Source organism: Pinus tabuliformis, chromosome X (genome assembly GCF_031772625.1).
Source record: "Pinus tabuliformis cultivar Carrire ecotype Pingquan chromosome X, CPIR1, whole genome shotgun sequence".
NCBI classification, from domain to species: Eukaryota; Viridiplantae; Streptophyta; class Pinopsida; order Pinales; family Pinaceae; genus Pinus; species Pinus tabuliformis.
In genome coordinates this window covers 1640357182-1640501360 of record NC_142308.1, presented here as the reverse complement: position 1 = coordinate 1640501360, position 144179 = coordinate 1640357182, and positions in this window count along the sequence as shown.

Below are 144179 nucleotides of genomic sequence, written 5' to 3'. Positions count from 1 at the left end.
GTTGAAAAGGATAATAATCTCTGTTATGATGGAAAAGAACAGCCACGCGATTCAATCTCAACTTGTGCAATAAAACAATTCCATAAAATATTCTAACAACACACTATAAAAACATGAAACTGTAAAATAATGCAATTCAAAAGAATAGGAAATAAATCAAACCATCACACAACAACAATTGTAAAGACATGATACACAGCAGTAGCGTACTCCACCAGAGGCTGGGCCCTTAGCTTCCAGCGGATGCTGCTGGGCTACTTCAGATGAAAAGAATGAACAACAACTCCCAAATCAGGTATTAATCATTAAATGGTAAAATCATTACAACAGCAGCAGCTTTGAGACTTACAGCCTGAAATAATCCTTTCTTCCTCCTATCCTATCATGAATTCTTAATTCTAAATCTCTAATTCTAAATCCTCAATTCCATCATTTTTCCATCATTCGAATCCCCCAAATCCCCATCTCTGATCTCCATTTTGATTTAAATAAAGAGAGATCAGAGAGCAGTTACAATAAAGATAAGTACAACATGATTTCTATTACAAAATTGGTTTGCTTCTAACCAATTGATCAACAAGGAGAAATATTTCCATCCAGCTTTCAACAAGAGCAAGACGAATTTGGCTTTGCAGCTAAGATTTGGAGGACGGCCGCAACAACAAATTTGAGAAAATCGTGCTCAAAGAACCATGTGTTTCTCTTAGTATGAGCCGAATTTGGGCAAACCATTCCTTAATAAGGTTAATTGGGTCCGTTATGGACAAAACCCATGTTCCGGATTTTCCAGATTCTGCTTCATTTGCTCAGAATCTCAACTGGAAAACCGTCACTTATTATTCCAGCGAATTTCCGAGTTGGCACTTTTAATGATCAAATCTTTAATCTGGAAATTATCTTGGAGGCTAAAAATGGTGAATAATGTTACAACTGATTTATTAAAACTATCATTGATAAAATCATGCATAATCATCAATTTATTAGAAATAAAGGAGAATAAATAATATTCATTCATAGAAGCATAAATCATCATAAAATGGATTTATATAATAAATTATAATAAATGACATGATGAAGAATAATAGAAATGGGTGGAATAAGTGTTCAAAAGTGATAATAATAATGGCATATTAACGGCCCAACATACCCCCACACTCAATATGTTGCATGTCCTCATGCAACGAAAACTGAATATATTGCATGTCCTCATTCAACCCAAAGACAAAAACCCATGTGTTAACCAAGCAATAAAAGATATGTTCATCTCAGCTCATGAAATGGATAGAACAAATGAATTCTTCCTTAATTAATGAATATTCACTTTTAGTAATCTTGATGAAGGCATAACAATTTTTACATTGACATTCAACTATATGTATATATGAAGTTGCAACAAAATATGATATAAGTAACAACAAACTTCATTAACCATTTTCTCAAAAACTACAAACCAGTTTTTGTTGAAATTTGGCAAGTAAATTTATAATATATGAATTCCTTTATGATCCAAAAAATCAGACTGTTTTGATGCACAGATCATGAGATATAAATAAAATGGCTGTAGGTGAGAGTGCATGATTTCCGAAATTCTATGAACAAATTTATCTTGAAGTTGTCTGGGTTTTGATTAATGATACGTCTGTGTTTTCCAAAAATCACAAGAATTGAGTTCATAGCTTTAAAAATATTATGGAAATCAATTTCTACACTGAAATTGTATGCCTTAAATGAAAAAGAAAATAGAAAACATCCATCATGCGTAGCAATTCAAACATCCATCATGCGTAGCAATTCCTCCCCCTCTTTGAAAAATTAGCATGCCCTCATGCGATGCTAGAAAACAAATAGAGGTGGTTTCTACTATATGTTGAAGTCTATGCTTGATGTAAAACAACATGGAATAAGGGAAGTGTTGAGAATGAATAAGAATAGCAATGGATGATAAAGAATATGAATGACATGGTCATAAGAAAGAAATGAATGAAAGCAACACTCCCCCAAACTGAAAGATAATATGCCGCTGAAAAAGGGGAAGTGGTAAAGATGTGGAATGAAGGATGATAAATAATGCTCAAAATGGATTTCATTAAATTCTCCTAAATTCATAATAAATCAGTAAATTATGTTATTTTACCTCAAGTTTTACCTCCAAAAAGAAAAATGTGGAATGACATATATGTACTGGCATTTGTTGAAACTTATCTAGACAGAGTTGGCACTAAAAGTGATGCAAAAGGTGGGATCCAGATAAGCACATCATGTCTGAAGAATTGTTCACGTTCACGAGTTGCTCGAGCCTCTTCTGTTAGTTGCAATAGTGTGGTCATGCTGCGAATAGAGTTTCCCCCCATACTTGTTGTTCTCCTGTAAACAAATCACTATTTTGCATAAAATGTTCTTGAATCCATAGTGTTAGCTTTGAATAAATAGATAAGATGCATGCAAAACTTTCCGGGAGAAAAACTTTTGTATACATGCAATATTAATATTTTGTCAAATCAACAAGTTATGGCAGAGTGCAGTAATCATATCGCATGCAATCCCATAATGCATACATTCCCCCCCCCCCCTCCAATTGGAAAATGAATTCCATGACCATAAAGCGTATGAGAGGGGTTATGTTGACGGCAAGGCACAGGAATGAACAATATATCAGTAAATGAAGCAGAGTACACTTATCAATGATAGGACAGTGAGAGTTATGGTTATAATGAGAGCAGAGTATGTAAAGATAGTTATGAATAAGATATAGGACAGTTAGGATTGATGATAAGTTATGAAAAAGATAAAAAGAACAACAATATGCCAAAAAGATGCTTTACTGATAGTATGCTAGCTGAAAATGATGTGATTGATCATAAAACAATTTCTCATGCATAAAGGTTCAAAGTAGGGAAAAAAATTAAGGAAATAACTTCTCTCATAAAAAGAAAAAATAAGAAAAGGGTATTATAGTAATAATTGACGATAAGATATAACTTCAATACCATAAGCAGAGCCTCTGCTGCCAGCAGGCGTCCATAGCCTCGGCAGGGTTGCTTTTTAACCTATATGAGCCAGAATCCTCAATTTATAACTAGAGAGTTTCAGTGCTGTTCTTACAGAAGAGACCAGTGTGGTAACCAGATAACCACACTGCCATTCACTGGGATGTAGCAGAAGTGATCAGGCCGGCTCATGATGAGACCTCCTGTTCCAAGGATAATCTGGCTATCCAGTGGATCATAACCTTGGTGTGGTGGCCATAATGGGAATGTCACTTTGTTACAGCCTTATGAACATGGTAGGCTGGCTCGTAATGAGACCCCCTATCCTCCATCTGCGAACAAAATTTTGTTGTTATTACACATTTTTATGATAAAAAGAGGGAGGCTCAGTACTCCTTAAGAGTAGGGATGGTGGAAGAAGTTGAACATGTCAATAGAAAAAAAAATATACCCATAATCTTATTTATTACAGACAGAGAAGATTATAACCAAGAAGGGTGGAACCAGCATGGTATTAAGATGATCAATCATATCATGTATAGCAGAAGGCAATGCAGTAAAGTAGTATATAAATAATTGTGTCCCTTTTGAAAATAAACTATCATCAAGGAGTTGTCCTGTTAAAGATCATAACATGAATGATATTAACTTGCTTCAAAAGAATCTATAATTCTTGTCTTCATAAAAATAGTGTACTTCATGCCATGAAAGGGAATCAATAAAATGTGGTTGAGATGGACTAAGAATAATTCCACAAGAGGAAGGAGGGGTTGCTCTTGAAAATACTCCCAAAGTGTTGCTCTTTTGAAGGAACAACAAAAACACTCAAAAACTGGTGTTCCGTGTAGGGAACAGCAAAGGAAATGCACACAAAAAAAGCAAAAATACACACAAAAAAAAGTGTGAAAATGCGAATGTCGTTCCTTTGGAAAAAGGAACAGCAAAAACTAAAAGTGTCATTCCTTTAGAAAAGGAACAACAAAAATGCAAGTCTCGTTCCTTTGGAAAAGGAACAGCAAAAATCAAAAGTGTCGTTCCTTTGGAAAATGAACAGCAAAAACGCAAGTGTCGTTCCTTTGGAAAAGGAACAGAAAAAATGAAAAGTGTCGTTCCTTTGGAAAAGGAACAACAAAAACGAAAAGTGTCGTTCCTTTGGAAAAGGAGCAACAAAAACGCAAGTGTCATTCCTTTGGAAAAGGAACAACAAAAATGAAAAGTGTCGTTCCTTTGTAAAATGAACATAAAAAACGCAAGTGCCGTTCCTTTGGAAAATGAACAACAAAAATGAAAAGTGTCGTTCCTTTGGAAAATGAACAACAAATATGCAAGTGCCGTTCCTTTGGAAAAGGAACAGCAAAAATGAAAAGTGTCGTTCCTTTGGAAAACGGAACAGCAAAAACGCAAGTGCCGTTCTTTTAGAAAAGGAACAGCAAAAATGAAAAGTGCAGAAGTGTTGTTCCATTCGAAAAGGAACAGCAAAAACTAAAAGTGCAGAAGTGTTGTTCCATTCAGAAAGGAACAACAAAACATGAAAGTGCAGAAGTGCTGTTCCATTCAGAAAGGAACAGCAAAATGGACAATCATAAAATGCAAACATGCAAAAAAACAAAGTAGTTGTTCATGGCATTAATGCTGAGGATGAGTTACACTTTGAATGAAGCAATACTCGAAACACAAAATATAAGAGAAATTAGAAAAGAAGCAACATTTTATTTAAAAACAATATGTAAATTAAGTTACAACAACTATGATATTATGTAAAAAAAAATGATGTTTTTGAAAAATGTTTTGGCAGCAGTGACAAGATATGAATCTTCAAATCGAAATCAATTCTTCATTTCTTCTATTATGAATTCGTTGGGCAATGACTTGGATGAAATTCCTTTGTTTCATTAATTTTTTTTCAAAAATCACTCGTCCATAAATTGACCTTCTTTATTTTCCCAAGACCTGCAAAAAACGAGTGTCTACCTACAATAAAACATCAAATCATGGAGAAAGAGAGGTGATCAGGCTCCTCTAATCCAAGAATTATGCAAAAAATTAACAATTAGTTACTATATATAACAAATCCACAGAGAAAATAACAAAGTAAAATTTATGTGTCACCTGCGGGAGAGCAGTGGTCGACCATACTAACCAGCGGTATTTGAATCACAACTTCTTTGTTTTTCATCCAAATTGAGTGATTCCAAAGCAAAATGAGAGCTAATTCAAAGGCGTATCTCCAATAGAAACAGATTTTAAAAATTCAATGATATGATATGTCAATTTTAGTTAGAACAACCTCCATAACAAAGTCATTTTCGATTACCCAACTCAGACCAACAGTTAATGTTTTAAGCATAGGTTTTTCGTTTGATGTCAGATTCAAATGATTTAAATTGGAAATTAAATTATATTCATTTATGTATCTCCAATAGAAACATGTTTTGAAGAAAAGAATAATTGATAGGTCAAATACTGTAAGGAACAGCCGGAAAGACATAGTTTTAAGGGTGCTGATTTACGATAGACAGTCAGTATTTTGATCATAACTTCCCCATACGATATCAAAAATGAGTGATTCCAATTGCATTGAAAACTATATTCATATTGGAATCTACGATAGTAACATGTTTTAAAAATTCAAACATTTAGGCCTCCAAAAACTGACTGTCCCAACTCTGTTCCTAAGCTGCCCACTAGACACCCTGTCAATGTTTTGTTTCTAACTTTTTCGTTTCAAATCCAAATTGAGTGATTCAAATTGGGTTAGAAAGTAGACATCAAGGGCTACTTAGGATGGAAACAAGTTTTAAAAATATTCACTTTTAGTCCCTCAAAACATGACTGTCCCGACTGTTTTTCTAGAAATCTCATCAAGCCCGCAAGCCAAAAAAATGATATTCAACCATTTTTTCATATTGATGATAAAGATGAATATAAGTGTTGGTAGGATTTTTATTTCTATTATAAATCATCTACATACACAAATGAATTGAAACATTTATCATCGATGTTGATTTCAATAGCGTGTTGCAACAAAAGAAACAACTAGTTTTACCAAAAAAAACAAAATGCATTTATTTATTCCCTTATTTATTTTATTTTCTACACTAACCTATTTTGATTTGAAAAATGAATATGAGTATGTATAGGAGTACTTCCAATGGAACCATTTTCGAAATAGGGCTTCATGTATGCACATACCCAAATTTGAAAAATGCATGTTAATGGATATTAGGGTATGAGAAGCCAACTTCCCTTCAAAAAATGGTATCAAAAATTGTTGAAGCATAGAGTGATGTTGCAAGCAAATGATGGAGTGAAGCCAATGTTCAATGTATCCGTTACTTTCTTGATTTCTCATATCCATAAGATCATGAAGTTCTTGAGCTTTTAAAATAACTTGTTGATACATACTATAAGAAACCTCATTTTCTTCCATAGCTTCTACAATTTTTGAATTTGAAACATTTTGAATCTCATTATAAGTTTTCTCTAATGGCGCATTTGAGATAGAATGGGTGGGAAGGGTGGGTAAGTTTGGCAGTTCAACATTGTAAGCATGTTGTACTGGTTTATTATGGTGAGGGTGTGGAATTAGTTGAGCAGGAAAATGTGTAAGGAATGGAGCATTGTGATGATGTGGTTGATTGGGTTGAGTGGATGAATTTGGTATGCAAGCAGGATGTTGTGGAAGAGCTGGTGAAAAATATGGAGAATATGTTTGTGCTACAAGATGAGTGAAAGTATTCATGCCATCATAAGATGAACCATGCCCAACTTGTAAACAAGATTGGTGGTTATATTGAAATTGACATGGCTGCCCTAACACATTAGTATTCCATAATGGATTATGCAAGTAAGAGAATGAAGAGGAAGTGTTTTGAACCATACCTGTAGGCCATGATTTCCATGGTTTTGACTTTGTTGCATCTTCCTCATCTCTTTGATATGCTACTTCCATCCTAGATAAGGAAGAACAACTATCTATGGACTGCTCCTTTCGGTCATGAGTGGAAAACACTTCATCAAATTCTTGATTTTTCTGAACCTGCAAAGCATCCAATTTTGAACTTAGAGAGATAATAAAATCAACATTAAAATTTTCAAATAAAGTATTGATTTCAACTCTTATGTCTCCTATTCTTGTAGCAGATTTGAAAAAGAAAGAACAAACATCTCTAGAATTCTTACCAGCCTTGGAGATTCCTCTTGAATACCTTATGCACAATTCACAAACATCATCATATGATAATTGAAAAGCTTCACCTTTTCCTATCACATTTAAGAGTTTTAAAAATTCATCTTTGATTCCTTTAAGAAGGAGTGTTTTTAAGATATCTTTTTCCAAATGCTTATGCTTTGATTTTTGAAGGTTATAATGAAATCGATCTACATAATCCTCCAAACTTTCATCTTCCCCTTGTATCATACAGAAAATATCTTCATTGGATTTGCAATAGTCTTGGTACTTCTTCAAGAATATGTTCTTCATGTCCTCCCATGTTTAGATGCAATTCCCACTTAGGCTCATGAACTATCGGAGAGCTGCTCCTTTTAGAGTAAGAGGAAACACTTTCAATCTTTGATCATTAGTACAATAATCATATCCTCTACAAAGTATTTCGAACTCAAATAAGAATGTATCTGGATCTTCATTTGTCAAGCCATGAAAATTTGGTAGAGACAATGGGGGAATTATGTGCATTTGTGTCACTCCTCCTAGATCTTTGATAGGAAATTCAGAAGTAAAAATGTGATCCATTTCTTACCATAATAGAAGATGTTCTTCATGTGTTTCTTCGAGGCCCCTTCTTCAAATGTTCCTGTCAATCGGTTAGTGAAATGGGTGGTGCTTACATCACCACTTGAGAGAAATCATGAGATTTGTTTTTCAAAATTTCTATTTTTTTCTTTTAATTCATTCACACAAAAATTCAAACATCTATTTCTACCCTAGGTTCTTTGACAGTCCTGCTGGAAAGCGGGCAGGGGAGCAGGGCTTTTACATGCTCCGTACGTAGGTTCTTACCTTCTGTTTTTAATACCCTATTCTCTCCTAACAGGCACTCATCAGATGCACACTACTCTTTAAAAATGGCTACACTCTCCTCGACAACGGTGCCAAAATGTGGCGCGATAAAAAGATGTCTTTTGAACTCCTAATTACCTTCACATTAATTATCAACCCAGGGATGACTTTTTATTTCAAGAGTGTACTCAGTCTGAGGCGGCTATTTACTCAAGAGTAATGTTTTGTAGTATAGTGCTTAAAATCCAAAAGTAAATGAAAGCTGGAAATAAAATCTACTTACAACAAAGCACTTTAAGACTTAAATCATGCATTCAGAAAAATAAGCAATGCATCAGTCAAGGGTCCAGTAGCAATAACTCATCCCTTTGGAAACTGATGTAACCAAAAGTAATCAAGGAATAGGTCATCAATCTTGGGACTAGATAGCAAATGCCAATGCCCACTACAATTTCAGATCGTTCTTCAGACCAAAGCAAAGATACTGCAAATAACAGGAAATGGAACGGCAGATAAGAAATGGAACAACAATTAAGAAATGGAATAGCAAGAAACTGAAATGTTTTTAAACTAAATCATTCACTCAAACAACCCTCAATTGAGGATATAGTAGCAATAAATCATTCCTCTAGAGATTGATGCAATTGAAATCAAACCAGAACAAGACAATCAATCTGGGAATGAGGAAGCAATAACCAATGTTCTCTACAGTTGACAGTCCTGCTTTAAAGCAATCAAAAGGAAATCGAAATTGAACTAAAGCTGCCATTGAAAGTAAATTAGGAAAACTCTTTAAAAGCAAACTCTTGTAATTAATCAACCAAACTGAACAGTGAAGTAAATGGATAGCAAACTTATAGTTAAAGGAATTAAACAATGAATCATATTTAATAAATCTGAACAACAAACTCTGATTAGTGGAATCGAATAACCAACAATCTGAAATGAATAGCGAAGCTTTACATTTGAAATGAACATCATAACAATATAAGTTGAAAAGGATAATAATCTCTGTTATGATGGAAAAGAATAGCCACGCGATTCAATCTCAACTTGTGCAATAAAACAATTCCATAAAATATTCTAACAACACACTATCAAAACATGAAACTGTAAAATAATGCAATTCCAAAAAATAGGAAATAAATCAAACCATCACACAACAACAATTGTAAAGATATGATACGCAGCAGTAGCATACTCCACCAGAGGCTGGGCCCTTAGCTACCAGCGGATGCTGCTGGGGTACTTCAGATGAAAAGAATGAACAACAACTCCCAAATCAGGTATTAATCATTAAATGGTAAAATCATTACAACATCAGCAGCTTTGAGACTTACAGCCTGAAACAATCCTTTCTTCCTCCTATCCTATCATGAATTCTTAATTCTAAATCTCTAATTCTAAATTCTCAATTCCATCCTTTTTCCATCATTCAAATCCCCCAAATCCCCATCTCTGATCTCTGTTCTGATTTAAATAAAGAGAGATCAGAGAGCAGTTACAATAAAGATAAGTACAACATGATTTCTATTACAAAATTGGTTTGCTTCTAACCAATTGATCAACAAGAAGATATATTTCCATCCAGCTTTCAACAAGAGCAAGACGAATTTGGCTTTGCAACTGAGATTTGGAGGACGGTCGCAACAACAAATATGAGAAAATCGTACTCAAAAAACCCTGCGTTTCTCTCAGTACAAGACGAATTTGGGCAAACCGTTTTTTGACAAAGTTAATTGGGTCCGTTCTAGACAAAACCCATGTTCCGGATTTTCCAGATTCTGCTTCATTTGCTCAGAATCGCAACTGCAAAACCGTCACTTCTTATTCCAGCGAATTTCCGAGTTGGCACTTTTAATGATCAAATCTTCAATCTGGAAATTATCTTGGAGGCTAAAAATGGTGAATAATGTTACAACTGATTTATTAAAACTATCATTGATAAAATCATGCATAATCATCAATTTATTAGAAATAAAGGAGAATAAATAATATTCATTCATAGAAGCATAAATCATCATAAAATGGATTTATATAATAAATTATAATAAATGACATGATGAAGAATAATAGAAATGGGTGGAATAAGTGTTCAAAAGTGATGATAATAATGGCATATTAACGACCCAACAACTTTGTGTAGACCCTCTCTACATGTCCGTCTCTATAAAGGGTGGTGTGATTTCAAGCGAGGTATTGAGTTGAAAAGAAGGGAAAAGTGAGAACAGAGTCTGCCTGTGTTATATATATATATATACGGTCTCTCCATTTGCTCTTTGCACTGAAAAACTCTCTTTCTTCTCCATGGTATTCTCTTGTGTAAAGAGATAATGCAACTCTAGAAAATTAATCCTGTAAAAAAAGTGAATTTGCATTGGGTAGTCTACTTATCTTGTGAAAGGGAAAAAACATTGTCCTGTGTACTCTCTGTTTTTTTAAGATATTGTTTCCCTCAAATAGACCAAAAAGTAAATTAAGTTTAAGAATAGAGTTTGGAAGGAAGGAAAGTTGCAATTTGTTTTTGTTAAAAAGAAAGAAAATCTTAGCTATTCCTCCGTTTTTGGGTTTGAAACTTGCTGCCTTCCTCCTCACCTGAGAATTTCTAATAATCGTTGAACATCATGACAGGGGGTTTTATGAGGAAGGAGCCTCTGAATTCAACTAAGCTTCATGAACATCCAGATGTGGTAGCCCTCTTTACCAGGGCAAATTGGATGCCCTTCTTTGAAAAATTTCATGGGTATTATGAAAAAGTCACAGAGGAATTTTTATTGTCTTTAAAACCTCACTCAAAAACCCATGCCACTATCAGTTTTAGGGGTCTAACCATAGAACTTACACCCGAGTTCATCAGCAGGATTACAAGTCTCCCACTTGGACTCCCCTGGAGAAAGGAAGAAAAACCACTGGGCCAAGTTGCCAAGAAGACCTTTTTCCAGCCTAATGAATATCTTGTGGAGGACAAGAATGGAATTAGGAGGAAAGGTGTACCTTATCCATGGGGTGAGGTCAGTTATTCGGTCATGAAATACATCTCCTATGAAGGAATATACAACATAGTCTATGGGTACCATTTTAGACTGTTACATGAACTAAGATATGGCATGGACCTTCCTGCATCCAGAAAACTCAGTATTCCATATTTTCTCCTCCAATCCTTGATAGAATCTAGCACCAAATTGAAGGCAGGGGTTCTAGACCAATTGGCTCACCATGGGCTAATTAAATTGCTGGTGGAGGATGCCCTCCACACTTACACAATCCCCATAGCCTGGGAGATTTTCAGGAACATGACTAAAGAGGATGATATAAAAACTCTCACTAATGACCTTAGTCCATCTGGAAGTGAAGAGGAGGAACAAAAAGGGGAAGCTGAGAAGGAAATCCATGAAGAAGAAAAGAACACTCAATTGGAAGAAGAGGAACCCCACACAGAAGAAGAAGGAAACCAGATAGGAGAGGAGAAACATGACACCACCAAAGATGAGCCTAAAGCAGAGAAGAAGAAAGAATCAAAAGCAGAAAAGGGTAAAACCATAGCAGAGAAAAAGAAGAGGCCAAGAACTGAAAAGAAGAATCCTAAGACAGGTCAGAAAAAGGTTGCCATAGGAAAGGCAGAAACTAAGCAAGTAGAGGAGAAAAAAAAATCAAAGACAGCAGAAACAAAACTAGCAGAAACAGGAAAAACAATAGATGAAGAAGAAGAAGCAAAGCAAGAAGAAGTGTCTCCTGAGACACTAGCAAGAGAGGTAGCAATTATTCTTGCCGCACTTAGCAATCTAGCCAAGCCCAAAGGAAGAAGGAAGAGATAACCATCTATGTACTTCAAGGCTCGAAAGAGCACCAGAATAAAGATGGGGAAGCCTCAGCCACCTTCAAAGGAGCCCCTCATCATTGAGGATGTCCCTACTGCAACAAGGGAGGAATCTCCATCTAAGACCCCCATCACTTATGAAAGAGGAAGTCCTAAGACCTTTACTTGGAAAGAAAGGATCAAACTTATGGACTCTAAAATATTCCTACAGGAGGCGTAGACCTCTCTACAGGAGACATTGGCAAAGCTCCAAGAGACTGAAAAACTTGAAAAGAAGGCAAAAGAATAGACCAATGAGGAAGAAAAGCCAAAAGAGATACCAGAGCCTGGACCTGAGCCTAACTTAGGCTCTTACTACAACCTTCTTGAAGGGGGGAAAATCATCCCACAAAATTTTGCAGTCCCTCTTTTCTTCGAGCTAGAAAAGAAAAGAGTCAGGACCCATACATGGATGCAGATTGCAAAATCAAAAGGGGTGGAAGGCATTGGGCACATGGAAAACAAATTGAGGGAAATGGGAAAATAATTGAGCATGGTCAGGCATACAGAAAGCATTAGAAGAGCTCAATGGAGGCAGAAAATGAAATGTTGAAGAAGCAGCTGCAAGAAAGGGAACCTCAAGGAGGAAATGAGTTGTCAATCTTAAAAAGACAACAATAGGAAGAGGAACCCCAAGCAGACAGTGAGACATTAATAAGACAACAATAGGAAAGGGAATCCCAGGTAGAAAATGAGGTGTTGATCTTGAGAAGGAAACTACAGGAAAAGGAAGCCCAATTAGCTTGCATGACCAGCTGAGCTATGGAGGCATTACAGTGCAGGTAGCTAGCCAAATCATATGTAGTGTACCTCAAGGATTAGTGGCTCCAATTTCAGATCAAGACACTGGCCCAGAGGGGCACAATACATTTTCAGGATTATAGCCAATTCATGAATCTATGTGATCACAATTCAGCTGAGGACAAAATGAAGCTGGCAGAGTTTTACTTGCACAACATGGCACTTACTGATATGAACTTATGGGATCCAAATTTTGCATTGGGAGACTTACAGCTGATGGCTATGGCATATTGGATGAGCCATGAAGAGAAAAGGGCAGCACAAATCCAGAAAATGATGGCAAAAGAGCTTAATGAACCCCTGATGGTTAGAGTAGAACCAGCAGAACCCATGGCTCTCATCTATGCCCACCAACACCTTGCAGCTAATCCTCAAGTTGTCCCAAACTATGTTGATAAGCAGGCCCAGGCTATTGCTCATTTCGAGGACATGGAGAGATTATTTGGAGATGACTACATTCATGCCTGCATGAGAAGGTGGAACACATTGCCACACAGCCTATGGATCAGGGAGTATCACTCCCCAAACAGGATGAGGGAAGCCATGAGGAGAGTGCCACTGTATAAGCACTCTATGCAAAGTTTGAAGGCCAATTGGATTGGCCTCAAATTCAGTCCTCCACTGCTGTTAGGACTGCTAGAAGGAGTAAAAGAGGAGGAAGAACAGAAACAGTGGGAAGAGGTGGATAGGAAGGCAGGATTCCATGATAAAGAGGAAGATATCACATCAGAAGCATGGGATGTCAAGGAATCTGTCAAAGCCATCAAGGATGAAGAGTTAGACTAGTTGCTCAGAGGATGAGCAACCCATTCAGTAGGGGGGTGACGACGATCCCTAGAAATTGATAATTATATGGGCTCATTTTTCCTCTTAATTCAACTTAATCCACCATTCTCATTAGTTTATTGCATTTTTTTTAATATATTTATGCTAATAGACTGAATTGGGCTAGTCATTTTGCCATGTAGTCTAATGTGTGCTTTATGCAGATTTTTTGGTCAATTTTGGACAAAGTCAAGGGATCTATGAGAAAATGGCAGCAAATACTTGAGGGAAACAAGGAAGAGGATTTGTAGGGGGGTGTCTCCTTCATTTATTACCCCTTTTCTCGAATCCTCCATCAACAACTTAGAGCACAAAGGTCCACATTCCAAGGGGCAGCTGAGCAAGTAAAGAAGCACTGTTGTTTATCTCCATTTCTAGGAAGCCGAGATCCTTGATTTTAGGAGGACTGTTGGAGGACTCCATTTTTATAAATAAAGGAGCTTAGAGACTGAGTATTTTAGCCAGTTATTAGTGAAATTTTCACACTTTTGTGCATCTCTTGTGCAGCTCATTTTCGAGCTTCCTTTTTTAGGACAATTTATGTAATGTGACTTTTATTTTTGATAATGGAGATGAAATAGTTTTTGAGCCAGCATTGATCTCTTTCAGAGGGCTGAAGCTCTTGGGTTAGGGCCCAACCCAAGCTACCTAGCACCTCTTTCTTTTTACTTATATGATTTTGCTTCAGTTCATGAGTTAATTTCTTTTACATAAATTCATTTTACTTTGTTAGATTAGGTTGCTTTTGATGGTTTGCATAGCTGATTTTGTTTCAGTTGCTCAAGTAGGTTAATGCAGTGATAGAATAAGATTCAAAAAGGCCAACAGCGGGCCCTAATCTCATTTCTCCCTTCCTGGGACTATGATTTAAGGTCAAGGCACTTCTGCTGCCACCAAAAACACAGTTTTGCTCTTCCATGCAACTACTAGTGTGATAACTTGAATTGGAAAGATTGATATATTGGTTCAGATTCAGTTGCCTAGATCATTTCCTATTCTTTTACCATAGATATCTCTACATGTTTTTTTGTTCAAGGTTATTTTTCAGCGTTTTCTGTTTGTAGATCAAAAATTAGGTCAACCTAGAGAAATTTCAGTTTTTTTAGTCCTTTCTTTGATCAGTTTTCATAAGTAGATGTGCAGATCTCTTGCAGGACACCTAAGCTCACCATACATCCATAAAGTAGCCAGCACTAGCTCACTTCTCATATATTTCCCAAGTCATTCACGAAATTCATCAATCTGCACTAATTTCTGCGTTTTTCTCCATAAGCTTCTCTCTTGCCATTTGAACAAATCCAACCATCATGTTCCCTCTTGACCTTCCTTGACAAGCTCCAGACACCTCAAAACCTTCCTCTATCCTTTAGTTACCCTTTCCCACCATTTTTCTACCTTCAAAAATCCAAAAATAGCTCTCAGCCTCCTCTTATAGATCCTCCTGTAGAATTTCCTGTGAGTTATTTTTCGAAGTTCAATCACTATAAAAGTCTTCAGAAGGGTACTAGGGGCTACTTAGGACCTCTCCACACCTTCCTCCACCTCTGCAAAAGCCAACTCCACCTTCCTTCCCCATCAGACCTCTGCACAATCAAAACCAGATAAATCACAAGCATAATAATTTCACATAAAAGCACTCAAAAGAACAAAAAGATGTTTTCTTCTCATTTATTTTCAGAAGTAGCTTGAATAAATGAAATTTACCTTGTCAGTAGTCAATGGCACTCATTTCATCAGTTTTCATCTCTTTTCCTGCAAAAGTAGGGTTAGTGGGTAAATTAGGGTTTTCCAGGGTTTGTGTTACATTTCAATTCTCCTTCTCTTTCTGCAAGTAGAATAGCCTCTTTAGAGTTATCTTTCTTTCATCACAGTTAAAAGCTTCTTCTAAGAAATCATAGAAGTTGGCTTAAGCTCCTAGTGATCTTTCACCAGTTGACCAAGTGATAGCCTACAGTAAGAGCTAGTACTTATGCATACAACACTATCGCTTCCAAGTTTGTTACGAACTACCGGGTTGATAAAAGTAAAGTAGGAAGCCCCAGGAGTTGCAGCGTTATTGTTGCAATACTGGTGCTCACCACTTGATGGTCCTATTTTGTGGACCCCAGAGCTAGTATGAAGGTTGGAAGCAAAAAAGGATAAGATCATGCATGTCGTTGATCATTGGCTCGATCGCATTATAGGAGGATTTGTTACTGAGTTTGTGGTTGACACCTCAGTCAACTATAGACAGGCATAGCGACAGTTTTTCAAAGGACCATGAGGTAAGTACGTAAAATATCTAAATACTTGGATTAAAATGTTGTTGTGCAAAAAGTAGGTTATGCAGCTACCTTGATGCTCAGGTCTACACGAAGTGGAATAATTTGCAGAAACAAAGGAAATAACGGTCTAGAGCATAGCCCCTTGATTTCACCTCCACGAGGAGATGAAGAAGGGATCATGAAGGTCTCTCTGTGAAGTTCTATTCAGTTGATAAGACAAGGATTTCCGCGAATTCCACCTCTGCCCACACCACCACTGGCTTCACCTCCATCACCTCCAACTTCACCCGTATCATCTCTACCACCACCGCGATTCAGTATGGAAAACACAGTGAAGTTGCCTTTGTTCAAAGGCATGGAAAATGAGGACCTAAACCAATTTTGGTTCATTATGAGGGTTGTATGGGAAGCTGAAGGTGTTACAGATGATAACATAAAGAAGACAACATTGGTTAGTGCTCTACAAGACCTTGCACTAACCTGCTATATTAAGTACTCCAGCGATAACCCGAATGCTAGAGTAGCGGACATCCAAGCAACACTGAATAGGGAATTTAGCAGGCCTAAATCTAAAGCGCAGTCGATTATGGGATTCAAAGAGATCATGATGCTACTAGGTGAGACACCTTGGGAACTAGATCAGAGGCTGAAATTTACGATCTGCGAAGCCAACATGAATTTGATAGATGGACAACATCGTGAGTGGTTTGTAGCCTCGCTACTACCACATTTAAGGAGTGCGTTATTGCAGCTGAAGATAACAACTCAGGCAGAGGCCTTGGAGATTTCCATGAGACTACATGAAACCCTGACGCAGGATCCTAGTCTAGGGGTTTAGCAGATCCACACGCAACTGAAGAATCTGTGCCTTGAGATGCAAAGCTTGAAGCAGGATAAGAAGGTTCGGCTAGAGGTAGGCGAAGAAGTATGGTGTGTGAAATGCAAGGGCCAGGGTCATGAAAAAGACCACTGCCCGATCTTTACAAATTACCTTGCAAGGGGAGGGTCGATGCCTTTAAGGCTGGAAGCTTAGGCAGGACCTAGTGCGGCGCCTGCTTTATGGTGTGCTATCTGTCAAATAGCTGGAAAACGTGCCATGGATAATTGCCACTTGTTACATAAGTATAAGCAAACTCTGCAACAGTTGTTCTTCAACTTTTGTAGGTCAGTGGGGCATGACGAGCGTACTTGTAGGAGCTATGAATTGATGATGGATAGAATTCCTGCCTACAAAGTTCAGGCTGAAACGTGGCCACTTGAAAAAAATGTAGGGATGGCATGGATATGATTTAAGGGGCGTGGATAAGGCTGAGGTAGAGGAGGACCTGGTAGAGGTCAAGGATAGTTGATTTGCTACAATTGCGGAGGACTGAGACACTATGCTCGCGATTGCACTAATCCAACGCACCCGTCATGTAAGTATTGCATGTTGTTTGATCATGAGATAGAATATTGTCCTATAATGATAGCTAGGATATGTGACAAAGGGGCGCTACCACCTCCCCCAACTCAGAACCTGCAGATGATGAGGTCTGAGCTGCATGAGGAAGATTTGAATGTAAATATAGTGCTCCGAGGTGGAATCACAACGGGATATGACAAGGGAAAACAATTGGAAGACAGTACATGGGTTCACAAAGCCCTGGCCAAAGAGGTCGAGTTTGATTTGGAGCGCACTCCGGAAACCTTCATGGAAGATAAGAAGAGGTTTGTTGAGGCCTCCACTTCAGGAATCAAAGATAAACTAGAGCCAGAGATGGACCCCTCCATGCTGACAACTTTCCTCGAAACTTGTATGAAGTTACTACGCAACAGTAAGGCTATGAAAGGGTTACAAGAACTTATCAATAGATGTGTTGGGACCACGCCAGGTGAACCATGCGTAGTCCGCAAGATCGGAAAGCATAAGACAAGGACGAGATGTGAAATGAGACTCACCGTGTAGATCAGAGAATACAAAATGGATCAAGTCATTATGGATTTGGGATCATATGTGAATGTTCTACCGAAATAGACATGGGATCAAATGGGAAGACCTGCGCTACAATGGTCTCCGATTCAGTTGAGGATGGTGAACTAGCAGAAAATCATACCCATGGGGTGGTTGTAGGGAGTAACCGTGGATATTGGGGGAGCGAGCGCGCTGGCATATTTTGAAGTAATAGAGATTATTGATGACAACAATCCCTACCCCGTGCTCTTGGGAATTGACTCGGCTATAGATATAAACAGCGTAATCAATCTGAAGAAGCGAAAAATGATCTTTGAAAGGCTGTCACTACGCATAATAATACCCCTGGATCCTGTTGAAGGATCACGCTATACGGAGCCTGTCCGCGACTATGAGAGTGATGATGATCTGGACTGCATCCATAAGATAACAACGCGAGACCAAGACTGGGTGAATCCCACTATGGATGGGTAGATTACATGGGAGAGCGAGAATTCCTACGCTTCGGATTCTGATGAAGAAATAGAACGATGGTAGAATTGGTTACATGAAGTAACTACGTTGAATTGCAATATGATGACCCGGTCGTTGTGTTGTGTGTCGGTGGAAGAAAGGAATCTTCCTAGTTATGATGGTTTAAATGACGTAGATACCTTCTTGGATGCATTTGAAAGAGAGGTGCCAAAAAAGAAATGCTTCCAGGCCTTGGATTGGGTACTGCGCGCTATGGCCGCAAGATGGTGGGGTACGCACAAAGGAAGCTTTGATTATTAGCATGAATGTAGGAGAATGATGCGAGCATGATTTGGGAAGCCTAAGATGCAACTAACAGACAAGTATTATGGGCAGGATGATCCGCGCCTGCATCTGGCCAGGTGGACGTAGGCCTATGGAGAAAAGCCCCTACCTAAGTAGATGCACATGTACTCCATGTTGAAGTACCTGGTCAATAAGCCTGTGTTGGGGGGAGAATTTGCAGATGGCTTTTATTGTTCCAGGAATACAATTTTGAAATTGTTGTGAAGCTTGGATGGTTGAACATGGGACCAAAACACCTATCACGCATTGAGACAAGGGAGGAACCTACTAATTTGGAGGAAGGATTATCTGACGTGCAACTTTTTGCTGTGCATGTCGCGGATTGAAATTTTGAGGGTATAATACACTTCCTAACAACTAGAATTGCGCTGGAAGGATACTCTATCCAGTGAAATAAGGAATTAGTGGTGCGCGCGATAGATTTGTCTGACATTGCTAGCCATCTATACAAGATGGGAAATAATGAAATACTGCAAAGGTATGTACTTGAGTTTGAACGAAGTAACATCCTCATGGACGCTCATGGGGTCACCGCAGGGGGACATTATGCAGGGAGAGCAACCACGCAAAAGATTCTACACGTAGGGTTGTGGTGGCCAACCCTTCATCAAGATTCAAAAGCATATTGCAAGGCGTGCGGTGTATGTCAAAGAACAGGTAGGCCATCACGAAGGGATGAAATGACTTTGAATCCATAAATGACGTTGTAGCCTTTTGAAAAGTGGGAAATATATTTTGTAGGACCTATTCAGCCACAAGGAAAGACAAGCACGAGGTACATTATCACTACGACAGAGTGCTTGACTCATTGGGCAGAAGCACAGTCAGTGAAGGATTGCACAGGCATGATAGCCATGAAGTTTCTATTTGAACATGTACTGACGCGATTTGGATGTCCAAAGATATTGATGAGCGATCGTGGTACACACTTCCTGAATGAGATGATCAGTGCACTAACAGAGGATTTCAGGTGTATCATCAAAAGAGCACACCTTATCACCCATAGGCCAACAAGACAGTGGAAGCATTCAACAAAGTTCTTGAAAACGCGCTGACCAAGGCATGCAATGTGCAACGAAGTGATTGGGAGATAGGAATACCTGCAATGTTATGGGCTTATCGAACGACATGCAAAAAGCTGACGAGACAAACACTGTTTAGGCTTGTCTATGGAGTGGAAGCCATAATGCTTATGGAATACATTGTTCCTAGTATGTGCATAACAACGTTCACAGGCATGACAAATCACGGAGCCCTGGAAGAGAGGCTCGCATAGTTGGATGAGCTGGAAGAAGAGAGATTTTTGGCTAGATTTCACCAGCAAGTCCAAAAGCTGCGTGAAAAGGCATGGCACGATCAACATATTAAGTTGTGCACCTTTAAGGTGAATGAATTAGGATACACTGGCTAGGACCATATGTTATTAAGGAGATTACCGACAGAGGCGCGGTACAGCTGGTTAAGTTAAATGGAGAACCTTTCACGGGAAAAGTGAATGGGAGTCATTTGAAGCCATATACAGGTGGCCCTACCATCTGAATATCTGACAGAAGCACAGTATTAGCGCTCTAGGTAGCTGAAAGGAGGCACGGGACTATAAACTACACTGCCTGGGAGCTGCGCGATTTCAGGACTACGCGAAGTAGTGAAGTGACACAGAGTTTGCGACAGTGCAAAGACAGCTGCGCTTGCATGCAGGTCTGTTGGAAAGTGATTGTTAAAGTCACTATAGATGGTTTGATGGTTGGTTTGAGGCCAAATGGAGTGGGGGGTAGGCATTTAAGGTGAACTTTATGGATTATATTCTTGAAAATTTGCGGTCAATCTAGCATTAATGGGTTGAATGTAGGGGAACGGTCGAATTCAAATTCCAAAGGCCCTATAAATTACAAGTGGCTATCTAGTGAAAATGTTAGGCCCCTATACTACTAGTGTAACCCCTTATTGTTATTAGTATAACCCACTTATTATATTGATGTACCCATGTAGTGCCCATATTGTTACTATTGTGCCCAATAGAAGCCCACTATTGTTAGTATTGTGCCCTTACATTATTATTGTTATGTCGGCTCTGATTATGTTATAACCCCTTAGACTCCTATATATAGAAAGGAGGTCTTTTCATTTGTATCATCCAAGAATTGTTCATTTATGTAATGTAAAGGAGGTTTCCCCCTCGAAGAGGCTGAATTCTAAGGCGTTGATCTATCTTTTCTATATTTTCTTGAGCTGGTTTCATAACATTTGGTATCAGAGCTTTGGATTCTAGGGTTTCGCTGCTCCAAACAGGTCATCGTGGAATTTTCACTATAACTTTTTCTCTGTGACGTTTCAGAAGTCGCAAAAAAACCCCATTTGAGAAGAAATCACGCTGAACCTTGGGTTCGAATTTCAGAGCTTTTCGCGCGATATTGGCAGAGATATAATCTGAGGAAGTTGGTCTTTTTGCAGACTCCTGAATTACATTCAAAACAGGTGAGCTGGGGAAAATCGTCATAACTTTCTCTCTGGGGATCGGATTGAAATTTCATAAGAAGGTACAGAAAGAGGACGGGTTGTAGTTTCTTTTATATCTTTTTCAGAACCAAAGATCGAAAATTGTACATGTGGAACTTCATACAAGTTAGCTCTTCTGGAAAGGTCTATAATTAGGTCATCTTGGTAGATTATGCATAACTCTTTCTTGGATAATCCAATTTGGATCAGACTGGTGGCATTGGAAAGAGGACACAGAGAGCTACTACAGGTCACAAATTTAGAACTAGATGTTTGGAAAGGACAGAGTTACGGTCGTTTCAAGGTTGCGCTCCTAAAATCAAGAAAAAACAAGATGAGGAAGTTTGATGGCAAGGATCCGGTAAATTGGATACTTCAGATGGAGCAATATTTTGATCTACATGGTGTACAACTGTTACAAAAGGTATGTATTGCATCTTCATATTTAGAACCAGATCAATTTTTATGGTATGAAGGGCTTTGTTCTCGTAAAAAACTTGTTACGTGGTCAATTTTCACAGAGGAAATGATAGCACATTATGAGGATACAAAGAGCAACACCACAACAATTGGAAAGAGTAAAAGGGCTTTGTGACATAATGGAAAGCCAAATTATGGAAACCAGGAAGCATACCCCTCACAACTATAAAGATGGAAGTGTTGTTTCTCCCAGCCTTCCACAACCTACAAGGGTTACACCACAACAATTGGAAGAAAAAAGAGAAAAAGGGCTTTGTTACAATTGTGATAGCAAATGCACTAAAGGTCATAGGTGTGCTGAGAAGAAATTATTTTACATAGAATATGAAGAGGAGGAAGAAAAGGATTAAGAAACATCAAAAGAAGAAGATATACGCCAGGACACCACCCCAGAGAAAGAAGAAATGAATCAGACCATATCTTGTAAAGCATTGGCAAGAATTACCACTCCTCTAGCTCTCAAGAGAGAAGGACATATCAAGAAGAAAAAGGTGCAAGAAGTGAAAGATCACATCGAGAAAGAAGAAATGAATCCAACCATATCTTGTAATTCAATGGACAAAATTACCACTCCTCAAACTATCAAGATAGAAGGACACATCAAGAAGAAAAATGTTCAAGAAGTGAAAGATCACATCGAGCATCAAGAAATGAATCCGACCATATCTTGTAAAGGACTGGAAGAAATTACCACTCCTCAAAAGATAGAAGGACATATCAAGAAGAAAAAGGTTCAAGCAAAGAAAGATCACATCAAGCATCAACAAGAAGTTCTCCAACTTTTAAAGGATAACGCCACTTCGATGCAAAATCAAACGAAACAACAGGTAGATCAACATCATAGTGAAAAATGTTTTGATGTAGGTGATTGGGTATTTTTACTGCTACATCTCAAGCAAGCTATTTATGAGAAGGAAATGTTGGCAATACTACATGCACTTAAAAAATGGCAACCTTACCAAATGGGAAGACTCTTCAAGGATGAGGATGTGGAAGCATTGTTTTGTGCTATTTATATTATCCAACGAGAATGGATAAACGAAGCAAGGGATGAATGGAAGAAGGACGAAGAAGTATGGCCACTTATTCAAAAGTTGCAAAAGATCCCAATTCAAGTAATATTGCTAGAAATTGAAGAGGAAGGAAAAATCATATTGGAACCTAGAACAGTCACAGAAACAAGAACCCGACAGCTACGAAATCGATCAATTTTAGAGTATCTCATCAAGTGGAAGAACTTACCCGCTGAATATTCCACATGGGAGGGCAAGAATTTTATACAGAAGCATCAAGAACTACTCAAGCGTTGAGGACAACGCTTTTTGAAGGAGAGGGGCATGTTAGGACCTTATACTACTAGTGTAACCCCTTATTATTATTAGTATAACCCACTTATTATATTGATGTACCCATGTAGTTCCCATATTGTTACTATTGTGCCCCATAGAAGCCCACTATTGTTAGTATTGTGCCCTTACATTATTATTGTTATGTCGGCTCTGATTATGTTATAACCCCTTAGACTCCTATATATAGAAAGGAGGTCTTTTCATTTGTATCATCCAAGAATTGTTCATTTATGTAATGTAAAGGAGGTTGCCCCCTCGAAGAGGCTGAATTATAAGGCGTTGATCTATCTTTTCTATCTTTTCTTGAGCTGGTTTCATAACAAAAAAACACTTGGAAATTTGAGAACTGATTTGTTGCGGGCTCAAGTATTCATGAACCGAGACTTATTCGAGACTCTGAAAGAAAATTCGTTGTTTGAGCAACTACCAGAGACACTGAAAGAACTATGGAATAGCGTTATGTCAGCACCCGAAGAAGCCATGGGCACAAGAGTAGTGACAACCGAGGAAGCCACACAGGAAATTGCGGAAGTAGAAGCCCTAGAGAGCGTCAGAGAAATCGTAGAGGTCCCTAAATCACCCCGAACATGAAGACCTAAGAAGGATAAGCAGGCCATGACGCCGGTATGCGTCTCGCCCAGAAATCCACTGAGGACCAAGCTCACCTTGTAGGAAAAGGGGAAGACCATTAATTTGGAGGCTGACAAGGAGGAATCTGAAGAAATCCTAGTGGAGGAGGAGGATGTAGAGATGGATGTTGAAACCTAGGGTGCAGACCATATCACCAGGCTGCCGGAATATGTTCCTCTGTGCAAGGGTAAAGCCAAGGTGCCGAAGGACATAGATGAGAGCAAGAGCTCTCTACAAACTCCGCTGCTTCTAGAGAATATCATTTTTGAGGGATCACACTTGGGGCCAGTTCTTGTGTTGAAGTTTGAATATTGGGACCTCGCAGACCACGAGAAGTTCTCGCATTTAGCAACTGCGAAGCTAATGTGCCAGAGGATGGATGTGATGGATGGAACGATTGAATTGGAGTTGCACACATGGCTCAGAGGTGTAGAGAAATCTAGGTTGCTAAACCTGCTATGTGTGTCGCATTACCACCGTGCCCCAGTGACCATCTTCGTCATCTGGTAGCTGCTCTACTTGGTGGATGATGGGTGCTTGTGGCTAGAGGAACCCATCCCCATCACAGAATCTAATTCACCGAATTACATGGCTGCCTTACTCAAGGGAGGATCCAGCCAAAATTTCAGAGGGAAAAGGTGGCGAGTTAGCCCTCGCGGAAGAAATGAAGAAGAAGTTCAAGCTGGAAAATAAAAAATGAGGATATGCCATCTCCAGCATTAACAACCATGCAGTCAAGGTCGCGACACAAATATTAGTAGGGAAGGTGATGCGGAAGTGTCACACGAATGAGGTGCCCGTGCCAGCAGTTTCACTAGTGGCCCAATGCGTAGAAGGAGTCCAGTTCAACTGGGTGAACTATCTATGTGGCACGTTCCTTGTGAACTATCACGAGGCACAGGAGCAGGGAAAAATGTTTCACTATGCGTGGCTCCTGTTGTCAATATTACTGGTGGCATGGGAGCTGCCTGGAGATAGTCAATTCCATTCGGTCATGCCAGACCTTCTAGAGGCAGTGAAGTACACTTCATTGTGGGCGACCAAGGATGCACAATGTATGAGAGAAAGTAAGATTTTATGGCTGCTAATGGAGATGAATATCTAGATGGGGATCAATTGCAAATCGCAATTATCGCCCACAATCTATGCTAGTTTAAAGAGCTTTGTAGAGTTCAAAGCAGATTTCCACCATGTCTTCATAAGGGCATGGAAGAACCCTACAAAGATGTGACATGATTTACCATACCTGGCGACTGGCGATGTGATATTCGCAGTCCTTGAGTCTTGGACATAGGAGTGGCGCCCTCCAGCTGGCTCCGTGGTGGAAATAGACAAGTCCACTGTGCAGCGCAAGAAGGAAGAGACAAAGCTTCGAATGGCACAATTGGTGAAAGGTGCAGAAAAGAGGAAGCTTTAGCTAAGGCCCAGGTAGCACGTGATGTTGCGAAGCTGGCTCAACAACAGAAAACAAGAGAAGAAGAGTGCGAAGGACATTAGTCACCTTCACCTGAACCAGAAACAGACGGAGAACAATGTGGCGCGGACCCACAGACCGCGAGAGTAGATAGTGCCATGAAAGAAAACAAAGACATCAAAGACTTCTTTCGACCCACTTGTTAGCGCTTGAAATTTCACCTCAGGCTGAGAAAGGTAAACCTCAAGGCAACATCAAACCACTTAGCCTCGTAGCTAGCCCTACGGGGCTGGAGAGGGCTCTCTTCGGTCTATCTCGGTGAAATCTTCAATGGATGAGATGACCAATAGGGTAACACTGATTTTAGGCTAGTAAACTGATAAAAAAGGTTGATTTGGGGTTTTTAGGGTTTTTGGTGGCAAATTGAGGGGATGGCAATTTTGGGTGCGGGGATTGGACACAGTTTCTGCAGGGGGTTCTTTGGGGCGAGGTAGGAGACAATATTGATGCCTTTGATTGAGGTGGATGGTCAGGAATGACAGGTGAGGAGCTAAGGAGAGCAAACAATAACTTTGAATTCTCCTTAAACAGTAGAAAACATTGAAATTAAACAAACTTAAAAGCAGAGCATGACAGTCATGAATTCTTACTTTAACACTTCGTTTGCTTAATGTGCAGAAGGAAAAGAAAGGAAATGATTCACATAACACACTTACAGGTACATAGAGAAACACACCATCAATACATGTAACCACAAGAATCCCAAAAAAGACTGCAAAACCCTGGTCTTCCTTAGCCAAAAATTGCAGAGATACAGTGAATAATACAATGATAGCTTCTCCCTCAAGAGTCCAACCATGAAAATGAGCAAGAAAGTACATAATATAGATCATCTAACCTCTTTCCCTGCCTCCATGGGTCGAGCTCACTATCATAGGAGCTGTTTCAACCACTTCTAAACTAAGCACTACAAACTAGGCAGTCAAAACAACTTGCCTCTATAAGCTAGGAAACCAATTCATTCATTTAATTTTCACCTATTTCATGAATGAATCTTCTAGAAGAGATACATGAGTGTAAAAGTGTCATAAAAGTACATTAATTACATCAAAGAGGATAATAATCCACCCCAAAAAGTCAAACAGGGTCAAACTGCGTTTTTCTGAGCTGTACACTGAAATTTGGAGAAATTTGCCTGACGGGTCGCGTGCCTCTGCCTGACGGGTCGTGCGCCTTTAGGACCACTTTTGGGGCACTTCCAGGTGTCCAAATTGAGCAAGAGTAGGCTTGTTGGAAAGGTCTATGACTCTACTTTCCAACCCAACTGGAATTTCTGACTTTGGTGGTCATTTGCCCCTCCAAAGTTGCAATCTCCCAAGACTTCTTTCTGTGTCTCAAAAATGTGGCAGAAAGTCATTTTTTGCTTGTTTTTTGACTTTCTGGAGGCCCAAAACTTCATAAAATCTCTTGGCCATGGATGAGCATATGTAGATTCTCATGAAAAAACTGGAAATGCTGAGTTTTTGAAAAATGGAGTTGCCAGGATGAAGGGTCGCGCGGGGGGTGAGACCCGTTAATGGAGAAAACCTGTAAATTGCCTGATAAAACCAAGATGTGGAGGGGATCGGGCCTTTTTCTCCTTTTTTGTGCTTTGACCAACCGCCTTGGATCTGGCGATTGCAATTTTGACATTTCTCTAAAACCATGACACCTGTGCAAAAAGTGAAGGAGGTTTTTCTTCTTTGGCATGTTATGGACAAACACCTCTCTTAGTTTCCCAAAATTCATCTATGATTGCTCTGAAACGGCTTTTGAGTGCGACTTGTCCCGATGTGTGAAACAAGGAATTTTGTCGAAATGGAGCGAAATGAAGGGGACAAGGGGCTTCTAAATTCTTGAGGAAATTTTGGGGAGTAGGGAGGGATGTTAGGAAGCAGGGGAAAGTGGAATCTCAAAGATTGAGTGAGGGGAAAGGGTCCAAAAGGGCAAAACACAGGCCAAACCTAGAAAATTGCCAGGTTGTAGCTAGAAACTAGGGTTTGTGCAAAAATAAGGAATTTGGTGGATCTAAGGGATGGGAAGCATTTGATAAGGTACTTTAAGGATAGGGGAAGGTGTACGAACATCAGGATACAAGTTTTGCCGATGATTTGACCGTCCAAGAGAAATTGCCTTCAAAACCCTAGGAGAGGGAAATGACCTTACCTAGGTGCAACTAATGCATGGACAAGGTGTAAAATGACTCATTAGACACTGAAATGATAATGAAAACCCTATGAATGATGATAGACTCAGCTGAATAGTGACATCGATTGGCATTTGGGAAACTTTGAAAAGAGTGAGAGCAAACCCTAGACCTAATGCCTAGTGACCAAATTTTGCTTGAAGACTCACTGAAATGACAAAATTTGACCTTGACACTTCAAAATCACTTCGTAAGAGCATATTTGATCACTGGAGGAAGGCTGGCAAGACTGACACTAACATTGGCTCCAATGGGGATGGTAGCTCCTTGGAGGTGCCAAGAACTGCAGACCTCTGGGAGAGCAGACCAGTGCCTTTCAATCATTGGGCAATGGAGTCATTATTTGACAAACAATACAAGACTTTGACTCATTTATTAACTGAAACTTGATTCAAACCGACTCAATTATGAAACCTACATGATGGAAAACTGACTCACAAATGACTCATGACTGACTTAACTAAAACAAGAACTTACAAAGCTTATTGACGGGCAGCAGTCCATCAAGATTTGAAATCATGATGACAACCACCTGTGTTTCTTACCAGACAATATACATCAAACTATATCAAAATGCCAATGCAACCAATCAAGCAGATGCCTTCTTGATTGATTCTTCTTATCAGATCTTCTGGTCAACAGTACAAACCTATAACTGAGCATCCAAAAACATAGCTGACCATGATCTCCTTCATCACTGAACACAACAATAATCACTTTCACTGCTAACTGTATTGGATCCTAGAAAACATGAAGACTTGACATTGCCACCTCCTGCTGAAAGAACAAGGTGCCTTTTGCTTCAAATTCTAATCTGCCTTCATCATGTGCTTCAGTAAAAGTATGCTCATAAGCTTCAAAAAACTCCAAACAAATGGATGAGCAGATCTCTTCTTGGAAAAACATTTCAGCACATGAGACATATGAAGAATCTGAAAGGTAATCCTGTATGCTATGATCTTTTGTAGTCTGACAATATGGTAGGTCATCTTCATATGATATCACAGCCGGATTATCATCTTTGTGAAGGAAAACATTATCTGTTTGTTGATCTACAAGACAATCATCTTTTTCAACAGAGGAAGAAGTTTCCCCAACACTTTCCTGACTATGTGTGCATTGCAAATCTGCTGTAGCTTGGGCTGTAACAAGACCTTTCAAAAGCTGATCTATCTCCTCTTCAGACAAAGGAGACAATGCCTTTTGTTCTCTTCTGCTTAAACAGTAATTATCTTCATACGATAGGGAACTCAAACTATCATTTATTACTCAGCTATTGAAAGGAGATTCATCACTTACTTGCACAAAGATCTCACCTTGCTGTTCATGAACATCTGAATCCAAAACTATGTCTATGATCTCAACAACAGAGCTCTCTTTTATGGGTTGCATACTACTGTCTTCTGTGGGCAGATCTTCTCTTTCATCAAGTATAACCATATTATCTTCAACCTGCTAATCTTGATTCTACTGCAAAATTTCCTGATCCTCCTGATGGGTATCCACTAGGTTCTCTTTATGTTGCTGAAATGGATTCTCATACAGAGCCTCCATGATCTCAACATCCATGAAATTATCATCTTCATAATATTTCTCAAGGCTTTCAATAAAATCATAAGCATGCTTGCAACAGTCATGAACCAAATTTAATGATGGATAAGAGTCCATATATCTTTCAATGAACATAGCATGAAAATCCTTTAAACAGTAAATACAAGCAAGCAGCAAACTTTCATACCATGATTGGGCTTTACCTTCTAGAGTGGCCAAGAATATCTTCATCAAGCAATCTTCAGGAAAATCTACCTTCAACTTGCGAATATGCATATGAAATCTAACCAGATGTAAAACAGCATCCTTCTTACCATCATCATTAAATATAGGCAAATTCCTTGACCAATCTACCTTCGGAATTTTATTTGGAAAACCAGGGATGTGATCTCGGCTCAAGGGAGCATATCTTCTTGCAATCCGATCCATCTTGAAAAGCTCAAAGCTACTGATCTCTCTGCAGTGAAGTCACCATGAAGCATTGCTCTCTGGAGTTTTCAGTGAAGGAGTCGCCAGTGAATGATTTCAGCCATGTCAGTGTCTGATCGTTGTCCACTATCAACAATCAGATTTGAAATTGATACATGTATTGGGGTAAAATGAAAACGAAGTGTTGTATTCACAAGCTCACGGAGATTGACTGAAGCAGCGTTTATCTACTTCCGCTAATGCAAAGCAAAAGCGTTTCGAAGGCTACCTGGCATAACTTCAGGCTCTGTCTAAGACTTATGAAACAAACACATCAATCCATAAACAAGTTTGTTCTCCCCAGTATGGTCGCCAATATGTTAGCGCTTGAAATTTCACCTCAGGTTGAGAAAGGTAAACCTCAAGGCAACATCAAACCACTTAGCCTCGTAGCTAGCCCTACGGGGCTGGAGAGGGCTCTCTCCGGTCTATCTCGGTGAAATCTTCAATGGATGAGATGACCAATAGGGTAACACTGATTTTAGGCTAGTAAACTGATCAAAAAGGTTGATTTGGGGTTTTTAGGGTTTTTGGTGGCAAATTGAGGGGATGGCAATTTTGGGTGCGGGGATTGGACACAGTTTCTGTAGGGGGTTCTTTGGGGCGAGGTAGGAGACAATATTGATGCCTTTGATTGAGGTGGATGGTCAGGAATGACAGGTGAGGAGCTAAGGAGAGCAAACAATAACTTTGAATTCTCCTTAAACAGTAGAAAACATTGAAATTAAACAAACTTAAAAGCAGAGCATGACAGTCATGAATTCTTACTTTAACACTTCATTTGCTTAATGTGAAGAAGGAAAATAAAGGAAATGATTCACATAACACACTTACAGGTACATAGAGAAACACACCATCAATACATGTAACCACAAGAATCCCAAAAAAGACTGCAAAACCCTGGTCTTCCTTAGCCAAAAATTGCAGAGATACAGTGAATAATACAATGATAGCTTCTCCCTCAAGAGTCCAGCCATGAAAATGAGCAAGAAAGTACATAATATAGATCATCTAACCTCTTTCTCTGCCTCCATGGGTCGAGCTCACTATCCTAGGAGCTGTTTCAACCACTTCTAAACTAAGCACTACAAACTAGGCAGTCAAAACAACTTGCCTCTATAAGCTAGGAAACCAATTCATTCATTTAATTTTCACCTATTTCATGAATGAATCTTCTAGAAGAGATACATGAGTGTAAAAGTGTCATAAAATTACATTAATTACATCAAAGAGGATAATAATCCACCCCAAAAAGTCAAACAGGGTCAAACTGCGTTTTTCTGAGCTGTACACTAAAATTTGGAGAAATTTGCCTGACGGGTCGCGCGCCTTTGGGACCACTGTTGGGGCACTTCCAGGTGTCCAAATTGAGCAAGAGTAGGCTTGATGGAAAGGTCTGTGAGTCTACTTTCCAACCCAATTGGAATTTCTGAATTTGGTGGTCATTTTCTCCTTTAAAATTGCAATCTCCCAAGACTGCTTTCTGTGTCTTAAAAATGTGGCAGAAAGTCATTTTTTGCTTGTTTTTTGACTTTCTGGAGGCCCAAAACTTCATAAAATCTCTTGGCCATGGATGAGAATATGTAAATTCTCATGAAAAATCTAGAAATGCTGAGTTTTTGCAAAATAGAGTTGCCAGGATGAAGGGTCGCGCGGGGGGTGAGACCCGTTAATGGAGAAAACCTGTAAATTGCCTGAAAAAACCAAAATTTACCAAAAAAGCTCAAAATTTCTTGGGATTTGTGTTGTGGCTAGGCTATTTAGTGCCATGCTCCTTCAAGGAAGCCTCGGCCAAGATGTGGAGGGGATCGGGCCTTTTTCTCCTTTTTTGTGCTTTGACCAACTGCCTTGGATCTGGCGATTGCAATTTTGACATTTCTCTAAAACCATGATACCTGTGCAAAAAGTGAAGGAGGTTTTTCTTATTTGGCATATGGACAAAAACCTCTCTCAGTTTCCCAAAATTCATCTTTTATTGCTCTGAAACGGCTTTTGAGTGCGACTTGTCCGGATGTGTGAAACAAGGAATTTTGTCGAAATGGAGCGAAATGAAGGGGAGAGGGGGCTTCTAAATTCTTGAGGAAACTTTGGGGAGTAGGGAGGGATGTTAGGAAGCAGGGGAAAGTGGAATCCTAGAGATTGAGTGAGGGGAAGGGGTCCAAAAGGGAAAAACACAGGCCAAACCTATAAAATTGCCAGGTTGTAGCTAGAAACTAGGGTTTGTGCAAAAATAAGGAATTTGGTGGATCTAAGGGATGGGAAGCATTTGATAAGGTACTTTAAGGATAGGGGAAGGTGTACGAACATCAGGATACAAGTTTTGCCGATGATTTGACTGTCCAAGAGAAATTGCCTTCAAAACCCTAGGAGAAGGAAATGACCTTACCTAGGCGCAACTAAAGCATGGACAAGGTGTAAAATGACTCATTAGACACTGACATGATAATGAAAACCCTATGAATGATGATAGACTCAGCTGAATAGTGACATCGATTGGCATTTGGGAAACTTTGAAAAGAGTGAGAGCAAACCCTAGACCTAATGCCTAGTGACCAAATTTTGCTTGAAGACTCACTGAAATGACAAAATTTGACCTTGACACTTCAAAATCACTTTGTAAGAGAATATTTGATCACTGGAGGAAGGCTGGCAAGACTGACACTAACACCACTTACCCTCACTGAGGGGGATTTGTATGATATCAGTGAAATGGTGAGGGATGTCACTGCGAAGGCTCTCCAACAATTTGAAGAACATCAGTAGTTGGTATTGGGGTCTCTTCGAACAGAGCTGCAAGAGTTGCAGGTCTGCACTCCACAGGCTAGCACAATGCCCACAAACCTCATGATCAACACTTCAGCAGCCGAGGAGATGTTGCGCACAAGGGTGACCAACACAATAGTGCTACCAGATGAGGTACTTACTACAGAGAAAGAAGCCGACAGACCCATGGTGAGTAGTTTGAAAGGGGTAGGGTTGAACATGGCTGCGCTCCCTTGGGAGATGCTATACCTCTTACAAGATGTAGTCACCGTAGAACTTTGAGTCAGGGAGAGTCGTTCTCTATAGGTAATGAGCAAGCAACGCATCAACATTGAGTAGTTAGGCCTGTAACGCAACAAGGCAATGGCGTAGAAGAAATAGATAATGTAGGTCGTAGAGTGTTGGGTAGCGGATTCCCCCATAGTGGAATTTTGGGGATTGTAGCCCGAATTTTTGGGTCAATGTAATGTAAAGACCCTGCAAAATGTGGGCGCAGAGCGTGAGAGTCTAGGGTAGTCCACCCTAAAAATATTTTAATTTAATATAGAATGTGTTGGCCTACCCATGGTCCACGGACCATGGGAATGTATAAAAAGAGCGAGGCTCTAAGGGTAAAGGAGAGTTTTTATCCTTAATCTTAAGTATTATGGGTTTTTGAATGAGAAATTTTCTCTAATTCTGTAAGTTTGAGTCGTGGTTGGTAGTAGTAAGAAGAGGCTCTGCAGCTGTGCGCACAGAGGCCTGGTAGAGTCCGCAGCTTTGTGCGTGGACCCCTGCAACAGAGTACGCAGGGTAGAGTGGGATTGTAATAGAATAGAAGTTTAATAAAAGATACGTGGATTCTAAAATATTGTGCATCTACCCATAGATCTATGTGTTTATGCTTCTGTTATATTTTTATGCATCTCTTTACATTCTATGATTGCGTGCACTTGTTATGAATGTGAATGATTGTTAAGACTACTGGGCTGACAAAATTAGGTCAGATCTATTATAATAACATAGTAAGAGTAAATGATCTAGACAATGCCTCTTCGCGCTCTGTACCAAAACTACACGAAGGTCATGCAACTGCGCGGGGCAGCGTGAGCATGCAGGATCGAGTCGCGAACTTCCCAAACCTCATCAAGACATTTGTAGGGTGCAAAAACCTGGTTCCAGCACCCTCCCATACTACCTTGGGTGAGACCTCAGTGTGCACTGCATGGACTATTGCCAAAATGGTCGTTAGTTCGGGATTTGTTTGGCTAAATCACTTCTGAACCTGGGTTAAGCCCCAATAAGGCAACAAATGGTTCTGTTGACGAGACCGAGATTTGCCTAAAGGATGTCTGATTTTGGAATGCTGGAACCCCACAAAGAAGGAAATTGAAGAGTGGTTAGATTAAAGCTTCATGGGTTCCTGGCATAGGAAAAAAGAAACTCCACAGATATCCAAGAAAATTTGGTTGGATCACTACATATATACAAAAATCCATGAGATATTCTTTGCGTCCTTTTCTTCTGAACTATACAAGTGGATCGCGAGGTTAGCCAACAGCCAGGGAAGGTATAAGCTCGATCAACCGACAATGTGGAATCTGGAGTTAGTGCATAGGCTAGAGGCATCATAAGATAAGATCGCACGAGATGTGGACCTTTGGCTCAATCAGATAATAGGGGATTTATTATTGAGTTCACGATAGACACGATCATAAGCTATAGCAAAGTAGAACGCAGTTTTCTCAAGGGACTGCGATGTAGGTACATTAAATCTTTGAATATCTGGATTAAGATGCTATTATGTGAAAAGAGGGTTATGCGAATACATTAATGTTTGGAATGACGCAGAGCGGAAAGATCTACCAAGGTATCAAAGGATTAAGAAACAATCCCTTAATTTCAGCTTCGCGAGAGAGTGAGGAAGAGCGCGCTCGGGTTTCTCCGAGAAGTGCGGTTGGAGGTAATCCTACACTTGGGTTTGGACGCGAATGTGTTACCAAAGCAGACATGGGAACACATGGACAGGCCCGCGTTGCAGTGGTCCCTGATTCAATTACGAATGGCAAACCAACAGAATATTCTTCCCATGGGGAGGTTGCAAAGGGTAACAGTGGATATCGAAGGCAAAAGCACAGAAACGAACTTTGAAGTAATAGAGATTGTTGATGACATCAATCCTTATCTCGCATTGCTAGGAATAGACTGGGCCACTGATATAAATGGGGTCATCAACCTGAAGAAGTGGAAGACGATATTCGAAAAAATTCTCTACACATAGTAATTCCGCTAGATCTGGCCAAAGGAGTGCGCTACACTGAACCTGTGCACGATGATGATAGTGACGATGAGCTAGATTGCATTTACTAGATAATGGCACAAGACCAGGATTGGGTAAACCCAACAACAGATGGGAGAATCTCAAGGGAGCATGATATTTCCTGTGCTTCAGATTTAGATGAAGAAATAGAACACTGGTAGAACCGGTTGCACAAAGTATCAATGCTGAATTGAAACATGATGATTAGATCACTCCGATGCGTGATGCCCGAAGCAAGGGAATTGCCAACCGATGATGGGGTAACAAGAGTGGATGAATCCTTAGACAAATTTGAAAGTGCAGTGTCAAAACAACAGTGGTGCGGTGCGCTAGAATGGGCGTTGCACGCAACACCCATACGATGGGGGCATACACCTCAGAAGACTATGGGGAATTGGCGTGAATGTAGAAGATAGATGTGCTTATGGTGTGGAAGTCCCCAACGTTGAACACAAGATGGGTAGCCAGGACGAAGCAGTTTGCATGCTCACCTATGTCGAGCAGTGCAGACGGGTGTTGTGCAAGCATACCCCAGACTAAGGATCGAAAATCAGAACCCGACGCAGGGAACACAATGCATGCAACAAAGCTTCCACGTTGGAGCCTTCCCAAAGCTATGTGGAGTCATGAACAGAGTTTACCAGATGGGATGAACTAATTGGGACCAGATGGGATGAACTGAAACCAAAATCTTGCAAGCATTACGTGTCGACCATAGGACGGGACCACGTATGGGCAACCCTACCACCGAAGATTGTTGCTGGGGGTTTTTGGCCATACTACCATGGCTGCAATCACACCTTATCATGCAAAACAACTCAGGAGGAGCACTTCATAAGGAAGAATGCGAGGCAATGATTAGCGCAAGGGTAATTAAGGGAAGCTCGCGGACTGGGCTAGAAGATGACTTGAAGCCTCGCACCAATAGTGCGACCACCTAACTATCTGTAGGAAGCATATTCTCAGTGCTCCAAGCAATTGAAAGAGAGCGCGGGACTATAAAAGAGTCTGTATGGGAGTTGTGCGACCCAGAAGTTGTGCGTAGGATCAATATGACACACATGTTATAGACATTTTTGGGCACTGCAACCCCAAGCATAAAATGTCCATAAACCAAGGGCTCCTAAGTCCCTAAAAGTGTTGTTCCAACCCCTAAAGGAATAAGGTCAACTGATTATAGCTTCTCCCAGAAGTTCTCCATGAAAAACTACTCAGAACTAGTCAAAACAGGATCATTTCACCTGCTCCATAGGCAAAGTACGTTGCATCTCACCTAAGTACACTCAATGGGTGCATTGCATTTCAAAAATCCCTTCTATGGGGTGCGATGGGTGAGAAGAGACAAATGGCAGTGTCAATCCGCGAGGTGGAAAAGCATGGAATCTTCCAAAAACTTCTACTGTGACACTTGCCATTCTAAATTCGACCAAGGATGAGTAAGAGATCATCAATCTCCAAGTGGAAGCAAGAACTATCAGAGGGAAGACACTAATCAAATCACAAGCTGACTCATCTCCCTTATAGATATCTATATATGGATCCCTCATCCCAGAGATCTAGAGGCTAGAATTTTGCATCTTGTAAGGAATTGTTGTTGGTTTCTCGAGGCAACATCATAGTGTTGGGTGATCTAAGCTTTGCATGAGGTGAAGAAGGGCTTACTTGCTAAGAGGATGATGGTGGGTCAGAACAACTGGTTGTAACTCTCTTGGCTCTTTCTTGATTATCAATAAAGCTATTCAAGTTTCCCTCCATACTCTTGTGTCATTTATGTTTCATGCATTTGTATGGTCAATTTACATCTGATCCTAGATTGTTTATGATAATAGATCCATGTTCTTGTATAGTGTTATGCTGCTTTGATTCTATAGGTGTATAAGGAAGCAAGTAGCAAAGGAATATCAGAAGAGAGAGGAATCGAGCAAGGAACCAAGCGCAAGACAGAGGTTGGTCTCCTATATTCTTCTCTCATCTATCTTTCATAAAGGAAAACGAAAGTAGTTTTACTTTGTTTGTTTCTAAGGTAGCTACCACACCTTAGTGGGATTAGCAGTTCAGGATAGAAACTTTTCCCTGTAACAAAATGGCGACTCCGCTGGGGAGCGACTAGGTTGTTTGTTTATCTACATTTTGTTTACTTTATAAACTTACAGACGGAGCCTGAAGTTGAGCTAGGTAGCTTTCGAACCACATTTTCTATGCAAATGCAAAGTAGATAAATGCCGCTTCAATCAATCTCCGGGTTTTGTTTATGAATTAAACAACTAATTTACAAACTCTCTAATTGCCCTTGTGGTGGTTCTAGTAACCTCCTTAGATCTACACCTGTTGTTGATTTACTGATTACCACTTGCTCGGCCAAAATCCCTGAACTGAACTGCAAACTGTGACCCGGAACCCAAGCAAAGTCTCATCCCTGGCCCAGCGCACTCTCTGTTCTGTGAATCTTAAATTCAGTGCACTTCCCGAGTGTAGTATGTGCGCTGCATTTCAAGTTCACTGTGTTACAGGTGCGCTGATCAGACTAGGCATTGTTCCTGAATTTTGGTTTCTGTTCACTCTTTTCAGATCTATTCAAGAATTTTGCTGCTTGTAGTCAGTACACCTCTATTTGAAACCCATTTCCTTGCTGATATTCCGCCTCCATTGTGCAAAGAACTGTAAATGTTTTTGTGTATTTGTTGAGTCATTTTTAGTTCTACTTTGCAAAAAAGTAACGTAATTGTACTGTCGTTTCTTGATTTGAAAGTGTCGCAAGTGTCGTTTTCAGTCATAGAAGAGAGTCTGATTGCTCTTGATAGTTGATTACCCTGTTACTATTATATTTGATCTGAATTAGTAGTTTTTCTAGTGTCAAAAGCAAGTCTTCATTTCCAAATCGCAAAGTGTTGTCATTGTCTTCATTTTGATTTTGAAAAGAAACTTGTTAGTACTTGTCGCTTGAAAAGTAATTCAGATTTGCGCATTAGCTTTCTTTTTATCATTCACATATTAAGAAGGCTGAAAACAAATACATGCATGTGCATTTGCATTTAGACTGTTTGATTGGTTTGATTTAGGACAATGCATATAGTGTGTGCTCTTTGCTCTTTGTTGAAAGAATTATGTCTCTCTTTCCTTAGTAGCTAGGATTTTCATTGCACAAAGAAAATAAAAAGACTATTTATCATCTTAGATTTCATTTTAGGAATTGTACATCTACATCACGTGGTGAACCCGAAAGGAAAATTTCTTAAGCAAGATCAACTATAAAATAAATTTAATGAATCTAACAACGCTTTGGAACTTAACGCACAACATCTAGAAGTCTAGGCTAGAGACGTATTCCGGTGTCATAAAGCCTGGTAACTATTGTTCTCACTGTTGGTTGGGTGATTCATCCACTTTGAGATGATAAGTGCCAGTATGGACTTGTGCTCCCACATACCGTCGAGTATATTTTGGGAGACCACAATAGGCTTAATCCTTTATCCATAGGAAGTCGTGTCTGCCGCCCTATCGATCGTAATGCACTAAACACAACATTCGAGAAGATTGACTGCCGTACCGTAAAAAGTATTCTGCAGTTTTGCGATTGGTTTGGTAATCCCTCTGCCTAAATTTCTAGAGCAGACCCTTTCGTTCCTTTTCAGACTCCTTAACAGAAAAGGTCCATCTGAGCACTTGTCACTTCAAGCTCATTAAAAATCGAAGGCGACTAGAGTCATCTTTTGTTTTTTCTCAACTCTTTAAAATTGAAAAAACAAGTTGTGTCAAAAACGTCTAAAATTCATCTAATTCGGAAACATACTTCCCCTTTATTTTTAGTTGATCGAATAATCCGCAATCATGGAAGAAAGTCAATTGAAACCCCGTCATTCGCGGAGGTTTACGAGTCAACTGTCTTTGTCTCCGGAATCAAAGCTATTACGGACAAATCGAACTCGTTTAACTGTTTCCAAATCTCCTGGTAAAGTTAGAACAAGTGTTCCAACAACATCAGAGACTCCGGTTACTCCAAACATTTTTGGTATCCCTGCCTTTACAGAATAAGTACAACAGCCACTGAAGGACAGTAGTATTGATCCTAATCTGAGGGTAAACACTTGTGTTACTGAACCAGTTTCATCTACAACCGGTTCGGAGAGTGTTGTTCCCCAAACATCTATTGCTGCAGATTCCATACCTTCTTCGGCACCATAAATAGTTTACGGACCTGACGGTCTACCTCTTCCACCTGGTCTAATTGCTATAGAAGAGATTGTGGAGGATCCTCCATCTAGTACTCCATCGCAATTTGGAGTCGGGATCACTCTGTATCCTTCTTCATCATAAATTAGTCTACCGCCAGCGGAAGCTCATGTAGAATCGCTAAGTAATCTTTTGGATAGACTAGAAATGTCTGAACGACCGTCAACATCTAGGACTGTGTCGTCTGACATAGTGACGACAGAAATTCCTGCTATCACTCCAACAATGTTCGCCGGTATACCATCTGTCCCAACTATCTCTCAATCACTAGAAGGAGCCCACTCAGGGGCTATTTCGACAATATGGTCCGTTCCTGTTTGTTCATCCGGAATAGTATCTGGAAACTCTTATGTTGAGTCTCAACAAATTGATCCTTTGGGATGTCAATTTGGGCAGTCCGGTCCTCAAGGGAAAACCATTCCTTTAAGTACTAGATTACCATCATATGGGGGCCAGTATGCCCTTTCATTGTCCCCTCTGGGAGGATAGCCATACGGGAGTTCACAACAAAATTCAGGTTATGCCAAAATTACATCTAGTGGTTGGGTACCGATACTACCTCAACAACCAAGAGTTGTATATTCGATGCAACAATGTTTACCTATGTCAAATATACCAACTACGCCAACTATTGTGACGGTGTCGCAAGTACAAGCGCTACCTGTTGTATGCCAGCGTCAGGTTTCTCAGGTTGTAATGCAACAACCTCTTGACCCTGCAACTCAACCACAATCGCCGACTGGTGGAATGACACAGGTCCAAACGGGTACAATTACCCATCATCTTGGTCAAACAATTAGTATCAGGCAACAGCACATGGCTTCACAACCATGGCTGGTGCAATACCAACAACCGCAATTCCAACAAGTATACCAAGGATCTGAGCAACAAATATTTGCAAATAGTGGACAACCGTATATTCAAAACGGTCAAAATCAACCATTCTACAATGGTTATACCCACCAACCTTACCAAAGTTACTAGCATCAAATGCATTATGCTGGTATGCAAAGACCAACTGCTCAGGCGATTCCATCTTATCCTGGGTATGCTTCACCTAACCTGAATCAACAATTACCCTTCGTGGCAACTTTAGAGTTACCTGATTTAAATCAGTTAACAAACGATCCAATCGCTTACGCCCCTTGGTGGCCAGCGATTCCGCATAAACTTCCATCAGATATTCCTAAATTTAATGGAAATCTGGGTGAAGATCCATCGAATCATGTGATGACCTTTCATCTATGGTGTTCATCAAACACCCTAAACGATGATTCGATTAGACTTTGCCTTTTTCAGAGGACGTTAACTGGTCCGGCAGCAAAAAGGTATATCGAATTTCCCAGAGCTTCGTTTGACAACTTCAGTACCCTAGCCACAACCTTTTTAACCCATTTTCAGTTATCGATAAGGTACGAAACGGGAATGGAACTTCTTACCAATTTCAAAAAAACAACGGCCACTCACATATCTGATCATATACATGAGTGGCGACGTCAACGTAGAATGGTAAAAACGTATGTTCCTGATCAGCTTTTAGCTGAATGGTTTATTAAGTCATTATTGCCTTCCATTACGGAAGATGTGGCAAAAGGGGGAGTCGTCATCAAAGAGAAAGTTATCGCTCGTGTGCAATATTTAGACTTGATTTACACTCAGTCTGGCATGCTCTACGATAAAATACCTGACGCTCCTAGATCGGAATTCTCGGTCCCCCCTCCTTCTAAATCAAACAATGACTCTCATGCCAGCGATGGCATGATTGGCGCAACAGACATGAAATCGACAAAGGCTACATCTAAAAAGGCCCGTAATATTTCCAGTCAAAATGCAAAAGAAGAACTTATTGCCTCGGAAGTAAATGTCGTCTCGATAGATAAAGGCAAAGAAACCAAGCAACCAGGAGGCAAGAAGAAAAACAAAGGGAAGAAGAAGAAATAGGAGGAATCATCACCTGAAAAATCTTCTACAAACCCTTTTGGAAATAGGAAACCAAATCATCCATGCTTTATATGCTATGAGAATCATTGGACATCAGATTGTCCATATAAAGCTGAGCTTAAAAAATTATTCAAGAATACAAAGACCTCAGCAGTATTAACTGATCCCTTTCTGAATCCAGGAAAAAATCTGGTTGACAGTGGAAATGCTTCCCCATCTCAAGTGCTGATGTTGTCGGTTTCCAAACAGCAAAATGATGCTTTTGTATTGACAAGGAACAAAGATTACGGGAATCCATAGCTATCGAACAACAAGGGTAAAGATCAACCTAGTAGTTCGACAACAACTTCCATAGAAGTTGCGCCGCCCATCATTCTTGATTTGACAATAAAACTGCCAAAAGGGAGTAGTACACAAGTTGACATTTAATCCTCGTGCTAGAGCAGCACAACATTATAATATAGTGGAATATCTGGCCCAATCGCCATCCGCTATGTCGACACTTGAGGTACTACAAAATTGCCCATCCCAAAAGCAGGCTTTATTATCAGCTATTGGTGGGATATACCTAAAGGATTCCAATCTTGTATCCTTTAATCATAAAGGATATGATCCTCAGTTGCTAGCTCAACTTGCTTTCCTTGTTCAAGTGAAAGCCCTCAACAAAACTGTTCACCAAACGATTATTGATGAGGGGGCATCTACATGTATTATGTTGATGAGTTGCTGGAAAACTTTAGGATCTCCAACCTTGTCGTGATCTTCGACGACATTAAAAGCATTCGACGGACGAACATATACCCCATATGGTATTCTAAGTAACTTGCAAGTTGAACTAGGAGGCAAAATAGTAGAAATAGATGTTGAAGTAATCGACGGAAACCTCGATTACAACATCCTACTGGGAAAACCATGGATATATGCTATGGCAGCTGTTGTGTCGACCTATTTTAGGAAGATTGCATTCCCCTTTCAAGGAGGGATTACAATCGTTGACCAACAAACTTTCCTCCCCAATGGTTCTCAAGTTACGGGAAGCATTCCAATGATCCATGGAAGCCCCCATTCCCTTCAAAATATCGGAGTAGGCCTACTAAAAGACCCTATATTAATGGGAACTTTTGCCCTTCCACCTCCAATAAATCTGGCGGAAGTAGCATCAGTAGGAACCTGCAATATGATATCTTCAATTGAAAAGATCTCAGAAAACGATATCAACATGGATCATACGTAGGTATTGCCCCCAAGCCCAATGGAAATATTGTAGCAATCAATGTTCCTAGCATGGGAGGAAAACTCAAATCAACGCTCATCAAGCGTTAGGATAGATAGGTCTAAGGAATATGGCACCCCTTCAGATCCTTGGTCGTGAGTGCATTACACCGACGAAGGAATTGTTCAATCAATGGTGATTGAAGGGGCACCTTGGGAAGATTACCACCATCGTTCCCTTCTTCTGGATTGTGAAGAAGATATCCCTGATGACCTTCATCATCCTTCAGTTTTTTATTTCCTATCAAATACTGTAAACACGGTGGATTCTGAGCGAAACTTGTCCAACATTGAAGAGACTATCGCCATAAATATCTCAACCAAAACAGATGTTGTAGAGAATATTTATGTTGGCAAATGTTGTTCTCCTTCATAACTGGAAATATATAACGCTCTTTTTCGTGAATTCAGAGATGTCTTTGCTTGGTCATATAATGAAATGCCATGCATTGACTTGAGTATCGTTGAACACGAAATTAATATGTATCTAGATGTCAAACCAATACGACAATGGCTACGGCAGGTGCAACCCAAGAAAGCCGCTGCCATCAAGGCAGAAGTTGAAAAACTTCTCCATGCTAGTTTCATTTACCCGGTTCCTCTAACCGATTGGGTATCGAACATTGTTCCTGTTATGAAAAAGCAAGGAACGATTAGAGTGTGCGTTGATTATAGGGATGTAAATCAAGCTTGTCCAAAAGACAACTACCCTACACCCTTCATTGACCAGATAATTGATGAATGCGTCGGATGTGAAATCTTTTCATTTATGGATGGATTCTTCGAGTATAATCAAATAAATATCTGCCCACAGGACCAGTCAAAGACTGTATTTATTTGTCCATGGGGCACATTCGCATATCGAAAATTACCCTTTGGTTTAAAGAACACAGAGGCAACATTTCAAAGGGCAATGAATTATGCCTTTAATGACATCAAAAACATCATTCAACCATATCTCGATGACCTTCCGGCTCATTCACAAAAGCGGACTGATCATCCGCAACATTTAAGAGCGATATTTCTACGTTGCCGACACTACAAGATACGACTAAATCCACACAAATGTGTGTTCTGTGTCAGTTCTGGTCGTCTACTTGGCTTTGTAGTCTCGAAGGACAGGATTCGTCTCGACCCATGTAAGGTTCAGGCAATCATAAATTTGCCTCCACCTTCGAATTTTCTTCAGATTTAGAAACTCCAAGGGAAAGCAAACTTTTTGAGGAGGTTCATTCCAAATTACGCCGAACTTGCTAAAGGTTATACTCGTCTATTGAAAAGGGAAGTACCCTTCATCTGGGATCAGGTTGCGCAAGCTTCCTTTGATGCTTTAAAAGAATCACTAATGAAAGCATCATTAATGTACGCTCCCGATTATCAAAAAGACTTTAATCTGTATCTGGCTGCAGCAGATACAACCATCGCAATGGTTTTAGTTCAAGAAGACAATGGAATTGAACGTCTTATATATTATTTGAGTAAGAACTTAAATGATACAGAAAGAAAATATTCTTATGTTGAAAAGCTAGCGCTCGCAGCTGTTCAAGCGATACAAAGATTTCGACACTATGTCCTCTTTCGAAAAACTACCATTCTGTCAGATTGCAACCCCATGACTTATATATTGTCGCGACAGTTGCTTGGGGACAAATATTCAAAATGGATAGCAATTCTACAAGAGTTTGATATGGAATTTGTAAAATCCAAGTCAAAGAAAGCCCTGGTTTTTGCAGAATTATTATGCGATCTCCCATCGTTGTCCAACGATGAAACATCTGAAGAAACGATCGTGGATGAAACTTTGTTTTTGATATCTTCAAGCAATACGTGGTATGGGGATATAATCATTTATCTCCAAACCCAAAAATATATACCTAATACTTCCCGCTCCAAACAAAAACGTATTCGATACCAATCAAAAGACTACATGATCGTCGGTGATACACTTTACCGTCGAGGTGTCGATATAGTTATACGAAGGTGCCTCACCCATGAGGAGGCCGAAAAAGTCCTGAATGATTGCCATTCAGGCACGTGTGGGGGGCATCAATCCGGTTACGCTACGGTGCAAAATTTTTTATGAGCAGGGTACTTCTGGCCAACAATGTTCATAGATTGCATAACCACAGTCAGAAGTTGCCATGCCTGTCAAATTTTCGATAGCAAAACCAGAATACCACCCGCACCTCTACAGCCAATAGTTGTTGTTGGGCCATTCACCAAATGGGGCATCGATTTCATGACATGTAACCCCACCTCGACTGGGGGGCATGGGTATATCATAGTCGCAGTTGACTATTTTACCAAATGGGTCGAGGCGATGCCTACATTAGATAACGCAGGTGAAACAGCTGCCCTTTTCTTTTTCAATCATGTAGTTGCCAGATTCGGCGTCCCACAGGCTATAGTCACAGATCATGGATTGCATTTTTGCAATCACAAGATGGTCGTATTAGCTACCAAATTAGGGTTGTCTCACGACAGCTCTACTCCATATTACCCGCAAGCCAACGGACAAGTTGAAGCAATCAACAAAGTCTTGAAGCGCATGCTGCAAAGGATGATTGGAGTTCACAAAAGGAGTTGGCACCTGATCCTGTACTCAGCCTTGTGGGCATACCGAACATCGGTAAGGAATGAAACCGAGTTTACACCTTTCCAACTGGTGTATGGCCTAGAAGCAATTTTACCTGTTCAGTGCGAAATCTCGTCCCTCAAACTTGCAATCGACCTTCTCCCCGGGACTTCAGAAGAGGAGGCTCATTTCTTGGAACTAATCCAATTGGATGAAACCCATCGTGATGTCGCTTTGGCTAACGAAGCCCATAAGAAATGAGTCAAGGCGCAGTTCGACAAGAATGTCAAACCCCGTGTCTTCTCAGAAGGTGACTTGGTCTTGCTTTATGACCAAGAATCCGATAAATTGGGAGCAGGTAAATTCAAGTCTTTATGGATGGGCCCCTATATTGTTAAGCGAGTGTTAGCAAAAGGAGCCTACGAGTTAATGGATTATGACGGGATTCCACTGGCACAACCTCGTAATGGGTTGTACCTTAAGCATTACTATGCGTGATCGAGTGTGGTAACCTATATGCTTTTGTTACATTTTTGTTTTCGCTAAAGTATTTGTTTTGGTCAAGTAAATCCACTTTTTACATTCGTCGCAGATGTCGAACCTATTGGAATCTTTTGTCGGATATGCCGAAGGAGCAAGTCGTAGTTCGCGAAACCTATCTTCTGCGGCCTGGGCCATTTTTGACCCAAGCGGCGAGTTAGTAAGTTTCAGAGGGGTATGCATTGGTCGGTAAATGAATAACATCGCTGAATATAGCACGTTGATAGAACTTCTCTCTGATGCCATCACACATGGCATACGCCGACTGGTCGTCAGGCTAGACTCACAGCGCGTCATACTACAACTCACTGGTATCTACTCCGTTCGAAATCCAGCTATCTATCGCATGTTCCTAAGGGTCAAGATTTTGGAAAGGCAATTTGATTTTATTCAATATCAGCATATTTCCAGAACCTTAAACACATTAACTGACTCATTGGCAAATTATGTGTTAGATAGACATTTGCAACATTTATAAAAGGAAGCATCTCATCAATATTTGCATCAGGATCATGTAACTTAACTGAAATAAAACACCGAAAATCAAAAATATATATATAACTGTTTATGGTTTACACATAATGTTCTGTAACCAAGACAAAATTAGTCAAATGACCCAAAACTCAAAATTCTAGGGGGCACCCTAGTCTAATGATGCTGGTGATAACAAGTCATCGCCTGTGCAATCATGTGTAAAAGCCTAGTCCATCGACTTGGCACGCCAGTAGTATGTTGCTGCAACCTCAAAGGCAGCTCATCAATCCTCACATCTGGAATACCGAGAGTGAGGCCCTCGACCTGATCCTGTAATGCTGAAAGAGTCTCGGCCACATCAAGGTCGCGAAGGATAGCCATTCCCACAGCCTCTCCTGCAGGAACAGCAGCTGGCACTCTCAGGCGTACTACTAGCCGAACGATACCGACATCTGCATGGGCACATGAGTTTTGATTAGTCTTCACAGAGTAAAGCACAACGACATTATAAAAGAAAAATGATAAACAGGAATATGGTCAAAGAATTTACCATTGGCACCCCACTGTTCGCTAGCCGGCAGTACCAAATCTGGGTCACCCCGGACATCCATACCAGCATATGGATACTTGAAATAAACCATCTCCTGACGATCAAAAGAAGGGTATTAGAAAAGGAAATCTGAGACTAACCAGCATGCCTAGACATATGGTCGACCCATCTCTGCATACATGGTTCAGTCGGTGGAGGTAAACTGAGTGCAATATACTGTGGCTGCATCAGTGGTATGTTTTCCAAGGCAAAGACAGTCAAGATAGAACCATATCCAAAGTTCTTCAGTCTCCCACTCTTCACCTTGGTCAACTATTCTTTCATCACAAGGAGTACTGCGTCACACCAGTCGAACACCTTCGGTTCGATACATTCCAAGGCGTACTGCATATAAGATCGGTTGGCCACATGAAGAGCCGCACCACCAGCCATCCTACCAAAAGTGAACAGAATGGTCCTCAAAGAACTGACAGTGACATCATGGATGATGATCTTGCTGTCTTTACTCGGATGAGATCCCCCTCTGCAATACCTACGAACATAATCTCTCACAGATTCACCTCCATGGGCCGAACCTGATAAAGAGATGGGGGCACCCCGCCTCAATAAGCCGGTCAAAAAATAGATGTCCACTACAGTCAAGGGGATGAATTTTCCCCTAATCTGGAACACCTGGCTAGTAGGATCCCAAGCATCGAGCAAATACTACAGCAAGTTGATTTGTTGTCTCATGCTAGAGATGCGGAAAAACTTCAATAGGCCACAGTTCCGCAGTGCGTTTACTATAACCGGATAATGTAAAGCAAGGATGTCCTCTTCTTCATGCTCACGTTCTCGCCATGTAATAGTCATCTCGCTCCAAAAAATCTCTGAAAACAAACAAGAGAAGAGTTAGATCCTGATTTGGTGAGAAACAGACAAAATTTCCATCAAAAGACTGTGCATAAATTTCCTTCCTTGCGCTCATCGCACCTACAGTAGTGTTCTGGGTGCGTTGCATGTCAATTGGCCAGTAGACAGGCTAACATCAAATGCACCTTTCGATACATAAAGGGTGTGATGGAGCCAGGGTGAGTTTTTCAAACCCCAAAGGCTCAGAAAAACCAGAAATCAGGCTCAGAATGCAAAATGGAAAGGATGAAATGAAAGAGCTCAGGTTTAGCTCCTACCTAGTCCAGACAGTGCTGAAGACTGTCCATAGAATCTCCCGGAATCAGCTGATGAAAATCAATGGGGGAAAGCACCTCCAAAGCTCCAACAAGCCAAAGTTCAAATGAAATGGTAAAATGAGAGGTAAAAGAACTTTTAAATTACTGTTACGTAATTCGAGTAAAATATTAGTGTCCTAACTCATTTTTCAAATGTATATCGTTCATTTCTAACTAGTTTGATGAAGCAATTGAGCATGCAGTACAATATTTGAAAGAACAAAGCTATTTATGGTAAAGTCAAAAAAATATCGTTACATCGAGTAGTTTTAACGCGGACTTCATGCTCGTTAAAAAATAAACATAAGCAATGAGCAAATGTTTCCCCCAATGTTTAATCTCAATAACAAATGAACCAATTCCCGGTAAATAATCATCGTGAATGTAGTACTTCAGCCTTTAAATCCTTGGTCGTGTTCCCATCATCACCTCCACTCTGTATTGGTCGATCATTCACCTCCATTTGATTTTTTACCCCTTTTGAGGAACAACTATGAAGAGTGATCCTATTAGCCATCCTTGTAACACTGCTGTGATTGGAAAATTCCAAACCTTACCTGGAATCAGTTGCTACCCAATTTTATCACTCATTCCTCAAAGATGAGTCTCCTTTAAGCTCTTTTCAACTGACTCGTAAAATATGAAAAGATTGCCGAGCCATTGGCCTCTCCAGCTCATTAAAGGGACCGGAAGTGCTATCCCTCCTTTAGATTTTAATCTTTTTGGACCTGAGGGATTATTACACAAAAAGATCGAGCGCTTGTTTTGTTCGGCTCGTTAAAAGTATTGAAAATTCATCCGTTCTGTATTGTTTTATACTTTTTTGGACTTAAGGGATTAGATGACGAAAAAGGATTTTGGAGTTTCCTTTATGTCCCTTTTCAGACTCTCTAAAATTGAAAAGGACTGAGTTATCTTTGTCGTTAAACTCATTAAAACCTAACAGCAACAAACTTGTCCATAGCAGACAAGAACGAGTTTCACTATCGCTAGGCTCGTTAAAACATAGCGATGGGTTTGCCCGAAGGGAAAATTATAGAACAAGAATATGTTATCCTCCTCAAGCTTGACAAAAATAAAGAGGTACTGGTCAGCAATGACTGGGGAAAAATTGGGAAGAAAACTTGAAGAAATTTTGTTGGTAGCAAGTCGCTCTTGAACATGACACTTTCACTCTGCATCCAAGTCGAGTTGGGTTGTTTCATTCACCGGTCACATCACCATGGTCCCATAACACCATCCACATTTGGGGTTAATGCTACCAATCCATCACATCAGTGTCGCCGATATGTTCAAGAGAAGTCACTCAGAGAATTCACCTGTGTCTCACCCACTGCAATACATTTACTCTCCATTCTTTCATGACCGCCACCCTGAATCTTATATCACTAGACCATTTTCACCTCCATTAAAACCATTTGCTCTGTTCCATGTCATTGATGTGGGATTCATTAAGGCCCTCCTATGACGGATCACTTCTTGTTGACATCAGCTCGTTATCCAAGAAGCCGATCTAGGGACACCCCTTTCAGTACTTTGAAGCTTGCATGCCTCAATGGCAAGCTTCTCACTTCCGGCGACAGGTTTACATCAATGAACTTCGACCGAAAGATTTTGCGTGGTGTTCGACGCCAAGTCCTTTATTCACACCACGTGAATTGTACTGCAGTACCTTGAGGGTCATTATCATTATCGGTGATTCCTCTCGCGCCTGTTAACAACTTACATCATTGGCTGGTAATCAGGCGATGTCTTTCCATGTTCGACTCCAGAACATCTCTCACATGGATCAACTTGTACTTTGAGTGAAGATCAAACGAGATTGAAGACCCCTGATCTAGTTTCATCCATCCGGGCTGCGATATATATTTAGGAAAATAAAGATATCAAATGTACATCATTGATACACAGATAATCATCCAATCTATGGGATGATGGCTCTACCAGAATCATCAGTCTACACTCAGACGATTGTCTGTCCTATGTACATGAAAATGAATTTATAAAGTTGAGCATGGGAATGCCCGCCTCAGCTAGATCATGAAAATATTATGAAGATAATGTATTGTATTGTATCTTATTACAGGTCTCCTCCTAGCTTGAAAGAACTTCGGATCCTCATGATAAAGCATTTCACCCGACATCAAAAAAGATTAACGACCTCATGCTTTAGGGGCAACTGTTATAGACATTTTTGGGCACTGCAACCCCAAGCATAAAATTTCTGTAAACCAAGGGCTCCTAAGTCCCTAAAAGTGTTGTTCCAACCCCTAAAGGAACAAGGTCAACTGATTATAGCTTCTCCCAGAAGTTATCCATGAAAAACTACTCAGAACTGGTCAAAACAAGATCATTTCAGCTGCTCCATAGGCAAAGTGCATTGCATCTCACCTAAGTACACTCAGTGGATGCGTTGCATTTCAAAAATCCCTTGTATGGGGTGCGATGGGCGAGAAGAGACAAATGGCAGTGTTAATCCGCGAGGTGGAAAAGCATGGAATCTTCCAGCAACTTCTACTGTGACACTTTCCATTCTGAATTCGACCAAGGATGAGTAAGAGATCATCAATCTCCAAGTGGAAGCAAGAACTATCAGAGGGAAGACACTAATCAAATCACAAGCTGACTCATCTCCCTTACAGATATCTATATATGGATCCCTCATCCCAGAGATCCAGAGGCTGGAATTTTGCATCTTGTAAGGAATTGCTGTTGGTTTCTCGAGGAAACATCATAGTGTTGGGTGATCTAAGCTTTGCATGAGGTGAAGAAGGGCTTACTTGCTGAGAGGATGATGCTGGGTCAGAACAACTGGTTGTAACTCTCTTGGCTCTTTCTTGATTATCAAAAAAGCTATTCAATTTTTCCTCCATACTCTTGTGTCATTTATGTTTCATGCATTTGTATGGTCAATTTACATCTGATCCTAGATTGTTAATGATAATAGATCCATGTTCTTGTATAGTGTTACGCTGCTTTGATTCTATAGGTGTATAAGGAAGCAAGTAGCAAAGGACTATCAGAAGAGAGAGGAATCGAGCAAGGAACCAAGCGCAAGAGAGAGGTTGATCTCCTTTATTCTTCTCTCATCTATCTTTCATAAAGGAAAACGAAAATAGTTTTACTTTGTTTGTTTCTAAGGTAGCTACCACACCTTAGTGGGATTAGCAATTCTGCATAGACACTTTTCCCTGTAACAACACAGATCGTGTCCGCGCACAAGGGACTGAGCTGCTGTATGGATAGGGTGGAAAGTGACCATTGGTGTCACTGTTCATGACAAGATGTCCAATTTAAGGCAACGAGGAATGGACGATGGGAAATTAAGACACTAAGTTAGAACTAGATTTGAAATGATCTGCCTCCAATATAGCATTAATGAGCTAGCAAAGGGGCGAATGGTCGAATTTCAATTCCAGCAGGCCTATAAATCCCAAATGATCATCCACCAAACGACCCTTGGCATCTTGAGAATTCAGTTGTTATGCATGGAATTTACGACTTTAGAGGCTTTCACAACAAGTTCAGTATTTGAAGCATTACCGAAAGAGATGTAGGACCTACTGACCAGATAAATGTCGACCGCCAAGGAAGCAACACCAAGCCCTATGTCACCAGTGGGGGACACAACGGAAATTCCAAAATTTCCCCAGATGCCAAGGCCCAAAACGGATCCACAGGGAGCAAGACCAGTCCGTATGTCTCCGTGAAATCTGCAATTTGGAAAACTGTCGATGGAAGAAAAGGGAAAAACATTTAATATTGAGAGTGATGATGATGAGGAGGAGCCTTAGACATTTGTAGAAGAGATAGAACCAGAGGAAGAGATGGAAGAATACATCCAGCCAGTATGTGCCACAGCAAAGCTGCCCAAGTATGTTCCTCTACGGAAAGGGAGGGTAAAGGTACCTAAAAATTTGGAGTCATTAAAACCACACTCAACACCCTGTTCCTCCCCGCGGGAGTTCTGTTCGAAGGTTTGGCTCTGGGCTGCGTACCCACTATGAAGTTTGAAGATTGGGACCTCGTGGATAGCGAGAATTTCCCTCATTTGGAAACTAGCCAACTGATGAAACAAAGCACAGAGGGGGCAGTTAAAACACTGTAGCCACAGAAATGGCTGCATGGGGTGGAGGAAGCTAGGCTACTCAACCTCCTATCGATTCCACACTTTCATCGGGCCCTAGTCACGATATTTATCATCAAGTAACTGCTTTTCCTAGTGCACAATGGGTACTTGTGGCTGGAGGAGCCCATTCCCATCATGACGGAGCTCATTCATAGGATTTCTTGACTTCCCTATATAGGAAGGGACCCCACGGAAATAGCAAGTACAAGTGGAGATATGGTGATTGTGGAGGCCATGAAAAAGAAATATAAGTTGGAGAAAAAGTAGAGGGGTTACATTATTACTAGCATTCAGGAAAAATGGGTTCGCATTGCTACCCAGTTGTTGGCAGGAAAGGTGATGAGAAAATTCCGTGGCAATGAGGTACCAGCAACAGTCATCGTGTTGGCTGAGAAATGCGTATAAGGGGTACAATTCAACTGGTTGCAGTTCCTCTACTAGGAGTTCCTGACGAACTGCAGGGAGGCCCAAGAGCAGGGTAAGACATTCCACTACGCGTGGTTTCTCTTATCCATCCTGTTGGTTATAGGAGAATTGCTTGAGGATAGTCAGTTTCTTCCCCTTGACCAGGACTAGCCAGAGGCAGCAAAATACGCATCGCTATGGGCAACGAAGGATGCCACACACATCCGAGAAACCAAGATCTTCTGGGTAATGATGGAGGTGAGCATACGACTATGGATCAAAAAACGACCATGCCTATCCCCCTCGATATACGATAGCCTGAGGAGCTTTGTAGACTTTAAATCAGATATGCACAATGTGTATATCAGGGCACGGAAGGATCTGGAATAGAAGTGGACCACACTCCCCTTCATCGTAATAGATTATGCTTGTTGAGCATTAGAGAAGGTATGTAATTACCACTTATTTCGTTATCTTTTCCTTTAATTCATAACTTCTTTACATTATGAAATAGGCATATGATAAAGGATTATGATAAAGTCTAAGAGATTTGTAAGTAACCTAAATTGACTAATTATTACATTTTTATGCAGAAAATGAAGAAAACGTAAGATCGCCATCTCAAAGGAAAAGACAAAGCAAAATTGATTGCTATCCTTTTAACAGGGAACCACATCCAAACTATGTAATCCATATCGGAGCGCATAAGCCACGAAAAGGGAGAAGAAATACCAAATCAGCACAAGAGAATGAAGAGATAACTGGAGGATAACGATATGGCGAATCCCTCAGGATCCTTTGATCCTGAGGGATCGATACCTTAAGAATATCTGTATCTTTGGTATTTCTGCCTGGCTGCTATAGAAAGGGATAGCACTGCTAGCCTAGCGGGCACGTTATTATTGTTTTATAGAATTTACTGTTGTAAACCAAACTTTGATCATCGAATCTCTCTTAAGAGTGATTACTGTAACTCTGTTTTCATGATTAATATATAAATTTTGTTGCTATTCCGTCTTTGATTCTGGAGTAATCGTAGCAGTGCGTCCCTGGAGGCTAAGGGCCCAACCCTAGTGCATCACTTGCTTTCTGTACCATTATTTTCCAATTCCAAGTCATGTGTGGTTTGATTTCTTTTATTCGCTTCATGTAGTAATCTGTTGTTCCTTATTATTTCATGTTCTGGCTCTATTATATTTCATTCATATTTGAATAATAAGGTTATCTTCTACAACTGGAATGCTATGCTATTCATTCTAAAATTGTATCACATTGTTGTTCCCTTATAGATTGGCATTACTGTGTAACATTGTTGTTCCTTTATAGATTAACATTACTGTTCATTTACAGAGTAATAGTGCTATGTATTTGTAGATCGGTATTATTGTCTATTTAGCTACGGTTTACCTCTAAGTGTGATTGCTGTTCATTTGGATTGTCATTCCATTGTAACCACAATTTCAATTTCTTCATAACCGTGATTAATATTTGTTATGTCGAAACTCAGACTACTGCTTCTATCATTGTAGATTCGTTGAGTGTTAATATTTGATTTAGTTTGTTGTGCATTTACATTTGATTCAAGTTGCTGTTCAATATTTCGTAAGACTTATTTTAGTTTGTTGTTCCATTTTTGGTTTGTTGTTCAAATCATTTCTGAGTTAACAATTGTTGCTTAATTCCTTTAGATTACTATTGCTGTTGTAAAGCCTTGTTGTTCAATCTTTTCAAGTAGATTAGTTGTTGTTCCCTTTCCTATTAATTGAATTATCATTTCAAGTAACTGTTTTGGTGCGAACAAAACGATCTGAAACTGTAGTGAACATTGACTATTGCTTTCCAGTTCCCAGATTGAAGATCTTCTCTTTGATTGCTTTTCAATTGCCTCAGTGTATAAAGGAAGAGTTATCATTACTGCACCCTTGACTGATGAAGTGCCATAGTTTCTCAAATGAATGATTTAGTTACAAAGCATTTCCATTTCTTTCCATTACATTTAGAGTTTGTTTCCAGCATTTATTTACTCTTGTAAAAACATTATACTACTAGCATTACTCTTGACAAGTGACTGCCTCAGACTGAGTACACTATTTGAGAGAACAAATCGTACCTGGATTGATAATTAATGTAGGGTAAATAGAGGTGAAAAAGACCTTGTTTACTGCTCGACATTTTGGTGCCATTTCTGGGGAAGAGTGTAGCCATTTGTTTCTTTTGAGAGTAGTGTAAGTACTTGCTAGGAGAGAATTGGGTTTTAAAAACGGAAGGTAAGAACCTGCGTACGGAGCATGTAACAACCCTGCTCCCCTACCCGCTTTCCTGCAGATTTGTTTTCATTTTGGGTAGAAATCAACATTTGATTTGTATGGATGGCTAAGAAGAAAAATCCTGAAAAGAATCTTAAACTACTACCCAAGCCTGATAAAGCTAAGGAGCCGGTGACCCTTGGCCGATCGACCTTTATAGACGAAATCCTTAAAAAATAAGAATCTCAGCCTTCAGTAGGACCTAGAAAAGTTGCTTCTAGACAACCTACTAGTTCCCTTCAGGCCACAGGATCACCATCTGTAGCCTTTGCTGAGGTGCACAGCCAAATTAAGGAGCAATATTTTCAAGAAATTGAGAATTCTATCCCAAAATCATTGCAAGAATGGAACCTTAGTAATATTTGTTAAGGGAGAGGACAAACATGGGAAGCTAAAGAACCAAGATCTCTTGAAATAATTCAGCCATTAAGCAGCCCAGATAAGGGAAGTGCTGCAAAAATCATCCAGAACGAAGAACCTCAAGAGCTAAAATCCCCCCATATAGTAGGAACTCTCATCATCCCAGACAAAGGAAGTGATGTTAAGGCCATTCCTATTAAGGCCATCCCTGCTCCATCCAACCAACCTAGGAATGCCCTCCTAGAAATCCCAGAAGGTTATTAGCACATATTTGACCAAATGGCCTAGAACCAGCTGTTATCACTGAGAACTGCAGTCACATGTATATAAGTTGAGTCCAAAATTTCATTGTTAAAAATGGATGTCAAATGGTTGTTATCCTATATTAACTACTTAGGGGGTCATGTTTTTCAATGATGTCAATGAGAATCATTTTCAAAACCGTTAATCATCCTCCATTATGATTGATTAAGATGTGTCTTATCTCGTATATGTCATTTGTCCTTTTCGGAGTTTCGTAGCGCAGTTTGATTGGCTAATTTTGAAGCACAATAATGTTTTAGCCTTTTCGTAGCGCCAGCCATTTCGCAGCACATGTCGCTAAGTTATAACTGTCTGCGCTACGAAATCGCGGATTCGGGGATTTTGCAGCGCAGATCTTCGAAATGTCATGTCCGGGGATGAGTCATTGTGTCCGGTCGGTTGTTGTCAGTTAGTGTACCTTCCAAGCACTTACGAGATATCATTCCACCAATAGGTTCATAGTCATACACATTAAGTTCATTCAAATGTTTTTGTCATACATGGTTGTGTCATGATGTTCTGTTATTATTACATGAAGTGGCCAGCTTATATGTTAAGATATTTGAATTGAAACGAGCCCGAGTTTCTTCTTCAAGAGAGCTGCATTGCAAGCGAGCCTGTGTTCTAAAGTTTGAATTTTCTTTTCGAGTTGAAGCTGCCGGTGTTTCTCTGTGCAAAAGTTTTCAAGGTGTAATGGAGAAGAAGGAGCATCGGTCCGGAAGGTGTCAAAGGGCAGAGCCCGAAGGATTGGACTTGACATTAAGGGAGGAAGGTGTTAAAAAGGCCTTCAAAGACGCTGGCTGCTGGAGTTTTTGTGAAAAGCTGAAGGGAGGACACACTCAGGTAACAAAAGAATTTGCCTTGAATTTTACAGGCTTAAGTTCCAAGGTATCTATGTTAGAATTCCCAGTATCTCCAGAGGCTATTGCTAGGGTAACTGAGATTCCTAGAGGAGGGCAGGAGTGGTTCAAAAATTTCAAATTTGATATGAGCCCCTGTAAAGTATTCTTGAAGGAAGCCTATGTGAATGAAGATTTAACCAAGGCTGTACCTAGAAGTTATGTTAAGGAGAGTTATGCTATGCTTCTTACTTGTATTCAAAAATATTTAACTTGTGAGGGCAGATATAACAAAGTTTATTCATATCATTTCAAGTTGTTGCTGCATTTCACGGGTAAAGCATCTATAGATCTCCCATTTTACTTGTTTCGAAGCCTCAGTAAGATGTGTGATAAAATTCAATTGAGGAAGGATGATTGTGAGTCATCACTGTTTCATCATGGCCTAGTTAAACTGTTAGTGATGGATGGTTTGCAGAAGATTGGTAGGGATTGGGATTCTTTCATCTATGTGGCCGGTTTCCAGAGTAAGACAGGCCTCACCCCACAGCCACTTAGAGGAAGAGAAGAATTAATGGAGGAACCTACTATTGCTGAGCTTAGAAAGGAAGCTAGGTAGAAAAAGAAGGTTAAATCTCAGTTGAACAAACCAGTCAAAGCCTTGGTTATTAAAGAGCCACCTCAGCCACCATAGTCATCATCAAAGGAAAAATTCAAGCAAAAGAAGGATGTTCATGGATCAGCTGAATCTGAAAAAGCATCAAGAGTTAAAATTAGGGGTCAACTAAGCAAGGAGAAAGGTAAATCAGTAGCTGTGGAAGAAAGTCCAATTTCAAAGGCCAGCCTAAGTGACCTACTTGAGGCTATTGAATTTGAGCAGGAAGAACCAGTGCATCTTGAACCCATGCATATTGATTTGACCCAATCTTCTCCCGAGAGCACTAAGAAATCAAAAGCTTCGAAAAGATTAAGGTTTGATGAGCCTAGTGAGGAGTTTACGTTCAAGCTAAGAAGGCCAGTTACAAGGAAACAAATTAAAGAGGCTGAGAAAGTGCATAAAGGAGAAGAAGCTATAAAGGAGAAAGTGCATAAAGCAAAGAAAGCTGTAAAGTCACCCAGAACAGAGGTAATTGAAGTATTGACAAAAACAGTGGAGGCAGTCAAACATAAAGACAAGAATAAGAAGGTCATCATCACCGAAGGAGGAAATGTGATTGCCATAAAGAGTCAAGTGGAAATAGCCATAAAAGATCAGGTGGGAGCAACCAAAGAAGAAATTGTCAAAGCCAAAAATGTGATTAAGGAGCGTGCAGTTAGGTATGCCAACTATAAAAGAGCTGTGTTAAAGGGCAGCAAAAACCTAGTGGGTCAGACAGATTCCGTGGCTGATGTATATACCTGGACGGTCCCAGCCCTCAAGCAAGCTAAACTCCTCAGAAAAATGAACCTGACCCTGAGAGCTAAAAACAAAGCTTTAAAGAAGGAGATTTCAAATTTGAAGATACGACTAGGTCAGCTAGCTCATTGATTTGAGGAAAAGGTGATATTTTCAGTTTTGGTCAATTTTGTTTGAGTTCCACTATTTTGAAGTCATCTAAGTCTTTGACACCTATAGAGGAAGTTTGAAAAGTCAAAAGTTCAAGCAAAGGAATCTTTAGTGCAAATGCATTCTGTTTTAGCAAAAACAGCAGTTTCGTAGCGCGCTACGAAACTGCTGTAGGTGCTGTTTTATAAGAAAAACAAGGAGTTTAATGATGAGGTCAGCAAATTTTTGAAGGAAAAGCCTCAAGGACATAAGGGAAACCTTAAAAGACTCTCCTAGCTATTCAGAGAATGACAGATGTGCATTTTGGAAAAGGTGAAATATTTCTTTTCTAGCTCAAGTCTCGTTAAAGGTACTTTATGACCGAATTGTTAGGGTTCCTGTTAAGGTTATCGAAGATTTTTGTTTGTACACTTGTTCAGCTCACAAGGCTTCCAGCTCATTGGAGAGTATGGTGATATGCGTTGTTTATGAAGAATTAGAGAGCAGGGGACATGTTCTTTAAGTGATGAAGAATGATGGGAGACAGGGACCGTAAAAACAGAGCACTTCTCTTGGTTAATTAATGAGCCATCTGCGCAACTAGAATCCAAAGCCAGCTCGTTTAGTGTATTCTCCTCCAACATATCTCGGCCAAAACAGAAAATATACAGGTGTCAAGGATCAGAAAGTCATCATGCTACGAGGAGGACAGATTTGAGTTTTGAATTAAGTAGGATTTTTTGTAATTACAGTTCAGCACTTATGTAATTAATAAATTAGTTAAACAGTAGATAGGGATAGTTAATAGCAGCCTTCGATGCTCCCCTCATGCTGGAGGAGGAAGCTCGAGGTGGTTAAGCATGTATTCCTATATATGGATCAGACTTGGATGTAATGAGGGTTGGATGTTTTTGAAAAAACAGAGTTTATATTGGCTTATGTAAAGACTTGTTACAGTAATATAAAAGACTACTTTTTTCTTCTCAGGATTCATACTTTGTTCAGATGCTCAAGATGTATGTGGCTTTGTCTTACCCTTTATGTTTTACAGCTTTATAGATACACAATCACTCTGAATTCACCTAGCTGCTCAGACTTCCTGTGTGTATTTATGAGTTGAGGTTCATTTGAGAAATGTTTTGAGTGTTTAAACATTACATGCCCTGACTTCCATGAATGAGTAGTTTTATGGTTTACTGAAATGGTGTTTGACTCCATGAGCCCAATGGAAGAAATCTTATGTTGTCTGTCCAACCAGCATGTTTATTAAGTTTTCATTTCAAGAGTTAGCCCTCTTAGTGTTAATCATAATCAATAGTTTGTTTGAGAGAGCCCTCTCTGACTAAGGAGGCTAAGCCTTAGTCTAAAGCCTGGTTTGAAATAGTTACATAAGATCTTGCTAAGTGGCAGCCCTTAGTACCTGATTTTGTGATAACACCAGCAAACCCCCAAACTTCCACACTGCAATATCCTATTGTAGATACTGCAATCAACGCATCTATGAAGGCAATTCCTATCCAGCATATCCCCACATTTCATGGCCTAACATTAGAGGACCCAGATGCAATTGTTTTTGAATTCGATGTGCTGTGTAGGGGATATGACTACACCACTGATCCCAAAAAGCTGAAACTATTTCCTTCTACATTAAAAGGAGCTGCTTTACGATGGTTTATGGGGTTAGGTGGAGGTGTTATAAATGACTGGGATCAGATGAAAGGTGCTTTCCTGAAGAAATATCAGGATTATTGTAGGTCCAAAGAGTTAGAGGATGAAATATTTCAGATGGTAGCTAGACCTAATGAAACACTAGAAGAATATGTTGAACGTTTTCAATATAATCTTCAAAGATCTTCTTATGCGTCATTACCCTTACCTGACAATGTATTAAAAACAATATTAATTAAAGGTATGAAGGAACAATGGATTGAAACACTAAATATTATGGGAAAAGGAGACATCTATCAAGAAGATTTTGCTAACATCATTGATTTATGTATCAGGAGTTCATGAGGCAGCATAAGGCTAAAACTAGCAGAGCATGACATGTTTACAAGGGACAACAAGATCTCTGGAGGAGTAACTCGCACAGAAATTGGAAATTTATTATAAAATTTCAAAACTGATATATTGGCGACTCTGACAACGCAACTTGATATTATGCAAGAAAAACATAAACAAGCAGCGGCAGAGCAGAATCTGGAAATATTCTGTCCCAGATGCAGAAAGAACCACAACCACAAAGAGTGCCCATTAGATGTAGTTCAGGTTTGCGCTATTTGTACAAACGACCACTCTACGGAAAGCTACCCCTCACTTCCTAGTTTGAAAGCAGTATACGAAGAAGCAGAAGAAGAACCAGAACCGATGTACCTACTTAACCAGCGCCATCAACGGCAGCCGCGACAATCAGGTATGTTTCCCGATCCAACTTCTTCTTTCTAGCCTTCAAAATATCATGCTCGATAATATAATACAATGTGGCAAAATCAACCTCCCTTCTCAAATTGGTCACAACAACCATTTCCTTCATCATCACCATGGCCAAATCAGGCAAGCCAATCTAATTGGCCAAATTTTCCCTACGCCCCACCATATTGGCAAAACAATTCATATCCAACACAATGGTCTCATCCCACTTCACAAAATCAAGCCTGGCGGACAAACTGGCAAATACCGATGAATCAGCTAGTAGGAACCATTCCACTCTCTCAACCTGCACTGCCAACACTACAACAAAACCCCTAGACCAACTTAAGACCGCAACTCCCAACCCAACCCAACCTGAACCCAAATAACAGACTGGTGCAATCTATTCAAATAATTGAAACACCAGAACTAGAAACCGATCTAAGGAAGTGCAATGACCTTTAATTATGGTCTAGGTGCATTATAGAAACCGAGGGAGAAAAACTGTTCAAGTTGAAAGTTAGTTACCCATAGAACAACCATTACAAGATGAAGAGGTGGTCAAAAAATAGATTCATAACCAAGCAACCACATCTTCTCCCCCATTCCTAGAACGATTAATCATACTGTGTCTTATAGAGCATCCTGACTTTGATATTCTCAGAGAACTAAAGAATTTGTACATAAAAATCCCACTCCTCCAAGCTATCCAAGATATCCCGATATATGCAAAGACCATCAAAGAGCTATGTATAAAAAAACTAAGGAGGAGAATAAAAAATAACCCAACAGTCCAAGTAGTTGTCATCCTATCCGACCTATTATCAAGAAGAGAAGCACCTGTCAAATATGAAGACCCAGAAAATCCAATAGTGACAGTGCAAATCATTGGACAAACCTTTTCAAATGCCTTAGTTGATTTAGGGGCTGCAATTAATATTTTAACAACCACCACTTGTCAAAAGCTAGGCATTACATCAATAGAACCAACCTCTACCTTATTAGAACTGGCTGATCGATAAGTGGTTAGGCCAGAAGGTACACTAGATGATGTCATGGTATCTGTTGATTCCTAGGAATATCCTGCTGACTTTCTAATAATAAACCCTAAAAACCAACTCGATGGACATCCACTAATTTTAGGCAGACCTTGGCTTCCAACCGCTGATGCTTATATTGGCTGCCGACAAGGCAGTATGACCATAACTAGAGGAAGTACCATCAAGAATCTAGCCCTATACCCTCCAACCCAGCCAAGTGTAACAATAAAAAAACTAACAAACATTCTGTATCATACCTTACCAAAAACATTAGATCCCCATTAACTATAGAATATGCCCTCGATTTCAAAGATCAAACAAAGGATGATGTTATTGATAACTTTATTAACTAAGCTGAGTCCAAATCCCATATACAATGTCACATGATAGAGGCAACATTTGACAATGAACTAGAAGAAGATCCTCTCAAAGACACTCATGATCAAACAATACCAACTACCTCTGTTTCAAATAACCAAACTATAGAGATTAAGCTGGGAGAAACTTTAAACATCAATAACAACCTGACTCATGAACAAGAAGAGAAGCTGATCCAACTACTGAGAAAATACAAGGAAGCTTTTGCATGGGATTATTCGGACATGAAGGGAATCGATCCCCAGCTATGTACACACCACATTAATACAGAAAAAGATGCAAGACCTGTTCACCAACCCCAAAGAAGACTTAACCCTCATCTAAAAGACATTGTGAAAGCAAACTACAAAAACTTTTAGATGTAAATTTTATTTATCTAATCTCCGATAGCAAATGGGTCTCTCCGCTAGTAGTGGTGCCAAAGAAGAATGGAAAGTGGAGGATTTGTGTAGATTATATAGAATTAAACAAAGCAACCCAAAAAGACCACTCTCCCCTTCCATTCATTGACCAGGTATTAGATACATTAGTAGGAAAGAAATTCTTTTCTTTCTGGGATGGCTTCAGTGGGTACAATCAGATTCAGATTGCCCCTGAAGACCAGGACAAAACTACTTTTACCTGTCCTTGGGGAACGTTTGCCTATAGAGTTTTACCCTTTGGCCTATGCAATTCCATTGCTACATTTCAAAGGGCTATCCTTAGCATATTTTCATATTTAATAAATGAAGGGCTCAAAGTATACATGGATGATTTCAGACCATACGGAGATGATTTAGACCCAGCACTAGACAAATTAGAAAAGGTGTTGTAATGATGTATCACCACCAGGCTCTGTTTGAGCCATGAAAAATGCTATATGATGATGACTGAAGGACTCATTTTAGGTCATTATATCTCATCAGCTGGAATACAGGTAGATCCGGCCAAAATTCAAATAATTTTGTTAATACCTACTCCTACCACACAGACATAAGTATGCAGTTTTCTTGGCTTTTATGGTTATTATAGGAGATTTATAGAACATTTTTCTCAAATAGATGCACCTCTATACACACTAACAGGGAATGTTTATTTTGTTTGGACAGATAAATGTGATCGTGCTTTTGAGGATCTAAAAAATCTTGTGTTAATAGCCCCAATGCTCAGAGGCCCAAATTGGGATCTGCCATTTCAAATTTCATCAGATGCTCGGACACAGCTATTGGAACAGTCCTTGGGCAGGAAGAAGACAAAAACCCATATGCAATCTATTATATTAGCAAGAATTTGTCTCTTTTTGAGCTAAACTATATTGTTACTGAAAAAGAATTTTTAGCTGTAATACATGCTGTAGATAAATTTAGGCATTATATCACTGAATATCCTGTTGTTTTATATACAGATCACTCTACCATCAAATATTTAGCAAATAAGCCAATTACAAATGGTAGAGTAACAAGATGGTTGATTTTATTACAGGAAGTCGACATCACAATAAAAGATCGACCTGGGAAAGAGAATCCTATAGCTAACTTTCTCTCACGAATGCCAAAGCCAGTAGACACAACAACAGTCGAAGATCAATTTCTAGATGAACATTTATTAGTTGTTACTGTCAAAACACCTTGTTATGCTGATGTTGCAAATTATTTAGTAGTAGACAAATTACCAAAGCATTTGACCCTCAATGAACGAAAATAGATCATCCAGCGTAGTACCCAATTTTCTTGGATTTGGGGCTACCTATTCCATACAGGGGCAGATATGCACATTAGAAGGTGCATCCGCGAAGATGAAATTTGTGACATTCTGAAATCTTTTCATGATAGACCCTGTGGCGGACATTTTGCAGATCGAGGAACTGGCCACAAAGTTCTGCAAACAAGGTATTACTGGCCCACAATCTTCAAAGATGAGAAGAAATTTGTTCAAGCTTGTGGTAGTTGCCAAAGAGCAAGATTCCCTGAACAGTCCGACGAAATGCCTTTTAACCCACAGCTAGTAATCAAACCATTTGAGCATTGGGCACTCGATTTTGTTGGTCTGATCAACCCATCATCAAACCAAAAAACATATATTTTGGTAGCAACAGAATACGTGACCAAATGGGTTGAAGCAGAGGCACTTCCAAGAGCTACAGAGGATTCCTTCATTCATTTCCTATTCCATACATTTGTGCGATATGGCCTCCCAAGAGACATAATCATGGACGGAGGACCACAATTTGTTGGTAATAAAATTGTTGCGACATTAAAAAACTATCATATTCAGCACAAGATTACCACGCCATACCACCCACAGGAAAATGGCCAAGTAGAGAGCACGAATAAGGTAATAGAAGCAATATTAACAAAAACCATTACGTCACATAGACGTGATTGGGCTACAAGATTTCCTGAAGCCTTTTGGGCATACAGAGCAATGTGGAGAAACACCACCGGTTATTCACCATATCAGCTAGTATTTTGAACGGAACCCATCTTTCCAATAGAGTTCAAAATACAAACGTTGAGAACAACACAAGAAGTTAGTCTAGATTTAAATGAGGCCCAGATTAATAGACTACAACAAATCAATGAGCTAGATGAAATCAGGCTCTCCGCTCTTCAACATAATGCATTAATCCAACAACAGAGAGAAAAATGGAATGATGCCCGTATCAAAAAGAAGGTCTTCCACGAAGGAGATTGGGCACTCCTATATGATTCCAGGTTTCAAGATTTTCTGGGGAAACTTCAAACTCGCTGGCTAGGACCATATGAAATCCAGAAAGTGCATCATAATGGCACCATTACTTTAACCACCATTGATGGATCTGGACATACCTTTAAAGCAAATGGTCACCGAGTTCTACTATACCACAAACCACTTACTCGAGAATCCTTTTATCAGCAACTTCGGGAAGACTCTGACATGCACGTTCTAGCTGAGGAAGAAAACTCTTCCTCACCTTTGGCTCACTAAGTAATTTGATTGCTTTCAAAATTTTGTACATAAATTTTTGTGTTCTGTTTGTGTAAATTACTTTCTGTACATATTTTTGCATTTCTTCAATTTTTTTTACTCTGTTGTTCCTTTTCGAAGGAACAACATTTTCACCACCTTGCTGTTCCTTTTCGAAGGAACAACATTGTTGCATTTTTTTGTTCCTTTCGGAAGGAACAACATTTTCACCGCCTTGCTATTCCTTTTTGAAGGAACAACACTTTTTCATTTTGTTGTTCCTTTCCAAAGGAACAACATTTCCACCATTTTGCTGTTCCTTTTCGATGGAACAACACTTCTTCATTTTATTGTTCCTTTCCAAAGGAACATCATTTTCGCCATTTGTTGTTCCTTTCTGAAGGAACAACACCTTTTTCATTTTACTGTTCCTTTCCAAAGGAACAACATTTCTGTCTGTTATTGTTCCTTTCCGAAGGAACAACACTTTCACGTTTTGTTGTTCCTTTCCAAAAGAACAACATTTCCACCTTTTTGTTGTTCATTTTCGAAGGAACATCACATCCGCATTTTTGTTGTTCCTTTTTAGAGGAACAACACTTTCGTTTTCTGTTGTTCCTTTCCAAAGGAACGACGCTTTCGTTTTTATGTTGTTCCTTTCCAAAGGAACGACACTTTAAATTTTTTTTGTTCCTTTCCAAAGGAACAACATTTCCGCATCTTTTGTTTGCGCTTGTTTTATTTTGCTGTTCTGATTAGGGAACAGCTACTATTCCTCCCAAGGAACAACAGCTTCGAGTTTGTTTTTTTCTCCTTTTTGCTTGCAGTTTTTGTGTGTAAATATTCTTTAGTTGTCCCTCTATAGAAACAACAGCTGTTCCATCTTGAGAACAACACTTTTGGAGTGTATTTTTCTTCTTTTTTGTGTGTATATATGTTTTACCATTTAGAGGATTTTTGTGAGTGATGGTCATTTAAGGCACAACTATACATTTATGCAAGAATACAAAAACTAGAGGATACTGAAATTAGCAAATCGAATAAAAATCGTTATCTTTAAAAGAAATTGCTTTGAATTGATAAGAGAAAAGAGGAAATGACACAACTATTTGTATCACCTTGATGTCATTATTTCACTAATATCAATATGATGATTATTTTTTATCATGATGGTTCTTTCTAAATCCTCATAATTCTCGTTGATCATTATTGTTGAATAAGAATAAGGGCATATTTTTTTTCTCTATTGAGATGTTCAGACTTCTTCCACCATCCCTACTCTGAAGGAGTGTTGAGCCACCCTTTGTATATAAATAGGAAAAGTGCTATATAAATAAGAAAAAAGGAAAAGAAAAAATGTATATCTATATGATTAACAACATGATTTGCCAGATGAAGGATAGGGGGTCTCATCAAGAGCTAGCCTACCATGATCATAAGGAAGAAAGTGAAGTGGCATTCCCACTATGGCCACCACACCAGGGATATGATCCAAGAGGCACATCAGAAAAATACAAAAGTCCTTGGAACAGGAGGTCTCATCATGAGCCAGCCTGCCCACATTTCACTCCTTCTTGGTGAATGGCATTGTGATTCATCTAGTTACCAAGCCAGCACAATGGCCTCCATTCTGACTGTTAGTGTCAGTCTTTGCAGCCTTCCTCCAGTGATCAAACATGCTCTTACAAAGTGATTTTAAGGTGTCAAGGTCAAATTTTATCATTTCAGTGAGTCTTCAAGTAAAATTTGGTCACTAGGCATTAGGTCTAGGGTTTGCTTTCACTCCTTTCAAAGTTGTCCAAATGTTGGTCTATGTCACTATTCAGCTGTTTCTACCATCATTCAGAGGGTTTTCATCATCATCCAGGTTTCAATGGGTCATTTTACACCTTTTTCATGCTTCAGTTGTGCCTAGCTACGGTCATTTCCCTCTCCTAGGGTTTTGAAGGCAATTTCTCTTGGATGGTCTAATCATCGGAAAAACTTGTATCCTGATGTTCATACACCTTCCCCTATCCTTAAAGTACCTTATCAAACACTTCCCATCACTGAGATCCCCCAAATTCCTCATTTTCACGCAAACCCTAGTTTCTTGCTACAACCTGGCAATTTTCTAGGATTGGACCTGTGTTTTGCCTTTTTGAACCCCTTCCGCTCACTCAATCTTTGAAATTCCACTTTCCCCTACTTCTTAACATCCCTCCCTACTTCCAATAATTTTCCCAAGAATTTAGAAGCCGCGTATCCCCTTCATTTCGCTTCATTTCGACAAATCCCTTGTTCCACACATCGGGATAGGTTTCACTCAAATGATGTTTTGGAGCAATAAAAGATGAATTTTTGAAAACTGAGAGAGGTTTTTGTCCAAAACAGGCCAAATAAGAAACAACTCCTTCACATTTTATATAGGTGTCATGGTTTTGGAGAAATGTCAAAAATACAATCGCCTCAGGAGAATTGATGCACCTCTAATATGACCTTGGGAACATTAAGTTTTCTCCTAGATTGGTTGGTCAAATGACTTATCTGATGAGTCAAATGATAACTAGACACAAATATATTTTTAATGAGCTATCATGAGCTCAATTTGGAGTTGAGGAAGGCATTCAAAAGTTGACTGCAACAGCACTCTGCCTTGAGGCAGCCCCATTTGGCACATTTTGACCCGTCTTGGGAGATTTGATTTTTGATAGGGAAACTAAACTCCAAATTCAAAAATTATGGTTGGGTTGGAAATTAGACTCAAATACCTTTCCAACGCACTATCCTGTACCCAATTTGGACATCGAGAAGGCCTCCAAATGTCATCTGGAAAAGGGCACGACACACATAGAGAGCGCGGCGCACAGGGAGAAAATTTCCAGTGTAAATTTACACTGGTGCGGCGCACAGAGCTGCCAAGGCTGATTTTGCTCAGAATTTGCAAAAAATTGCCTTCAATCCCTTGAATTTTCTAGGTGGGGTCAATCTATCAGTGTTTCATCCATTTTTATGTTAGTATGATGATAGTTCATGGCGGCTTATGGTTGCACAAAAACTCTTAAACCCTACCACCTAAAAACACCAAAGCCATTGTTGCTAGGGTTGTATAAGTGTGGTGTTGATGCCAAGGTTCCATTTTCCTTCCTTACCATCCCCCCTATGCCATTTTTTCCTATTCCCACTACCCTAAAATACTACCAAACTCATACTCCTTATCCCCTCCACTATTTGGTCAATACAAACCCCAAACCCTACCTTGTCACACTCTAGAACCCTACCCTACTAAATACCCAAAACCCCCTACATATCCCTAAAAAAAACTTCCCCCCATAACTCCTATTCCCATTTCATTAATCCGTTCCTAATACTCCCTTGTTTCATTGTCCCCCTTGGTGGTAGATTATCAAAACAACACCCAGCCTCACCATCATCAAAGGGGCAGCCTAAATACAGTTTATAAACAACAGTCATGGAATCACAGCATTCATCAGAGTATGAGGTGGAAACTCACAGTGATACAACTTCAGGAGAACAGGCTCCCATGATAGATTACAGAAGTGGCAAACATGTTAGGGATGAGCCAAACACCCGCATTGAATTGCAAGCATGTCCTCTTGCTATGCCAGTGTCCATCACCTATCAGAGAGGTAGTAGGTACTTGTTTGCAGCAGCAAAGCGAGTGTTATCTCCACCCGGGGTGGAAGGGGCCTCGCTTCCTACATCGACAACATAGGTACAGGACAAAGACAAGAAGCCCATGCATGACGAGGGGCCATCAGGTGAAAAGGAGGCCGATTTCATCCTCATTCAGGATGATGATGCAGATGTGGAGAGTGCCTGACTTAGGATGACTATTCAGGAGCAGAACACAGAGATCCAAGACTTTTCACTCAATGTGGAGAGGGCCAAATGGATCATCAAGTATTTGGAGCAGAGAAACAAGCAGCTTGAGGACCAACATGAGATCATGGAGCTGCAAAACATCCGTGAGAATTGACAAGCTGCCCAACAAAGGAGGATCGAGCTCACTACCTTGGAACAAGAGATCAACAATGACCGTGAGTCCTGGATAGAGCGTGAACATGCACTTGGAGAGGCTACTGGAAAAGGCCAATCAAGACCTTGCCTTGCTGAGACACATGGCTTATCATTACAGGACACGAAATATGAGTGCAAGGGCCCGGATAAGGAGCTTGAAGGCGAAATTGAGGAAAGTAACAAGAAAAGAAAAAGAGGCAAAAGAGAAAGATCGGCTTCAAATCTTGGCTGAGGCTTCCTTGGCCCATCATAACACCCCATAGAGAACCTCTAGCCCAAATTTCAAGAAATTTTGGGAATTTTTGGTCACATGACAAATTTTTGGGCAAAACACAGGGTTTTTCTCCCTATGGCGCGACGCTAAAAATCTAGAACTCCAAATGAGGAATGGTTTGAATTTTTGGATTCAGCATGGAAAATCACGACTACTGGTGCCCAGACAAGAAATTTTGGCAAGATATGAGTCTCCAAAAGGTCAAAAAACGCCCAAAAATGGCCTCTCTGCCGCTTTTTTGACACACGGGAAGCTATCTTGGGAGAATGAAGATTTGGAGGGACAAATGAGAACCAAATTCAAAAATTGTAGTGGGGTTAGAAAATAGATAGGACATGCTTTCCAACAAGCCAACTTGGGCACATTTTGGACACCTAGAAGTGCCCAAAAACAGGCCCCAAAGTAGCGCGGTGCACAGAGAAAATGGCGCGGCGCACAGAGGAAAAATTGCCAAATTTGCTTCCGTTTCGCGAAATTTTGGTTCGTGACTTCTCCAAGTGGGCCCGCTCATCTACACTTCGGTTTTTTGGCACCAAAGGTGGCATTTAAAGTATTTTTTCTCCAGATTGGCTTCTATCCAAGTGGCGAAGGAAGGAAAACGGTCACCCAAGCCAAATGTCATGTTTGTAGCGCTGCACCTGTAGCTGATGGTTGGCTCTCCATCTCCATTTTGCAATGATTCAAGTAACTCCCCAACCCTTGGGCATTCTATCTCTTCCTTACACATTCTATATATTTTATGCAAGCTATTTGCAAAGGGTTGGTTGGCTTGTAACTTCTGGGAGACTGTGGGAAAGAAACTCTGTTTGTTCACTGTGTAATTTTGACAGAGAATTAATGAAAGGCAGTGGCTCTGTTTCATGACATTCTTGTGGTTGTGAGTGTAGCAAATGTGTCTCTTATGTTTTCATATGTATCTCGTTATGTTTCATAATTCAATTCATGTCCATTTCCAGTGAAATTTTCTGAGTGAGATTAGGTAGAATTCAATATTATTTCTTTGCCTGTGGGAAAATTTCATGTTCAGTGTTTTTCTTCTGTTGAAAAAGATTCATGTAACTATGCCCTTTTCACTTTCTTCAGCAATCTATTCATTCCGCATTACCTCAAACTAAATTGCTACATTTTTTGCCTGCCTTGCCTCATGGAATAATCTGTGCCTTTGTATTAAATTCTCTGTTCTTTGCTGACTGTTTGTCCCATACCATCCCAGAAGCTCGGTCATTCATGAAAATGGTTTCTTGTATCCCTATTCACTTACTAGTCTAAGATCAAATATTTCACTGTAAGTCATCTCAGACCGTTTTTTATTATCTATTCACTGAGCGTGACTTGGAGAGAGCCCTCTCCTGTTCTGGTAGGGCTAGCTACCAGACTGAGCGTGGTTTGTGGTTACCCTAATTTTTTCCTTCCTTCAGCCTAAGGCAGATTTAGGTGCTAACATAGTGGCGATTCCACTGGGGAAGAAAATGGTTTGCTTGAAGAGTGTTTTGCCCCAGTACATCTATCAAGCTCAGATCTGATGGTTTTTGGTGAACAACGATCAGACATAAGAAGACGGCTAAAATCATTCACCGATGACTCCATTCACTGAAGAATCCAACAATCAGCGCTTTATGGTGACTCCACTACAGAGAGGTCAGTAGCTTTGAGATTTTCGAGATGGATCGGGTTGCAAGAAGATACACTCCCATGAGCCGAGATCACATTCCAGGCTTTCCAAATAAGATTCTGAAAGTAGATTGGTCAAGGAATTTTCCTACATTTAAAGATGATGGTAAGAAGGATGCTTCTTTACATCTAGTTCGATTTCACATGCATATTCGCAAGTTGAAGGTTGATTTTCCTAAAGATTGCTTAATGAAGATATTCATGGCCACTCTAGAAGGTGAAGCCCAATCTTGGTATGAAAGTTTGCTGCCTGCTTGTATTTACTGTTTAAAGGATTTTCATGCCATGTTAATTGAAAGATATAAAGACTCTTATCCATCACTAAATCGTTCATGACTATTGCAAACATGCTTCTACTTTTATTGAAAGCCTTGAAAAATACTATGAGGATGATAATTTTATGGACGATGAGATCATGGAGGCCCTGGATGAAAACCCCTTTCAGCAGCGTAAAGACGATCATGAAAATTTGCAGTATGATCAAGATTGTAGTACGGTGGAAGACGAAAAAATTTTGCATCTTGACAGTCAACATGAATTACATGAAATGGATCAGCAGTATGAGGAATATTTATATACACCTTCACTTGACATCAATGAAGACAATCACTGTTTGAGCAAAAGGAAACAAAAGGTCTTATCTCCTTTGTCTGAAGATGAGATAGGTCAACTCTTGCATGGTTATGTTCCAGCTCAAGCTTAAGCGGATTTGCAGTGCACACATGGTCAAGGAAGTGTTGCTGAAACTTCTTCCTCTTTCGAAAAGGATGACAATCTGGTGAACAAATTTATAGATCAGCAGGTTGAAGAATTCCATATGGCTGAAAGTGATGAAAGAAAAAGTGTCATTTCGGATCTGTCCATAGAATAAGACAAAGTTTTGGATCCAAATGTTCTCATGTCATCAGAACACAGTCTTTATGAAGAGGTAATCCAGTCAGCTCATGAACAGCAAGATGAGAATTTTGTTCAAGTAGGTGAAAAAGGTTCCTTGGATGAATTGTTGGTAGATGATATAAATGTCATGCTTGGGTTTCAAGAATCATTTGATGTTTCTTTTCTCATGATTGATGGATGAAAATACAATCTGGCTGTCATATCATATGAAGGTGACCTACAATACATTCAGGCTACCGAAGAGCAGAACATTCAGGATTGCCTTTCAGACTCTTCCTCATATGTTTCATGTTCTGAAATGTTCTTTGAAGAGGAAATCTCCTCATCTACTTGTTCAGAATTGTTTGAATACCAGGAACCTACTCTTATTTATGAAAAGAGATCAGCATCATAAGAAAACGACACCTTGTTCCTTCAGCAAGGGGAAAGACCTTATGTTCTTCATGATCCAATGGAAAATCTGTTACAGTCAGCAGTGAAGGTCATTATTGCAGTATTCAGTGATGAAGGAGATCATGGTCAATTATGTTTTTGGAGGCCCAGCTACCAGTATATGTTGTTGACCAGAAGATCTGATCTGGAGAATCAATCAAGGAGGCATCTACTTGATTGGTTACATTGGAAGACACATTACACATGATTGTACATATTGCATTAGTACGCAGTTGGCTTTCATCATGATTTGAAACCCTCGAATCTTGATGGACTTCTGCCATTGAATAAGTTTTGTTAGTTCTTGTTTTGGTTAAGTCAGTCATGAGTCATTTCCTTTTGCATAGAGTCAAGTTTTTTAGTCATTTCAGTTCGCATTGAGTCAGTTTGAGTCAAGTTTCACTCAATAAATTGAGTCATGTTGGTTTGTTGGAATAATGGACTCCATAGCCCAATGGACGAAGGCATTGTCTGCTCACCCAAAGATCTGCAGTTCTTGGCACCTCCAAGGAGCTACCATCCCCCATTGGAGCCAATGTTAGTGTCAGTATTTGCAGCCTTCCTCCAGTGATCAAACATGCTCTTACATAGTGATTTTAAGGTGTCAGGGTCAAATTTTATCATTTCAGTGAGTCTTCAAGTAAAATTTGGTCACTAGGCATTAGGTCTAGGGTTTGCTTTCACTCCTTTCAAATTTGTCCAAATGTCGGTCTATGTCACTATTCAGCTGAGTCTACCATCATTCAGAGGGTTTTCATCATCATCCAGGTTTCAATGGGTCATTTTACACCTTGTTCATGCTTCAGTTGCGCCTAGCTACGATCATTTCCCTCTCCTAGGGTTTTGAAGGCAATTTCTCTTGGATGGTCTAATCATCGGCAAAACTTGTATCCTGATGTTCATACACCTTCCCCTATCCTTAAAGTACCTTATCAAACACTTCCCATCACTAAGATTCCCCAAATTCCTCATTTTCGCACAAACCCTAGTTTCTTGCTACAACTTGGCAATTTTCTAGGATTGGACCTGTGTTTTGCCTTTTTGGACCCCTTCCCCTCAATCAATCTTTGAAATTCCACATTCCCCTGCTTCATAACATCCCTCCCTACTTCCAAGAATTTTCCCAAGAATTTAGAAGCTGCTTATCCCCTTCATTTCTCTTCATTTCGACAAATCTCTAGTTCCACACATCGAGATAGGTTTCACTCAAATGATGTTTCTGAGCAATAAAAGATGAATTTTTGAAAACTGAGAGAGGTTTTTGTCCAAAATAGGAAAAATAAGAAAATAATCCTTCACTTTTTACACACGGTGTCATGTTTTTGGAGAAATGTCAAAAATACAATCGCCTCGGGAGAATTGATGCACCTCTGAAGTGACCTTGGGAAAATCAAGTTTTCTCCTAGCTTGGTTGGTCAAATGACTTGCTTGATGAGTCAAATGATAACTAGAAACAAATAGATTTTCAAGGAGCTATCATGAGCTCAATTTGGAGTTTAATAAGGCATTCAAAAGTTGACTGCAACAGCACTCTGCCGTGAGGCAACCCCATTTGGCACATTTTGACCAGTCTTGGGAGATTTGATTTTTGACAGGGCAAATGAACTCCAAATTGAAAAATTCGAATTGGGTTGGAAAGTAGACTCAAAGAAATTTCCAACGAGATATGCTGTACCAAATTTGGACGCTAGGAAGGCCTCCAAAAGTCACCTGGAAAAGGTCACGATGCACATAGAGAGCGCGGCGCACTGGGAGAAAATTTCCAGTGTAAATTTACACTGGCACGGTGCACATGGAAGGCGCAACACACAGAGCTGCCAAGGCTGATTTTGCTTAGAATTTGCAACCAATTGCCTTCAATCCCTTGAATTTTCCAGGTGGGGTCAATCTCTCAGTGTTTCATCCATTTCTATGTTAGTATGATGATAGTTTATGGTGGCTTATGGTTGCACAAAAACTCTTAAAACCTACCACCTAAAAACACCAAAGCCATTGTTGCTAGGGTTGTATAAATGTGGTGTTGATGCCAAGGTTCCATTTTCCTTCCTTACCATCCCCCATATGCCATTTTTTCCTATTCTCGCTACCCTAAAATACTACCAAACTCATACTCCTTATCCCCTCCACTATTTGGTCAATACAAACCCCAAACCCTACCTTGTCAAACTCCAAAACCCTACCCTAATAAATACCCAAAACCCCCTACATATCCCTAAAAAAAACTTCTCCCCATAACTCCTATTCCCATTTTATTACTCCCCTCCTAATACTCCCTTGTTTCATTGTCCCCCTTGGTGGCAGATTATCAAAACAACACCCAGCTTCACCATCATCAAAGGGGTAGCCTAAATACAGTTTATAAACAGTAGTCATGGCATCACATCATTCATCAGAGTATGAGGTGGAAACTCACAGCGATACAGCTTCAGGAGAACAGGCTCCCAGGAGACATCAGAGAAGTGGCAAAGGTATGAGCCAAACACCGTCACTGAATTGCAGGCATGCCCTCTTGCTATGCCAGTATCCATCACCTATCAGAGAGGCAGTAGGCACTTGTTTGCAGCAGCAAAGTGAGTGTTATCTCCACCCGGGATGGAAGGGGCCTCGCTTCCTACATCGACAACATAGGTACAGGACAAGGACAAGAAGCCCATGCATGACGAGGGGCCATCAGGTGAAAAAGATGCCGATTTCATCCTCATTCAGGATGATGATGCAGATGTGGAGAGCGCCCGGCTTAGGATGACTATTCAGGAGCAGAACATGGAGATCCAAGACTTGTCACTGAATGTGGAGAGGGCCAAATGGATCATCAAGTATTTGGAGCAGAGAAACAAGTAGCTTGAGGACCAGCATGAGATCATGGAGCTACAAAACATCCGTGAGAATCGACAAGCTGCCCAACAAAGGAGGATCGAGCTCACTACCTTGGAACAAGAGATCAACAATGACCGTGAATCCTAGCTAAAGCGTGAACATGCACTTGGAGAGGCTGCTCGACATGGCCGATCAGGACCTTGCCTTGCTGAGACACATGGCTTATCATTACAGGACAGGAAATATGAGTGCAAGGGCCCGAATAAGGATCTTGAAGGCGAAATTGATGAAAGTAACAAGAAACGCAAAAGAGGCAAAAGAGAAAGATCGGCTTTGAATCTTGGCTGAGGCCTCCTTGGCCCATGATAACAGCCCATAGAGAACCTCCAACCCAAATTCAATAAATTTGGGGAATTTTCGGTCACATGACAAATTTTTGGGCAAAACACAGGGTTTTTCTCCCAGTGGCGCGACGCTAAAAATATAGAGCTCCAAATGAGGAATGGTTTGTATTTTTGGATTTAGCATGGAAAATCGCAACTACTGGTGCCCGGAAAAGAAATTTTGGCAAGATATGACTCTCCAAAAGGTCCAAAAAAGGCTCAAAAATGGCCTCTCTGCCCCTTTTTTGACACACAGGAAGCAGTCTTGGGAGAATGAAGATTTGGAGGGGAAAATTAGCACCAAATTCAAAAATTCTAGTGGGTTTAGAAAGTAGACAGGATAGGCTTTCCAACAAGCCCACTTGGGCACATTTTGACCCTGAAAGTGCCCCAAAATAGGCCCCAAAGTAGCACAGTGCACAGAGAAAATGGCACGACGCACAGAGGAAAAATTACCAAATTTTCTTCCGTTTCGCGAAATTTCGGTTCACGACTTCTCCAAGTGGACCCGCTCATCTACACTTCGGTTTTTTGGCACCAAAGGTGGCATTTAAAGTATTTTTTCTCCAAATTGGCTTCTATCCAAGTGGCGAATGGAGGCAAACGGTCACCCAAGCCAAATGTCATGTTTGTAGCGATGCACTTGTAGCTGATGGTTGGCTCTCCATATCCATTTTGCTATGATTCGAGTAACTCCCCAACCCTTAGGCATTCTATCTCTTCCTTACACATTCTATATATTGTATGCAAGCTATTTGCAAAGGGTTGGTTGGCTTGTAACTTCTGGGAGACTGTGGGAAAGAAACTCTGTTTCTTCACTGTGTAATTTTGACAGAGAATTAATGAAAGGTAGCGGCTCGGTTTCATGTGATTCTTGTGGTTGTGAGTGTAGCAAATGTGTCTCTTATGTTTTCATATGTATTTCGTTATGTTTCATAATTCAATTCATGTTCATTTCCAGTGAAATTTTTTGAGTGAGATTAGGTAGAATTCAATTTTATTGCTCTGCCTGTGGGAAAATTTCATGTTCAATGTTATTCTTCTGTCGAAAAGGATTCATGTAACTATGCCCTTTCCAATTTCTTCAGCAATCTATTCATTCCGCGTACCTCAAACTAAATTGCTACATTTTCTACCTGCCTTGCCTCACGGAATAATCTGTGCCTTTGTATTAAATTCTCTGTTCTTTGCTGACTATTGGTCCCATACCATCCCAAAAGCTCAGTCATTCACGGAAATGGTTTCTTGTATCCCTATTCACTTACTAGCCTAAGATCAAATATTTCACTGTAAGTCATCTCAGACCGTTTTTGATTATCTATTCACTAAGCGTGACTCAGAGAGAGCCCTCTCCTATTCTGGTAGGGCTAGCTATCAGACTGAGAGTGGTTTGTGGTTACCCTAATTTTTGCCTTCCTTCAGCCTAAGGCAGATTTACGTGCTAACAATGACATTGCACAACACTTTCCTAGGCATACACAAAGGATTATGGTTCCAAGGGTGAAATAAAAAACTTTGTCAAGGTTATGGACACCTGTGGGCAACAAAGCTATGTTGATGGCATTGAAGTCGTATTTCTTATACACCAATAGTCATTATAAAACCCTTCTTCTTATATCTTTATAGTGATTTCAAATGAGATTATGTATATAACCCTCTCAAACCTTTGATACATGAAAATCATTTACAAATCAATCATGATGGTAAAAGTCGATAATGATCGCATAAGAACTTTTATTCACATCAGTTGTCCTATCCTCCACTTCTCACATCATATCACGACATTTCCATATTTATTAGAGATTCTATCATATGTCTCGATTTTGGTAATCCTTTCATTTTCGTAAACATGCCATATATCTATACGTTGTTCCTTTATTCCTTTGTACGATTGCAGTTCAAAATGCTGCTCCTTCATTTGACAGCCTAGGACGGCCTATCACATTATAGGGGGTCGCGGGTGATCTCCATAATTCGCTGGCATATGTGTCAGCTCATTATTCGGAGGAATTATGACTCGAGAATAGCAAGCCTAACGGTATTTTGTTTCCCAATATGCATGGCTTGCTGTTCTGATGCCATTTCCATGTTTTGCTCTGCAAAAATTAGCAATAAGTTAGAAATTTGAACAACTTGTTGTTCCATCATCTTCTTTGTGTTTTCTTAACAGTGAGCTAAAAATTTAAACAGCCTGCTGTTCCATTATCGTCTTTGTGTTTTTACAGTGTGCTAAGCATGAATAAGATGGGAGGAAGATCAATTTGCAGTGAGCCACAGGTGCTAATGGTATCTGACGCCACACGAGAAATCCTAGCAAGGGCAGGATGGATAGCTTACCTTAACCGTCTATAGCAATCCAACGAGATGGTGGCAATTGAGTTTCTGCACAACTTGCAAGAAAATTATTCCATGGTGAGAGGGAGACAGATAGCAGTCCTAGATGACATAATTGCTAAAGTTTGGGGACTGCTAGCCGCTGGACCAGTGTGGACTTTGAAAAAGGTGAGACTACGAGATGCCATAACCATCTTCTAAGACGAAGGGAAAAACCTTACTGTAAAAGGGAAAGGAGTCCTGCCGGCAACCCTGGGTGAGCCGTGGGCAGAATTGGCGAGAGTTATCTAAAGCTACATCACTTGCGATGGAAAAAAGGACGTGGTAAGACCACGCCATCTGAAAATTTTAATTGTGTTAAAGAAAAAATGTGATGTGAATTTGCCTGCGTTTTTAAATTTTTTATTACATGATGTTGCCCGAAGCATGAGGAAGTCTCGCCATGTAGAGTCAGTAGTAAGCCACCATGGGTTAATTCGACTGATAGTTAGTACAGTCTTTCCCAACAGCAGAGTAGTTGGGAAGAATTTATTTTCTCGATAGATAGGGGACTGGCTTTGCCAGCCCCAAAATGAAAACATATTGCTAGCACATCGAGTAGACCACTGAAATGAAGACAGTCTGTTAGATTGGCAAGGAGGAGAGGAATGCTGGGAACTTCCCAGCGAAACATTAGTCAACCTATGGAAATACAAGACTCAGAAGATGAGAAACCCCCACAACTAGAAGGTGGGGAGAATGAAAAAGAATCGGAGGAAAATGACGAAGAAGAATCGGAAGAGGAGACGGAGCAATCAGGTCAGGAAGAAGTGGAAGAAACAGAGCAGTGCAGTGAAAGTCCACTGTAGGACCCTCTGCATGAAGATGAATTGGCCCAAATTTTGGCCAATATGGGTGAGTATGTCCAATGTCACAACCCACTCAACCCCAATATTGAAGAAGAATCGCAAGAGCACTCTACTCATGATAAAAGTGCATCCGAGGAAATGTGTGACGAGGAGGAAGAAGAAGAGAATCACTCTACTCATGATAAGAGTGTATCTAGGGAGAAGAGTGACTAGGATGAGGAAGAGGAACTATCTATTCCTAGTCAAAATACACCTAAAGAATTTAATGATGAAGAAGAGGTAGAAGAAGTTGCCCAGGGACAACAGAACAAACTAGGGTTTCTACCCCTGAGAAACCTGATCAACAGAATAATGAGGAGGTGTTCCAAGAAGGGAACATGGAAATTGGCTGAGACGAAGGTACAGTGCCTAAGTTACAAAGTCCGGGCTCGAGAAAACAAACGACTGTTCATTCTAAGAAAACAGAAGAAATTAGAAAATTGTGAAAGGAACAGTAGAGATTGCTTAACGTAATTAAGCAACTTTGACAACAAATAAGAGTCTTGAAATTGGGGAAGAACTCAAACAGAACCTCTGGGGCAAAGCGTGCAACCACCCAGGTAAAACCCCATAAGAAAAGGACCAAGAGGACTCAAGTCCAACATGTTATTTAGAATCGCAAGGAACAACATTTGGCAATTGCAAATGCAGAAGCACAAACGGACAATGCACAGGCCTATGATAAGGAAATCCAAACAAAGGCACTATCCTCTCTAGATGTCGCAATAAGGAGGTCCAAGTAGATCTCCAGCATAAAATTGTCATGTTGGATAATGACCCGAGGATAGTAACTCTGCGAAAATATTTGGCACAAGCCCAACAAACAATAGAGAAACTCACGAAGGAAATTGTTCCTCAAGAAAAATACCAGAAGTTACAATAGCAGCTGAAGAACATCAATGCATCGGAAAGCCAAGCCTTTGAAGGATGACGAAAGGCAGAAGAAAGAGTAAAAAAGGTAACCCATAGACTAGACACAGTCATAAATCAAATGGATACCTTATGTTCTCTATATACTATTGTTCCAGCGTGTAGGGCACCTGCCAGAAACTATGCTTTTTTTTTATGGGAAGATATTTACAATTGAAAATTAAAGCTGTCAAGGCAAGAGTACCTATAGAGATAAAAACCATTGATGATTTCATAAACTGTTGTAAGCATTACGGGGTGAAAGTTTAGCAAGTGTTATGTGAATTTTATTTGCACAATCTTGTGTTATATGGACAAACAGAACAGAACCCTAGCCCTTTTGTGGGAGATGTCCAACTTCAGGCATTTATTTCTTTTGGTGTTAATCAGATAAAGTGGCTTAAAGCCTACAATGTCTTTCAAAGACAAGAGAATGGATTAGATCTATGGGTGAGGGTGAACCTAGAGACCCATTGCAATTATGGAATAAACATAGGAGCCTAATGAGAACTCAGGGTGTGATCCAGAAATTGGGTTCTATTCACAGAGCAGTCACCCAACAAGGGTTAGAATACTTCTTTACCATCAAAGACCTTGCCATAGCAGCAGCCAAATTCCAATATCAGACTTCTAATCAGAATATCCAAAATAGAGAACCATTCAATTATGAGAATTTTAAGCTAGTTGCTGACCACTTGGGTATCGTTTGGTGACCTCATTTTGAGAGAAGGCCCATCTTGGTTAGGTTGTAGGTTCTGAAGTCCAGTCATTTGGTATCCTGCACTAGGATATAGAGCCTTATATGAATTTCCTGAAGTCAGATAGGGCATATTTTTGAATTCTTAGCTAGGAATCATGGTTGTAGATCACCGACTGAGAACCCTTCTCTAGTCTATTCCCTAACTGCCTTACATATCAATTATAATGTTTTCATCAGGGCATGAAAAAGGGTAAGCAGGGGGGTGTGTTGAGCATTAGAGAAGGTATCTAATTACCACTTATTTCATTATCTTTTCCTTTAATTCATAACTTATTTACATTATGAAATAGGCATATGATAAAGGATTATGATAAAGTTTAAGAGATTTGTAAGTAACCTAAATTGACTAATTATTACCTTTTTATGCATAAAATGAAGAAAACGGAAGATTTCCATCTCAAAGGAAAAGACAAAGCAAAACCGATTTATGTCCATTTGACAGGGAACCACATCCAAACGAGGCAATCCAGATTAGAGCACATAAGCCAGGAAAAGGGAGAAGAAATACCAAATCAGTGCAAGAGAACGAAGAGATAACTGGAGGATAACGGGCGAATCCCTCAGGATCCTTTGATCCTGAGGGATCGATACCTTAAGAATATCTGTATCTTGGGTATTTCTACCTGGCCACTATAAAAAGGGACAACACTGCTAGCCCAGGGGGTGGGTTATTATTGTTCTATAGAATTTATTGTTGTAAACCAAACTTTGATCATCGGCTCTCTCTAAAGAGTGATTACTGTAACTCTTTTTTCATGATTAATATATAAATTTTGTTGTTGTTCTGTCTTTGATTCTAGACAAATTGTAGCAGTGCGTCCCTGGAGGCTAAGGGCCTGGCCCTAGTGGATCACTTGCTTTCTGTACCATTATTTTTTGATTCCAAGTCGTGTGTGGTTTGATTTATTTTATTCGCTTCATGTAGTAATCTGTTGTTCCTTATTATTTCATGTACTGGCTCTATTATATTTCATTCATATTTGAATAATAAGGTTATCTTCTACAACTGGAATGTTATGTTGTTCATTCTAAAATTGTATCACATTTTTGTTCCCTTACAGATTGGCATTACTGTGTAACATTGTTGTTCCTTTAGAGATTAACATTACTGTTTGTTTACAGAGTAACAATGTTGTGTATTTGCAGATCGATATTATTGTCTATTTAGCTACGGTTTACCTCTAAGTGTGATTGTTGTTCATTCGGATTGCCGTTCCATTGTAACCACAATTGTTGTTTCTTCATAACCGTGATTAATACTTGTTATGTCGAAACTCAGACTACTGCTTCTATCATTGTAGATTCACTGAGTGTTAATATTTGATTTAGTTTGCTGTCCGTTTACATTTGATTCAAGTTGTTGTTCAATATTTCGTAAGACTTATTTTAGTTTGTTGTTCCATTTCTAGTTTGTTGTTCAAATCATTTTTGAGTTAACAGTTGCTGCTTAATTCCTTTAGATTACTATTTCTACTGTAAAACCTTGTTGCTCAATCTTTTCAAGTAGATTAGTTGTTGTTCCCTTTCCCGTTAATTGAATTATCATTTCAAGTAATTGCTTTAGTGCGAACAAAATGATCTGAAACTGTAGTGAACATTGACTATTGCTGTCAAGTTCCGAGATTGAAGATCTTCTCTTTGATTTCTTTTCAATTGCATCAGTGTATAAAGGAAGAGTTATCATTACTACACCCTTGACTGATGAAGTGCCATAGTTTCTCAAATGAATGATTTAGTTACAAAGCATTTCCATTTCTTGCGATTACATTTAGAGTTTGCTTCCATCATTTATTTACTCTTGTAAAAGCACTATACTACTAGCATTACTCTTGACAAGTGACTGCCTCAGACTGAGTACACTCTTTGAGTTAAAAAATCGTACCTGGATTGATAATTAATGTAGGGTAAATAGAGGTGAAAAAGACCCTGTTTACTACTCAACAATGCTATTTTCATGGTGCTTGACACATGGCCACCAGAATGGTGCACACCAGATGTGGTAGTGCGCAATGAGATGGAGATTCAAAACTAGAAGGTTGTCGCCAAGCAGCTAGCACAACACAAGCGGAATGAACAACTAGCTAAGGAAGTACGGGCATCATGGGAGGAAGCGAAGGCTATTGTGGAAAAGGCAGCAATAGTAGGGGCCACTACGATGCAGGAAGAAAGAGGCCTAGATCTAACCATAGGACAGGGGACAAATGATACAATGGAAGGCGCGGAACCAAGCACCACCTCGACACAATTGAAATAGTCGTGCGGGACAGAACGAATAGGGCCACAGAAGAAGACCAAGGCTTCCAAGTTGGATGGGGAGCCTATTACACTGACTGAGGGTGACCTATATGACATCGGCAACAAAGTTCACGAAGTCACCAGGGAGGCACTCCAGGAGGCAATGATGGAGCAGTAGAATGTGTTGGGGGAGCTTAGGGCGCAACTCCAAGAACTTTAGGTGCAGGCCCCACTAAAGGGAACGATAGTCGGGGTTACGGGTACATTAGCAACCGATAAATTACTGCGGGCCAAAATGGAAAATACTGTTGCGCTGCTGGAAGGAGCATTGATAACAGAAAATACGGAGGACAGAGCCATGGTAAACTGGCTCAAAGGACTTGGTTTATACTTGGCTGCCCTGCTGTGAGAAATATCATACCAGCTATGGGATGGAGCAACGACAGAGCTCCGCACTAGGGAAGGATGCGCCATATAGGTGCTCAGTGAACAACGAATCAACATCGAGCAACTGAGCCTCCAATGCGATGAAGCAATAGCATAGGCTCAGCAATTGGAGAAAATTGTTGATGAAGCATGTCGCCACGTCCCCGAGCTAGAGATTGTAGCAGACTTACCAGTAGGTATCTGGATCCACAAACTGGCCAGTGGATTCCGCTAGGCACAGGAGGAAGCAACAAGGATCCAGATGGACCTCAACCTGTAGATCACGGAGCTGAGGCTGAAAGCATAGCCCTCTACATGACCGGAAGTCAGAGAGTAGTGGCACCGTGACATTCAATCAGGGTTGGAAGCAATAGAGTGCACCATACAGGATTGCACAAGCTTGTTAGATTAGTCACTCTTCACCCTCACTTCACTGCAGGAAGACCCAATGCTACAACGCTTAGAGATAGAAGTGTGGGAATTGTAGCAAGCCTATGAAAATGTCAGGGGGACCACGCAGATGGAAGCCCTTACTCAGCGACTGGCCAAGATGAGGGAGGCCCAAGCTCTCAAGGAGCAGGTGGATGCCACACGTTAGGAAGAAGTAGTGCTTAAAGAACGCATCTATCCTTGGCTCGAGGAAGCATTCATGGTCGCAGCCAAGATCAAGGGAAAGCTAGCACAGATGCAGGGCATATATGCACTCAAGAAAGGAATTGCACCTGACAAAAAAGCATCGGAGATACGCGCACAATGGGTACAATGGACAACAGAAGAATGTGCCGCAAAAGCAAGTGAACCGCAGAGGTTGCTGGATGAACTTCGCACGAAGATCACCACACCAGCCGAGTGACTCGAGACGAGTCATGATGATTGTGTTGGGGCCTATTGGGTAGCGGATCCCCCCATAGCAGATTTTTGGGGATTGTAGCCCGAATTTTTGGGCCAATGTAATGTAAATACCCCGAAAAATGTGGGCGCGGAGCATGAGAGTCTAGGGTAGTCTGCCCTAAAAATACTATAATTTAATATAGAATGTATTGGCCTACCCATGGTCCACAGACCATGGAAATGTATAAAATGAGCGAGGCTCTAAGGGTAGAGGAGAGTTTTTAGTCTTAATCTTAAGTATTATGGGTTTTTGAATGAGAAATTCGCTCTGCTTCTATAAGTCCGAGTCGTGCTTGGTAGTAGTAAGAAGAGGCTCTGCAGCTGTGTGCACAGAGGCCTGGTAGAGTCTACAACTGTGTGCTTGGACCCCTATAGCTGAGTGCGCAGGGCAGAGTGGGATTGTAACAGAACAGAAGTTTAATAAAAGATGCGTGGATTCTAAAATATTGTGCATCTGCTCGTAGATCTGTGTGTTTATGATTTTGTTATATTTTTATGCATCTCTTTACATTATATGATTGTGTGCACTTGTTATGAATGTTAATTATTTTTAAGACTACTGGGCCCATAAAATTAAGTCAGATCTATAATAATAACACAGTAATGGTAAAGGATCTAGACAACGCCTCTTCGCGCTCTGTACCTAAACTACCCGAAGGTCAGACAACTGCGTGGGGCAGCATGAGTGCACAGGATCGGGTCATGGACTTCCTAGACCTAATCAAGACATCCCTAGGGTGCAGAAACCTGGTTCTAGAACCCTCCCATACTACCTTAGGTGAGACCTTAGTCCATGCTAGGTGGACTGTTTCCGAAAGGGCCGGTAGTTCAGGATTTGTTTGGTTAAATCACTTTTGAACCTGGGTCAGGCCCCAATAAGCCAACATAGAGGAAGCCTATTGGATGGTCTCGAGTTGGAAATTTAGGTAAAAGAACCTGTGGAGTCACACGTTCGTAATTTAGCAATAGGGGTGCGTGACACAAGAGCAGAGATGGCCAGGGTTCAACTAGAGTTGAACCTGTAGATTGCAGAAACGCAGTTGAATGCTCAACCTTCAACTCTGCCAGAGATCATGGAACAACGTACCACCACGATTACAACAAAAATAGTGGTGGTTGACAGTGTAGTGGCAGACTTCATGTAGCTATTCAAACAATCATTCGAGGTACTAACCACCCTGCAGGAGGACCCCAATATAGAACACCTAGAGACAGAGGTAAAAGGGAGTTCCAAATATATCTAGGAGGTCTTCACGCTAAGATCTCTACCCCTACAGGGTGACTCGAGGGCGAGTCACGATGTTTGTGTCGGGGGCCTGTTGGGCGTGGGATCCCCCAAGGGTAGATTGGGGCTTAAAACCCATATTTTGGTCCAATTTTGTAATCCTAATGTAAAGACTCCACATTTTGTGGTTGTAGAATGCGTAGATGTTAATGAGTCTTAGGGTTGTCCACCATTATTTTGATAATGTAATGTCAGTTGTAAAAGATCTACCCATGGTCTGCGAACCATGGGATTATATAAATAGAGCGAAGCTCTAAGTAGTCAAGGCATCAATCAATAGAAAGAAGAAATCAATGATGGAATGATGTATGAGAGATAGCTCTAAGTAGAAGTCTAAGTTTTGGGTCGTGGCGTAGGTAGAGGCTATGCAACTGAGTGTGTAGAGGCCTAGAATTCCACAGCTGGAGCTGAGTGCGGAAGGTGAGTCGAGTTTGTAATAGTCTGGAACTATCAATAAAGAGAATTATTCTATAATTTATATGTCTTTATTTCCTGTTTATGCATCTGTTATATTGGGTATGAGTTTCACTTCTAAAGCTTATATGATGCGTGAATGTGTATAACTAGATTGGTTAAGTGAACACAAGTAAGAACATCTATTACGTGAAGCTAACGAAGATCGGTTAATAAAATAAGTAAGATACTTAACTTAGGTTGGGAAATATCATAGTCACTGCCTTAGCAACACAAAGGCATATCAACCCCTGGTTAGGGCTGCATAGAAGCCGATTGTAATATAACGCGAAGGTACTGAAGGGTAGAGCAGAGGGATAAGAAACCTGCACGAAGATAGGTGTAGTTGGAATAAACCGACATCACAACCATCTCAAGGGTGTGGAAACTTAGTTCCAGCATCCCCCCATACTGCTTCGGGTGAGACTTCAGTCTATGCTCCACAGGCTGATGCTAAAAGGGCCAGTAGTGTAGGGATTTGTATGGATAACTAACGTTGGACCTAGGTTAGGGCCCCACAAGCCAACAGGTCCACCATTGGATGCTTTTCATCAATACCTTCAAAGAAAAACTTGAAAAGGTTTGTTGGATAGAAACTTGATCAAGTGACTAGGTTAGGGTTAGGGTTTTGGGCTTATAAATGGAAAGTATTAAGCATGAAAATATAAGATCCCTATAATACTAATGTATTCCCCTTACTGTTATTCTTAGTGTAGCCCCCTATTATTATTTTTGTGCTGATGTATCCCCCATGTTCTTATTGTTGTGCCCCATAAAAGTCCACTATTGTTATTATTCTACCCTTACATTATTATTGTTATGTAGGCTCTGATTATATTGTGACCCCTTAGACTCCAATATGTACCAAGGAGGTATTATAATTTTCCATCCAAGGCTTATTCATTTATGTAATTTAAAGTATGTTCCCCCCTTGAAGAGGATAATTTTTAAGTTATTTATCTATATTTTCTATTGTTTTGTGAGTTGGTTGCATAACATTTGGTATGAGAGCTTTGGATTTTAGGGTTTCGCTTCTTCAAATAGGTCATCTTGGAATTTTCACTATACATTTTTTCCTATGAGGCTTAAAAATATAAAATTACAACCACATGGAGCCAATATATTAATGAAATTCATGTACAAATTTCACATCTTGGTGTGATATATTTTCAGGGATATGATCTGAGGAAGTTAGGGTTTTTGTAGGCTCCCGAATTCAATCTCAAATAGGCAAACTAGGCAAAATTTCCATAACGTTCTCTCCAAGAATTGGATTTGAATTTCATAAAAATTGGCTGAAATTTCATGGACGTTAGTGTTCTTTGTATCATTATCAAGGCCGAAGGTCAAAACAATGACACGTGGCACTCCGTACAAGTTCACTCTAATGAACCAATCGATAATCAGGTCATCATGGGATATTGGTCATAACTCTTTCTTGAAGAATCTAATATTGGTCTGACTTTTAGGGTTGGAAATAAGACTCAAGGGGATACCACAAGACGAATTTTAGACCTTGGGGATTTGAAATTATAGATATACAACAATTTCAATATCGAGATCCTAAAAAACAAGAAAAATGTATGTAATTTTTTAAAATTTTGCATAATTTTTGTTTGAAAAATTAGTTTGAAGTGATTAAAAGGAAACAAAATAGCATATATATCATTTCTTGATTTCAAAATGCATTAAAACAAAAAAATGGATACACCTAGTAAGAAACCAAAAATCTCTTCTATGATGCATGAAGAACAAGAAGAAATGCAACATGATATATCAAAATTATGATACCAAGTGCAACAAATTTCACTCTCACAAAGATTAACCAAAAATGAATTGTAAGTCATGATGAATGCTAATATGGATGATTTAAAAGGGAACATGGATGGTTTAGAATCAAAAATAAAAATGGACATGGAAGGCTTCAAGGATGGTCTAGAAACAAAAATGGAAGGTTTGTGAGGAGGCCCATCAATAGGTAAATTATATGGGCCTTAATGCACTCTCCAGATTATTAAAATCAACTTTTCTCACATTTCTTTACATATTTATTATATTTTCTTTAGTGAGAAGGGTAAAGGTGAGATGTTATGTCATGTGGTCTAATGTGCATTAATTGCAATATTTGGAGAAGTTTTTGGCTAATTTAAGTACAACAACTCAAAGTAGACAAGCAAGAGGGATTTTAGGATGTTAAGTCTCCCTTCTTAACTCCTCAATCACTCGAAGATTCCTCCACGATACCTCATCATCTCAGAGTTACAAGTAGCCAAGCCCACTGAGTTCATTGGAAGTCAAGCTAGTGATAGATGAAGACAAGTTAATCTCGAGTTTGGCAGCCACGCCGCCCTAATTTCAAGGAATTTGTTGGTAGTTTCAGTTTTATAAATAAGAAGGCCTAGGGCCTCAATAGGATTCGAATTTTTATTATATCCAAGAGGAAATTTCGAACTTAAGATATTGGGACTATGCTTCTCATGTTATTTTTGAAATTTTGGTGATAATGAAAAGGGTTTCTTTGATCCAACACTAAGTTGACTTAGAGGGCTGAAGCTCTTGGGTTAGGGCCCAAACCTAGTAGAAGAGGTTACTCTTCTCTTTGTACTTGTATCCTTATATTAGCATCATAGATTAGCTACTGAAATTATTTTCATTTTGTTTAATTTGCAAGTCTTTGAATGATTGGTTAGTTTTGCTTCGATTAGTTGGATAAGTAGATCAGTGTTACAGTAGTGAAAGAAAAGACATTAGAAAATATTGTGACAATGGCCTCATCCTCATCTCCCTCATGGGATATGGTTTGAGGGCCCCACTTTAACAACCCCAAAAATGGAGTTATATTTTGGTTATTTAATAGCTTAGGGTTTCTTGTTGAGTAGGTCATTTTTCATGATTTCTTAGAAGCACTTGCAATTGCCATTTTGGTTTCTTAAGTTTATTGTAGATTAGAAAGAATTCCATTCCATAGAGTTGATCCACTAGCCATCAATGAATCAATTTCCTAAAGTCAACTCATCTTTTCCACATTTACATAAAGTTGTGCATAAATGAAGAAATTAATATGTGTTGTTGCAGGAGTTTCTGATCTGCAAGGAGAAATCATTCCACTAGCCTCATCTAAGTCTCCTCCACGTCTCGCCAAACCCTACCAAACATCAATTCAAATTTATGTTTTGTAGCCACTATGGACAACCACCTTGAGAAAATCCAACCATCCTAAAGATTTAGGTTGATCCTTGGGTAGTATGCACCTTCCCCATGCCTTATTCCACCATAACAGACCTTCCCAACACTTCCTTTCACCTCCCCTACCTTCCTACATCTTTCAGCTAAGTTTCATGTAGTAAACCAGGACATCCTGCAGTAACTACAGGAAATCCTATAGCAACTATAAGAAACCCTATAGCAACCTATTTTAGATTGTTTTGGGCAGAAATAATAATCAGAGCCTAGAGTAGGTCTTCAACTTGACCCCCATACCCCTCAATGCCATTTTTGACAAGTTTTCCCATACCTTCCTCCCCTCCAAAAGATCAACCTGATTAGTTTAATATTTACATTTCTAAATTGGAAAAAAAAACAAAAGACTCTTTTTTGCAGTATTTATCTAATGTATGCATACATAAGTCTTAACAATATTAGGAAAATTTCCATGCCTACTTAGTCTAGATAACTAGATGATAAAATGAAAGGTTAAATTAGGTCTCTTTTGCAAGTAATGTGTCTTAATTCCTAGCTAGGTGATTTCACGTCATTTCCATAGCACTTTCTATTTATCACTTTCATTTCCTTAACATAGGCAAGCTTTAATTTATGCATTAAATATAGATTTACATTCAATGTTAGTAGTCATCCTCCTTCTAGTCAATAGAAGGCTAGTTTGAAAAATCCTAGTGGTCTATTGCCCCAGTTGAGAAGTGACAAGAGTAGACTGTTGCATCTGCTGTGCATATAGCACTGTCACCCCCAAGTTTGTACAAACCTCGAGTTGATAAATTAAGGTTGGTTTCCCTAGGAGTTACAACATCCTTGCTGCAATACTGGGGCTTATCACTTTTTGGCGCCATTATTGAGAAGGTGTCTAGGCAGATGTGATTTCTACTTTCCTTTCCATTTGACATTCAGTAAATAGATGCAATTCTTGATTTCATTTTGTTTTTCATTCAATAGATAGTTTCAATTTATGCCTTCTTTCCATTCTACAAGTAGTTATGAAAAAACCCTAAAAGAAAAAAAATAAATTTTTTTGTCATGCCTCCTAGGAGTAGAGACAACTTAGGAATTTTTTTTCCAATACCCCCACACGATCAAACAACCAACCTTGCCTCTTCTTCGGTGGTTGTGAGCTAGAGGACCCATTAGGCGAAAAACTAGAGATCTTTGAAGAACCTATTGGGGAAGAAGAAGAAGAAACCATTCCATCAACCTACACCATGGTTGAAAATAGAAATGGGATTGAAAACAAAAATGGAGCTGAAAATAGAATGGAGGGTGCTTTTTCCATCAAAGAAACTCATGGATATGATAGAATGAAAAACATAAGCCCCTCCACCCTTCCTCACTTCCATGGCTTATCCTCGGAGGACCCTGATACCTTTGTGTTTGAGTTTGTTTTCATCTACAGAACTTATGATTATACTTTTGACAACTAGAGGTTGAAGTTGTTCCCATCCACCCATAAGGATGCAACCTTGCATTCATTCATGGGTTTACCTGGGGACAACATCTCTACCTGGGCTCAAATGCAACAAGCCTTCAAAAACAAGTACAGGGATTATTATAGCTTTAAAATAACCAAAGAGGAAATCTTTGTAATGACCTTGGAACATGATGAATCTTTGGAAGATTATGAGGAAAGGTTCAAACTCAGCTACAAAAGGGCCAGATGCACCCTCAATCGTGAATCAATCAAGCCAGTCCTTCTTAGAGGGATTAGGGAAGATCTCCTAGAAACCCTAAACATGTTATGAGGAGGGGAGATCTACCAGTTACCTTATGATGATATCAAGACAATTTTCAAAAATCATTCTAGGGTAGCCAGAAAGAAGGGTAGGGCTATTCAAGCTTTGGCTAGTTCATCCTCCTCCAACACATCCATCAAAAGTGAAATTGGGAACATGTTGGAAGACTTTAAGAGTGAAATGTTGCATACCCTTGCTCTGCAAATGGACACCATGCAAATCAATAGTAAGCAGGAGGAAGAAGAAAGATCCTTAGCTGTTTTTTTCCCTAGATGCACCAGGAGGCACCCTAGAAATGAACACCCATTGAACCTTATAGAGATTTTTTTGGTCTATGAGGAGCACCACTCCATATAAAATTTCCCTTCTCTACTTGGATTTAAATATGTGTATCAAGGAACTGAAGGTTTGATTGAACAACTCTGCTATATCAACTAAAAGAGGCCTCAAGTACCTCAACTATACTAGCAAGGCATGCAAGGGGCATCCTATTCATATTACAATCCTAACCAGAATACATCCATTCCCCCTTGGTGTCCTCCTACTCATCCTTCATGGTCCAACCTTCTCTCTAGTATTTTTCACCTTAGTACCATTACCAACCTACCAATCAATCATTTCATCCATATGCTCCCCCACAACCTCAGTGGAATACACCATCATAGGGTTGGAGGCCCCCATAGAACCAATCTCCAGCCTTACTGCCTCCACCTCCATATCAACCACGCCTCCTTCATCCTGCTCCACCTAAGCAAACTCAGATGCCTGCTCAGCCAAATTTGAACCTGAACAGCAAAAAACCACAATAGGTCTATAGTGGAGAGACATCCTACCCTACTTATGATGTGGAAATTCAAGAAATCAACCTTAGGTCTAGAAGAGTGCTTCCAGATCATCAAACTCCATCTCCACCTGAGGATCTTGAAGAGGAAAAGGAAGAGAGTGTCCCTCAATCCAATCCTACTTTTTCTGAGAGATTAATCCATCCTAACCAACACACCCTAGAAGAGACTGAACTTCTGGGTGAATTGAAAAACTTATGTGTTAAAATACCACTCCTCCAAGCTATCAAGGATGTCCCCATCTATAACAAGTTAATCAAGGATAAATTCTTCAAACACCTTAGGAGGAGAAATAAAGACACCCCTACCATTAATTTCATTGGAAAAATGTCTGAGCTAATGTTGGGGTGAGAAATTTCCCCGAAGTATCTATACCCTAGAAGTCCTATTGTAGATGTGCACATCAATGATATCATTATTCCCCATACCTTGATTGATCTTGGGGCTGTAATCAATGTGATGGATAAGGAGAGTATGCTTAACCTAAATCTCCGAGGATCATTAAGGAAGATCACAACAGTCTTGTAGCTTGTAGACAAATCCACAGTAGCTCCTGAGGGAGTTGTCGAGGATGTGATGGTCTCCATTCATTCCTGGGAATACCCTACTGCCTTCTAAGTTCTCCAACCAAAGACCAAGTTCAATGGTTATCTTCTCATACTTGGAAGGACATGGTTAGCCACTGCTAATTCTTACATAAGCTACAGGGATGGGAATATGACCATTAAAAATAGGCATTTTTCCAAATTAGTCTTGTACCCTCCTGCTCAACCATCTCTAGATCATGACTTACCTTTATGGTTGGAAGAGGAGGAGGAAGATTAAGTCTACTTTGCCACATATTACCCAATCTATACCCTAGATGATACTATATGAGGGGGGCGACCTGATGAAGATGACGTGATTGATCAAATCCTCCAGAATCACCTCCCCAACACCATGTCTCTTGATGAGTTAGTAAAGAAAGCTAAATATAACCCTTGGACTCATTTGTGCCTAGCTGAATCAAGTATTACTCATGTCAAGATGATATAATTTGATCCATATAGAACATTTAAAATCAACCCCTCTCTCTCTGCACATCAGGAAAAGGAGTTATGTGACATGCTAAGAGAGCATCTGGATGCCTTTTCCTAGAGTTATAAGGAAATGAAGGGAGTGAAACCTTTGGTGTGTTCTCACCACATTTACATCAAGGAAGGCTGCAAGCCAACATGCCAACCTCAGAGGATAATGAACCCAACCCTCAAATACATAGTTAAAGAAGAATTGCAGAATTTGTTGGATGCAGGGTTCATTTACCCCATCTCAGAGAGTGAATGGGTGTCTCCTCTAGTTCTGCTCCCAAAGAAGAATGGAAAATGGATGATCTGTGTGGACTACAGAGAGTTAAACAAAGCCACCAAAAAATACCATTTCTCTCTACCTTTCATTGATAATGTCTTGGATGTTCTTGCAGGAAAAAAGTTCTTTTCTTTCCTGAATCGATTCAGTGGTTACAATCAGATCCAGATCAGCCCATAGGACCAAGATAAAACCACCTTCACTTGTCATTGGGGTATATTTTCTTATAGGGTCTTTCCTTTTGGATTATGTAATGCCCCTACCACTTTTTAGAGGGAAGTCCTAAGCATCTTTGGAGAGCTAGTCCGTGGCTTTGTAGAAATTTATATAGATGATTTCACTCCCTATGGGTGTGATTTCCTGGAGGCTCTCTCCAACTCGGGGAAAGTATTAAATAAATTGATTTAAATGAACATATCCCTTAGTCCTGAGAAGTGTGATTTCTTGATGAATGCAGGGACTTTTCTAGGTCACTGAATATATCGGGAAGGACTACAAGTGGACCCAAATAAAATTTCTATCATAAAGAGGGTCCCTACTCCTTAGAATAATAGGGATGTGAAAAGTTTCTTGGGCTTAGTTTGATACCATAGGAGATTCATAATTGACTTCAATAAAGTAGCCTCACCTTTGTGTGGTGTAGGTAAATTCTCGATCCAAAAAAAGGCAATTCCTCTATCCCGAGAGATCGGGTCTAGCCACAAACAAACAATCTATGGAAAACTTCCTTAAGCTAGAATCAAATAAGAGGGCCTACCTTTTAGAATGATATTCCACTTGGTAATTATCTTGCTTCCTTACTCCAGCTACTTTTCGTTTCCTTCCTTCGAATACCTGAAACAAGCAAACAAACAACAACAACAAATGTGATAGCATATAAATTGCATTCAACCTACTTAAAATGTCAAGGAATCTTAAGCCATCAAATGTAAGATAACACTTAATGTAGGAAATCAATCAATAGTTGTATTCATATAAGTTCACAAAGAGATTACAACCAAAGCCTTGAAGTTTCCGGTCTCCTCTGACATATCCAGGTTCCCACACCTTTGCTAGCATCTCATGGGTAGCCCCAACAATGGAAGTTTTAAGGCCTCTTCCCTTTATTTCCAAACCAAACCAAACACACTATTCTCCCTCCACAAACATAGAATAGAAAGCTACAAGCTATAGATATCTTGTTGGTTATTCAAGCTCCGAAAAGACTAAGATTAGATTAGCTTGGAAAGGGAGTTTATATAGATGGAGGGGAGATGGTTCCTCTTATGATGGGAGAGGGCTTATCTATTTGGTTTGTTCCATATTAATAGGGAAAAGGAGCCCAAACTAACTTCCTCAGCTCCTTCCATCCTAACCATTTACCAAACTTCTGTTACGAAGCTTCTAGACCTGGAATCTTAGACAACATATTTAAAAAACTTGCCAAAAGAGGATTGGTGCCACTGAAAAGAATATCATTTGTACCATAAGGTGTTAGGCCGAGTTTTAGACTCTACAAAAAGGTGCGAGGAGGAAATGTGTCATTAGTGCCAATCTTGTAAACTGGGGTAAAAGGAAGATTCTTGGGAAGTGACGCAAAAGGGAAATGTTCTGCTCATGAACAGGGACATAATGGGAGTTTCTTCATGATGGGAAAGCATGTAAGGTTCAATGTAGAGGTCCTCTAGGATCGAGGAATGGGGATTACAGGGATAGTGACAAAATGCTATGTAACAGATGCCCCCTAAAGCATGAAGGCCAAAGTAGAGTGAGGGGTGAAATTCTTTACAAGTAGATGCAAGGAACAAGAGTCCGTCGTCAGAAAACCTGCAAGCAAGCATAGATACATATACATGAATGAAACTCTGAGAAATGATACATGAATCATGGTATGGATGCAACCATCTAGAGAGAGATCATGTAAATGGATCCAAGGCATGGGCGCAACCATTCAATAAAGAGGATCATATTGAAACTAAGGTATGGTTGTAACCATCCAATAATGCGAAGGATCACATATAACAACTCATTATCATGTCACATTACCTTGCAACCTAGATTTTAGTAATCTGAGCCCAGGGTCTTGTGCTCCAACACGACCCGACCAAAGTACAAATTCTAACATGTGAATAGATGTGTCGATGTTGAACATGCTAGAAAATTGCTTGATTACCAATCAATGATGTGAACTGTTAACAAGCACGAGAGAAACCACCAATAATGATGATGGTGCTCAAGGTACCAACAGCATAATCCACGGAATTTGAATAAGGAACTGAAAGTGAACACCCACCTAATAGAAATCCAATGATGTGAACTTGTCATTGAGTGCGAAGAACTTTCCATTAAGGCATACAAGCTCTAAGGTACTGGAAGGGAGTCTCTCGACCAACATCCCAGATAATGAGCTGAATTCGACCGGAAGTGACTGTGTCAAAGGAGGGCCATGATGTATACCACATCATTGACACAAGATTAAGGGATGCAATGATAATGGATGATATAGAGAACTAGGAATGAGTGTAATTGTAGAAGGACAACTCTTGAACATATCCGCGACAAGATTCTGGAGTTTGGCAGCTTTTGGATCCATAGGATCGGAGGTCATGATGATGTGGCAGTGATCAAATGGAAGGAAAAAATGAATGGCCAACCCAGCAAAGTCAACGATGAAGTGAGGATATCCCAACCCGACATGAAGTAGAAAGTGTCATGTTCAAGAGTGAGCTTCCAACACAACTAATAGAATTTCCCATTTTCCACCACCATATCTAGCAGGTACCCCAATTATTTTTAATTGCAAGATTGAAGGGAATAACATGTGATTACACTATAAGTCCATCCTTCAGATGAATCTGACCTAGTAAGATTAATGAGCCCTAGGAAGGAGAAGCTCATGCTCGCCATGGCGATGAATCCGATGTCGTTTAATGTTTCAACAAGTTCAACAAAGGTGTAACTCGATATCCTTTTCATGTTTAGAGAGTTTGAAAAGGACACGGAAAGGAAAAATCCACATGGTCCCTTTTCGTACATTTGTGTCTCTCAAGCCCAAAAAGGTAGAAAATGATACTTGAGATAACCACTTGACCATTTCATTCAAGGAGTACCTTTTTCGTAAATAGTTTATCCTAGCCCGAAAAAGGGGTAAACATATACTAGGTAAATGATGTTTCACAACCTTTAATGAGTTCAAAACAATAAGAGCTCGATAATCTTTTTGTGTTTAAAGAGTCGGAAAAGAGCTTGAAAGCGAACTCCCCATTTTTATTCTCTTTAATGAGTTAAAAAGGGAAAAATACTTGGTGATCTTTTCATTTGAGCTTTTATGAGTCGATAAAAGAACTTAAAAGCGACTCCAATACCATCATCAACAATCTATCACCTGGCACTACACAAAAGGTAAACATATTATCCCATTTCAGAGGTAAAATAGGTGAAAAATGATTTAAAAACCCTAAAATATCATGAAAAATGAATAAAATGGGGAGAAGTAAATAATTTTTTTACCATTTTACATTTTTACCTTGTGTGAAGAAATTTTCACCCATTTGTACCCTAGATTTTCAGGAGTGGATTGTGGCAGATCCGGGAGACCATTCGAAAATTCGTCAGCTGCAGCTAAGAGCTAATACCCTTAGCATCATTTTCATGCTTGCTTTTCCTATTTTTAACCATTTTTTGGATTTTTGGAGGAGATTTTAGAAAAAAAAATTGCCCTTGGTCGGCACGATTTCCAAGCACGAGATCACACTGATCGAGGGTCATAAACACCATCAAGCGTGTCATCAGCGCTATAGTTTTTAAAATAGTCATGCCAGTTCCGTGAAAAGAAAAAAGAATTCTTGATTTCTCTGCTTGAATCCGGATTTCTTCAGTTAAGGATGAATGTTGACTTGGATTTATGGTTTTTGTAGGCAAAACACAACGAAAAATGGTCGATTGGAAAGAAAATGAGCATGAGGCAATCGATTCACAAGCATTGGTGGACCCAAACTATTTGAGTGCCTTAAGGAATTGTGGGCTCCTCAAATTCTTCCTCACACCTGTTAGCGTCAGTATTTGCATACTGCCATCAGTGATCAGAACTCCTCTTTTCATATTCATATTAGGGTCTCGCTCAGAAATTTTTGTCATTCCACCTAGGTCCTCATTTAAATATTTACTCACTGACGGTAGCCCTAGTAAAAAAAAAACCTCACTCACCTACACTCCATCTGCCTCCCTTGTCCTTTCCCCATGCCCATTCCTCTCATTTCCCTCTCCTAGGGTTTGGAGGGCATTTTTCTTGGTTTCATGACCTCCATGGTTAAATAATCAACAAAACTTGTATCTTGATGCTCTTATGCCTTCTCCTTTCCTTGATATACCTTCCTAAATACTTCCCATCACTCCTATCCCTCAAAAGAATCATTTTTCTACAACCCTAGCCTATTGCTACGCTTTTGATACTTTTCTAGACTAGGCATGTGTTTCGCCCTTTTGGACCCCTTCCCCTCACTCAATCCTTAAAATTACAGTTTCCCTTACTTCCTAACATCCCTCCCTACCTCCCAAAATTTTCCTAATAATTTAGAAGCCCCCTATCCCCTTCATTTCCCTTCATTCCTATAAATTTCCCAAATCCCTTGTTTTGCCTACACTAAACCCTAATTTCCTCTCCCACTGAGCTAGGGTTGGATATGGAATCAGAGACATCTAAGAAGATGAGGCCTAAGGGAGGTAATTTCAGCAAGTATTAGGCCATTACAACTCATAAACATCATGTCTCCATCATTTTTCAAGAAGTCATTCCAAGGGACAAATCATTTGCCACACATAGGGCCAGTTTTTCTTCAAAGTATGTTTCCAACCAAACAGAGATGAATTTTACAAAAGTGAGAGAGGTTTTTATCCATAATATGCCAAGGAACAAAAAATTCCTTCATTTTTTACAAAGGTGTTATGGTTTTTTAGAAATGTAAAACATATAAGTGCTACAAGAGGTTTTTTGCACTTCTGAAGTGACCTTGGAAAAAGCAATAGTTTTCCTATCTAGAGTGTCCAAATGACTTGCTTGATGAGTCAAATGATAACTAGACAGAAAGTGATTTCCAATTAGATACCGTGAGCACATTTTTTAGTTGAGGAAGACCTCCAAAAGTTTCCTGCAAGAGAACACTTCATTTTTGCACCCTCATTCAACACGTTTTGACCAGTCTCGGGAGAATTGATTTTTGAGGGGCTATTCTTGATCATTTTCAGTGCTTGATAGGTCCATTGTTTATCCAAGAGAGATATCTTTCCAACGAACTATCATGATCTCAATTTGGACTTCATCAAGGCAATCAAAAGTGGAGCTGAATTTTGCGCTATGCTTAGAGCTTTGGGCGCTGTGTTTTTCAACACAGGCAATGCACTTCTGGGCAAGGCATTGTGCTTTTACTAGAGACCTCCAAATAAACAATGGGCACCACCATTGGATTTATAAGGCCAAATACAGTCAGGGAAATCACTTTTCTAATTTTTTTTGGGTCAAATGGGCAATCAAAATGTCAAAAAACACCCAAAAAACCATGTTTTTGCCCTGTTTTGGAGCTGGCGCTGTGCTTTTGACTAGTATTGGGAGAAGAAACTTTTGGAAGGTTAAAACGTAACCATTTTGGAAAATAAAGGTAGATATGGAAACTAAATAGGATATTATTTCCAATGAGCTATCCTGGACTCAATTCTGACACCGGGAACCCCCCAAAGGTGGCGCTGAAGTTGGGGTTGTGCTTTTGACACAAATTTTCTGAGTTTCTCAGTTTTGATAGTTTCACCTTGAAAAATCATGTTTTTAACAATGTAATTGATGGATGAAAATGTGATAATGATTTTTTTATTGTTACCTAGGGTAAATACATTAGGTGAAAGATCCTTTGTGATGTAATGAATCAGCTTCCAAAAAGTGAGGGATGAGTCACTTTGACCACTCTACACTCTAGCTATCAGTTTAGTTTTTGGTGGAACTGCTACACCTCTCATGGATTCGACCCCTAAGGCTAGGAGGATTTTTTTTTAGGCCTATATCATGTATTTCTTCAGTCATTATATAGGTTGGACTCCATTGGATGTTGTACTAGTGTTTTAGACTTTGGCATGGAATATATTTGATGAGTTGCAGCTATTTTGGTGGGATTTCTGTGGCATGGTATTTTGACATTGTTTCTTCTTCAATTACATGTGTGTGAATGTTTTTTATCTTCCATTATCCATTTCACTTCTAAATATGTTTGATTTTCTAGGTGTGATAAGAAGAATTCATCTTCTATGCTCTGTTTTGGGAAAATCATCATAATGTGTTTAATTTATTCAATTTAAAAAGAATTCATGATTTTCATGCTCTTTTTAGCATCTCATCACTCTAAACCATTCCATAAATATACTACAAAGTGTTAAAACACTTTCCTACCTTGCCCCATCAGATGTCTGCAATTCTGATTCTCTCTTGCCTTGACCTATTTTGATTCTCTCTTGCCCTGACCTAGTTCAATCTTTGACCTAATTCACTCATCCAATGACTACCCCAATAAATCAAATCAAACAAACCCTGAGCTAATATATCTAGCCTAAAACCCTAATCCATCCAGTCCTCTTGGTTGTGATTCTTTGGAGAGAGCCCTCTCTAGCTTGGTAGGGCTAGCTACCAAGCCAAAAGGTTCGTTTGTGGTTACCTCAGCTGGACTCTTCCTCAACCTTGGAGATCTCGAGGAGTGATAACAACACCTGGTCTTCAGGCTCAACCCAAGCTGCTACAATATTTGATCAATGTTTGGGATGTTAACTGGGAAATATTTGTGATCTGGGACCAGGAACTGGATTTAGAAACATTTTACATCTATTTCATCATTGGACTATCTCGAGGAGGGGAACTAATCAATATATATGGGGCTAGGCCTATTGGGGCAAGTGTGAACATGTTGCTCGCAGAACACTCCCCAGAAGCATTGAAATCAAAGAGTGGCAAGGTTGACATTACTAGTGTTAATGACCTTGTATTGAAAAAACTTCTCTTGACCATAAACAAAGTGGCTGGGGCTCAGGCATTGCATGAGTCCAACAAATCCAACAAATCCAAGTTCCATTATGCTATAGACTGTATGATGTCGACTATCTTCAATTGGGCACAAGCCATGAAGGTAAACATGAAGTGCCAATTATCGAAAGCCAAGGCAGGAAACCTGAAGCAATTTGGATATGGTTCTGTTTTAGTGACCTTCTTTTTGAAGCAGATTCCACTATTTCACTACCATCTTGTAGAGGTGAACTCGCCATTTCCACGAAATGCGTAGATGGTCCGTTGGAGTGAATTGATGCCTATAATCACTAGGTGACAACATATGTCATACAATCCCACCTTCCTTTCATGGCTAAGGGGACAGCTGAACGTAGTAGAGGATTGGCCCTATAGTGGTACCGACTTCCGTGGCGATCCAGATATGCCACTCCCAGAGGGAGAAGATTATTATGATGGAGGTAAACAAAATCCTTTCGATTTTTTGATTTTTTTTATTGTTTTTTGAAATATATGCATTCATGACATTTCAATTTTGTAAATGCTGATGTGGGACCATAGCAACTAGCTGAGATGTCCCCAATTAACAGGCACATTGCTCGGCAGTTTGATATATCTCCTTAGAAGGGGTTGATAATGAGGAGGAAATTGTGAAGAACCTTGAGGAATTGACCAAAGGTATCCTACAGTATGCCCGGGTGGGTGACATGCCACGCTAGTATCAGTGGCACACAGTGGTGATATTGTTATAGACATTTTTGTGCCTTAGAGCTCTAAGCATGAAATGTCCATAAACCAAGGGATCCTAAGTCCCTAAAAGTGTTGTTCCTACCCCTAGAGGAACAAGGTCAACCAATTACAGCTTCTCCCAGAAGTTCTCCACCAGAAACTGCTCAGAATCAGTCAAATTAGGATCATTTCAGCTGCTCCACTAGCTAGCTGCGTTGCATAGCACCCCAGTATACTAGCTAGGTGCGTTGCAACGCACCTAAATGCACTACTAGGGTGCGCTGAGCGGGAAATGACAAATGGCAGTGTCATTCCGCGAGGTGGACAGACAATGGAAGCTTCCAGAATCTTCCCCAATGACACTTGCCTCACTGAGTTCGACCAAGGATGAGTAAGAGGCTCTCAGTCTCCAAGTGGAAGCAAGAACTGACAGAGAGAGGCCACTAGTAAAACCATAAGCTGACTCATCCTCTTTGCATACATCTATATATGGATCCCTCATCCCAGAGATCCAGAGGCTGGAATTTTGTACATTGCAGAGAATTGCTGTTGGTTTTGAGATAGAGATCAGTGTATTGGGTGATTTATGCTTTGTTGGAGGTGAAGAGGGGATTCCTTTGCTGGGGGGTTGATGCTAGGTCAGGAATCATCGGTTGTAACTCCTCCTGGACCTTCTTGTTATATCAATAAAAATATTTGAGTTTCTCCTACATGCTTGTGTATCAGTGATGTTTTGTTATATTTGCATGTTTATCTTAAATCTGATCCTAAGCTATTTATGAATATAAATCCATGTCTTTGTGTAGTTTTCCTCTTTTGTGATCTTGCAGGGACTTGGTGAAGCTGGGCAAGTGAGGGAGCAGGTAGCTGGAAGCTGTCAAAGAGGAGAGAGATTGGATCAAAGGACTAGCGCAAGACACAGGTTGGTTCATCCTATTCCTCTTCGTTTATAGTTCATAAAGAAGAATACGAAAGTAGTTTTCCTTGTCTGTTTCTAAGGTACTGTCACACCTTAGTGGGATAGGGGCATTCTAAGTAGACGCTTTTCCCGTTAACAAAATGGCGACTCCACTGGGGATCGTGTCTAGTTAGTTTTGTTTGTGTTTCTCTTGTTGTCTGTTTCATAAACACAGAAGTAGCAATCGAACTGCATTTGTCATTATCAAATGCAAAGTAGACACCTGCTACTTCAATCCTTTCACTGGATTTGTTTATGATTTGAACAGCTGATTCACAAATGATCTGATTACCCTTTGTGATAGCTCTTAGACCTCCTTTAAATCCACCCTCTGATTGTGCATTACTGATTGCTTTTACTCGGCCAAAATCCATAGATTAAATTGAAAACTGTGACCCAGAACTCGGATAGAAGTCTCGTTTCTGCCCCAGCGCAGGCACTATGAAGAGACTCTGCATTTCAACGCAGTTCCCGAGAGGGTTACCTGCGCTGCAATTCAGTTTCTTTGCGTAACAGGTGCGTTGATCAGCCTAGCCCTGTGTAGCTGAGGTTCTTTGCTTCATTTTTCAGTTTTGTCTCTGATTTTGCAGCCTGTGATCAGTGTGTGTCTGTTTAAAAACCCCTTTCCTTTGCCTTAACTCTGCCTCCTTTGTACAAAAAGACTGTAGATGTTCTTTGTGTGTTTGTTACATCATTTACAGTTTTCCATTGAAAGAGTAGAATAGTCATACTGTCGTCCTCAGATTTAGATCTATCGTAAGTGTCAATTTTGATCTTAGGAGAAAGTTTATTTGCTGTTGACAGTCGATTATGCTTTTACTTTTGTCTTTGGTTTGAATTTGTCATTTTCTAGTGTCGAAACGAGTGTTTATTTCAAAATCATAAAGTGTCGTAATCTTCTCTACCTTTTGATTTCGAAAAGAAGCTTGTTTGTGTTTTTCACTTGAAAGCAAATTCAGATTTGTACATCAACTTTATTTTTAGGCATCAATATTAAGAAAGTGAAAACAAATACATTCATATGTGCATTTGCATATTGATAGTCTGTTTGGCTTGATTTAGGAAAAGTGCATCTACAGTGTGCTCTTTGCTCTTTGAGAAAATATTGTGTCTTTCTTTTCCCCTTGTAGCTAGGATTTTCATTGCTGAAAAGAGATAAAAGCTTGCTTATCATCTTTAGATTGCATTTTAGGAATTACATCTACATCTCGTGGTGATCCCAAAAGGCAAACTTCTAAGAAAGATCAACTTAAAATAAATTGAATGAATCTAACAACGCTTTGGAACTTAACACACAACATTTAGAGGTCTAGGCTAGAGACGTATTCCGGCGTCGTAAAGCCTGGTAACTTTTGTCCTCACTGATGGTTGGGTGATTCCTCCACTTTGAGACGATAAGTGCCAGTATGGACTTGTGCTCCCATGTACCATCAAGTATATATTGTGAGACCCCTATAGGCTTAAAACCTTTTATCCATAGGAAGCCGTGTCGGCCGCCCTACTGATCGCAATGCACCGAACATAACATTCGGGAAGATTGACTGCCATACCGTAAAAAGTATTCTGCAGTTTTGCGATTGGTTTGGTACTCCCTCTACCTAGATCTCCAGAGCAGTCCCTTTCGTTCCTTTTTAGACTCCTTAACGGAAAAGGTCCATCTGAGCACTTGTCACTTCAGGCTCATTAAAAATCGAACGAGACTAGAGTCATCTTTTGTTTTTTCTCGACTCTTTAAAACTAAAAAAACAAGTTGTGTCAAAGCGTCTTAAAATTTATTTTAAACGGAATATTCATACCCTTTTCCTACATTGATCTTAGGTTGAGAAAATGGAGTCTACCAACCAAGGAATTCCCCTTGGTGGAAATCCTAGTCCCTTCTCCTCTTGGGGAGATGTTGGTGCACCCCATATGGCCACATTGTCGCTTCCAGGACTGACAATTGGCTTGCCAGTCTGTCTCTTCTCAACCAATGTCGTTCAGAACACCACTATTCCTGAACAATCGAATAAGCAATTAGACGAGTCCAGAGTTGCCCACCAACCGTCTACTTCCTCTAATTCTTCCTCTCCTCCTTCCTCTTCGCTTGATAGGGCTGGCAAAGCAAAAAGTCAAGTTCCTAAGGAGAAGAAGGAGAAGAAGAAGAAAGAGAAGAAGAAGAAGGAGCCAAAGGCGAATGGGGGAAAATGAGTGTCGTCTAACGAAAATCCACACACTGCACCGACCAGGCCTAAATCACCATGTGTCATTTGCAAAGGAGACCACTTTCACAGAGATTGTCCTTGCATCCCTCGGATACTAAGGGACTGGTCTCCTCGTTTGCACAATCCGGTGTCATCAACCTCTGGTGATCATGTTGAAAGTACACCGTCAACTAGTGAAAGTGAAGCCCCAGGACAAAGAGGGAAAGCTAGATTTCCCTGTAAACTGTGCTAAGGAAATCATGTTGTCCACCATTGTCCCTTCTTAGAAGAAGCGAAAAGAGTTTTGGATGATCGTCCGGTTTCACCGTTACGACTTCCTCCTGGATATAAAAAACTCTTGCCGAGTCCGTCGCTAGTTGAAAATCCAGCCGACCCGCTCAAGTGGTCGACTAAAACGCCTATCATCGAAGATAAACCATCTGAATCCATACCAGAAGAAAGTCAAAAGGTCGAGGCGGCAGTTGACCCGGTCTTGCCTTCAGAGGTTTTATCTTCGGATGATACAGTCGCTGAAGAGAACAAGGATGACACCGTCCAAATTCTCTTCATCAACACAGACTCCGACGAACATGGGGGCAATCTACCCATTCCCTTACCGCAGGAGGGAAGTTCACCAGAGCCGTACCCGGCCATCTACTCGGTCCCACCACCAAGCAACCTAGTTGTCTCCTTCGACTGGAATCAACTAGGCAGACCCCGTTTACCATCAAGCATACCATTCTGAATTATCATTCAAATATATAGAATGGTCATGGCTGGTACCATCATAGATGAAGGGGCTTCTGTGAGTATCATTTCCTCTACTGCTTGGAAAGCGCTTGGTTCGCCATCGCTTTTGCCTGAAATGAGAAATCTGACAGGCTTTGATAGAGGAACCAGTCGACCTTTAGGGATCCTTCCCAATGTGCCCATAACATTGAGAAGGAAGACAGTTCAAATGAACGTAATGGTAGTTCAAGGACCCTTGGATTATAACCTACTCCTTGGACGAGACTATATTTATTGCATGGGAGCCATCGTCTCCTCACTCTTTAGAGTAATGTGTTTTCCGCACGAAGGAAGAGTGGTCAAGCTTGTGGACCAGGTTTCATTTCCCGGATCACGCATAGAAAATAGTCATATACCATCCCTAAATGGTCTCTTCACGCAAGAAATGTCTCAATCTCCAGTCCGTCCCCCCGATGAGCGCGAGTAATTTGGAGGGATATGACTGAAACCCAGGGGGCATGCGTCCTGGTCTGCTTCGGCAGGAAACCTTCAGGTATAGAGTAGGTTTTCGCGGGAGAATATGACTAGTCTGTACCCCGTCCGTGATTGGAAGAGCGGTTATTCTAGAATAAGATTCTTTTGTCAAAGTTATGTGAGTTGGCGGGCATCGTCGCTCACCTTTGTTTATCTCAGTAGACATCGCCGAAGAAGTGTTTTGTTTGCTGCGCGAATAGAACAATCTTTGGGTAACCTCTAAGAGGTAGTACCCTTCCTGATAAAATGAATGTTTTTTCAGCTCGAATAAAGGGTGACCCTTCCTGATAAAATGAATGTTTTGTCAGCTCGAATAGAGGGAGACCTCGAAACTCTGTTTTATACCTGGGGGCATGCAAACCTTTTGGAGTGCAAGCGAGGGGCGGCTATTTATTTTTTTAAATTTTTAGGACCTCTAACCCTTTAAACTCGTAGGATTAGTCGTCACCTAAGTTGCATAAAGAAAGGATGTGGGGAAAAAATCTAAAAGTTTCCGTTTTATATGAGACATTCTTATCATATGACTGGATTAATCGAGCAGTTTTAGCACATAGTTCAAGCTCGTTAAAAAATAAACATAAGACATGAGCAAGTGTTTCCACCCGCGTTTAATCTCATTAAAAAATGAACTATTCCCCGGTAAATAACCACCGTGAATGAAGATTTGAGCCATTAAAGCCTTGGTCGTGTTTGCACCGTCACCTCCACTTTTCCATTGGCCGATCATTCACCTCCATTTGATTGTTTACCCATTTTGAGGAACAGCTGCGAAGAGTGATTTCACTAGCCATCCTTGTGACACTGCCGTGATTGGAAAATTCCAAACCTTACCTGGAATCAGCTGCTACCCATTTTATCACTCGTTCCTCAAAAGACGAGTCTTCTTTAAGCTCTTTTCAACTGACTCGTAAAATATGAAAAGATTGCTGAGTTTTGGCCTTCCAGCTCGTTAAAGCGACCGGAAGTGCTATCCCTCCTCTAGATTTTAATCTTTTTGGACCTGAGGGATTATTGCACAAAAAGATCGAGCGCTTGTTTTGTTCGGCTCGTTAAAACTATCCAAAATTCATCCCTTCTGTATTGTTTTATACTTTTTAGGACTTAAGGGATTAGATGACGAAAAAGGAATTTCGGAGTTACCTTTACGTACCTTTTCAGACTCTCTAAAAATGAAAAGGACCGAGTTATCTTTGTCGTTAAACTCGTTAAAAAGATTAATAGCGACAAACTTGTCTTTAGACGAGAACGAGTTTCACTATCGCTAGGCTCGTTAAAACATAGCGATGGGTTTGCCCGAAGGGAAAATTATAGAACAAGCATATGTTATCCTCCTCAAGCTTGACAAAAATAAAGAGGTACTGGTCAGCAATGACTGGGGAAAAATTGGGAAGAAACTCAAAGAATCTTTATTGGTAGCAAGTCGCTCTTGAACATGACACTTCCACTCCACGCCTGAGTCCGGTTGGGTTGTTTCATTCACCGGTCACATCACCATGGTCACGCCATACGATCCACATTTGGGGTAATGCTACCAATCCATCACATAAGTGTCGCTGACATGTTCAAGAGAAGTCATCCAGAGAAGTCACCCGTGTCCCATCCACTACCATACATTATACTTCATTCTTTCATGACAGCCATCCTGAACCATATATCATCAGATCGTTTTCACCTCCATCAAAATCATTTGCTCCGTTCTGTGTCAATGATGTGGGATTCATCAAGGCCCTCCTTTGACGGATAACTTCTTGTCGACATCAGCTCATTATCCAAGAAGTTGATCTAGGAACACCCCATTCAGTACTTTGAAGCTTGCATGCCTCAATGGCAAGTTTCTCACTTCCGGCGACAGGTATACATCAATGACCTTCGACTGAAAGATTTTACGTGGTGTTCGACGCCAAGCCCTTTATTCACACCACGTGAATTGTACTGCAGTACCTTGAGGGTCATCATCATTATCGGTGATTCCTCTCGCGCTTGTTAACAGTTTACATCATCGACTGGTAATCAAGCGATGTCTTTCCATGTTCGACTTCAAAACATTTCTCACATGGATCGACTTGTACTTCGAGTGAAGATCAGACGAGATTGAAGACCCCGGATCTAGTTTCATCCATTCGGGCTGCGATATATATTCAGGAAAAATAAAAACATTGACATGTACAGCATTGCAGCACAGATAATCATCCTACCAAAAGGATGATGACTTCATCAGAATCATCAGTCTACCATCAGACGATTGACTGTCTTGTGTACATAAAAAATGAATGTATAAAGCTGAGCATGGGAATGCCCGCCTCAGCTAGATCATGAAAACAGTATGAAGATAATGTATTGTATTGTATCTTATTACAGGTCTCCTCCCAGCATTGAAAGAACTTCGGATCCTCCTAATAAAGCATTTCACCTGATAAACGGCCTCATACTTTAGGGGGAAACTGTTATAGACATTTTTGTGCCTTACAACTCTAAGCATGAAATTTCCATAAACCAAGGGATCCTAAGTCCCTAAAATTGTTGTTCCTACCCCTAGAGGAACAAGGTCAACCAATTACAGCTTCTCCCAGAAGTTCTCCACCAGAAACTGCTCAGAATCAGTCAAATCAGGATCATTTCAGCTGCTCCACTAGCTAGTTGCGTTGCATAGCACCCCAGTACACTAGCTAGGTGCGTTGCAATGCACCTAAATGCACTACCAGGGTGCGCTGAGCGGGAAATGACAAATGGCAGTGTCATTCCGCGAGGTGGACAGACAATGGAAGCTTCCAGAATCTTCCCCAATGACACTTGCCTCACTGAGTTCAACCAAGGATGAGTAAGAGGCTCTCAGTCTCCAAGTGGAAGCAAGAACTGACAGAGAGAGGCCACTAGTCAAATCATAAGATGACTCATCCTCTTTGCATACATCTATATATGGATCCCTCATCCCAGAGATCCAGAGGCTGGAATTTTGTACATTGCAGAGAATTGCTGTTGGTTTTGAGATAGAGATCAGTGTATTGGGTGATTTATGCTTTGTTGGAGGTGAAGAGGGGATTCCTTTGCTGGGGGGTTGATGCTGGATCAGGAATCATCGGTTGTAACTCCTCCTGGACCTTCTTGTTATATCAATAAAACTATTTGAGTTTCTCCTACATGCTTGTGTATCAGTGATGTTTTGTTATATTTGCATGTTTAGCTTAAATCTGATCCTAAGCTATTTATGAATATAAATCCATGTCTTTGTGTAGTTTTCCTCTTCTGTGATCTTGCAGGAACTTGGTGAAGCTAGGCAAGTGAGGGAGCAGGTAGCTGGAAGCTGTCAAAGAGGAGAGAGATTGGATCAAAGGACTAGCGCAAGACACAGGTTGGTTCATCCTATTCCTCTTCGTTTATAGTTCATAAAGAAGAATACGAAAGTAGTTTTCCTTGTTTGTTTCTAAGGTACTGTCACACCTTAGTGGGATAAGGGCATTCTGAGTAGACACTTTTCCCGTTAATAGATATCAGAACAGATATGCCGACTACTGACTCGTGTAGTACGAGCAGTAACATACTATCATGAGCGCCATGTCAAGTAGTCTATAGGTTTATCATTTTACACTTTTGAGCCTTGTGAGCCACGTATGTACTTTTGAACACATGTATTATTTTTTGGAGTTTTGATGTATGACACTCAAACATTATCGACATATATATATATATATCGATATATATATATATATATATATATATATATATATATATATATATATATATATATATATATATATATATATATATATATATATATATATATATATGTATATATATATCTAAATATATATATATATATGTATGTATATATATATATATATATATATATATATATATATATATATATATATATATATATATATATGCTATATTTTCTGCTTACTATGGTACAAATGTTTTTGTTCTTCACATATTTCGCAAATGTCTATCCAACACATAATTATCTAATGCAACTGTTAATGTATTCATATGCCTAGGAATATGATGATATGTGATGTAATAAAAATTTATTTCTAAGAGATGAATAAGCAAATGCATTCTCAATATCTGAGCGTTGTTGATGGAATATTGCCCATTTACCTGAAGAACAACAAGTTGTGAATCAAGGTTGTCAACTAATTCTCGAATGTCAAGAGAAATGGCTTCTGATAACATTTCGATAACTATGCTATACTCAACAATGTTATTAGTTGTTCGACCTAAAAAAATACCTTGAAGATCAATCAACTCACCATGGGGGTCATAAATGGCCCATGCCACGGAGGATAGATTCTGGGTACTACGACAAGCACCATTAGTGAAACCAATGTGAGGATTCACAGACATTTGCAAAGCAGGCGAAGACATTGTAAGCAGGAAAGCTGCTTGAAAAACAACAAACCAAACAACACTACACAAAAATGAATAAAATACTATTGTACAAAAGTAGCCATGCAAGATGACTCAGGCATAGTACTCCTTGATGGATTTCATTACTGGACTCATGTAATCAATCAACAGCGGGTAAAGCCAGAGTTTTAGCATTGACACGACGAGTAAGCATCGACTCAGCCAAATAGTAGATTAGAACTCAGATAAGGCTATTCCCCCATGTCCCCTGGGCGAGGGATGGTTACGAGTCATAACATGACAACCCCATTGCAGTAATGGGAAATTGATAAAAACTTGGGCAAGGAGAAAAAACCTCAACCTATGAGGAGGTAATAATGCCTCCAGTTGAAATTTCTTAACAATATTAGGATAAACTGACATGTCAATAGGCAATGGAGAAGCAAACTTCTCAAGACAAGTAGACATGATCACCAGGCCAGGCAAGAACAAGGAACGATGATGAGTGTCATTCCAAGGTACTTCCTCCAAAGACATTACTTCCATGATACTCTCGTCAGAAAGAAAAGTATCAACTAAGGGATCAAGAGATTATAAAGAACCGAACCACGGGAATTGAGAATATTTATCGAGAGATAACCTCAAAACAGAATGATCAGAGGATACCGAAGTCGAGGCCGAAAAAATCTCCACAAAATTAAATTCATCGGGGCTTAACGACATAACCTCACCCCATGTATCAACAAGATCTGGTGAGGGAATGACCCAAGGATCAAACTTGACCGAGTTCGTGTTAACAGAGGCAATATGCAGAGGTGTGAGCGAAAAAATACCCATTAAGGCGAGATCTTTAAAAAGTCCTACGCCCACACTCTCATAAGGAGCATCAGTGTGCTTAACAGAAGGAACATTGTCATCTGAGGAGGAAGAGGCAAAGAAGGATAGTTGGTTGACCATGACAATCTTCCCTTGATGGGGAAAATAGATCATGTGGAAAAGGGAGGAGGCTACAGCATGCATGGCATGGGTCCAACTTCAGCCAAGTAGAAGATTATAGTTAAAATTAGCATCAACAATCTCTACTTTGACATGCACTATCTTACCCTCCAAAGTAATGGCATGGTTAGGAAGGACACCATATGGTCAAGAATCATGCCCAACAAAGGCTTCCAGGGTGTTAGGTAATTGGCTCAAAGTAGGAGAACCAATTGCCTTCCAATAAGCGACAGACATGATGTAGGTAGAATCACCTTCATCAATGATAGTCCTATGAATGGTTTTCTCATTTATGATGACCTGAATGAGAAAGGCAATCTGATGAGGTAAACGTGGAATGTGGTTTTCTAGATCAAAACAAATGAGATTAGAGTCAGTTGGATCAATAGCTCCGATAGCTAACAGTAATGGTTTCCACTGAGACGGACAATTTTGAAGGACCTTGAGAGCAGACATAGCTGATGGCGCCTGAGCCAAATCCTCAACAATATTATAATTATGAGTGGCGCGAGCATTCATATTGTATGAGGTATTTCACAACACACCTTGAGATGTTGGTCAAATGGCGGAATTAGGGTTAGGTCGCTCTATGTGGAGAGGACTGGAACTTGACGAGATGGAGGAAGAAGGGGTACCTTCTTTCTCTTTCACTACTGTTGGGGTAGCTGTTCGATAATATTTTGATCTGGTAGCCACGTTGATATGAGTATTCATCATGAAAACTTGTGAACCTGAGGAAGTGGATGACTGAGGCTGGTCTACCATTTGGATCTACTAGGATGGAAAGGGCTCTTTCGAGACAACTAGGGTCCCTTTGAGCAAATCAATAACTTCAGATCATCGAGGAAAATCTTTAGTATAGTGATCCTCCTCACAGATGAGGCATGGATACTTTGGCTTCCATTAAGAAGCATCACCCACAGATGACTTAGGAGGGCCCTATTTCAGGGCAATGGCTTTACTCTTGCCTTAACCTTTATTTTTACATTTAGAGGATTTGTCCACTGTGGTAGACTAGGCAACATGAACCTCTAAGGTTTTACTAGGACCAATTGAATTTTGAGAATTAACATTGGGAGCAGTGTTTGAGACCAACTTCTATTTGGAAGAATATTTTCAGGGGGTCTAGGACACTGAACCAATTACTCCATAAATAAGAGGTGTATTTGGAGACTTGGATGTCACCAAATCAAAGGATGATCTGGGCACATTGGGTAACATATCATATAACGTTTCAGATTGTGAATAGATGAGATTTAGATACTAGGCATGCGCGATGGCTTGTTGCTCAGTGACACTTCCACCCATAGCAATGTCCTCAACAATTTTGCTGACGAATGATTTGGTGAACCATTCAGTCCATAACTAATCAGCAATCTCAAAATTGATCAGGAGACTCCGACGCCTCAATTCATGGATGTGATGGAAGATGTGGGTTGCAGTGTCTTGCTTGAGTGACGCTAGCAGATGGGTGCCAGTTTCATAGTGAACCGGCAGCTGGAAATGTGTGAGAAAGGCCATAGCGAGAGTGTTAAAGTCATTATAGGTACTTCGAGGCAATTCGATGTACCACTTGGATGCAACACCTATAAGAGTTCGTTGGAAAAGTCAGAGATGAATGGAATCATCAACATACAAATTTGAGGAGCACCAGAGGTGATATGTCATCATGTGGACTTGTGGATCCTCTTTCACTTTTCCTTCAAACTTCAGACAATCACTAGGAATCTTGGACGAAACCAGAGGCCAGTATGGCGAATGAAGAATAGGATCATTCGTGAGTCTAGACACATCTGGAAATTCCAATGTGGCCAAGAACGACAATTGGGTATTGAAAGGCATATGAGGCCTATAAGTGGGCCCAGCTTGTGAAACCAATTCCTACTAGTAAGGATTTTGTCCCCATAGTGGACGGTTTTGTCCATATGGCATTTGATTTTTCCCCCACTGTAGGTTACCTTGCCCGTAGCAAGGATTTTGACCTTGATAGCCTTGAAACTGTCCAGCCATAGGTAGCTGATAAGCAACATACAGTTTAAAAGGTTTTTGAGACTATTGACCTTGGACATATGGATTTTGTACTTTCCGCCCTTGGGAATTGGGGTGTTGACCCTGTTGCCCCTGGACAAAAGGGTTTTCCACCTATTGTCCTTGGACATAAGGATTCTGAACCTGTTGCCCTTGGACATAAGGATTTTTCACCTGCTGCACTTGGTCATAAGGAGTCTGAACCTACTGCTCTTCGACATCAGGACCTTGGGCCTGCTACTGCAGGACTTGACCTTGACCTTAACCTTGCAAAGGTTGACCATGTTGATAAGAGTACAAGGGTTGTTGCTGCCCTGGTTGGCCTTTTTGTTGCAAGGGTTGATCTTGTGGATATAAAGGTTGTCCCTACGGCTGCAGAGGTTGACCTTGTGAGGACATAGGCTGGGAGGGTTAAGGAACATACTGTGACTGTGGCTACAAGGTTTGTTGCGACTATTTCAAGGGTTTCCCCTACGGTTGTTGCAATTGTCCTTGTTGTTGCATTATCTTCCCTTGTTGCTACAAGGATGGCCCTTGCTATTGTGAAGGTTTTCCTTGCTGCTGAAAGGATACTTGGACAGTTCCCTGAAAGTTCTCGAACTGGATCTGGCCATATCCACTAGGCGCGACAGATGGACCAGGTGGTGGGCTCCAGTATTGTAGCAATAATGATACAACTCCTGGAGCTTCCTTCTCTAAGTTTATCAACCCGGTAGTTCGTAACAAACTTGGAAGCGACGGTGCTGTATGCACAAGTACTAGCTCTTGTCACAACTGTCACTTGGTCAGCTGGCACAAGTCCGCTAGGGCTCAAGCCAACTTCTATGAGTTCTCAGAAGAAGCTTTTTAATCGATGAACGAAAGCTACCTCAAAGGAAATTAACCTACTGTAGGAAGGAACTGAAAGCCAACAAGAAATGAAAACCCTAGCAAACCCTAATTCTACCAGCTAGTCCTACTGATGCAAAGGTGGGGAATGCAAACTACTGAAAGAGGTGCCATTACTTCTAGGAAGGTGAGATGCATGTGTCTAGACTACTTTGATCTAAAGAAAACATATTTTTGTATTTTTGTTCAAGTTGTTGGAATTATTATGTGTGTGCTTCTAACTGGGTCTTGACTGTGTAGGGATAGATCAAGGAGGGAAATTCTTGGAAAAGGTCAGGAAGGCTCAGAGAGGGTCTAAGGAATCCCTAACATCCTTTTAGAGAAGTTCACAAAGTTTCGATGCCTGGCAACCGTGTTTACAAGCTTCTACAAGAAGTTTGCAGGGGTTCTACAGGATGTTCAGAATTTCTGCAGGAAGTTCAGTAATTCCTACAGGATGTTCTGCAATAGGATTTTTGGGTGATGGATGAGTGGAAGAGGCTATATGGATGGACAGGGAGGTAGGAGGGGAGCTTGTGATGGCTTATGGATAGAGAGATGAGATGAAGAGGGGGTGTGCAAAGCGGGTTGGTCTAGAGAAGGTCAAAGGAAATGGAAGGCCGAAAAGGTAGAGTCACGTGGGTGATAGAAGAGTTAGGAGGCAAGTGGTCTAATGGAGAGATGAGTGGATGGCCTAGGCATGACTTAGAGGGATAAGGGAGTGAGGGAGTAGTACTGCACAGTGTAAATGAAACAAATCATCCATGTCTTGCACATAACCGAAATTTCATCAACCTATTCTAACTGTTTTTATAAAACCAAAGAACAACAACGTGATTTTGTAAGGAAGATCATGCATGGTACTGAAGAAAAGATTCATTCCACAAGATCTGAATGCATGGATGCTGCTACAAACGAGAACATTGCATCAAAGCTTGCATGAACATGTAAAACAGTGTTTTTGGTGGGTGGCACGGTCTGCAATTCCAGTCCCTAAGCAAAGGTGGAAGTGAGTGTGCAGTCAACCCTTTTTGGAACTCTGATTAACTCCAATCTCCTTACTCTAATCTAAACTACTGAAAGCAACTTTGTTCATAAAACTAACCTACTTAACCACACCAAGAAATTCAACTCAGGCAAACTGTGTTTCCAAATGCATGTAAAGGAAAAGAAATACAATGCTGAAAGAAAGGTAACAATACAAAGGAAGAAGGCCTATTGCTTTCAGGTTGGGCCCAACCTCGAGAGCTATGGCTCCTCTAAGAACTTAGAACTGAACTCAAATCTGCCTGCATTTCATTAAAAGATAATAGTCATAAGTCAAATAACATGCCAAAAATGGCTTACAAAGAGAAAAACAGAGCTATCAGCTCGTAGTTCAGAATATGCAACAAGGTTTCAAAAGTCCCCATCGAAGGCTACAGCCTCATCATTTATACATTACGAGGGCCAAGCTAGCCTCCTAAATTAGTGGGGTTTGGCTGACCAAACTAAGAGTAATCTGCTGCTTCCTCAAAATCCGTTTGGCTGCCTTCTAGCTCGGTGGTGGTGGTTGTTGGAGCTCGGAGTTGGGGGTGAAGATCACGAGGAAGGCCATTCAATGCTGTGGACAACCTTCCTACAAAATCTCAATCCCCTCTTGGCTGTCTCCTAGCCCTCATCTGCGTGGTTTTGCTCCATTAAATGTCAAAAAACCTGAAATAAACATGTGTTAGCCACCTAGGAATAATGACTGCCCTCATTCGTACAAATGACATAAATATACTAAAAAATGATGCATAAGTTATGAAAAATGAAAGGTTGAGCAAGGGTACTTAGGCCAAATGAGCCCAAAATGTTACCAAATTTGGGGCTCATCATCACCCCCCAGCTAAAATGATTGCTCATCCTTGAGCAACTAATCCAGCTCCTCATCCTTCATTGCCTTTACTGCCACCCTCACATCCCAAGCTTCTGCAGTAGTGTCCTCCTTACTGACATGGAACCCAACCTTTCTTTCCACCTCTTCCCACTGTTCATGCTCATCTTTCTCTATGCTGCCTTCCATCAATCCTAACAGCAGAGGTGGGCTTAGCTTGAGGCCAATCCAGCTGGCCTGGAGGTTTTGCATGGATTTCTTATAAAGGGGCACCCGTACTAGAGCTTCCCTCATTCGAGTTGGAGTATGATATTCTCTGATTTTAGACTGTGGGCCAATGTATTCCATCGGCTGGTGCAAGCGTGAACACAGCTGTCCCCTAGCAGTCTCTCCATATCCTCAAAATGCGCTATGGCCTGGGCCTGCTGATCCATATATTTCAATGAAGCTTGAGGGTCGGTGGATAAGTGTTGGTGTGCTGATATTAATGCAGTTGGATCCCCTAGTTCTGCTCTAATTAGTAATGGCTTAGTCAGCTCTCGGTTCATGACCGCTTTGGCTTCTGCTGCTCTTTTGTCTTCATGGTTCAACCATGAGGCAAATGCCATTAACTGCATATCCCCTAAGACCGTGTTGGGATCCCATGAAGTCACATTAGGAAGGGCCAAATTATGGAGGTAGAACTCCGATAGTTTGACCTTATCCTTTGATGAACTGGTATTACATAATTCAGTGAACTGCTGCGGGTCTTGGAGCTAAGAGATACCCCTTTGTGCCAAGGTACTGATTTGAAATTGTAGCCATTGGTCTCTCAGGTACAGGCCATAGGATTTGGCCGGCTGTCTGCATTGTATAGCATCCATGGCCCAACTGGCCATGCAAGCCAATTGTGCCTCTTTCTGCTGCAGTTGTTGTTTGAGAGCTTGCACCTTAATTTGTGCTTGCAGTTCTGTTTCCTGTAGATGCGTGGTTGGCTCTCCAAGATCAACTTGCAGTTCCTTTCTGCCTTGCTGTTCTGCTGTGATGTCCCCTGAGGATGTGCCTGTTCCTCTCCTCAGCTCCTGTAGCTGCAGTCTAAGTTTTTCGTTTTCTTCCTGTAGGAACACCCGCTGGCAATTTGCCACGTGTTTAGCCATAGCTAATTCCCTTCTTGCCTCCTTGAGTTGCTCCTCCAAGGGGCCTATGTCCGCCACACCTTTTGATTTGGCTATTTTCATCCACGTGTGTGTTCGTACTCTCTCTTCCTCCAACGCAAAGAACAGTGGCACAGTGAATTTCTGTGGTATAATTTTGCCAGCTTCTAAGAAGTTATAATATGAGCTCAGACTTGGCTGAGGGCTAGGCTCCGGAATATGCTCTTTCTCTTCCTCTCTTGGTGGCTCTACTTCGTCCTCCCTCGGTGGTGATGAGGGTGCTTCTCCTTCCATCCTCTCTGTTTCCTTAAGCCGGGCTAATGTTTCCTGTAGAGCAGCCTTAGCATCCTATAGCCGGGCTTTTGAGGCCAACTAGTCCAACCTCTGTTTCCAAGTAGTTGTTTTCGGGCTCCCCCTCTCATAGGTGACTGATATCCTTGAGGGAGAACTCTCCCTGGGCGAAGTAGGGGCATCCTCTATAGTGATTGGGCTGCTGGATGGAGGCTGTGGCTTGCCCATTTTTATTCTCACACTTCTCCTAGCTTTTAAAATATAGAGGGGCCTCCCTCTTTCTCTTTTCCTTTGGCTTAGGAGGTGTACTGAGGGCGGCCAGCACGGCTGCTGCCTCCCTTGCAAGAATGTTGGCTTTCTTTTCCTTGGGTTTTCCTTTCTCAGGGCTTCCTGTAGAAGGCCCTTTTTCAACTGATTTCTGGCTTCCTATAGAAGCCGGTTTTGGTTTTCCTGTAGAAACAGGTGGCACCGCTTTAGTTTGCTTTGCTGAGGGTGTTTTTCTTTTTGACTTGGTCGAGGCTGCTGTCGAGGTGCCTTTGCTGACGTGGACCTGCTCAGTCTTGTCCACCCTGCTTTGTAATCCTTTCTCTCTGGCATTAATATGGGTGTGTCATCCTTCTCTTTGGCACCCTTTTTCTCTTGCTTCTCCTTTTGCTCTTTCTTCGGTGCTTTGGCCGTGGGTCTCTGGCCTTTTTCCTTCCTTTCTATGGGCACTGACTCCTTCTCCTCGCTACTGGAGGAACCAAGCTCTTCGGTCAAAATTTTTATATCGCCATCCTTAGTCAAATTCCGGAAGGCTTCCCATGAGAGAGGGACTTTGTATGTGTGGAGTGCATCCTCCACGAGGAGCTTAATAATCCCGTGATGAGCTACCTGGTCTAGTGTGCCTTCTCTCAACTTGGTGGCACATTCAGTCATAGACTGCAGTAGAAAGTAGGGAATACTTAGTTTGTTCTCTGCAGGTAGGTCCATCTGATGCCTTAATTCTGTGAGTAGCCGAAAATGGTACCCATACACAATGCTAAACCGTCCTTCGCAGGTGATGTATTTCATAATTTGGAGGCTGACTTCGCTCCAAAGTGGCAGTAAGCTGGTTCTGCGAACCCCGTTCTTATCCTCTGAGAATTGCTCCTCTGGTGGGAAGAATTCCTTCTTAGCCTGCTGGCCTAATTTCCTCTCTTCTTTGTCCCATGGTACCCCCATTGGGAGCTCAGTAACTCGGCTGATGAACTGTGGGGTGAGTCTGAGACTCAAACCCCTGAAATTGACGGTTGCCAATGTTTTTGATTTTGGCTTCAGAGCCCGCAAGAACTCCTTTGCCACCTCATCATCATATCCTTGTAATTTGTCGCAGAACGACATCCATTGCGCTCGAGTGAACTGCTCTACCACCTCAGGGTTCTCTCTTAGTTTCTTTGAGTCGGTTGGTTCCTTTCTGATGAACCCACCCGGCATGGTGAAAAACTGCTACGTTAGCTGGAGGTGGCGGATGCGCAAAAAACTAGCCTTTTGGGACAGAGCGTAGAATTACGCTTCTGCCACGCATACAATTTACGAAGACTATATCCAGATGAGCCTCAACAGGGCTTAATTACAAATCATATCCTGTAGGAAACCTTACATACACTTCGACGACAATTCATGCAACCGGCAGACAACACTTGCAATTATTTTATGAGCAGACTGTAGAACGTCGACTCCGCCACCCTCGAAACCAATTGCATGGGAGGCAAGGTTCAGGCTTACCTTTTTAATTCGCCACCTTTGACGTGAAGAGCCCCATTTTCCTCGTGGCAATGAGCTTCCTGTAGCGGAGCTTTCCTGTAGAAGCAGCGCACGAGTTCTGGAGAACACTGCAGTGGTTCTGCGCCCTCTGTGCTGCTATCAGACGTTTGAACGGCCGAAGACTTGGAGTGTCGAGCTTCAGAGGAATTCGGATGCTCACTCGACTTCGAAACGGCTGATGATAAATGCGTGGGGTGGCGATCTAGCCGATAGATTTGAATACAGTGGAATCTGTGGCGCGGGGGTGAGCTGTCCCTGCCGGACCATTGGACAACGTCACTTAATCATTCTACTGCCAGTTCCCTGATTGCCACATCATTCTCCGCAGATCCGCCGCCGTCATTTCTGTTAAAACGCACTTCTCCCCGACTGGATGGTTCTCACGTGTTCACTACCCGTTCCTTTTTTCCACGACCACCTTTTACACATCTGACTAGACCATCTGACTGGTCGACGTGGCTAGCCAAATGGCCATACGACTGCTCAACCCATTCATTTCATACTTGCAAACATTTCAAAGTAGTATTCATGTAATTCGACGAAAGAAAGGGCGAGGCACTTACCTGTGCGTCCGCGACATGATTTTCCAGGCTTCAGGACGACGATGACTAGATTTGCTTGCTGCTGCTATTTGCACAGGCCCGGAGGTTCCTCTTCGCAGGCTGCTGATGATGAAACTTGTGACTCGGCTGCATGCGCCCGCTTTATTATTGCATGTTGCAGGCGATTGAATGGTGTACACTCTAGTTGGCTGAACTGCTACGGGATTCCTGTAGGATGTCCTGTAGCAGTTTTTCCTCCTCGGGTGCATGCTGAACGGTGAAGACAGTGGCATCACGATCTCGCTCGCAGGGCCCTCGGATAGCTGTGATGAGTATTGCATGGCATCTCGGCATCTTTTTTCATTTAAGAACCACTTCCTCTTGATAATTCAATGATCTGTTTTGATTGTGTAGGTACTTTTATTGCATGTCAACTGGGGTGGTAGAGGGAGGTGACAGCAGCGTGTGATGGAGAAAATAGTAGCTTGCATGCCTCCATGTCGAACCTTGGCAGTTAGATCTCCCCACACAATTAGTTCTGGGCTATCCAAAACTTCTACTGGGAGTTTCCTGTAGAAATACAGAACTTCCTGTAGAAAGTCTGTAGTTTCCTGTAGAAGTCTGAGCTGTGATGAAATCGTGCCCATACCTTGGAGAAGATGAGTGTTTTCGGAGGAGGTGCTTGTGAGGTCACCTGGTAGCATGATAAGGACCCTTGAATTTGAGTTGAGAGACCTCCTCTCCTTCATAGAATACCTGCAACCTGCATGCATTGCCACATTGTGAACTTGCTGTCCCTGTTTTTTTGTTTATTGTTTTTTCTCTTCTTTCTCCTTTTTTTTTTTTTTTTGAAAGACAGCAGGGGTGCCTCAATGAGGTTTTCACCCTTGCCATCTGCCTTAAGTGCCTCAGAGAGGTTTTCACTCAAGGTTCTTTTTCAAATCTCTTTTTTTTTTTGAAAGACAGCAGGGGCGCCTCAATGAGGTTTTCACCCCTACCATCTGCCTTGGGAGCCTCAGAAAGGTTTTCACCCAAGGATCTTTATTTATTTATTTATTTTTCCTTTTTTTTTTTTTTTTTTTTAAGATCTTTCAGGGTATGCCCAAAATAGAGGCAAAACCCTTCTCTATGACCAACACTGATTTCTCCACAGTTTTGATGAACTCTTGTCTTGAGAGAGGTTTCCTATAGATCTTCAGTCGATGCCCATTGACAAGCATGGGGATGGCCTCCTCATTAATGGTCCGAATAAGAACAGATCCATTGTCATGACATTTTTCCACTGCATATGGTCCCAGCCATCTGGTTCTCAGCTTCCCCTTGAAATCTTTATGCCTGGAATCATACAACAGCGCCCAATCTCCTGGCTTAAATTGCTTGTCATTGAGGTGTTGGTCATGCCACACCTTTCTCTGAAGTTGAACCACTTCTGAGTGAAGGAGGGCCTGCATTCGGTGCTCGTCCAATCCATTCAGCTGCAATAACCTTTCTTGTTGGGCATGGCTGAGATCTAGGTCCAGCTGAGCTGCCATCCTCAAAGTGTTGTATTCAAATTCAATTGACAGCAAAGCTCTCTTTCCATAGACCAGCTCATAAGGTGTGAAGCCGGTTGTGGTCTTCCGAGTGGTGTTGTAAGCCCATGTGGCCTCAACCAGGCGATCTGCCTAATATTTCCTACTGCTGCTCACCACCTTAGTCAAAATCCCTTCCAATGCTCTGTTGGTGACTTCCACTTGCCCATTTGCCTGAGGATGATAGGGGGTGGAAGTCCTATGCTTGATTTTGTGATGAGCTAGTAGGTATTCAATTAAGTTGGATGTGAACTGGCTTCCTTGATCGGTGACTAGCTCTCTTGGGTAGTTAAATTTGTAGAAGATGTTTTCTCTTAAGAACCCAGCCACCTTTTCTTCTGTTGCTGCTTTGATTTCCTTAGCTTCTGCCCACTTTCTCAGGTAGTCTGTGCACATAATGATGTAAGACCTTTGCCTCGAAGGATGGTTGATTGGACCCACAAAATCCATACCCCACTTCTCAAATGGCTCAAGAGTCACTTGAGGTTGGAGAGGCATCTCATCCCTTTGAGTCGGTTTCCCCATCCTTTGGCATTGGTCACATTGGCTGATATACCTTCTGACATCTTGATGAAGTGTGGGCCAATAGTATCCTGCCTGCAGGATTTTGAAGGCAGTCCTCTTTGCTGCAAAGTGTCCTCCACAAGGCCCATCATGACAGGTGAGGAGAATATCAAAGACTTCCTCCTCCCTTACACAACGCCTTAAGATCTGATCAGGGCCAAGCTTGAACAGGTTGCCCCCGATCCAAGTGAATGAGGCACTTTTTCTAACGATTCTGCTCTTCTCTCTTGAGGATAGGTGCGGAGGGAACTGTGCTGAAACAAGGTAGTTTGCTATATCAGCAAACTATGGAGAGAGTACTGAAATAGCAAACAGATGTTCATCGGGCATCTGGTCATCCACTGTTCCATCCTCATCTGCAGATAAATCCAATCTAGACAAAAGTCAGCAACAACATTTTCTTTACTTGGTTTGTGAACGATAGTCAAATCAAACTGCTGCAACAAAAGTAACCATCTAATAATACGAGCATTCACATCTGGTTTATTCATTAAATATCTAATTGTAGCATGATCAGTATGTACAAATGTTTGATAGCCAGTGATATAATGTCGGAACTTGTTCAGTGCATGGACCACAGCCAAGAATTCTTTCTCAGTTACAGTGTAATTCAGTTCTTCTTTGGACAAGTTTTTGCTAACAAAGTAAATGGCATACAGAAGTTTTTGTTCAACTTGTCCTAAGGCTGCCCCTATGGCTTTGTTCGAGGCATCAGTGTGGATGTGGAAAGGTAGGGCCCAGTTTGGACCTCTCAAGATTGGGGCAGACACCAACTTGTCCTTTAATTCATTCAAAGCCCTCTGACAATCGTCAGTCCATTTAAACTCCACATCTTTTGCCAAGAGGCCAAACAATGGCGAGGCTAGCTTGCTGAAGTCTTTAATGAATCTCCTGTAATACCCTGCTAATCCTAAGAAACTCCGAACATCCCTTACTTTTTGAGGAGGTGGAACCTTCTTGATGAGAGCAATTTTGTTAGGATCCACCTGTAACCCTTGGCAAGAAATGGTATGGCCTAGCACGGTCCCTTCAGTCATCAAGAATTCACATTTTTCAGGACTAAGGGACAGGTTCATCTCAATGCATTTGGTTAGGACTTTTCCCAGATTGGACAATGCTTCCTGGAAGTTGGACCCATAAGGAGTGAAGTCATCCATATAGATTTCCACCGCATCATGGACCAGCTCAGAAAAGATGCTCAAGATGGCTCTCTGGAAGGTAGCAGGAGCATTGCATAGCCCAAAGGGAAGAACTCGGTAGGAAAAGGTACCCCAAGGACAAGTGAAGGTGGTCTTATCTTGGTCTTCCGGGCTGATTTGGATTTGGTTGTACCCGCTAAACCCATCTAGGAAAGAGAAAAACTTCTTTCCTGGCAGTCCATCCAACACTTGATATATGAAAGGTAGAGGAAAATGGTCTTTCTTTGTAGCTTTGTTCAGTTCTCGGTAGTCCACATAGATTCTCCACTTCCCATTTTTCTTGGCAACCAACACTAGAGGGGACACCCATTCGCTATCTGAGATGGGGTAAATGAATCCGGCATCCAATAGTTTTTGCAATTCTTCCTTGACGATGTCCTTAAGGGCTGGATTCATTCTCCTCTGGGGTTGCCTAACCAGTTTACAATCCTCTTTGATGTAGATGTGATGGGTACAGACTGAAGGATGGACTCCTTTCATCTCCTTATACCTCCAAACAAAAGCATCTAGATTAGTGGCCAACAGACTACATAGTTCCGTTTCCTGGGAAGGAGATAGGGAGGAGCTGATCTTCAACATTCTCTCAGGGCCGAACTCCACATTTTTTACTCTGGGAGCGACAGGGTTGGTCGCACAATGGTCCACTAAGGTGCTGGCTTGGGCATCCTCCACCAATTCCTCTAAGGACAGTGCACTGGGAGGTGGATTCTGGATCAAGGTCTCAATCAAATCATCCTCGGTTGGGGGGTCTCCCCTAGTGGTGTCTAGGGTGCACAAAGGTGCTGAGTACACCTCATCCTCTTCTCCTTCCTCCAACCAAAGTGGTAAGTCATGCTCTAATGAGGGTTGGGCAAGAGGGTATAGGACTAGCTGCTTGGACATAGGACCATTTTTGATGGTCATGTTTCCTGCACGGCAGCTTATGTAAGCATCTGCAGTGGCTAACCAAGGCCTTCCCAAAATAAGAGGACATCTAGTAAGCTTTGCCTTTGGTTGCAGAACCAAGAAATCTGTGGGGTATTCCCAAGAGTCAACAGAGACCAAGACATCCTCCACAATCCCTTTGGGAGTCACGGTGGAGCGATCTGCTAGTTGTAGGACTGTCGAGGTCTTCCTCAAGGAACCTTGAAGGTTGAGTTTGAGCATGGTATCTCTGGTCATCACATTAATGGAAGCCCCCAGATCAATCAAGGTGTGAGGTATGATGGTGCCATTGATGTGGACATCTACTACAGGACTCCCAGGATCTAGATACTTTAGGTAGATGACTTGTCCCAACATAAGGTCAGACAGTTGTCCTATGACATTGATGGTTGAAGCATCCCCCTTTCGCCTGCATGGGTGTCTGAAACACTTGTCCTTAACCAATTTGTTGTATATTGGTACATCTTTGATGGCTTGGAGAAGTGGTATTTTCACACACAACTGTTTGAGCTCTCCCAGAAGCTCATCCTCCTCTGGGTTGGGTTGTGTGGTGGTTGTTAGTCTCTCAGGAAAGGGTGGAATAGCCTTTGGTTCACTTTCCTGTTTATCTTCCTCATCCTCTGGGGGAGGAGGTTGGCGATCCGGAAGAGTCTTTCCAGATCGTAGATTGATCTCCTGGATCTCCACAGCATAGGTAGGGCATGATGTTTCCCCAGTATATACCTGCTGGGCCGGTCTGTTGTTGGGGTTCGGGTTCGGTTGAGCAGGCATTTGAGGTTGCCTTGGAGGAGCAAGAGGTAATGGTTGTGGTTGAACTGGTGGTGGAGGCAAAATGGCGGGAGGAGTGTTGTACTGGGGCCTCCACCTCGATTGAGGTGCATTCCACTGAGGCTATGGCTAGGCATGTGAGTGATACGAATGAGTAGTGGGTTGAGTATGGTACTGAGGTGGGTAAGACCATGGAGGAGGCATAGACCAAGAAGGATGAGCAGGGGGACCCCAGGAAGGCATAGGAGTAGATTGGTTGGGGCTATAATAAGCTTGGGGTGCCCCTTGCATCCCCTGCTAGTAAGGTCTAGGTCCTTGTGGCCTCCTTTGGTTGAGGAAATAGAGAGGTTCGGTGGGGGCTTCTGTCCTTTGATACATGGCTTTAAGCCCAGGTAAGGTTGGACATTGGTTTGTGGGGTGGTCCTCCTCACAAACAAAACATACTTCAACCGAATGTAATGGGAATTCGTTCTTAGGGTGTTTCCTTGTACACCTAGGGCAGAAGATAGCCAAGGCCCTCTCAGCTTCTTCCTTCTTCTGCTGGATCCTGAATGTATCAAGTTGCATGGCAATGGTCTGTCTCACCTCACTCTTGAGATCCTCTAATTGATTTGCAAACTCATGTTTGGAGAAAGGAATACCAGCTGAGAGGAGGTTTCCTCTACCTCGTTTTCGGGCTGCCCTAGAGTGGTTTCTAAACACAGTCTTTATGTCCTCATAAGGCAGTTGGTAAATATCTCCTCCAGCTAACATGTGAAGGGTATCTAAGAGGTCTTCAGGGACTCCTCGGAGCAGGACCAACTTGATGGATTCAGGGTCAAGTGTGCACTTGGCCCTTTTATAGCTAAGTTGGAACCTTTCCTCGTAATCCTCTAAGGACTCACCATTTCCCATGGTCATCCGAAAGATTTCTCCCTTGGTTTCCTTGGACCTACAGTAGTCCCGGTACTTGGTATTGAAAGCTTGCTGCATCTGAGCCCAAGTGGTGATACTGTTCCCAGGTAAGCCCATGAACCAGCGTAATGCTGCATCCTTAAGGGTTGAGGGGAAGAGTTTCAGCTTCTGCTCATCTTCAGTATAGTCATAGGTTCGACAAAGGACAGCAAACTCAAACAGGAAGGTATCAGGATCTTCAGTAGTCAGTCCATGGAAGTGAGGTAAAGCAAAAGGGCTTATGTTCTTCATTTTCATGTCTCCATTGGTCTCTCGGATGGGGAAGGCACCTTCTATTCTCTCATCTTCTCCCCTATTGTCAGCCATAGCTTCAGATGGAATGGTCTCTAACTCTTCTTCTGCTATAGGATCTTCGTATATCTCAGGAGGTTCACCTATAGGTTCTTCTGGATCACTGTCACCAAAGAAGAGAGAAGGGTGACTCAGTGATGTGGTGGGGGTGTTGGGTAAGAATTTTCCTGTTTTATCTCGATTCCTACGAGGCATGAAATGGAAAGACTTTTGATTGCTTTTGTTTTTTTCTTTGGTACTTGCAAAAACTGAAACAGATTGATCTACAACTAACTATCTTGCTGAAATGAAAATGCAGAATTGAAATGAAAGCAGGAAAGAACTAATCTACTTTGCTCAAATGAAATTGCAGGAATGGAAATGCTAGTCTACGCTTGCAGAATTGAAATGCTAATCTACGCTTGCAAAAATGAAATTACGGAATTGAAATGTTAATCTATGAAAGCAAGAAATGTCTATGCTACTTTTGCAGAATGGAAATGAAATAAACTACTTGGCAGAAGGCGAGAGTAGGAAAATAGAAGAAAAGCAACAATTACTAATACTCTGACGCTTCCCCGGCAACGGCGCCAAAAAGATGGTCAGCTCCAGTATTGTAGCAATAATGCTACAACTCCTGGAGCTTCCTTCTCTAATTTGATCAACCCGGTAGTTCGTAACAAACTTGGAAGCGACGATGTTGTATGCACAAGTACTAGCTCTTGTCGCAGCTGTCACTTGGTCAGTTGGCACAAGTCCGCTAGGGCTCAAGCCAACTTCTATGAGTTCTCAGAAGAAGCTTTTTAACCGATGAATGAAAGCTACCTCAAAGGAAATTAACCTACTGTAGGAAGGAACTGAAAGCCAACAAGAAATGAAAACCCTAGCAAACCCTAATTCTACTAGCTAGTCCCACTGATGCAAAGGTGGGGAATGCAAACTACTGAAAGAGGTGCCATTACTTCTAGGAAGGTGAGATGCATGTGTCTAGACTACTTTGATCTAAAGAAAACATATTTTTGTATTTTTGTTCAAGTTGTTGGAATTATTATGTGTGTGCTTCTAACTGGGTCTTGACTGTGCAGGGATAGATCAAGGAGGGAAATGCTTGGAAAAGGTCAGGAAGGCTCAGAGAGGGTCTAAGGAATCCATAACATCCTTTTAGAGAAGTTCACAAAGTTTAGATGCCTGGCAACCGTGTTTACAAGCTTCTACAGGAAGTCTGCAGGGGTTCTACAGGATGTTCAGAATTTCTACAGGAAGTTCAGTAATTCCTACAGGATGTTCTGCAATAGGATTTTTGGGTGATGGATGAGTGGAAGAGGCTATATGGATGGACAGGGAGGTAGGAGGGGAGCTTGTGATGGCTTATGGACAGAGAGATGAGATGAAGAGGGGGTGTGCAAAGCGGGTTGGTCTAGAGGAGGTTAGAGGAAATGGAAGGCCGAAAAGGTAGAGTCACGTGGGTGATAGAAGAGTTAGGAGGCAAGTGGTCTAATGGAGATATGAGTGGATGGCCTAGGCACGGCTTAGAGGGATAAGGGAGTGAGGGAGTAGTACTGCACAGTGTAAATGAAACAAATCATCCATGTCTTGCACATAACTAAAATTTCATCAACCTATTCTAACTGTTTTTATAAAACCAAAGAACAACAACGTGATTTTGTAAGGAAGATCATGCATGGTACTGAAGCAAAGATTCATTCCATAAGATCTGAATGCATGGACGCTGCTACAAACGAGAACATTGCATCAAAGCTTGCATGAACATGTAAAACAGTGTTTTTGGTGGGTGGCACGGTCTGCAATTCCAGTCCCTAAACAGAGGTGGAAGTGAGTGTGCAGTCAACCCTTTTTGGAACTCTGATTAACTCCAATCTCCTTACTCTAATCTAAACTACTGAAAGCAACTTTGTTCATAAAACTAACCTACTTAACCACACCAAGAAATTCAACTCAGCAAACTGTGTTTCCAAATGCATGTAAAGGAAAAGAAATACAATGCTGAAAGAAAGGTAACAATACAAAGGAAGGAGGCCTATTGCTCTCAGGTTGGGCCCAACCCTGAGAGCTATGGCTCCTCTAAGAACTTAGAACTGAACTCAAATCTGCCTACTTTTCATTAAAAGATAATAGTCATAAGTCAAATAACATGCCAAAAATGGCTTACAAAGAGCAAAACAGAGCTATCAGCTCGTAGTTCAGAATATGCAACAAGGTTTCAAAAGTCCCCATCGAAGGCTACAGCCTCATCATTTATACATTACGAGGGCCAAGCTGGCCTCCTAAATTAGTGGGGTTTGGCTGACCAAACTAAGAGTAATCTCCTGCTTCCTCAAAATCCGTTTGGCTGCCTTCTAGCTCGGTGATGGTGGCTGTTGGAGCTCGGAGTTGGGGGTGAAGATCACGAGGAAGGCCATTCAATGCTGTGGACAACCTTCCTACAAAATCTCAATCCCCTCTTGGCTGTCTCCTAGGCCTCATCTGCGTGGTTTTGCTCCATTAAATGTACAAAACCTGAAATAAACATGTGTTAGCCACCTAGGAATAGTGACTGCCCTCATTCGTACAAATGACATAAATATACTAAAAAATGATGCATAAGTTATGAAAGATGAAGGGTTGAGCAAGGGTAGTTAGGCCAAATGAGCCCAAAATGTTACCAAATTTGGGGCTCATCACCAGGCTGAACATAAGGTCTAGCTTAAAGGACGTAAGGCAGATGTACCATCACTTCTGAACCATGTGGAACATAAGAAGGTTGGTATTGAACCTGAGCCATATATGGCTGCTGATACTCAACGTTACTTGACCCAGAAGGACCAACAAGGTTCGGCTATTGGTACTAGACATTACTCGATCCAGTAGGACTAGTAGGTGTTGTGCTATACAACAACCCCCCATTTATTAATAGTGATAGTCATTATTATATTAATAAATGGGGACCCTTTAAAAAATGATTGCAAAAATAAGTTTAGCATTTAGGCATTTTTCTTGTTAATTTTTGGAATAAAGCAAGATATCAAGATAAAACCTTTTGAAAAAGCTAGCAAATGTTCACCTTTTTGCATATCGCATGATCAAGTGTTTAAAAGCCTTTTTATCCATCAAAACTAGCGAAAAGCAATCAAAAGAAAACACCACGCTAAACCTCGAAACTATTAGGTTTCCCATGTGAACTAGATTCTAAAGCATTTCTTATTAAAATAAGTCTTGCATTGCAAATCACCACTTACAAGGGGTGTGCCTTAACAAACAATCTTAAACCATGTGATATTTGAGATTGCGATGACACAGTCTCCTTTATCGCATCACATTAAGAACACTTAAGAGAAGCCCGAACCCTTATCATCATGTGAGATTTCGAAATGTGATTGAAGACCAGGAACCGATTCTGAAATATGTTATAAACAAGCACTCAAGCTTGTTTCTTAAGAAAAAGGGATTTACATAGATAAATCCTAACAAATAAGCTATGCTTTGAAAATGATAATGAGTAGCCCGCATTTCGCATTCCACAGAAACTAAAGAAATGTTAAAGAAAGTGGATAACCCCCATGTGATAATGTGATTTACGATATTTCATCCGCAGTTTAAAGAGTCACCACCCTAAAAAGTTTCTTCCCCGACTTACGATGTAGAGTAGTAATGAGCAATAAAGCTAGGGATAAGGAACCATTAGTGGGCATTTAGTAAGGATTAATATTATTTACGTTTGAAAGGAAATTCAATGTCATACGATATCTTCTCACCCACGTTCAAATAAAAACTCCTTTCTTGTCACCTTTTAAAATTTATCTGCATCATTCATTCTTATCTTAATTATTATCTCTATATATTTGATAGCTTTTGTTTTGCTCCATTTTTAGGAAAAAAACCACAGAAAGAGTCACTGGGAGAAATGGCAAAGAGGGGCAAGGTAGTTGCGTCTAAGAAATCAGAAATGACTCCTTTATTCTCTGATACTACTCTACTGAGGAACCTCTACATGGGAAATCATGTATGATTTATTAGAAGAAGAGCAACCAAGACCTTTGGTAATAAAGGCCACAGCCGATGGTCATGCTTCCTCAGATGCCTCCATCTTTGAGATGGCATGCTCATTTCTACATCACATAGCTGCAAGACCAAAGATAATTCCATATATAGATATGGTCAACTAAATAATTGATCAGGTGGATGTCTCAGACAGAGAATTTAAGAATAGCAGGAAGGAGGTTATGGGATCTTTTTCACCAGACAACCTATGGCTTATGTACAATTTGCCAGAGCCATATATGTTCTAGAACAAAGAGTTCCTTGAGGACTTTGCTAAGGAGAATGAAGACCCAACAGACGTTATGTGAACCTGGATGAAAAATGAAGGAAACATTAAAAAGGATAAAACAGGTATGTATTCTACAACATCTATATCTCCCCCTCATAGCTTTGCAGCAGCCATGTTATGTAGAATGTTCAACAAGCCTGATAGTACCAAATTTTCCCCAGAATGGTTACCATTAATAGATGCAGCTGTAAACGTAACAATAATGAATTGGGCCCAAATTTTATATGATAATTTGGCAAAAGACATAATGGAGTATAGGAGAAAGAGGAGTATCTCTTCTAGGGTTTACCCTCCATTTTTCATGAGTGCCTATATAATGGATGCTATATATTTTGGTTGCAAATTTCCTATCATGAGATGGAAGTGGACTGTGAAAGACCTACTTCCCATTCATACATATCATAAGAATATGTGGGAGTCTCAGTTTCACCCCCATTTTCATAGAATCTGTTGAGTTATGTTGCCTATCCATAAATAGTTCTATAACAGGAATGGCTCTAGATTTTCTAGAGAAGCTGAAGTAGATATCCTACTTATAGACAGATGGTTTGGGGATGAGACATTTACATATATCAGAGCATTCAGGAGAATTTCTTCACCGCATGTCCTCCCATACTATGTTCGCAGTAAGTTAATGGCTAGGGAGATAGCCTACCAAGCAACAGGAGATGGTGGGTTGAGAAAAGGATTGAAGGAACGGGAAAATGCCATTTGGCCTACATTTCCGTTTCAATGTGACGTGTTTTCACTACATAATTTTGGACATGCATGCAAGGAAGCAGAGATTATGAAATCTGTGAAATTGGGTACATTCCTAGGAAGACAGTATGACCCAAATGGCACCACCAAAGATTTCACTACTATGGTTAAAGTGAAAATATTCACCCATGAGGAAGATGCATTTGATGACCTCTTCCTACAAAAAGAGACATCTTCGGAAGTAAATCATATGGCATCACAACTTTTAGCCCCAGATGATCTTGAGGCCTTGCATGAATATAGAGAGAGGATATTATTACAGGTCCCATTGGACCTACTACAGATTTAACCAATAAGGGAGCCAACTCTCAGTGTAATCTTAGAGGAAAGCTCCAGAGAAAAGTATAAAGATAATTATGAAGCAAAGTCACAGGAGAAGTCTACCCATGAGTCAGAGCACTCAGAGCAACAATCCCAGAATGGGGGTAATAAAAATAAAGAGTCTGAAAGGGACACAGCCGGAACTACAGAGAATGCGGCCATGTAAACCTCGGCGAAGAAACAGGATGAAATTCAATCTACCTCTACCCAGTCAGAAAAACCTCCAGTTATTGATTTAGAAAAAGAATGGGAGAATTTTAATAAAAATCTCCATACATACGAACAAACATCTGAAGTACATACTCCACAGCAAATATCAACTCAAGAAGTTATAGTGGAGAAAACTGAAAGCACTCAAGATGTAGAGCTCATTCCTGCCACCCCCACTTCTGAAATTGTTTTGAGAATTGAGGAAATTCCTCCCTTAGATGTGTTTTATAGCCCTACCCATAAAGCTATCGTCAAAAGGTAGAGGAAGAAAAGAAAGTTGGATGTTGCAGCTGTTTCCACTCCTAACAATGAACCAATGGATATTGTCTGGAAAGATTCGCCCATGGACCCATCTCAGAATATTACGAGAGTGTCGCAATTTGCGGGAGCCTATGCTATGACAACTATTGATAAAGAAATAGAGGTTCAAATGTTGCTAATGGAAAAGGAACAGAAGATCCTGCTGTTGGAACAACAATTAGAGTAAGAAAAATCTAACCAACAAGCAGAGTTACAAATTGCTAAACTACAATAGGAGTTTGAAGAGATGTAAATACAACATCAAGCTAGCCTAGCAGAAAAGGATGTGTTGATTCAAGCTATGACAGAGAAGTATAAAGGTAGTCCACAAATCGATCAGTTCATAAAAGAATCACTCAGCCTTAACGCCCAACTAATGCAACAAAAGGAATTTCTATGCTAGGAAATCTTGTAAATAAATCCTTATTTCGAGATCAGTGATAAGATAACAAGCCAAGTCGTCGACATGAGGCTTGAGTATGACAAAATCCATAAAAGGATTTTTGACTTTATCACCTGGCAAGAATCAAAAGATGGGAGAAAGGTTGATTTTCCAAAACTGGAGGAATCACATAAAGAAATTCTATTTGCACACTGGGTTTCTCCGCTCAAGAAAGCAAAAAGGGTAACAATGGTCACAATAGCAGCATCAAAAAACATTATTGAAGCCATTAATGAAAATATACATGGCACCAACCTAGTTGAGAATCTACACCAGGATTTCTTCCAAACGTCAATCAACTAGAGCAACAATGGAGACAAGCAACAAAGGAAAGGGAGGAGGTGATCAGACAAATGTGCAAGTTGAACTCTGAAGCATACTGGCAATTCTTAGTCAAGCCATATAGCGAGTGGATGAACCTGCGATGCCTAACCACTTCCACATAGAAAATGGTGCCAACACTGACGGATGTCGTATTTACTCGACAGTTGAAATCTGCGATCAACCAACTGACATAGCTCAAACCAATGATAGATATCTGCACTCTTAAGGATCAAATGCAAAGAATTTAGTCACCTTATTTTATTTCTATTTTAGTTTCATTTCGCATAATATGAGGAAGGTCGTTTAAACCTCCTCAACTATTTTTGTAATAATCTATTTTAGGACCTATAGTTTTAGTATTTAAACCCCTCTCATGCATTTAGAGAGGGGTCCATAAATTTTATTAGAAACATTCTTCAAAACATGCACTTCTATACCTTTGAGGAGGTTCTAGTGGAATGAATGGAACATGATCTATTTTCTTTTATATCTGGCACGTTCTACTAAAATTGCACTTTTTCACTCTTAGATGATGTTGGATTGGTTGGAATTAGATCGATATTGTTGAAACACATGAGAAGAAATTATTACAAATGGTACTTTTGTCTTGTGATTTTGTTTTATTTATGTATCAGGCAATAAATTTTCTTCAATTTCTTTATGTATGAAAGTTTGAATTTTGGTTAGCATTATTGCACTTTTGGATGGTGTTGGCTTTAATTTCCTACTGAATACATGAACAATTCTATATGCGCTATATCTCTTACAATTGTTTTGGATAACTATTTATCCAAAATGATTATTGTTAAACGATTTCACTTCTTATTGCATTTGAATGATCTTTATTACCAATTGCTATAGGACATTATTGTAGATTGCATATTTTACTTTTATTCCTTGGTATAGTTATAGTTAGATAATGTTTAAAACTAGGATATATGCATGTGATTAATAGTTTAGATTAGATTACACTCAGCTAAATCGTTCCCCCGTTACATCATATATCACCCCATCAACACTACCAAAATCTCTTTTTGGAAACCGGTCCCATTATCCCTAGTCGGAGCCACTACACCAAATGGAAAAGGAGCTGCCAACCAAGGTCCAAACCGAGTGGTTTTCCCCCATGTTGTAGCAATGATTTTCGAGGCTTCAACATTTTGGTGCTAGAAGGAGGGCCTAAATATGAATGGAAAGTAAATTCAAACCAACAGGCCATTGTAAGAGTAAAAATCCCTCATCCTCACCTCCAACTTCTCGATCGCATTCCAAATCTCTGAATCCTAAGCGAGAAGTTGTAAACACACCCTTAGAACCCACTATTGAAATTCCATAGAAACCAGATTATTCTTATTCTATAGAAACCCTTGAAGTCCAATCTCTGATTCATAAGTTATAGGGGATTTCAATATCTCAAGAAGAATATGAGTATCCCAAGATAGCGTTACCTCTCAGTTTTCCTCATCTCAGAGATTGACTAGAGCACAGAGTGAAGAGTTTGGGATCCCTCCATTCGAATTCCCTCTACCAAGATGTAAGAGGGATATGAAGACACCATGTGAATCCCATAGTGAGGTTCTCTCATCAACAACTCAATAATCTTCATTCATTCCATCCATTTCATCACAAGATTAATCATGCACCTCACAACTCCAGATCATGATTTACATAGGTACTGGAACTCAACCCTCCTCTACCCAATCACCTTCAACCACTGGAACATATTCTTCTATGTAGACACCAACAATGGCTCAAAATACTCCAAGGCCATGGAAAAATCCAGGGGTTGTAAGAATGGCAGGACCTTTACATCCATTACCAGCTCATCCTGAAAAATGGCTACCAAAGTTCAATCCTGATAATGGCCTACTAGCTGAGGAACACATCAACAATTTTATGTTGTCTATTAATATAAATGTAGTAGTAGAAGAAGATGTAGTTGTAAGATTATTTCCTTATACTTTACAAGGATCAACAAGATCATGGTACTTCTCATTACCATCAGGTTCTATAAATAGTTGGGATGCCTTTCAAGAGCAGTTCCTAACCAAATTTGGAGATGACAGATCCACAACTACCCTAATCAATGATCTCTCCAATTTGAAAGTCAAACCTAAGGAACTGATTAAAGACTTCAATTCTTGCTTTAATAAATTATTGAATAAAATACCAGCAACATCCAAGCCCAGCGATGAAGTCCAAAATGAGTGGTACATTTCTGCTCTCCCTTCGAACACAACTATTTTCATCGATAGGGCTGCCAAACCAACTTTGGCAGAAAACATGAAAGAAGCAATATCTGTAGAAAAGAAAATTCTAGCCTTAGATAATAAAAATGCTTTAGAAGAATGAAAATTCAAGAAAGTGACTTTTAGGGATGAATCCAAGAAAGAAGCGCCTAAATATCCTTTTGATCTTGAAGGTTTACAAAAAGTCCTCAAAACCATGTCTAATGAAATGGTTGATATTAAGAAACAAGTAGTAGAGACTTCCTCAAAGAAATATTTTAGACCATATAAAAGGAATTCCCCTATTGATCCTAAGCCTCCAAATGCTATATCGAATGCTGAATCGAATGAAGAGGAAGATGAAGTCTCAACAACTGAAGAAAAAATAGATGATGAGGAAGTGGTCGAGTTACAAGGGATGTGGGATTTTATCCTTCCCAATGAAGAAACACAAGAAGCACTACCTATTGCAACCCAAAGTAGAGGCTCTGTTGATTCACCTCAAACAAATCCAAAGTAGAAGGTATCAACTCCAGCTCCCAAGGACAAAACGACAGGTAATAAGTCTCCATCGAAATCTACCCAAACCACTCCTCTTCAATCAAATTCTTCACCTCCATCCAAGACCCTGATAGTGTCTGATGAAATGGAATACAACATTGTGGATGATATGAAAAAGACTAGGGAAAACATTACCTTTCAAGAGCTTAGCAAGTTGAAACATCAATAGAAGCTTCTACTCAAAGAAATCAAAGCAGTCCCTACTTCACCTCTTCCTACCACTATAGTCTCACAAGATGCCTAAGAAATGGGAAGGCCCACTTGTACTTCACTAGACAGAATTAATCCTACCGATATTGATCTAATCAGAGGAATATCTAAATCCCATACTTCTCCATTTTTGTTGACTTTTGAATTTTTCAAAAAAAAGCTACACGATTGTTTAGTTGACTCTAGAGCTTCGTCTAATATTTTACCAAGAACAATTTGCGTGAAATTGAATGTTTAGCCTCAAAAATCTGTTGTGCGCATTTTGCAGTTAGACTGATCCCAAGTCAAAGTTATAGGGGAACTTAATCAATTTACCATTAGACTTTCATCGAACCCTAAAGTGTTTCAAGTCATTGACATTATTGTAGCTAATATTCCTGAGTTCTACGACTTAATCCTTAGTAGAGACTGGTCATAGAAGCTCCATGGTTATTTTGTGACCTACTGGTCTCACATGTGGCTTCCCTATAATGGCAAGCCAAATAAAATAAGGGTTGATCATGAAAAAAATCAAAATTATATTGTTAAAGAATTGGAAGGAGAGAACGAACCAGTCGTGTATAGCAGAAATATCAATGGAAGCTACTCAATCGAATCATTTCTAAGAAATTTCAATGAAAATACTTCACGTTTCTTGGAAAATTTTGTTGTATCGCAAGTTGAAATTTTTTCTCAAACAGATACTTCTAAGTGTATAAATTTTGTAGATAAACCTATAGTTAGCTCTTTATTTTGGAAATTATTTTTTGACAGATCTGAATCCAACAATGGAGCAGGAGCAGTATGCATATTAGTTAGCCCAGAAGGGGAAAAAACCATGTTAGCATGCAGACTTGAATTTGATTGCACAAAAAACACTGTTGAATATGAAGCATTAGTTCAAGGCCTGTATAAAGCCATCGACCTTAATATCAAACACCTACAAGTGTTTGGGGATTTAGAAATTGTGATAAAATAGATAAGAAATACTATAGATTGTTTGTCTGGACATTTGAAACATTATCAATCGTTAGTCCAAGACCTTATTTTTCACTTTACAGTGTTTAATATTTCCCTTATCCCAAGACTCCAAAATGCAAGCGCCGATCTTTTGGCTAATGTGGCCTCCAAGTTCATTCCACCAGGAGATTATAGTCCTGATCGCTTTTCTATTGAATTTATTTTTAGGGCTTGTATTCTTGACATTGTCACCAATTGGCGAGTCTTTAATAATGATCTGGATATCATAAGATTTTTGACATCAGAAGGTTCTTATGATGACCGGATAATTGATGAAGATCAACATGAGAGCCAACTTAAGCAATATGCAACAATGAATGCTATACCTAAGTCTATTGTTAAGCTAGAAGACTTAAATGATCTTAAGGATAGATTCAAAAGACTGACCAACTCAAAACTTCAGAGTTCAACTCTGAGGTTAGAATTGGTTAATCTCAGAACTAACCTTAAACCTAAAAATATCAATCTAGGTCTTGGTCTTACATCAGATGAAAAATCAACCTTTATACAATTTTTGAAGAAATATAAGTATGTATTTGCTTAGAACTATGAATATGTTAAAACATATGACACTTCTATAATTCAACATACCATCCCCATTGCATCTGATGAAAAACCTATGCAATAGAAATTGAGAAAGATTCATCCCAATTTAGAAAATCAGATTAAGTCTGAACTGAATAAACTGCTGAAAACCAAGATTATTTTCCTGGTTAGACATTCCAGGTGGGTCTCCAACCTTGTCCCAATCAGAAAAAATAATGGTGATATTTGAATATGTATAGACTTCTCCAATCTCAATAAAGCTTGTCAAAAGGACAACTTTCCATTGCCCCGTATGGAACAGATATTGCAATCAGTTGCAGGCTCAAACCTAATGTCTTTCCTAGATGGATTTTCAAGTTACAATCAGATTCTTGTACACCCAGATGATCAGCTAAAGACTACATTTAGAACCAAATGGGGCACCTATGCCTATCAAAAGATGCCATTTGGATTAATCAATGTTGGTGCAATGTTTCAAAGAGCCATGGATATAGCTTTCAAAGGTTTGGTAAACAAATCAGTGGTAATATATTTACATGACATAACTATATACTCCAAAAAGCACAGTAATCACTTGAGAGATTTAAAACAAATATTTGAACGTTGTCAAAGGTACATAATTTCTCTTAATCCCAAGAAATATTTCTTTTCGTTAAGTGAAGGAAAACTCCTTGGATTCATTGTATCCAAAGAGGGGATTCACATTGACCCTAATAGAATAAGAGAACTTTTTGTAAATTCCTTTACCTCATAACAAAAAGTTTGTGCAATCTTTCCTAGGACAAATAAATTTTGTTAAAATATTTGTCCTGACTTTTCACAAATTGTTTTACCTCTTCAATCCATGATTAAGAAAAATTATCTTTTTAAATGGGGACACACAGAGCATGAGCCTTTGATTTGATATAACGAGCGATCATAAATGCTCCCTCTTTGGCAACTTCGATTTTTTCTAGTCATTTCATTTTATATACCTTTTCTTTTGAGAAATCATATGCAGCTATACTAACATAGGTCAATGATGATAAAGCCAAAGCAACAATTTCTTTCTTTAGCTCCAATTTACAGGGGGTTGAATTGAACTATTCAAATGTTGAAAAATAAGCCTTTGCTATTTTCAAAGCCATAAAGCATTTCAGACCCTTCCTCCTTAAAACCCAGACAAAGGTAGCAGTACCATTCTCAGCAGTGAGAAATCTGTTAATACAAAGGGATGTAGGTGAGAAGAGAGAAAATTAGGTAACAACACTGCAAGAATATGACATTGAAATCAAACCAGCTAAAATTGTGAAAGGTCAAGGTTTTTGTAGAATGTTAATAAGAACATCCAAATTATCATCACTACAATATTCAGGTAATGATATACAAGTATACGAGGTAAACCTTAATGACACTAAATCCAGATATGCTGATATCATTTTTTATTTAAGAAATGGGTATGCCTCTCCACAACTAAATTACCAAAGAAAAAGGGCTTTGAGGCTAAAAGCTAGACAATGCCAAATCATCAATAACGTGTTATTTAGAATAAATTATGATTCTGTTTTGCTTAGATGTCTTGAAAAAACTGAGGCAGAAAAGGTTTTGCATGAACTCCATGATGGGACAGCTGGTGGACATTTTGGAGGTGATACAACCAAAAATAAAATCCTACATGTTGGCTATTATTGGGCAACATTATTCAAGGATGAACACAGTTATGTAAGGAAATGTAAATTTTGTCAAATAACTGTTGGTAGATAGAGGAAACCCGCATTAACATTTCAACCAGTCAACATTGAACATCCATTTGAACAAAGACGACTGGACATAACAGGTGAGATCATTCCTCACTACTCTAAGTAGCATAGAGACATTCTTACAACAACTGATTACTTCACAGAATGGGTGGAAGAAATTCTGCCTAAGGTAGCCAATTCTAATAACACCATTGAATTCATCAATCAATTTATTATTACCAAATTTGGTATGCCATTTTCCCTTATGTTTGATAATGCATCTTATTTTTCAGCAATGTTATGACATAATTTTCTCTTAAAAGAGGTTTTAAGCTTAAATACTCTGCTAATTATTATCCTCAAGGAAATGGCTTAGCCGAATCTATAAACAAAAATCTCATAAGAATTATTAAACGAACCATTGATCAAAGTTAGAAAAACTGCCATAATTCTTTAATATTTGCTCTATGGGCAGAAGGCCTCCATAGGCACTTCTCCTTTTAATTTGGTCTATGGAAAATAATTTGTCCTTCCAATAAATGTAGCTATTCCCTTGCCAACCCTAGTTCAATTTATTGAAGAAAATCCTTCCTCTTCTATGCAAGTGAGACAATTACAAATCCTTAAGCTTGAAGAAGAAAGGGAAAAGGCCAAAGTTACACATGCACATCATCAACAATTAGTCAAAGCTTCCTTTGACGCTAATTCTGTAAGTACAAAATCCTTTTAGCTCAGAGACCTCGTATTGAAATGGGATAAAGCAAACGAGGAAAACAATAAGCATACGAAGTTCCAATGAATGTGGCTTGACCCGTTTCAAATTGTGGAACATATAGGCCCATCAACCTTTTTATTACAAGATTTATCAGGCAAGAGAGAATCTCTACCTATTAATGGGAAGATCCTTGAGAAATATTTTTCATAGAAGATCACCTCTTCTATTCCTTGTATATTATTGTCTTTAATTTTTAGGAAAAGTAAAAGTTGAGTTGCATTTACTTTTGGCTTTACAAATAATAGTCTCTTTTATATTTTTGACTTTTCGCTTGTATAACTAAAGATGGTTAAGAAGATGATTTTCGCATTTGAAACATGGTTTAAGTTTTATTCCTTTGAAATTTATTATTCTCTGCTGAAATTATTTTTCTTTTGCTAAACCTTGATTTTATAAAGAAACTGTTTCTCTACCATCAGTGAAGAAAAGTATCTTCAACAAAGAAAAGTCTCTCTACAGAAAATCATATTCAACTCTACAATTGTCATCTAGAAACTCTTAAGAAGTCAATGATTCTCCCCATCTAGTAATCTTTCATCCTCAGAGTGTAAGTCTATAATATGCTTAAACTTAAAGGATAAGAGGTCTCATCAAGTGTCGGCTTACCATGATCATAGGGAAATAACTCGCTGACATTACCAATACTGCATATCAAAACAGGGTAATGGCTTGAGATTCCATCAATCAAAAGATGAGGGGTCTCATCAAGAGCCAGCTCATTCAACCAAGTTACAATCAGTGAATGGCATTGTCAATTTTGGTCACCAAACGAAGACAATGACCTTTGAGGAGTGAAATGAAAACTTTAAAGAAAATAAAATTATTTGGAAAAACAAGTATATAAATTTGAACTTATCTTTAAGGATTGTATTCTTATCTAGATGGGATACTGAATCATTGATGGTTAAAAGGTAACCTTGTCGAGGATATGGACGCCTGCTAGCAGCATAGGCTCTACCTATGGCAACTGAGTATACCAAAAGTTGATTTTTGAGAGTCTCCCTGTTTTTATCTTTAAAACCAAGTAATGATAGATGTAGACAAAGAAACTTTCATATTGAAGAGGATGATCAAAAGGATGATAGTTAGGTAAATGTTGTTTTATTATTCAAAGCAATGTTTCTTATCTTATATTTCATGTAATTTTTATTTTCTAAATTACCTTTATTTTGGAAATTTTTAGAAATTTCAAAAAACAAACTGTCAGAGATAACTGGTTCTTCCAAGTGAATCACCAATTGTTGTTCTATTCAACAAGCCCCCATTTATTAATAATGATATTCAATAATATATTAATAAATGGGGACTCTTTAAAAAATCCTTCCAAAAATAAGTTTATCATTTAGGCACTTTTCTTGTTAATTTTTGGAATAAAGCAAGATATCAAGATAAAACCTTTGGAAAAAGCTAGCAAATGTTCACCTTTTTGCATATCGCATGATCAAGTGTGTCAAAACGCGTGTTATCCATCAAAACTAGTGAAAAGAGATCAAAAGAGAACACCACACTAAACCTCGAAACTATTAGGTTTCCCATGTGAACTAAGTTCTAAAGCATTTCTTATTAAAATAAGGCCCGCATCGCAAATCACCACTTACAAGGGATGCGCCTTAGCAAAGTACGTTAAACCATGCGATATGCAAGATTGTGATGACAAATTCTCCCTTATCGCATCGCATTGAGAACACTTAAGAGAAGCCCCAACCCTTATCATCATGTGAGATTGTGAAATGTGATTGAAGACCTCGACCCGATTCTGAAATATGTTATAAGCAAGCACTCAAGTCCACTGCTTAAGAAAAAGGGATTTACATAGAAAAATCCTAACAAATAAGCTATCCTTCAAAAATGATAATGAGCGACCCTAATTTCGCATCCCGAAGAAACTAAAGAAACATTAAATAAAGCGAATAACCACGATGCGATAATGCAATTTGCGATATTGCATTGGAATCAAAAAATTGACATTTTTGTGGTTTAAAGTCTCACCACCCTAAAAAGTTTCTTCCTCGACTTACAATGAAGAGCATTAATGAGCAATAAAGCTAGGGATAAGGAACCATTATTTTGCATTTAGTAAGGATTAATAACATTTACATTTGAAAGGTAGTTCAATGTCATATGATATCTTCTCACCTACGTTCAAATAAAAAATCCTTTCTTGTCATCTTTTCAAAGTTATCTGCATGATTCATTCTTATGTTCATTCTTATCTCTATATATCTGATAGCTTATGTTTTGCTCCATTTTCAAGAAAAATTCACAGAAAGAGTCATTGGGAGCAATGGAAAAGAGGGGCAAGGTAGCCGCATTTGAGAAATCAGAAATGACTCCTTTATTCTCTAATACTACATGCAGCAGAGACGAAGGAACCTCTACGTGGGAAACCATGTATGATTTATTAGAAGAAGAGAAACCAAGACCTCTGGTAACAAAATCCATAGTCGATGGTCATGCTTCCTGAGATGCCTCCATCTTCAAGACAGCGTGGTCATTTCTCCACCACATAGCCACAAGACCAAAGATAATTCCATATACATATATGGTCAAGTGGATAATTGATCAGGTGGATGTCTCAAATAGAGAATTTAAGAATAGCAGGTAGGAGACTATGTGATCTTTTTCACCAGACAACCTACATCTTATGTACAATCTATTAGAGCCACAAATGTTCTACAACAAACTGTTCCTCGAGAAATTTTCTAAGGAGAATGAAGACCCAGTAGACGTCACATCAACTTGGATGCAAAATGAAGGCAAGATCAAAAAGGATAAATCAGGTATGTATTCTAAATCATCTATATCTTCCCCTCATAGTTTTGCAGCAGCCATGCTATCTAGAATGTTCGACAACCCCGATAGTACCAAATTTTCACTAGAATGGTTGCCATTAATAGATGCAACCGTAAACGCAACAATAATGAATTGGGCCCAAATTTTGTATGATAATTTGGCGAAATCCATAATGGAGTATAGGAGAAGGAGGAGTATCTCTTCTATGGTTTACCCCCCATTTTTCATGAGTGCATATATAATGGGCCTATCTATTTTGGTTCCAAATTTATTATCATGGGATGGAAGTGGATTGTGAAAGACCCACTTCCCATTCATATATATCATAATAATACGTGGGAGTCTCATTTTCACCCGCAGTTTTACAAAATTTGTCAAGGATTTATTCTACCTATTCATAAACAAGTCTATAAGAGGAATTCCCCTAGATTTTCTAGAGAAGCTAAAGTAGATATCCTACCTGTAGCCAGATGGTTTGGGAAGGAGACATTTATATATATCAGAGTATTCGGGAGCATTGCTTCACTAGATGTCCTCCCATACTATGTCCTTGATAAGTTAATGGCTAGGGAGATAGCCTACCAAAAAACAGGAGAAGGTGGCCTGAGCAAAGGATTGAAGGAATAGAAAAAGGCCATTTGGCCTACATTTCCATTGCAATGTGGTGCGTTTGCACTACACGATTTTGGACATGCATGTAAGGAAGAAAATATTATGAAATCTATGAAATTGGCTACATTCCCAGGAAGAAATTCTATTTGTAGACTAGGATTCTTGGCTCAAGCAAGAAGAAAGGGCAATAGTGGTCGCGACAACCATAGAAAACAACATCATTGAAGCCATTAACAAAAATCTACATGGCGCTAACCTGGTTGTAGAATCTATACCAGGATTTCTTCCAAACACCAATCAACTAGAGTAGCAATGGAGACAAGCAACAAAGGAAAGGGAGGAGGGGATCAGACAAATGAGCAAGCTGAACTGGGAAGCATACAGTAAATTCTTAGTCAAGCCATATATCCAGTGGATGACCCTGTGATTCCTAACCACTTCCACACAGAAAATGGTGCTAGCATTGATGGATGTTGTATTTATTGGACAGTTGAAATTTGTGATTGGCCAACCAACAGAGCTCAAACCAATGACGGATATCTGTGCTCTTAAGGATCAAATGCAAATGAGTTATTCACCTTGGTTTATTTCTATTTTAGTTTCATTTCACATAATATGAGGAAGTTCGTTTAAACCTCCTCAACTATTTTTGTAATAATCTATTTTAGGACCTATAGTTTTAGTATTTAAACCCCTCTCATGCATTTAGGGAGGGGTCTAGAAATTTTATTAGAAACATTCTTCAAAACATGAACTTATATAACTTTGAGGAGGTTCTAGTGGAATGAATGGAACATGATCTATGTCCTTTTATATCTGGCACGCTCTATTGAAATTGCACTTTTTCATTCTTAGATGATGTTGGATTGGTTGGAATTAGATCGATATTGCTGAAACACATGAGCACAACTTATTACAAATAGTACTTTTGTCTTGTGATTTTGTTTTACTTATGTATCAGGAAATAAATTTTCTTCAATTCCTTTATGTATGAAAGTTTTAGTTTTAGTTAGCATTATTGCACTTTTGTATGGTGTTGGCTTTAATTTCGTGTTGAATACATTAACGATTCTATATGCCATATATCTCACAATCGTTTTGACTAAACATTTATCCAAAACGATTATTGTTAAACAATTTCATTTCTTATTGCAGTTGAATGATCCTTATTACCAATTTCTATAGGACATTATTGTAGATCACATATTTCACTTTTATTCCTAGGTATAGTTATAGTTAGATAGTGTTGAAAACTAGGATATATGCATGTGATTAGTAGTTTAGATTAGATTACGCTTAGCTAAATCATTCCCCTGTTACATCATATATCACCCCATCAACACTACCAAAATCTCTTTTTGGGAAACTGGTCCCATTATCCCCAATCAAATCCACTACACCAAACGGAAAAGGAGCTGCCAACCAAGGTCCAAACCAGATAGTTTTCCCTCATGTTGTAGCAATGATTTTCGAGGCTTCAACATAGGGTTTGGAATAGTACCGGAAGAGGGCTGGTTCATTACAACCATGTGAGTTTGTGAGCCACTCACATTGGTTGTGCCAAACATCATAGAAATATTTGGATTTCCCCCCCCAGGCGATGGCACAACCTATCCACTTACTAGAGGGATCGAAGAACTGAAAGAGACTTGACTTGAAATCATCGTTTGAATTGGGTGAGTAACTTGGACAAATGAAAAAAGTGGATTTGGAATGGTGGGTTGCACCAGAACAAAAGTGACTACAAAATGCACCATCGGATAAGAGGTCATTTTCTAAACGAACGGACCTGAGGTAGGCATAGCACCAGATGACTGGATAAGGTTGTGATATAATGACAAGGTACTAGGGGTGCATGTCACCAACTGAGCTAATGAAACATAATCAGGAGGTAACTCGGGATAAACACTAGTCGGAATGCTTCCTGTGTAAGGGAAACCTTTAGGATGGAATGGATATCCCTGCTCATCGACAATGTGAGGAGTGTGTGTAGCAAACACCTCGAAGTGACCCGGAGAGGAGACTAGGATCTCACCTTCTGATTCCATGGGTGGAAACAAACAAAGATGGACAATTGAAGATGTTTGAGGGGATAATTACAAAGGAATACCCAGCCGATTGTACGGATTGTATGGACACTGTGGTGATATCACAACAGGATTGAACAAAGGGTTCGGAGGATAAACAACTAGTCTTAGATGACCTTTAGAAGTTAGTGGACTCTTGGGAGTCTAGATAGGATTATCCAGAGATTCCGAGCCAGATTCATAAGGTGACCTAGTATCTAAGGGAGGAGGAGGACGAGATGACAAAGTTTGAATACTCAGAACAATTCCAAGTTCAACACCTTGATCCTTAAGTGATTACGGAAGTTTAGGGAGAGGCTCCTCAGATGATCTTTCAAATGGAGGAGAGGAAGAGCAACTAGGTGAAACTGATGGGTCAGCCACGATGACCTTGTCTTAAACAACAAGAAGAGAGATATTAATTTCAAGGCTTTTCAAGTGTATTTAAAGATATACTCATGATATGGTACAGAAAAAGACTGACAGGGATGTTATGTGATTGTGGGCAACAATTTTTTAAGAAACTAAAACAAACTGGTGCTTTTTCATGTTTTAAGAGTCAAGAAAAAAGCAAATATGACTCTATCACTTTCGGTTTGAAACAAGCTCAAAAGGACAAGATCTCAGTGGTTGGCATGGAATACCCCCACAGCCTGTTTTGGGGCTCAAATCCCAAGTTTTGAGTGTATTATTGTAAATCTTTGCGAATTACGAGTGTGAAATGTATGTTAGAGTCATAGGGTTGTCTGACCTAAGTTTGAATGTAATGTCAACCTACCCATGGTCCACAGACCATGGGATTGTAGGAATAGAGCAAAGCTCTAAGTGTAAAAAGTAGTAAGGAAGTAAGAATAAAGTATGGGATAGAAGTACAGAGCAAGTGTCTAAGTGTATCTTGGGTTGTAGTAGTAGGAAGAGGCTCTATAGCTGAGTGTGTAGAGGCCTAGTAGAGTCCACAACTGAGTGCGCAGGGCATAATAGAGTCTGTAACTGAAGGAAGATAATAATAAAGAGAAGTGTTATCTAAATTATGTGTATCTGTCTTGGGTTATTATTTTTGAATATGAATTGCAACTATACTTTTTATTTACTGTGTGCACTTGTATGAATGATTTATATTGCTAAGTATGCTTTTTACATGATAGTAAGCTAAGTTAATTAACTAATATTGGGTTACTAGTAAGTTCTTGGGTAATAACACTGTTCGGCCCCCAAGTAGGGTTGCGCGAAGGTAGCATCACAAGATGTGAGGAATGGGTAAGTGCGCATAGCGACGTGCACATAGGGTCGAACTGCAT